The following is a 103640-nucleotide window of genomic DNA, read 5'->3' as shown; positions in this document are numbered from 1 at the left end:
AGTGGGGCAACATCAAATGTACCGTCACAAAACCAATTAGCGCAGTTGTTCAGTATATCCAGTTTCTTCTGAGACGCACATCATAATGGCTTATTGTCTCAATGTTTGAGAAACACGCAATTAAGATCCGAGACTTAAAATGACACCGAGGCTTAAAATGTTACACCTATAATTCATCAGTGCGATATCATAATTCTCAATTGAAGCTATTGTCAAAGTTTGTCGTTCGATAAATAGTCGTTCGATAAACTGTCGGTTCGATTAATTAACGTTCGATAAACTGTCGTAGTACCTTTTATTGTCAATAGAGTGGAAAAATGGACAAAAGAATTGTTAAGCATTTGCTCTGAAAATAAATTCAATTTACATTTGAAAGCTTTTACATTTGTATACATTTCGTGAGCGAAAAGGTTTTTCCCTTGAAGTTTCCCATTTAATTCATTCATGTGCGTTAGTATGTCAACAGCAAACGCAAAATCACAAAGCCAATTTTCGTCTTCCAGCTCAGGAAAATCATCAGCTTTATCGATTGCCTCCAAAAATAAGCTAATGGCCTCTCTTTAAGTTCCCATACGCGTTTACATGCTTTCCCTAAACTTAACCAGCGCACGTGAGAATGGTAAAGTAAGTCCTGGTGATCAGTATCAATTTCCTCAAGAAACTTTAGAAACTGTCGGTGGTAAAGTCCTCTCCCTTTTATGAAGTTGATCAGTTTTACCACTGTCTTCACTACATGATTAAGCTGTAATACAGACTTACAGAGTACCTCCTGATGGATGATGCAGTGCAAAAAAGTTATATCCATCTCAGGGTTTTCCTCTTTCACCTTATCTTGAAGCCTTTTTAGAAGCCCAACGTTTTTTTCCGTCAGGTTTGGCGATCCATCCGTGGTGACATTCACAAGTTTGTTCCAAGGTAGTTTCAGCCGGTCAATCAAACCAGACATTTTGATAAAAAGGTCCTCTCCTCGTGTTTTCCCCTTTAGCGATTCCATCGCCAACAGTTCTTCTGTTATCTCAAAACTGTCATTAATCCCTCTGATAAAAATCAAAAGCTGGGCGGTGTCGTTTACGTCGTTACTTTCGTCCAACGCCAGCGAATAAAATACAAATGAATCTGCTTTTCCTTTCAGCTCACTGGCTAAGTGCTCATCAATTCGTTCTACTCGGCTAGTTACTGTTTTGCGTGATAAAGTAATTTGCTCATACAGTATTTACTTTTTGTATCTGGACACAAGAGACCTGCTGTCTCTACCATGCACTGCTTGATAAACTCTCCATCGGAAAATGGCTTGCTTGCTTTTGCTATTTTAAAAGCCAGTAAAAAGCTTGCCTGGGTGATTGACTTATGAACGGTACTTTGCTGAAAAAGAGTATTTTGTTGAATCCGAAAATTGGTTGTTAATCTCTGCGCAGCAGCTTCTCGTTGTTGAGTTGACTGGCTGCTAAAGTAGTTAGGGTGGTTGGTGTTAAAATGGCGGCGAATGTTGTATTCTTTTGATACAGCAACACTTTTTTGGCATATAAGGCATATCACGGTTGATCCGACCTCAGTACAAAATATTTGGTTGTCCACTCTTTTTTGAATGCTCTGCGTTCGTTATCGATTTTTCGTTTCTTTGAAGCACTCATTTCGATAAAAACTATTTAGTAATAATTTAGCTAGCCAGTAACCACAAAACCTTATTGAGCATTCCACACTGAAACTGCTACCTACACGTAAGAATCACTTGTTAAAGTTTGACATTCACAAAGCCTCAAAAACATTACTAAAACAGCTGTTCTATACAAATCTGTATAAGTATTTGAAACCTTGCTAGCTTAGCCTGCAGCCTGTTCTACGTATTACAGATCAACAACAATCGTGTGATTGAAAAGTCGCAAACAAATTTTCAACAATTGTTTTCAATTTATTTGACGGAACAATGAACCAAATTAACAACGCTTAGTAGTGACATAATTTGTATTTGGAAAATACAAAATTTGTATTTTATAAGATATCTATGGGTCAGACAGGCAGAGAAGTTCTTTTGAGCTGCTGTTTGTGGATTTAATTCACTAAATCCTAAAATTTCCATCAAGGATCATTTCAGTCAAAATCTGTGTGAATCAATTTATAAAAAAGTTAAAAACTATGATTTATTTCCATCCCTAAGAAACCATGATAATGATTTTGAGATTGGTTGTAAAGATCTTCATTCTTTACAATTAATAAAGAAAAATATTAAAGAATTTTTCACCATCAGGTTTTTGACCTATGGCCAGCATTATACAAAAACTGTGATACAAAAACACAAAATTGGTTACCGGCAGCGACCAAACAAACTTGTTTTATTTAGCAATATCTAATTCATTACTGATAATTAATGATTACTTTCGTAGAACATCCGAATATGTTTGAAAGGTATGGTATATATTAGATATGGTTTATATTAGGTTTCATAACATTTCATTTCGTGTAAAAAATATGTATCAATCACTTGCTTTGGATCACGCAACTGTTACTCGAATGAAGGGCTACCCCATTGCCATATGCTAGTCTAGGCCTATACGGTACCGGTAGGGAATTAGCCTAGGCAAGCTTATTTATTGATACAGCAAAAATACAAATATTTACAAAAACAGTCAATCATAGTGCAGTGCAAACACCTCGGCTTTTCGAAAAACTTTAATAGAATTAGGCCTATACAGAACTACTCCAATTTACAATTGGCTTTTAGCCTTTGTCTCACTCTCTCCCAACGCTTTTGGGCGCATGTGTTATCGCAGGCTTTCTTCACTTTTCAGCGTGAGTTGGATATCTAGTTACTATATATAAGATATCTATGGTTGGGATTGACTGACTGGGTCCCTTAATGGCGGAATCGCAAAGTTTCAATTTGGCTTCAATTCAAGAGGCGAGTTGAGCGATCTAGTGTTTTATAGGATATCTATGAGTATAACACAAAGAAACTGGGCGTCAACAAGCACATGGTAGCAAAGCACAGTCACGGTTCATCAGCAGAGGTCACGGCTCATCAGATCTAAAGAAAGGAATTCAAGACAAGGAAAATGAATTACTACGAGTCTAGACATGCATTGACAAAGTTATTTGGAGTTTTGGGCGACACAAAATCATATAAATCATTATCACTGAAATAATATACTTTGAATAAACAACAATGCTAATTTAGACATTACATCCGTAATGCAACGTCCAAAAACAACAAGAAATTTTTGATTATTTTTTAAGATGTAAGAGTCGATTTCTCTTGATTCTCTTTTTCATTACAGTTTTGGATAAGTCAAGTATTGAAGCCTCAAATAATCTTTGTATTTTCCCTTCTGATCTCGTCCATCTTAACGGTCGAATGTTGTCTGACCAAGTAGATTCATAAGAATAGAAGAAATATTTACTCTTTCTCATTATTTCCATCTCGATAAGAGAAAGTATATCAGGTAGGCTTACCCAGCCAGTGCTGTTCCAACATTTATTAAACACACTTTTACTTAGATAGACGTCGAGGTCAAGAGGAACTTTTTTAATGCGAGAATCAAGGTTTTCTAAATGATCAAAGATTTCCAATTTGAATTCTTTTAAACTTGGTGGGGTGGCAATATAGACCGACACAGCAGCGCTTATATTCCGTGAGTGCATTGCATTCTTGTCATGTAGCAATGGTAGATTATTGATAATTGCTCGCGCTACGTCTTCCGACGTGATGTTGGTGATGACCTCACAAAGCTCGTATTTTTTTTGATTACGGAACACTCGAAGCCAATCATCTGTGTCGTATCTCCAATGTACTGCGACAAACTCATCAGTTCCTATGTTAGCATCGATATATGCGTCTGCAAGTTGTGTGATACATTTCGGTCGCCGTACAGAATTGATGATAGCCATGTAAAGTCTATCATCTTTGATTTGTCGAACTTTTGTATAGTTTTTATCCAATGGTATGGCAATCTGGCCCTTTGACATTAACGTCAAAGGCTGATAAGCACTTGCAAACAAAGCACATGATGCCGTGGTATTGAAAGTTCTTCTAATTACTTGTTGATTTGAAGATAACCAATTGAAAGAGGTCTTGTTATTGCAACAGGGATAGAACGGTATATTTGCTTTGTTTGTACGTTTCTCTGATGATTGCAGACTGTTTCCAACAAAATAGTCCGACAATTTGTATTCTTCGTTCATAATAATATGCATTTTTGTGTCTCTCTGGAACTTTTTTACATCACGCATTTTGGATAACATTGCCTGAAACATATATGAAACAAAAAATTTCCATTATAGTCAAGTTTTGCCATACAAATCAAGTTAGCAAAATAAACGCCCTCCATCAAATAAAACTTTACCAGGCAACTTGAAAAGGGAGTAAAATTTTCTAACTAAAGGGAGTAACGTCCATAAAGGGCTAATTTTAAACTTTTGTCCGAAATAAACATTTTCGGATTCAAATTTGAGAAAATTAGGCAAAAATTACATTTTTGATACAATGATTCTATTGATAACGGATAGAGCAGATTTAGTCTATTTCATGTTTATTGTTACCTTAAACTACCACTAGTAACATGTTTTTGAACAAATTAAGATTGTTTGTACATACAACGCGTTCATTAATAGTTAATGACTGTGTGGTTTTTCATTAACTTGCCTGTAAGTTTAAAGAGCACATCATTTTTACGCAATAAGACACATGATGAAGCAAATGATGACAGACGAAGCCATGCTGTTTTTCAATCCAAAATTAGTACAAATTGCAGCCAATTTTAAGTTTAAGAATGTCCAAGCTTTTTGGTCCAATTAGTGGTTATCTTTTTTTTTAAATCATTATACAAAAGCAAGTCTGTTTATAGACCAGCTGTCCTCGAAAGATGCGCATTTAATGTTTTGACTCATTTGCTTGATCGTTCTTTACATGTATACACTTGCACAGCATGGTCTACTCTTCAAAACAATTTCTTGCTCGTTACATACGTCGCGAATTATATAACTGTATAAATATACATATAAGGGTGCAACGTATGTGCATGACATATAACGAACAAGATGAGTTTTCCTGTCAATTAAAGAATTACAAAGAGTTATGAAGTTGTAATTTTCCACACCCGAACCCTATGTATACGTGTGGTTGCAGTCTAATGCCATTGAAAAATAAAACGTTACAAGTGACAGAACACATTGAAAAAAGAAAACACGTCTGATCAAAACAATACAAAAATTAAACCTGTTATATTAGAACACTAAAAAAAACATCTAAACAGTCAAACACGTTTCTTTCCTTTTGGTATGTCAAACTGCTCAATACATTTATGGGCTACTATTGCAATACGTGGTTTTATAAAGACCGCATTTTTCACTTTACATCGTGGCAAAATAGTAAAGAATCTGCAATTTTCTCATACATGCGCCTAAATAAAAAATGCGTTTTTTGGAAAACTTATATGAGATATTTAAAATACTTTTGTTGTTTTATTGGATAACAGTAACTAAATTGAACTTTAAATTATTGCGTTGCAGTAGTTTTGATCTACAAAGATACCCTTGACGCAAAGGCCTGGTACAACAAAACCACTTATTTAGTAAAAGTGTAAGTGGACTTTGTATTAAGCAATGTGTTGACGGCCTCCAAAATATTGACGCTAAACTTACACGTACTTTAGAAATGAAATTTGGTCCACAACTGTTGAAATATTGTTAAATGTAAATTTTGATAAATATATGAAGACAGGAGACGTCACGTGCCACAGTTTATGTCCATAGGGGCCGCATGCGGTTGGAGAACAGCAATAAAGTTTGATATGTTTGCTTTACTTGGCCGATCTTCGCCACGTGTGCAAATTTTACAAAATAAGTATCAGCAATAAGCGAAAAAGAGTTTCAAGTTTTCCACGTTTGAAGTTTCGTCAGTATATTAACGACGCTAGTTGCAATTTCCACGCTACGTTCATGCGCACAAGCCGCCTCGAATAAATATGTAGTCATTTACCTGAAACACAACATCCATTGATCCGTTACACTTTTTATGAAAACCTTCAATTGATATGCAAGATACAAACGAACACAAATGATCCACGTCAATTCGTTGATAATCTGGCACGCTTTGTATTTCGCCCTCTGTGTAATGTGTACCGAAACGTGGTACAACCAAAGTTCTACAGAAAGAAAACAATTTATAGCTTTCCGCTTGATGTCACAAACAGGTTAATTATTTCACAATCTCAATATCGTCTATGAGCACGTGTGGTTTACGTACTGACACGCTCTATTTGAATTACGTTCAAGTTTTTGCGGCACTTAACTATCTTATAACAGCAGTATTACTTACCTATTGAGGCGAATAGCGACATATATGGATTGAAATAAACCAATAATCTGATTGTTTGGTCCAAAAATTAACCCAGGATACAGGAATCTGTCAGGAGCTAGTGTAATCTGTGATGATAAAGCCGATACGTTATGTAATGGCTTTCTCCATGTAGAGCAGTTTATTTTTATTTTGCTAGAAGGATACATGTTAGAGCTGGTTGCAGCTGGAGGAAAAACAACTCGAATTGTTCCAGAAGTCCTTTCCATTATGGAAAAATACCCCAAAACCAAACAGAGAATCACGATGAGTAGAGTGATTCTAATTACATTACGTTTTATGTAATATAAACTGTAATTTTTATCCATGGCAGATGTAGCAACCACTATACTAACTAAAACAGTGGGTTTGACGGGATTTGCAAACTTATTCCAACCTTAAAACATATAAAAACTGAAAGCTTAATAATAATAAATATAAGGTTACGCTTCTCATTAATATTTTTATATTGATCCTATTTTATTATTTTAGTAAATTGTGTTTTTGCTATTTCTCTATTTATGGATTGAGTGTTATTTTCACAGTTAAAATGAGAAATTTGTTCTTCGACCAAATCAAAAATTTAATGTCGGTTTGAAAGTCGAATAATTAGGCCGAATGATGAATTAGAAAAAGTTAATAATAAAGCTGAAAATTAGCAAAAATATTTCATGAAAACAAAAAACAGGAAATGTAATCGTAAACTTTTTAGATTGTTTAATTTTCTTTAGTCGTTAAACTGAAATCTTTATTTGCAATACAGTAGCGATTGACTCAAGTACATAGTAAAAGTTGACTTATTGAAGGATCACTCTTGCAGATGGTATGCCCATACAGTGAACTGGAGCCTCGTTTGCTAGCTGCAATTTGCGTCACCTCCTGCAACGTTGCAACACTCATGCTGTGATTTTAGCAGCGGCGAAAACTTTCAGCTTTATGATCAAATATTCAGTTGGCATTTGAACAGAAACATGTCCACTGTCCTATGTTTACACTATACAGGCTAATTAACTGATGTTAGTTTTTTCGACCTTCCTTAATTTTTTAAGCAACATGGCTGTACTGTTGCAAAGATTCTGGCACACATCCTTGCATCAGCAGCTAAATGATTCTATGCAAAACTGGCAAGCATCGTGATATATCGATCGACACACTCACCGATGCACTCACATTATGACATGGGGTTTCTGCACTTCGTTGTGTGCTTGTAGTCAATTTTCATTTTACCTAAAATATGTCATTCAATTATTATTGTATTAAATTATTCATTTCGCAGGTTTCAATCCGTCACACTTCAGACTGAAAACGAAACTTTAACGACAAACGAATTGAAAACTCAATACTCAAATGTAATAAATGAGCAATAGGAGAAACGCATGACAAAAGTTTCCTAGAACAAAAGTACAAATTTTAAATGGAAATATAGTTGAAATGGTAATTCAATGATACGTACTTATCTTTTAGTTATGTGTAGTACAAAATAATTTTCGAGCCAATTAAGCTATTTTCTTAAAGTATGTTTGTGCTGATGCTGTACTGTTCATATAAATGACTACAGTGCATGCAAAAGATCACAAAACCAATACATTTTGCTTAATGTCATCCAAGCTGACAATGCCAGACCACTTAAACAAAGAGAACTGCCATAAAAATTTGCAAACTATGTTTTTCCTCATTCAGAACAGTCCTGAGGGATTGCCCGTAAAAAAAATCTTGGTTTTTTAACATATACCCTGGCTTGGCGCTCCCTTGTAATGCCGTTTGGCAAGACATTAGCGACGCTTGCTCCTGTTCAGTGGCCCTGATGAACAATTACAAATTCGGGCATTACAAGAAAAATAAAACAAATGTTTATATCATGCAACATGAGCTTTCACTATGACTAGCAAGGTAACTGGGGCTCGAGCGATGAGGAATGAATGCCGCGTTTAAGTCGTGCAAAAACTTTCCACACTCCGAGAATAAATATTATGATACCAACATATACCATGCTCTCTCTAAACCAAAAAAATGATAGAGCAAACAGTATACACAGAGTAATTATCGGTCAAAGTGTGTCTAAATATACAGTAATCAGCAAGTCCTATGAATTTGGAGGCGGAATTACTAGGATGGCTAATGTTCTTGTCATTACTTTCCGAGCTAAATCTAATATGAAGTTTGGGTATAAACTCAGGTCAAAGCAAATAAATTGACTGCATCATCACCATTTTACAACGCCGTTTTTCAATTTTGATTTCTTTCTAATATTTTTGGCAAATTTATTGTCCAGCAACTTGACATGCGTCAAACTTGCTGTTTTTGCAAATTTCTAAACTATTCAAATAGTTTAAAAACAATTGCCTACTTGTCTGTCTATGGTACAACTAATAAACAGACTTAAAATTTACATTTCCTTTCTTCTTCAATTCTTTAATACCTTCTTCTTTGTCAAAATACACTGCACTGATCACTGAAACGTTTATACACGAACATCAAGATTTCTTATGTCAAACAAAACTAGCACATTTCGCAAACATCAGCAGGACCAAATATTGAAAGCTTCACCCTCGTCAGTTTGTCATTACCTGCATTATTTAAGCCAGCGATTCACAGCATATCACGTTGTGTTGGTTTTCACTAAACGCATTGTAACAGCCTACTAAATGGTAAGGTATCATAAACTTTATCATCAGAATGAGGAAAGTCGTGCAAGTTTTGACTGATATAGAACACGTTTTTCTTTGTTTTTAATTTTTTTAAATTTTTGGTATTGTCTTGTTTAAGTTTAAAACTGTTCACCAGGCCCACCAAAAAGAAGCAAGCGTCGTTAACGTTTTGTTCAAGGGCATAACAATGGTAGTGTCACTGAGTATCGCTATTATGGCAAGTCTCGCGCTCCAACTACTCGGCTACCGAGCTGTTACCACGGAGATTGGTTATATAACATGACCCACCATATCTCTCAGATCATGAGAATACTTTTTCATTCATTTTTGTTAAATTTACTCAAAAACTTAAGTAATTTGATTTATTAAATCTTTGTGGGATGCCAAAATAACCAAAGCGCTCCACAGTTCTGAGTTCTGACCCATTGATCTTCGATAAGATATAAGAAATCAAAACAGAGAAATTAGAATCAAGAATCTAGAACTAAAACATACGCATTACACACTGATGTCTAGCCATTTCCGCCAGTCTCAGCTTGTAGCGAGGAAGTCGGAAAACTGTACATAAGAATTTCTGCTAGCCAAACGTAATTTCCTTTTAACACATATGGCTTCTTGTGCGTGTGCAATGGCAATCATAAAAATATGCTTTGCAAGCGCACTAAAAACATGTTAATAGATTAGAAGACAAAACGTTCACCATCTTTGTGCATTTTACCACTGTGGGTTATTACACTTTTTACATGATCATATCATGGGTGATGTAGCGAGCAGCTATGGAAATGACGTTAGGTTGTTAGGTCAGTCGTGATGTAAGAATTGTCTTCGTTCAATGTAAGTTTTCATCGTTTATTTGTTTCATTTCCAGCCTATCACCTGGAACATCCACAACGAATTCAAAGCTGGTATGTTAGTAGGTTAATCGATTCCTAATCACAGTCACATCGTAGAGCATTATACACAAACCGATCTACAGGAACAAAGATAAATTATTTCGCAGTCTCCAAACAGTTATAAATCATTAATTTTTCTTTTCGAGGTTTGTGCTCTATCGGGCTCACTTGCGCTGGCTGTTGCCTCGCTCCCCCCTCAATACCGCTGGACGCCTTTCTGTTGTCATCTAAGATTTGTACCAAGCGCATTAACTGAAGGCATAATTCATTCAACAACTGAAGGCATTTGCACAAAATACAACTCACGCAAAAATACAGCTTACTAGGGATGTGCCGCGAGGAAGATTATTCGGGTTCGTGCGAACCCGAATATCATGAAGGTCGACACGAACGAATCCCGAATCTATTCGTATTAGAACCAAACAATAAAATTTCCTCCAAAAGTTGTTAAATCTTGCTTCTAAAATGACGTAATCGATAAAAAAATCGCTTTCTTTCGAAAAATAGTGTTTAAAAAACGATCGATAAAGCAAAATCGTTAGGAAAACGACCTTCATTGTAAGTACAGCTGACTCTAGTTTAGCTTTGTCGGGAAACTAGATCATTATTTTTTACGAAAGTCAGTAAATTTATAAGTAATACTGTATTCGGGTTCGCCATTGTTGGTATTCGTGTTCGCCCGAATCTTCCATAAAGGCGATATTCGGCGAATCTATTCGGGTTTGGGTTTGTATCGGCCCATCCCTACAACTTACTACGTTAGCACAAATTGTCTGGGGTAAATCATTAAAATTGAGAGAACAGCTTTGGATACCGGTAGCATAAATATGTACTGTATGTAGCCTATTATGTAGGCCTATTGTCAAAATCTACAATAAATAAACAGTAATAGTTGGAGTTACATGCCTGAACTAAAGTATTCAACGAAACTCGTCAAGCTGATGATCATGCACAAAGTGCAATTTTAAGTCCCATGGAATTATTTCGTTATCATGTAACAAAACCATATAAAGTTTTGAGATTATCATCTATTACAATTGGTACATAAACAACACGTGCGTCGTACATTAAAAAGGAATCACCCGGAGCCTACCGCATTAATCGCAAAGAAATTGGCAGATTTTAAGTTCGTGCGTGGATCGTTGCTGTGGTTATGCTTTCTATGCACCTGGCAATTAGCATAATTAGCACATTAGTTAGCAAAAGATGTCTCCACACCAAACGGTTCCAGAGTGACCACGCTTTTCCGATATTCTATCAACACGTCACAGCAAGATTAATCGTGTCAATTTACATTTGGCTGCCAATATTTCCACTTTTTGCGTACCCATTCTCCTGACGACCTCACCAAACCGCATAACTTCGTTTACTTTTACTGATGATTCATGTCAGGACTAAAAACGCTGCATTGAAACTTGTTATAAGTCATATATGAGATAGACCTCGTAACTGAGACATAAAAAGTGGAAGTAGCCCTAAGGGTGGATCTCCAAAAACTTAACATGGACCGTTATCGATCAGTGAACAAGCGATTGTGAAACACACTGGTACGGGGTGTAGACAGAGTTCATTGTTAACGTTTTGCACTGGCACAGCCCATTCTGCGAGATAATTTGCATTAAAATGTCGGTTAATTGGTGTACACGAACAATATGCGGCAGTGATTTTCCCACATTACACATGTTCCAAACGTGAAACTAATATTACCATAATAATAAGATATGTTTCAAATTCTTAACACCTGACATTCCAAAGCCCAAACAAAATACCTTCACCTAACACGTTGCCGGTGCTGAGCCAGAGAAAAAAGCGTGCAACTTACCAGCAGGAAGCGCTAAGCAATATTCTCTGCATGGTGACAGTAATCTCTAAATTATCTTGGCGTTGAGCAATGTAGGAATTTTCCGTTTTCATTTGGGGAAGTTTAGTACTGATAGTGTATTGAAACATAGCGTTACTATAGTGGTTTAGTGTGAGCTAATATGCTGTTCTAGCAATTTTCTAAGGGACAAATTTTGCTTGTATCCTACTTGTATTATTTCACATTAAAGATAAGTATTGTTACACAGCAAACGGTAAACGATTATAACCATTCTCTCAAAATTTCATGACACTGTAATTGTTATTTATTGAAGGTAAATTGCCGTAACCTTCACTCCGAATAGTTCTCCCTGAAGACATAATACTTGTGTTCCAAGCATCTAAAAGTGTATAAAACAAGTTATTTTTTCAAACAATGAGTTGCATTTGTAGCGCAAATACAGTTCCACAACGCATTCAACAACCATATACAATACCCCAGTTATGCAAATGAACAGAAACTGAACTTGGCAAAACAAACAAAATCGAATCAGCCCACTCTCGCGCCCCCCCCCACCCAAAAAAAAAAAACACAAGAAAAATTACTCACGTTCCCATAGCACAAATTCTTGAATTTCTATTTAACTCTCCAATCGCCTTCATATCCTCTTCAGTCAAGTTGAAATCAAATATCTAAACAAGGAGCCAAGGAGGTATTTTTTATGTATCAAGCTTTAATCATGCTGATCGAACAAAATTAAAATGATGCAAATCATGCAATATTCAAATAAAAATGAAACAAGCAAAAAACATGTTTACAAAAACAATGAACAAAACGAAAATGAATAAAACTATATCATTTGCAATATATAAAGGTGTGTTATGAAATGAGATTACTTTTTGTGAGGTCATATATTAACAATGGGATTTTGGAATTATAAGCTCAACAATCAATAACCCAGGTTTCGATGTAAAGATTTTTATAATATTTCGTACGTTTGTACTTGTAGAATGTGTATGTTTGGAAAATTTAACAATGTCATTAAAATGAGTGGGCCGACATCCAGTTTGACAATTTGCATAGTGTACGTATGTAAATTCATATAGACATATGTAAAGGGGAGAACGGGGTTGGTTGAATCAGTGAGTGCTGCTCAGAGACTAAAACACATGACTTAACGTAGGTTGTGTCAATCGTCATCTTGTTAAACCTTCTTGCTGCATGACAAAAAAGGGCTGGATTCATTTAGTTTAAGCTTTTGAGCAAGCATACCAAATTTTGACCAAAATGTAACTTTTGGAAATTTTTATTATTTTTCTTTTTTTGTGTTAAGACATAAGAATTTTGCTGCTTCATCTTTTTATTATAATTTAAAATGTGGGTTAAGCTGACTGATCTATTTTGGTTTGATTGAGTCTTGTTAAGATGATATTTTTTTGTAAAATTATGTAAACATGTGCCTTGGGGTTGGATGGATCAGGTATTCAGCTATACTTGAATCGTCCAATATTTGCAAGATATGTGAAAAACATTTTTCAAACAGTTATGCAAAGCGGTGAAGTGGTAGTAGTAAGTAGTAAGGGTGAAGTGCGTAGGACTAAATTGTAACGTGTAAGCTTACAAATTATGTACAAATGATCGGAAATTTGTTTGCTCTTACTGCATCTTTATAAGCAAACTGTTTTTGTGGTACGATTGTAACTTTCCGAAGCGTGTCTTCACGACGTGATTCAACCAACCCCGTTCTTGACAGAAATAACACTTTTTCACTAAATGTACCATAATTTTTATTGAAAGCGGTTAACAATTGTGGTTGCAACAAGAAAAATAGCGTCAAGTGGGTCAACCAACCCCACTTTCCCCTACATGTACTGGTCTTAATTATAAAAGTACATATATTCAATATATGAACCAGCAAGCTGACATGATTTCGAGCAGACAAACGGTTGTACAATAAAATTAATTCACATATCAAATGATTCCGCACGCTTTACTCCTAATGGACAGTTTGATGAAATTCTAGAATTTCAGTAAAAAAATTCCAAGCAGGAATGGGATTGGAAAAAGTCGTTAACAGTTCGGGATTTTGGTATCAGGAATTTTCGGGGTCCAAATGTTATTCTTTTTTATACTTCAAATTAAAAGTGAATATGAATTAAGTGTATGTCAAATTGCCTTACTTGGTAATTTTGGAGAATTCTCTCAGTCGTAACACTTTTAGGGATAGTAATGATGTTTCTCTGGACAAGATACCTCAACGCAATTTGAGCAGAGGTTTTGTGCAATCTTGACGCAATCTCCAGCAACTTAGGATCTTTCAATAAAATGGGATCTTCAGCTTTCATGCCCCTTCGAAATTAACTTGCAAATTAAAACAGATTTCAAAAAGAAAATTTTTCTACATTTGTTTTGCAATTATAGTATTGGTATAATAAAACACACCAAGGTCTATCTCCACATCCAAGCGGGCAATAACCGGTCACTGCAATGCCTTTCTCATTACAATAGTCAACCAACGGCTCTTGGGTTAAATATGGGTTGACCTCAATTTGGTTTACTGCCGGTACGATTGAACATTCCTTTAAGATTCGGTTGATTTGAACTTGGTTGAAGTTGGAGATGCCGATGCTTCGAACCAAACCTTCCTTCTGCAAGTCCTCCATTGCCTTTGGGAAATGTAAATGAAGCTAACCTTCTATTTTAAAGACGTAAAAATCAAACCAAAACGAACAACCGTAACGAAAATCTGTGTAAGCCGTGGGCATCTCAAAAGACAAATATTACCTTCCACGCATCTACGTAATCCGTGTCGTCAAATAAACATTTTCCGTTTTCATCTTCAGGGAATAGATCTTTTCCTTTCTATATAGGAAATATACAGTATGGTAATTGTATATATATAGTATAGTAATTCTCAAAATGTCGTCAATGTACGGCCGTTGGCATACTTTATAGCAATGTTTGCAAAGCGGGGAGGTATGAGAGGGTGGCAAGTGAGTCAGGAGAGTTCTACTTTCTTAGCATACTTATATGTTTTTCTATTTTATCTTCCATATTCATTCCTTATCAGTATAAATAAGCCCAGGTGAAAATTTTTTTATATATCCGAAGTGTGGCCTGAAGACAAAATTGCAAACCACTGCTTTCTAACATGGTAATAAGTTAGTAATGTAAACTTCAAGAAACAAATTAACCAACTTCTTGAAATCCCATTGGCCAATGCATTAAATATAAATCAAGGTAGTCCAGTTGCAAATTTTTAAGACTCTTCATCAAGGCCGGTCTTACATCCTTCGGTTTGTGAAAGGTGCACCAGAGCTAAGTATAGTAAAGTAGAATAAGTTAAAAACAGCCTCGAATGGGAAACAGAAGAAGCTAACCTCACAAGTATTAGGTGCTAGAAAATGTCGTAAGCTATACATACTTAGTCGTATATTATTATTAAAAAACGACCCATTGATTGCATGTATAATAATTCTGTCTATATTGTTTTGCATTACAAAACTCTTCTTTCCAACATGTTGCACGATAAAAATCACGTAATTCAAACATGATTATTGATTATACTTATACGAAACCTTTGAAGTAACAAAAATGTCGTCACGCTTCGTTGAGTTATTGTCCATTTCATTTCGAATTCCGGCGCCAACTTCTTCTTCATTCAAATAAGCATAAGCACAGTCGATCTGTCGGTATCCGCATCCTAGGGCATACTCAACAGCTTTCTGAACCTTGCCCTTACCTGACTGTCAAACGCAGAGAGGATTAGGAACTCGTTGAAGCAAACTGTTCCTTACTTAGTACAACATTTTCTTACCTTCCAAGTCCCCAGCCCAAGTATGGGCATGTCGTATCCAGTATTTAAACGTACGCTTTGCATTGTGACCTTGTAAATAGTTAAATTGCTTTTAAAATTCTACAAAACCAAAATGTCGTGGTCATTTTCTTCTACTCCACTACTTAATCAAAGTTAATCCTATCTATAGCGATGGTCATATATATTCCTTTCCTGTCATAGCTTCAGTGGTCTTGTAAAACATCCTTGAAACTTAGCTTTGGGTTATTAGTTATTACAAATAATGGTTGATGTTTGGCTGCCGCTATTTCACTGGAAAAAAATCGTGCGTTCGAAGCTATTTTTCAGTTTCTTGTTAACCTAAATTAAATGTGATAACACAGTAGCTTTAACCTATCCTAAATGTACCTTCTGATTTAAATTTAACTCCAATAAAACATTAAATAGCCTTGAACGCATGATCCGGTAAAATAGTGGAAGCCTTTTATTTATGTTTCTATGGGCAGCCTACTGAACGACTTCGTTCTGATTCATTTCCAACAATTCTGTCGAGAAACCAATTCAGTCTCGCATTAACAAGTCTCACAAGAACAACAATGCAATTTTCAAAATACTTTTTAAAACCGGTTAAGAACGGCTTATAATCACAGCATACGCATAAAAACAAAAAAACGTCCTTTGTAAAAACGCTTCAATGTAACCAGTGCTCGACTACAGTAAGCTTTTCCGCCTCACCAAGTAACACAGCCTGCTTAACGATTTAGCCCGCAAGGTCTCTGTGTTGCCTACACTGTGCACCACTTGGTCTACTTAATAAGAAACGTAAAAAAAGGGAAAAAGGGAAAAAAAAAGAAAAAGAGAGGAAGAAGTTACGTAATGCATGATGGTGGGCTTATTCCTTATAGTGGCTTGCCTCGCGAAGCCGTGCAATTTTTATTGGCATATTACGAGGCGATTGCCGCGCATCAATACATTCGCAAGGAATTACACCAGAACAAACTTGTTTGCTACTTCCCATTTCCGAAAATCGCATGTGATTAAAGGTTACCCTGTGAATTGGCTATGTGGGGCGATGTGATCCCAATACAAAATTAATTGAATCCTTTCTTAGAAGCGAAGGGATGAAAACTGCGGTTATTCCAAGAATAAATACAAAAACCAAGATGTGATACTGTGGCGGACAAGGCTCAATCACACGTTGCTCACTATCATAATTTGCTTTAAACGTTTTTGTGTTCATGCTAATTAAAAATTATACTTTCGTTTTTTTGGTTTGCTTGAAATTTGGTCGACTTTATTGTGTATATTAGGCCTACTTGCCGGTATGGACAGTCGAGTAAGACTAGGCCCAGTAGCGGAATAAATCGGGGTCTGATGGAGCTTTCGCCCCAGGCCCACCTGAATATGAACGCCTTTACAAAAAATAAGCATGTTGACCGCAAACGTCTGCAGGTCCGTAGTTTGTTTGTAAAATCTTTACTTGATTGACAGGCAAGTCCTGCATAGGCCGAAATACAGATAGACATGAAATTTACAGTATAAGCCTATGCAGTAGTACAAGATAAAAGCAATAGTAGGAAAACGAAGCACCTCAATGGTTAACTTTAGTTTATTTCTATATTATTTTGCAAGTTTGATCTTGCTTCTTTAGTTGTTATTAGGCCTATACGAAATACTTAGTTTATGAAACTTTGTACTTTGTCATTGTGTAGGAAAAGCCCGTAAACAATTTCTTTGATATAGTAAGCGATGAACGTCATAGTGAACGAGATTGCCAATGGTCGATAGCTAGAAAAATTCATTTCATATTTAGTTGTCCAAATAGGTAAGTCCGTCTTTTTCCTATTTTAGGGAATCTCTGTAGAAGTCCGTATGATTTCCGTCTTTTATTCCTTCCCATTATTGTTCGAACTAAACTATTGCAGTCATGATGCAGTGTTGCCATTTGCCCGCCTTTGTGAATATGAATACCTACGAATACTACGGTATGTCGTGTCCTGTGCAACAGCTCGGCATAAGAGTGCTTTGGTCGAGTGGCGACTATGGCAACTAACGGCTAGAGAAATTTTATTAAATTCCCAACTATAGTGGGAAGTGTGGTGCCTGCACACAAGACTACAAGAGGTTCATCAACGTGCACGTCAAACGTTTTTAGGTTCACGCCAATTTATCAATCAATCATTTATTTTATTTTTCGTTAAAAGTGCGGTGGGGGCGAAAAATCAAGTCAGTTGTTACTAACACGCGCCAATGAACAGGAAAACGTGACAATGCCGAAACGTTTTAAACGTGCTCAAAAATAACTAATAATTGCTGCTGGTAACAACTAGCATGGCCACGAAATCCATAAAATATAAGTTTAAAAAGCGAAATTAAGCAGACGAGCAGGCGGTGTGTTTGTACAGCAGGAATTCACATCAATGATAATCTTTGGAAGATGTGATGACAATACTCCTCATTGCATGCGAGATGGAACTTTCTCTGGTACATATAGACAGTGATGTATGGAACAAGATGCCAATGTTGTCTAATAGATGGTAGTGCTGAATGTAAACCCTTCTTGTTCTTGAAGACTTGAGTGGCGCTTGTGGTGACTTTTCAATCCAGTAACTGGTTTCAGTCTTTTATCTTGAAAATATGTAAAAGGAGTGTGCAGTAATTGCAGTAAATACCAAAAAGATTTATGTACTAAGTGTTGAAAATTTACTGGTTACTTAATAGATAAACAGCTTAACGTATAATTTCCGTAGTCTTATTCAAAATTTTCCAATACCATCATCTTACCAAAGTGCTTTATCAAAAAGTACTTGTCATGCTGGATGCTTATGTCTAGAGTTTGGCAACAACAAATCTGGTGGCAGGGGTTGAGGAAAGCAACAAGTGAATGTGTATTAACAATTCTGTGAGATCTCGTCAACACGATTACAGTAACAGTGTTACTAAATGTTGCTAACATTGAATGTGACTTAAAGCCAGCAAACTTCCATTAATGGAATACTATTGAAAATATATACATAATATAGAGAAAAACTGGAACAAGGGTTTCCAAAAATTTTAAAAACGGTAATAGCAGGCTGATAGGTCTGTAATTTTTGCAATCCTTGACATCACCCTTTTTATAGATTGGAATCACCTGAGCTACCTTAAGAGCATCTACAAAAGTCCCAGTGGATAACGATGAATTGATTGCAAGAGTAATTATTGTTTTTTCAGGCATCCCTGTATAGTGGCTTAACTAGAAGGCTCTGAAATGTAAATGGAGAAGAAGGGATTTTGTTTAACAAGTTATCTGCAACAGATGAGAAATAATAATTGAAATGATTTGCAATTTTCAAGGGATCTGTTACTAGTTCACCATTTGTTTTAAAGACAGAAGACTTTTGCTTCTTTACTTTTCCTAGTAAATTATTTTTTATTTTCAAAGTTGCTTTAATGTATTTTTTATTGTGGTTAAACAGATCCTGGTATTAGTCCAGTTTGTTTATTTAATTATTTGCAAGTTTCTCTCATAGATTTTTTTGTTGGAAAGGTAATTTAGTTTATTCTTTGGATTGAGCTTTCATTAGAACTTTCTATGGGCTAACTTTTTCTCTTGAGTTCTTGTAAGCCAGGTGTAAACCACGCTTTTAATTTCTTGGTGGCCCTAATATGATTCTTAGCTGGTTTGCAGGGAAGCATTGTTCAAAATTTTCATAAAAGTTATCAGTAAATTTGCTAAAGGCACTATTAACATACACATCTAGAAGTATTTCAAGGTTATTCATATTTTGTAGATTACTCGTGAACTGTGATATGTTGGCTTCATTGAATATTCTTTTAAATGAAGGCTGTTGGTGGAAAACTGTTTTAGGTGAGCCTAGGCTAAAGCATTGAAAAACTGGTAAGCGGTTAGAAATAGTCTACAATAATTCCACTACTGAATTCTACGTAAACATTATTAGTCCAAATTTGGTCAATTAATGTTGCAGATGAATCAGTAAATCTTATAGGTTTATTTATTAAAGGAAAAAAGGAGAGTTCAAGCATAGTTTCAGTAAACTTCAATGAGTTAAGGTTAGTCCAGTAGTGAGCGAACTATGTGGCGTAAAATACGTAAGAGTTTGTGTGTTATCTGCGGCGCGTTACACAGGCTAATCTTGTTTTGCATGTCAAACAAAGTTTAAAATAATCAAGTAAAAGTAAACGAAAACTGAATTACTACTTTTACATGCACCTCACGTACCACGCATACTCTTGCTCATTTTACGTTCCATACTCGGCTGACGTATGGAACGCAAGAAAACAAGAGAAGATATAAGTTGGCACTCTGTGGTTACCTTTATTTTTGATTCTTCTACACGAGCATTCGCAAGCATAAGCTTGCTTCTTCAGGTGTACTATGAGATGGCAAAAGATATTTCAAAATTGGTAGTTAAATATCTGCTTGGAAACAACAAACGCAATTGTGACATAATATCTACATCGATCCAAGCAATCACAAAGAAAAAAGAGCATCGCTCATGCTTTTTCTCTTCTTTAAAGAAAAGAATGCGCTCGTTTGCCACTTACTATCCCATTCTTTTTAGAAATTAAAAATATTTTTACTGCGGCTTATTTTTGAACACCAATCACATTCACATGTACCGAAGTTGCATTGTAAAACGTGTGTTTGATTGCAACTGTAATTGCTTATCATTATTAGTTATAAATGTTACATGAAATTTCATTGATTTTTGTTTTGAATAGCTTTGTTTTGGTCACATCTGTCACATAATGGTAATGTAAAGTAAATTACGACACTGTGATGACAACTTGGCACATTTATGTGAGTCTCTTTATCATCTCATTACACACCACTCTCATTGACCATTGTTGTCAACTTAAAAAACAAAGTGTTTATATCAAACCGCCATTACATGGTTCTGATGCGCTTAGTGTTACGTATTGTATGCTATAACTTAGTGGAGCGAAAATTGTGCGCGAAATTAGTGTCAAAGCAGTCATTTTATTATTCACTACATAAACCTAAGGTCTTAACGGCAGTCCAAACATCTAAAAATTATTTGAAAGCAACCCTTTGTATCCATTTTGTGCGTTTACAGCATTGTTTGTGCTAAGACAAGGAGAGACGAGCGAATAATTAAATCCTTAAAAAGGAGCGCTCAGGCCCACCTGTGCCAATTATAATCATGCTTCTGCTGCAAATTTATCTTCTATTAAGTAACATTGATTATTGTGAAGGTTTTACAAAATTGGTCAATCACTCAGTATGAAAGTGACATATGGCAATGTATGTAACATAATGTAGTAAATTTCTGGCTTTGCAGGTGTTTTTTGCATTGATCTGGCATATCTGTTTCTGAATTCCTGTGTTGTAGTCAGACTGCAAGGTTTTTGGAAGGGGTAAAACGCATGGGAAGAAATCTGTTCCTTGCAGAGTCAGAGTTGATTGATGGTCTGGCTGTACATAGTTCGAAAGAGAAATGTTCTGTTGTGTTAGAATTGTTTTAGTTGATGAAACCATCCTGAAGCAAGCGTAAAAAGTTCGACAAATTTCTGGCAACTTTTGGTGGTGCTGCTGTATGTGTAGTGCCTGTTAGTGTGTATATATGTTTTTCTAGCTTTTCTAAAAATACAGGTAAAACATAAATAAACGGTCAAAAACCATTTTTTTAACACCTAGCACCCCACCAAATCAAAAGGCAAATAAAGCGCCCATATGTGCTTGTAAAAAGACCTAATTTCTTTGTTAATTTTGGTATAAAGTAAAATTACTGAAAATGCAATTATTCAAAAAATTCCACTTCCAAGGGGCTCCCTGAAATTTTGCATGACATTTTATTATGCCTTACGCTGTTATTTCATGAAATCCTAATAAAATCACATATAAACGAAACTCTTGAAATAGAACGTTAAACTCAAGACTGGAATTTTTGGCAAATTAATTCATTAACTTTCAATTACGTTTTAGGCTAACCCAGCAACATGACCTGGAAGTTTTGAACAGCTGTTTACTAGCTGTACATATTTGATGTGGTGCCCACTTTTTGTTTTGGTCTCCTAATGGGTTGCCAAAGTACAACTTGTGCATCTTTTTGATATCTGAAGTGATAATTTGTTGCTTGCCTTTGATTGTAAAACTACCACAAATATAACAAAACAGATCGGGATTGTTCTTGCACTGTCTTGACATAACAAAGGCAGAATAGCAGTCGATCAAAATATGGCACAAATAAATCTATTGAACAGTATACGTTACTACAATATTAAGTAAAATCTTCCATTAACAAACATTGTGAAAACCAAACAGTTCATTTCAAATTTTCTGCTGCAGTGCTATAAGCACTATCTACATGTGGAATTAACTGCTCAATATACCATTTGTTTTGCAAAAGGTTGGCAAACGATTCTCCCTATAATACGGTATTATAGCATAACAACTAAAAATTTAAAATGCAAATATCTCAAACCTGATGTGCTAGAAACAAAATAAGGGCATTGTCGGGATCAGCGTCAAAAACCCTTCAAGAATCACCTAATCGCATCTCCGTTTAAAATTGGCTGTTGACCATTGATACCATGTAACACAAAATTTGTCCATGGGTTAAAACTATTATTTTCTGATTTAGTATGGTCTAAATCAGGGGTGGGCAAACTACGGCCTGCGGGCCGCATGCGGCCCGCGGTCCCATTTTATGCGGCCCGCCGACACTTGCAGAAACTCCTACTCATCACTTATTGTTTTAATTAAACAGGTTACATGACAAAATATTATTCCCTTTACGAGTGTGTTTTTCTCTTCACTTTCAGAGCGTAAACACACACACGTCAGTCGCGCATGTATTGCAACATGCTTTCAGCAACTAGCCGTACACTTCTCACGCATTGTTTGATTCAATTGTTTGATCATGAAATACAAATACGGTAGCGGCTACCGTAGGCCTTTGTGATGAAGATTGCGTAGCTTTAAACGTAACTGAGTGTGAAATGCAAAAATTGTGTTTAATATGAATATGCGTTTATTTACACACCGGGTAAATTTTCCTACTTTGTAATGAGAGTGTGCGGCCCGCCGGCTGCAACATTTTTTCTAATGCGGCCCTCAGTACAAAAAGTTTGCCCACCCCTGGTATAAATCAATAAAAATGAGCATTCAAAAAGTTCAAACTTTGGTTCTGACTTTATGAGATTAGTTTATTGGAATTTTTTGACTAGTTTTGCTTTTTTAATGCCTTTGCTTCCACTATATTTTTTTGAATCAATAGAATGGAGTTAAATCTAATTTTAGTTGTTGTTGTTGGCTTTGTCATAATGAAATAATAACAGAAAATGTTGTTTCCAGAATCTATTTCTAAAAAATTACATAAAGAAGAAAAACACATGTATGCAAGGCGATTTTGCTACACAAACACGAGACAAAAGCCTTAAGGCCTGGTGCTATAGGTATTTATGCAAAACTGTTACAGAGCAAACCTACGCTGTCACTTAAAGCACTCAAAACTTATAACTTAATCACAAAGAAACATTTTTTTGTGATTGGCGACGATATGTGAGTTCACTTTCACGTAAAAGGTTCCATATATATTCCCCCATCATATTTTCGTTGTACTGTCCTTGATAGCGTTCCTCAAAATACCTGATATCTTGATGAAATCTTTCACCTTGTTCTTCTGAGTAGTCCCCCATGTTATCCTTAAATTCATCAAGATGAGCATGTAGTACGTGTAGTTTCAGCGACATCCTGCATCCCATCCTCCAATACGCATCCACAAGTTCATCGACAAGTTCCCTGTAATTCTCTGCCTTGTGATTGCCCAGGAACCCGTTAACTACAGAAACGAAAGAAGTCCAAGCTCTCCGTTCAACCTCAGACAGCATCTCTGGAAAATTGATGGAATTTATCAGTCGCTTCACTTCATCTTCTTCATCCAGTAAGTCCCATTGCTTTAGTCTGGAAATGAGTAGCTCAGCATTCGACTTTGTCAATGACAGTTCCCTGACAAGATCGTTCATGTCTTCTTGGTTGGGGTAGTAGGGACACCTTTCACCGCCAACTCGGTGTTGAAGATAAGCAACTGATGCATCCGTTTCTGAATCTGTAGAGAGTGCATCTGCTACGAAATGTTCATCTCTCAAGGGTGGTTGTGGCACAGGCATGTCAGTCGTGTTATGGGGTACAGGTGCAATAGATGATGGAATGTCAGGGTAATTGATGGAAGGTGCATTCTTTCCCTTTCGTCGTTTGCTTGGATCCACCATACAGAAGTAACAATCTGTGAGATGGTTTGTGGGCTCACGCCAGACACGGGGGATAGCAAAACGCATTGCCCTCTTCTCTCCCCTAAACCAACCTTCTAGAGTACGACGGCAGTATTCGCATATGACGTGTGGTGCCCAATGTTTATCTTGGTCACCGACTGGCATGCGAAAGTATGCATGATAGGCTTCTTTCGCACGCCTGCAACTCTCCAGACAGTGCTTTTTTGCAAAGAACTCACCACACACATAGCAGAAGGAATCTGCTGAGTACTTGCAACCACGGCGAGCCATACCACACTTTTAATAATGGCGATAGAATTAAAAAATCTGTAAAGATTCAACAACCGAAGTTATGGTGGTATAACTAAGATTTTTCATGTTTTTTCGGCATAAGCAAACAGAATATAGCAATTATTTCCCAAGGACAAAGAATTAATTTTTTTTGTTACATAGTATAATTAATTAATAATAATGGATTATGGGATTATTTTGACCAGCTGTAATTTTAAGAATAATTTTGCTTCAAAGTCTTTTCCTTATACCTTCCAATTTTTTACTTTTGTCAATACTACTCAACTCTAAATCAGAACTAAATAAAATGAGCTGGTTTACCAACCTAGCTTATATGTAAACTTTTACACCAAAACTCTTAACGAACTTAACTTCAGGTTGCTGTGTTTACAATTTATACAGACCAAGCATAACGCCCTGTTTGTGACAAAAATATTGAAATATGATATTCGTGTCCACACTTTGGTGGTCTTTTACAAATAAAACAAAACTCAGTTTAGTACACTGATTCGACTTGTCCCATCCCTGTCCCTGGTATTACCGTTTTTGTAGCCTTCTACACTTTGTAGCCTTGGTGCTTCCCTACAGCATACGGGTTCATAGTCAGACAACCTAAATTGTTAATCCATTATTCAATGTAACAGTTGATGCTGCCATTAGTTCTGCTAAGGTTAAATTCTTGTTGCTACTTTGCTTGCCCTTGTTGTATAATGTAAGCTAATGTATATTTTTTTTGTTTTGACATTTTTATGTGCTTTCCACTAGCAAAGTCTTATTATTTGATGTGAATAAGCTTCCTACCTAGTAACGATGTCATACAAGCAATCTGGGAGAATGAAATCAGGATATGAAGCTAATAAGTATTCTGAACACGATGACCGCAAGACGGGATCAGAAGGATTCAACTATTCCAGGCTTGGAGGTCGTGGCCGTGGCAGGTCAAGTAATCGTGGAAGATATATGAGAAGTGACACCAGATCGCAGAGTACTTCATCCGGAAGTTTTGCTAGAGGAGGAAAGTATCAACCACGTCGTGGCAACAGATCGAGTCATAGAAGACCGTTTTCAAGAGGGCGAAATTTTCCAAATAGAAAATATATTAATCCGGATGCAAACACTGACAACGATGGTGATGTTGATATGCAAGGAGAAGGTGAGGGTTCAGGTCGGTACAATCCCTATGCTCGGCCACACAGACGTGCTAGATTTGTTCGTAGAGATGACAACCCGAGTCAATCATGGCACAAGATTATAATAATACATGGTGCACTTTATGACGAAAAGTGGCTAAGAGAGGAAATCTCAAAAAATGCTTTTGTTGAGTATCAACCTGTTCAGTATCACCTCGACGGAAACAATTCTGCTTTCTTTCTTGATGATCATTCAACAGCTGAATCCATACGAAATTGTAGTAAGAAAATTGTGGCCCCTGACGGGACAAAATTAACCATTTATTTGAAACCTGCAAAAGATGCACCTTTACAAGAAAATGACATTACTTTATTGAAGGAGGTGCTAAGTGAAAGGTACAATTCTACTACCAAGCATCTAAGTTTATCTTCTTTATTTTTTGATGATAAACTTAAAAATCAAAATGTCAAAATTAAAGTTTCATCACCTGTTCATATGTATATTGTGACGAAAATTATAGCCGAAAACATTTCAACCTTAACTTCACTGGACATGACTGACAGTGGCTTATTCAATTTGGATGGGGTGAAACATCTTGTTCAGCATACGCCTTGCATAAAACGTTTGAACTTATCCAAGAACAAAATAAGCAGAATGAAAGAGCTGGAAAAAATCCAAGGTTGGGATTTATCTGACTTAACACTTGACCAAAATCCATTATGCGCTGAATACAAGTCGAAAGCTGATTACATTCGAGACATTCGGGAATGTTTTCCCAACCTGCAAATTTTAGATAGCCATCCACTACCTGCACCAGTGAAGTTTGATGTTGATAAAACTCGTTTGCCTACTTCTGTTCCTGACTTCATGCCAACAACTGGACAAGACATTATAAAACAGTTTATACAGCAATTCTTCAAATGTTATGATGAATCGAGGTCACAGTTGTCAGAAGCATATCATGAAAACTGCATATTTACTTTGTCACTTCCCCAGTCTCCACGTGGCCCAGCATTATCTCATTACTTTTCTGTCTCTAGAAATCTAAAACGTATAAAAGACACTGCAAAAAAGATTTCCACTGTCACAACATCAAGAAATGATGTCATATCGCTTTTGGTAAAGCTAAACGGCACAACACATTATTTCAGCAGCTTCTCAGTAGATGTACCTCTGATAACTTCGACTGTTGTCAACTTCATTGTCCGAGGTGTTTTCAAAGAGAATGGGTCTAACGGTGTGTTGAGGTCTTTCTCAAGAAACTTCTTTTGTCAGATTTCAAACACAAGTTTGCAGATTGTGAATGAACAATATTTTCTTCGCAACCCAACATCAGATGAGTTGAGGGAAGCAAAAACTTATGCTTCTAAGCAAAAGTCATCTTCCAATGTCAGTCAACAAAGTGAAATCCATGTTAAAATGATATCTTCATTTGCCAAAGAATCTGGCATGAACTTAAGTTTTTCTGAACAATGTCTTAAAGAAAATAGTTGGAACTATGAAGAAGCGGGTAAAGTTTTTCTCATGCTGAAAGAACAAGGAAAGATTCCTTTGGAAGCATTTGGAAAGTAGTTAAGGGTGAGGTGATCAATCTGTGAGGTCAATAAAACAGACTCGTGTATGTCAGCCTGGAGTATAATAATACTTTTTCATTTACAACGATTCTAAATTTGCTTTCTTTCTTGTTTGTTTTTATACAATATTCTGAGCAGTGTGCTTATGGTTTAAATTTAACTTTTTAGTTAGATTCAGTTGTCATTATTATTTGATATGAAAGTTTTAAAGAAACAATTGTAAATCTAGGCTTGTCAATTGATAGATGTTGGTTTTCAGTTTGGTTAAAAACATCGTTACTGTAGTAATAACAGATTTCCCCTTTTTACTGTAAAGATTCCATTTGTATTTTGCTATATTTTAGAGTTTTGGTAGGAATATTATCAACTCCACATCATGTATTCTTCAGTGATGTGTGTCACCTACTTAAAGAGTATGTTTCAGATGTTTTCTTTTCAGTTCGATTGTCAATTAACATGGCATGGCGTTAAAACTTTGTAAATTACAACGTAAATTTAAGTGCTTATCCGCATGTGAAATTTTTTAAAGCCGTCACTGTGCTCTGCTGATTTGCGTCATGTCATTTGAGCAATTGCAAAAATCCTGTTGTTCATCATAAGTTTTATGCATATTTCACTACTTATTTGAGCTTCAGTCCCTTGGCAATTTTAACTAGTCCCAAAAGAATGGAAAACGATGTGGTCTAGGAATATCATGTGTTCTCGGATAGAGAAAAGTCATACTACGACGAACCCCGTTCGAGCACCAACGGTCAAACTTTGCATTCATTTACCTATAAAATCATTTTTAATTTTTTCTCGAATTTGGCTCGATTTGACAGAAGCACTGAAACGACTAACTCCTTGCCCATAGACATAGAAGATAGCATTTAATGGTACAGTACAGTAGACAACAGTTAACATTAACATATCCGCCTCGAGCCAGCTGATTTTGGATGTAATGATTTTGATGTTGGCCAATACACAAACTATAGTAAGGCTGGTCAGTAAACGGCGCCATTGTAGCGATAGGGCTCGCCTGCCACTTGATAAAGCCGTATGAAGAAATCAGCAGACTCGCACCTCGGTAGTTATTATCAACGGTACCAGTATATACATGAATAAACTGCGTAGACTTGGCATTCGAGGTGCCTGCTTGAAGTGGCGGCGGCAAGCTACATCATGTCGTAAAGACGCAAACCAACGCCTTTATAAATACTACATTTATATGTACAGTATTTACAAAAGGCATTGCGCATACTAATTAAAATTATATTTCCATATAAATCGAGGAAAGCAGTACAGCCAATAGTGTCACTTTTAAAAGCATAAGCATAATGTTTTTTTTCATCAAATAAATTACACAAATTCAGCACTGAGTGAAATTTTATTAGGTTTCCATACTGTAATAAATCTTACTTTGTGTGGTTTTTACAAAAATTACTGCAATGACGCGAAGACCCGCTGGTTGCAGGAGTGATAAAAAAATATATCAACTTTGTTTTTTCGGCTATCGCTATGAGTTATATTAAAAGATGAAAAGTATTTTGATATATGCTTTTGTTGTACTCACCAAAGTACGTCCATAGTAATTCGCGAAATGAAGCTAAGCACTTCTTTGATAACAATTAGTGCCTCCTGCATCTACAATACAGTTTCATATCATGCTGCTAGTGAAACCTAAAATATCTACGTTCGCGCACTTTATGCAGGGTGGACGGACACATGAATTTTAAAACTAGCTTTTAAAAATATTTGCCCCTTCTCAACGCAACCTTAAATATATCACTCAGTGAGACCCACAAATCATGATATAAATTTTATTGCGATTTTGATTCACGTTAATATGCAAATGAAACTCAACACATATGTTACGTTGTATCAACCATTTTGACCTTCGGTGAATTGCACTGTGGCTTTATTGTGGTTTTAAGTGTGACCTGGAGTCACAAACTTTGCTCTTCGTGTGAACACCAATATTCATCACTCGTATGCCGTTTGTGTTTATAGTCTTGTTTGGGAAGTTGTTATGTAAATTCCCTACTTCAACATACCAAAAAGATATCGTTCGTAAATGTGTTTAATAGCAATAACAATACAGCTTACTCAAGCGTATATATACAAACAAAACACATTTTCATTCATTCAGCTAAGTAGCTCACAAACCACTTTTTCCTTTGAAACGCTTGAGTTTGCAAATCTAAAGCCTCGAGTTAACAATGATGGTAAATGTATAATAATGACAGTATTCGTAAAAAGTTACAAATGATCTTGATTGGTTGACTAGGAAAATTTTGGAAAATTAACAAATATTTTCGGGAAATCCCTGACATTAACAAAAAATGTCAGTACGAATAATTAAAAAAATATTTGTATGAATAAAAAAATGCTCGTACGAATAAAAAATCGTCGTATGATTGTTCGTAAATTTTTTTTGTATCGAAAACCATAGCATAGTGTAAGAAAATGAAAAGAAATGAATAAATTATTTGTGCTTGCAACAGGAGCATTGTAGGCTTATACAGCATGTGACTTCTGGTATGACGTAGGATTATGTCACTCTCTTGTAGAATATACTATACTATAGGCCTAGATATAGTTATTATACAGTAGTATATTAAAGAAGCCTTATTTTCAAAAAAAATTCTGTTTTTTTTTGTGCAGCCCCCAGTCATTCATCCCTTTGATTTTGCGACCTGCCAATCAAAAGGCTTAGATCGTGAAAATTTTCTTCCGGGAAAGTTGGTGAACATGGAAATGGTCATTTTTCCGTGACAAGTTACACTTTACAACAAACATTGTTTTATGTTCAAGTTAAGCTACTTACAAAGTTAAATACTATTTTAACAATGGACCGTTGTAGTGTAAAATTGTATTGTATTGCATTGCTTTGTTTTCACCATTAACTGTGCGGAGCGAAAGTTAGGATGGTAACCGTTGTAGTTATAGCACAATAAAACACATGCTCACGAACAATTAATGAGCAAGAAAAAGCGGCAAAGCCCAAGGGCTTAAAAATGCAAGGTAGCAATAATACAATTGTGCTATAAGATGGTAGGTTAGCATGGCCACCAAACCCAAAAAATATTTCCTAAGTTTAACGAACTTAAGGCCAAAATAACACAAACAACGAAACAACTACATTGTTGGAAGATGTAGAGGACATATTCCCTAACATTAAAAACACGTATATTAATAACCTAAATAATGACCCCCTACTAAATTTTGACTCCCTTATGTGACGTAATAGATTCATTGTCTGATAAAGGATTTCACTCAGCGGAAAACGCGCCCCAATTCAGTGGCTGAATATTATGATGCAGTAACTTTTGCGAATGCATGTATACTAGCAAACAAAATACTGTATACACAATGTGTATTACACATCACAGGTGTTGGCCTACTTCTGTCTGTAAGTTCTGTAGGGCCTACAGTGTAGGCTACTTGTGTATTGCGTATTGAATGAATAAATGCATTACGTCACAAAGGGGTGGGGGGTCAATATTTGGCAGGTAGTCACTATTTGGCATGACACGGTGGTAGTAATTGTCGTTAGTTTAGTTATGTAGGTATTTTCCACCACTAGGTGATGTTGTTGTAATATTGCAAACTAACATTTTATTTAAACTACAACCTTAACTTAACGTTGTTAAGTAGAAAACTATTATATTTTGTTTTCCAAATATTCCTCTTACGAATAGTTTCTTAAAGAAATGTAACTGACAAATTTGCGATAAACAACCGTACGTTTGTGGAACAACGAATCACATTTTCCAAATGTGGCGGGTTCTTTGAAAAGACTTCCCTTAAAACGCGAAAGAAGTGCATGGCCCACTAAGCTTGGTGTAAGGCTTAGCCGAAGTCTATAGGCTAAAGTGCTAAACCATCTTAAGTTGACTGTATTAGCGATCTTAGACTAAATGAAACAAATCATTAAATTAAAAAAACATCCTATGCCACAGACCGATAGCTTGCTTTACCACATTTCTAACATGTTTGACATCACAGGATAGGCCGGATCTATAGGCTATAGGCCAGGTGTTTGTTTAATAATATTAATAACCATGTTCAACAGTCAACACTATCTACGCACCTAACTCGTTTAACCTAAGCGTTGTAAACATCCGGTACATTGCATTCAGGCATTTGCACGTTCTCGATTGTTTACGGGCTAGCCTAAAACCGTTGGTAACCTAGCTTAAATTCCTATCTTATGCATAAATTAGTATCGACACCAGTAGCATATAGGCCTCCCTTAATTTGATCACATTGCATCTGAAGATCCATATCATGCTGGGTACAACGGTCTGCCCTGCTCTGCTGGATAAGTTATTCAAACACAGTGGCATACAGGCATAAAAGCCTTCAGTCAGTGAAAAAAATGGCAGGATGATTTCTGGATTTCCATATAGGCTATATATATGTATCGGCCAGATAATGAATGACTTTTAAAGCTGATTGAATGTTTTTTTTATTTTGATACATAAACTAGCCTATAGCTACAAATTAGTTCTACTGACTGGATAGCCAAATTTACGAGTTACTAAACTTATATGCCTAATTGTTAAATCATTCCATACTAAGATGTTCCAATACTGTAAGCCTAATATGATGCTTTTCTTTGTATATATATGATAATCATTTAGTTATTGATTGGTAGCACCAAAAGGGAGTAAAATTAGAGTTGTGGATAATATCTAACTTAGCCTATAGCCCACATATTTGAGGAGTGCAAATTCCCATTTACAAACACAGGGAACTTTGAAATTAATGTGAGAAATAAAAAATAATGGCTACATGCTGATATATATATATATGTGTTCTACATTCATCAACTGTGTGTTATTAGAACCCTATTAAAGGCTCTTATACTACTGTGCGTGAATGACCTCTGCAGCAGGGATGACTTTGGCATCCTGTGTAAATCTTCTTGGCCAAACTTACCAGATTATGGTGATGAGTTCTCACTAGCATTTCTGCATATATTTAAACTTACATGAATGTAAATGATATCACCTCTCTGACAAACACCATGAACTGAAATATCCCTACCTCACATTTTCATATTACAAATTGTTTTTATACTCTGGTAAATATTAAAATATGTTTCATTGTTTTCAATAATTAGACATATATTTTTTATGATGACAAAAAGCATTATCAGATTTTGTATCTAGTTTAGAAACCATCGGTCTAGTCAAAATTTTTGTCTTAACCTCCATTACCTAAAGCAAGGCCATAAGACCATAGAGGGAAGTGTTGAACTTACACGCATGAAGTTTTTTATACAAATCTCATTGTTTTCATGCAAACGCCAACTTGCAAACGCCAACATGCAAACGCCAATGACTAACAAAGCAGGAGGCTTGCTTAATTTGCTACTGTTTGTTTAACACATGCATCCAAATTTTTATCTAGCTGCAAACATATCTTGTTAAAATCTACATGACCTTCTTGCGTAATGTTATGGTATTTTGTCATAATATGCTCCTATTTTTCCAGTAAACGTTTTAGTTCTAGAGCAGTTGTTCCTCTTTTCATAAAATGCCAGCATGCAGATCCTTATTTAAAAAATTCATTTAAATTATTATTATCATTTAACCTTAGTAGTCCATACGTGGTTGTCCATACGTCCATAATAATATAGTGGTTGTACATGGGAAAAATAGCAAGCCATAATAGATTTTGTAATTACCCTTTTATTGCTTCAGTGACAAAGATACCATTTAGATTTAATCTAACCCTACATACACATAATATTTGGCAATTCAAATATGCTCATTGATCAAATGATTTATGACACTGTAATGATCGTTTAAATTAATCCGCTTTGGATACAATAATAATCATTGTAAAATTTAAATAAATTTCGCTGGCCTGTCAAGGTGTGGCACAAAATTTTAAAGAAATCAAAAAATGAAAGTAATTCAAGTGTTAAAATAAGCCGTAACCTTCACAGACCCTCTGAAACCTTTTCATGGAGCCCAGGATGAGAACTAATCTTTCAGAGTTTTGACAAAAACAAACCATCTACTTTGCAGTACTCTTCAGTCACTGTGATACATTCCATTTTGTTTTGCAAAGACGTCCTGAATCATTTTCAAAATCACATAAACATTTGAATAAAACAAAAAACTTATTACGAGAAACAGTATTCCTTTTTTGTAAATATTGGCTAAGGATTAGCATTCATAAGATATGAGGCGTGAGCCAGATTGCTAACTTTGTACTGTAAGTGAATAAAAATTTTGAAGAAATATTTCGTGCTCATTTTTCTTGTACAATACAAATAGATACGTAGCAGATGCAGATACATATTATTGTCATTGCACTTGACACACGTGGCAGTTTGGAATACGTGATTGTATGAATAGATATTATTATTGTATATTATTTTCTAATATAAGCATCACATGCCTTACTGAGCTCTACTGTAAATGGTTGTAGATTAATAATATTATGATTTCTGTATGCTGTATACTGTCTGTATCATATTTTATACTGGTTCACTGCGTACTGCATCTAGGTGTTTTTGTGTCTTGTCTCTAGATGTGGATCCATGGCACCAGTTACAATGGAAATTATATTTTTTATTGCACTATAGGTTAAACCTTTAGGTAACTGGCAACTGATGCTTTTTTGAAATGACACAGGTATATCTCAGACTTATTACATGCACTATTGAACATTTACTGACAATTTCTTGCAAACATTGGAATATGATAATTGATAATGTATATGATTATTATGTTTTACCTCAACTTTGTCATTATAACAACTGTTGCTTTGGAAGCCATCACTGTTTCTCTATTAAGTTATGCTTTCTGTTTTATTGAGCTTGATGCTGAGTGTAATGTTTGTAACGTATTATTATAACCTTTTCATAGGTATTAAGGTGAGTAGTACTTTGCATGTTTGAATTTACGCACGACATACTAATACCATGTAGTATAGCGTATCATTAAAATGGTGGGAAATTTTACGAATTTGCAACGATCAAATGTTATACGCAATACCATTTTGTGTATAATATTTATATTTGATAGGAACCACAGAATAGAATTCCTTATGGATGCTAAAACTTGGTATGTTTCCTTCGCTTGGAATCTCTGTAGATATCTTCATTTCTTTTGCTCACTTAAAAATCATTAATATCATAATTGTAAGTACAGTACAGTGATGGCATGATATCATTAACCCTATATATTAACACATGTATACATAGCCTACAGTATTAACGGTCATGGTATTGGCGCAAGCTTGTCTAGTTTTCTATTTTATGATGTCACTCACATTGTAGTGAAAAGAATTTTTTGGTTTATCACTTGAAGTACCGGCATCCTTATTTGTAGAATTTAGCTGTCAGCCCTTCATCTGTTGCATTAGACAAGAGTTAAAATCCTTATGTCTTCTGTTTCTTCTAAGTTTTTTAAAAATGTAAATCACGCTCTAGTAGTTTAATTGGAATACAGACATTATCAATACCTTTCCCATCCATAAGGAATATCAAACTTCACTTATTACTTGCATAACACATCATAGTTCACCATGTTTTCAGCAGTAGGTATATCCTAAGGCCTAAGCCATTGCTACATTGAGGCAAATTAGGCACTTAGCCACTTGCCTTTGCAAATTTTCTTTAATTTTAACGCAAAACATTTTATTCGGTAAACTACACTTAACAACATATTTAACCAAGGACATACTTGACATATTTGCCTTGATAAAGATTTTTCCAGGGCTACTTGCAGCCTTCATATCAATGGGATAATGGTGAAAAGGACTGAAGCAAAGCCAACACGTTATCAAGGGTGGCCAAAATTTTATAACTTAATAATCTAACTAACTAATTGTGGTTATTAGTTTCATGAGTTTAATCAGGTTTTGGGACGTTGGTTACTGTATACTGGTGTAGGCATATGCTGTACCCGACACCTTTTCTGGATTGGGGAAGAATATTGTAATACGCATATAATCAGCTTACACTTCACCTACTTAATTGCTATATTCGCTGTCTATCAGGGAAGTGGAAATACGTCATGACAAGTAAAACGTTAAAAGATTTATACCCTTTAGTTGTATATACGTCGTGCGTTTTCGCCGTTTAGCTTGCGCTCATGTTGTTTACAAGTTTGCCTAGCAAGCAAATCTAACAGATCTAATCTAAGACTGCAGTAAATGTATGTATAATTTATATAAGACGTTTTACATTTATCCATTTTTAACATTTAGTAAACGATAAGGTAACCCATTTAAAGTGTTTTAAGCTCCAGTTAATATTTTGGTGTTTTTATTTTACATTTCTGGTGACTGCACCAGGTAACTCGCTGTTTATAGCGACCCGGTCAATCAGGGAACAAACAAATTTCAATCGGAATTGTCGCTTAAGTTTGGAGTTTTTGTGGTGGTAATCTCTTCCGGAAAGCTTCACAAGAAGCTTTGGATTAGAGCTTCAAGTAATTTGACCTTTAAGTTTGGGCAAAGATCTTGCAGAGTTTCTTAATTTATCGAGACATGAACTTTTGTAAACCATTTATCATTGAACAAAGGCTAGTTTCACCATTTTTGGTTTGAAAGACCAAAGAATTGAAGTCATTGTTCATATTTGATTGTAGATAATAATGTACAGTATTACTGTACTGTATCATACAAATTTACACTTGTCGCATTTAAACACTAGCACAACAAACAACCGATTGTACTTAACAAACGAAAGAAGTTTTTAGTATTGGGCGCCGCTTACCAAAATGAGATATGTACGTTCTGTGTTTATGCATTATCTTGAGTTATTATTATTATTAGTATTAGCATTTAAGCTGAGTCGCTACATGCTGTTTTGGATAATAACGCGTTTCGCATTGGATGCAGACAGTCTGCAGTCATGCGAAAAAGTTGACGGCACCAATATTGCTGTGAAGCCTGTGATCATTGAGAAGTTTCATTGCAATCGAAATCACTTTAGCGAAAATGACATTTTCCACATAGTGGTTCGGATTTTGTCTTTTTTGTCGCACTGGCCTTCGCTTGAACCTATTTTGCAAGAACTCGTTGCCGCATCATCGGCTCTGTTTGTGGCATTTGTAGATCCGATCGTGCACGAAACTACGAAGTGGCTGGATGTGTCTTTAGCCTGATGAAAGTCATTTGCACCATTCGCTAACGTTAGTGAAGTACAGTTGATTTTTTTGTAAGAGTATGCCGAGCTACTTGAAGCTAAGTTCAAGTTTATATTGAGGCGAGATTTATTACTACACCTTCACCTCTTAATGTAGTTTTAGTTTCATGGTTGTCGACCGTGGTTGGAAAATCATTTTACAGTAAATTGTTTTGTTTTTTAGGATTGTTATTTGTAAAAGTGTAGAAGTGCAAGCTGGATCGCAGTGATCGCAGCGTCTCGTGCAGCCTTTTCTCATTAAGGCTTGTCAAGAAACAAACTGTCAATATAGGTCGGCGTTACCCAACTTACTTGCAGATTAGACTCCCCAGAAAATTATGTCAGCTGTTGAAATTTGTTTGTCCGGCGGAAAGTCCTCTGCGCAGATGGCGAAGCAAGTTGGCCAAAATTTTCTTTGTAAACGTTACCATTTTTAAATTGTTTCTCATTTTAGATTAACTTTGGGGAATGCCCAACGCGGCAAATTGCTTGGCACTAATACGGTGCAAGTTCTGCTTTGTCCTGCAATCTATCGCTTTGTTTTATAACCACCGCTTTGCAAAGGCGGCGATAAATATCACTTTTCACCATGATTAGCTTTGAGTGGAATAGCAGTTATTCTGCATTTTCTTGGAATAACCCGTTTTGAAGTTATAAATAATTGTACGAATTATTATGTCTTTTTATCACTGAACGAATTATACTTATTTTAAAAGTGCAGTCTACGAGACTCTCAAAAATACTTTTGCGCCTGAATACTTTTTTGTTATAACTATTTTCAAATGTTGCGTAATAGCGTGGATAAGCCTTAAGTTTCCGTACGTATTTCCCCGACAAATGTTTCGCATTCATTAATGGTGAGGCTATATAGGTGACGTGAATTAAGTTGCGTGGACGCTAGCCCCGTAATTCTAGGTACTGCACAATTAAAAATCAGTTCTAGCATCAATCGACTGACTATTGGGAGTTTTGGAAATGAACTTGGTCTTTGGTTTTATTTTAACAGAGTACTTACGCTCATGTCCTCATACGTTGTTATGTTCAATCAAAATTAATCATGTAATCGCCATGCACAATAGACGCACAAGATTTTAAGAAAGCAATTACAAGCAAGTGGCTTGCAGACTGTCTGGATAAGCGGGGATTAGTGAGCGGAGTCCGCCCAATACTCGCGTAAATGTCTCACCGCCTCTTGACTGCAATAGATAGCGTCGAATATAAAAGTTGAACACATGATTATGCGACCCGTGACTAGTAATGCCGAAGTCGCTTTCTAAATTCGATATCTCTTTGGTTGAACCCACGATTATCTTTTGTTTTATTCCTGAAACGCATTGTTTTTGTTCGAAAGCATCTTTTTGTTTGTGTTGCGTTATCTGATGTGTGCCGCTTTTTGTTACTGCTTCAGTGAACGTTAGACTTTCCCGTAATAATCGATAACGGTCGTAACTGACAATTTCCCATTCTTTGATTTTTATGACATAATAGAAATCCAGGTCAAATTATAAGAAACCTTGCAAATGTGCTAAGAATGCTTGTTCTGTTCATTCCAAGATAACCAACACTTTGCAAGCTAACCATGTCGTTCCGCAAATCGTTTCACTCGTTCCTGGTGATATTGTTTGCATGTTGTTTTTTGCCTAGTGCAGATTTCATAGAGTTTGCTGGTTCGTTTAACACCTTGCCTGTCGGGCACGTGCAATTGTTTGCTTGTTGATTTGTCAACAAACACGTTTCATTACGTGCAAGCTAATCTTGTCACCCGAACTTACTTTTTATTGTAACTATTTGCATCTGATGGTTTCTGCGAAGGTAGGCCATGTTAGTGCCTTTTGACCTATAAAAACGGAGAGAATTAATTTTTAGTGACTTAAAGTCGTGATTATTTCTTCAGAATATTGAATAGTTGTTGGTAATAATTGCTATACGCTGTAATTTATAGGCAAATGCAAATCTAGGCAAATAAGTATGTTATAAACAAAGCGAATTACATTAATAACACAAACGGTGCTCGCAAAGTAGTCAACCTAGCGTAGCAGCACATTCATTCTATTTTGATATAGTGGAAAAGGAGAATGTAAAACAAGAAATGCTCGGGTAATTTTAAGCGTTCGTTGCTGTGGAAATAGGTTGGTTAACGATGGTATTGTTGATAGCATGCACAAAATTGAATGTAGGTAATTTTGTGGAATATATTAACTAAAAAACCGTTCACGCTTCGAGTGTAATACGTTAACAGTAACGCCGGTCATTCGTTTGAGCTAACAAATTTGTTGAATTTTTCAAACAACGCCTGTTCCGGATACCAGTATTCACGCTTGAAAAAGCCACAAGTTTAACTTTTGGGACGGACGTTTCTTACACGTTTCGACGTTATGTCCTTTTTGCAACCGCATGTTTACTTTGTTGCCGGTGACCTAACGTGGACAGCTTTTGCGTGTGTTCTTTAGAGCGTGAAAAGTTTGAATCGTTCGGGAAACAATTTAAAGTTTGTTCCCAGGTCTTAACGTTGTCGAAATTTTCAATGCAATTCGTGAAGTTCTTCAAGTCCTCGTTGCAGCTTTGCATTGTATACGCGACCCTTCCTTGTGGCTTGTTGTTAGAACTTGCATCTGCGTCTACTTAATGTTGACATGAAACTACCCAGCATTTTCGCGCTGACTGTAATTTCCTTCTCTACGAATATAGTTCACTTCTGTGAAGATGTTTACTCCTACTGGATATTGGGTTTAGGGTGAGCTTAATGTGTAGTAAATCCGTCATTCAAGATTCAGTCACCGATTACAGCCAAACGCTAAACCCCTTGGCATATGTAGGTTTCTGTCAAGAAAAATTGCTAAGCAATCGTTATATTTTTACGGCCAGCAGCCTTCAATTAAAAAGATATAAAATCCTGATAACATTCGTGCTGAAACTACAAATAGGGCGAGGTAAAGACACTTACGAAAGCATATGGTAAGCGAGCTGCGGTTACGTCATTCATCATTTGCTTGCCTAGAACAGCCAAGTCTGGTTTATATTAAGTTGGAGTGTTGAACTAAAGTACCGGTACTGGTAAACTGTTCAGTTCAATTAAGGGAAAGTTTTTCTGTAAGCTCTGGATGAACTGCATAAAGTAGTTTGAATTGACGGCTGAATAGTCAAAATAAAAACGATAACACATTCTGTGAAGTTACAATGGTCAAACAATCCGCATTTTTTCTCCCTGCAAATATACGCTATCTTTACGCCTGAATACAATGTACAGGTGAGAAGTACAGATAGGTCGGTCGGGTTGGAGATAACATCGGAGAAAATAATGAAAAGGCCGCAAGTCTGCTTATCTTTCTACCCGCGAGTGAAGCAAAACATCGCACAGTCTAAAATGCACTGAAAAAAGCAGCAGGCGACCTTTCGGATAGAAAAAGCACACCCAGAGGATAGAATTTGTCATTAGATCTATCGCTTGCACCAGTAAAACAATGGTTTCAAACCGGTACATTTAACCGCTGTTTTCCTCAGCCTTAGTTTAAGCTTAATGCTATCAAATATCAGTCAGCGATCATCATGTACTCAAACCTACTAAGAAAATGTCGCGAAAAACACAGGAATAGGAAAACATTGTGTTTAGCTCGAAAGACTGTTGGCGGATTCAATAAATACCAATGCGCTCGTTAGAAATGCTACACGTGTGTGATATTCTTTTTTGCAGTAATACTCTCAAAGCTAGGTCAGCAAAAAGAGATATAAAATACTAATACTGAAATATCCGGAAAGCCGCCCCATGCGATTTTGCATAATCCACTAAACGAGCGTAGATATCTCAAGGAACTGGTCGAAAAAGTGCAATGCAAGGTACGATCAAGCAGAGGCTGGGCATATCAGGTATTGTTGACAAAACGGATTTGAAATTAAATGCCCCATACACTGTGAAGGCCGTTGCGGGAGTTTCCTTTTACCTTTCGCCGTTAAGAGACAGAAGTGAGAAAAAGGGCGTAGAGCAGACCAAGAAGTGGCCAAGTAAATCAGTGAGCATCGGTGAAGGCAAAGCAAACTCAAGCTGAGATGAGCTCAGAATGATAGATCTAGTTTGTATTTTTGAAAGAGACCATCAAACTAATCGAACAAACACGTTATGTGTTATCGCAAGTCAGTAATTGAAGCCGACTTACACACCCGATATTCTTTTTTACATTTTTGTGTTGGTCAATGTTTCTGGTACATTCTTTAATAGCGGTGTTTTAAGCAACAGCAGCAGAATGATTTTATTAATGTTTTTCGTCATTGTGTGTGAGGGAGCGACGAATATAATGTTTACCACTACAGCAAGATAATTAATAGACACCCCAAGAACTCAATTTCATCTGTTTATTTCATCAACTTTGATTAAACCATCAAAGTGTTTTACCATGAGAACTGCAGTTTGGAAGTAGTTTAGAAAGTAATAATGCCGAACAAATGTCAGCATTCTTCTGATTGCTTGATTTATAAAAATCGATGTAGGTGTGACGCATATTTTTGGCATTTTGTTGAAATAGGCTTTCAATGAGCTCTACTTACGAAGCTATTAGAGCCGTTGTCGGTATTTCTTTGGTTTACGTAAACTGAAGTGAACGTCTGTCGATTCATTCTTTTCAGAGCATGAAGTAGCGTGGTTAATGTCGCGTAGATGAAAGCTAGCTCTTTTGAGGGTTCCTTATTCTGCAGGAAAACTTTTTTAATAGTTAGTTAGTCGGTTGATCCTCGATGGACATTGGCAAGATTTAGGTTAAACCTAGTTGAAAACTTAATTATACAATACTTGTACAAAAACTAACGGATTACTGGTCGTATGCTGCCTTATTAGGATTAAGTGAACGAACGTTTTGTTTCTTTTTTATAGAACATCACAGATAGACATCCTTACTTGTGTAGGATATAATTGGATTTTAATAAAATAGTTTCCAATTTCCCATAACAACCTAAATAGCTGTGGTGTTCTGCTGCTTGAAGGCAAGCTTTGCCCCCAAACCATGACCGACTCTGGTTTTTCATCGGCCACCTCCAATCGGTCAGCATCATCCATTATCAAGCCGGCATTACTTAACTCTTTTTTGGGTAGTCATGGAACCACTTCGGCAACTTCAAAGGGATATGACAAGGAAAACGTTGGTTTGTCTTCAACAGGCTCTTCGACTGGACTTCCTAAGCCGTGTACGTATTTGCAATCTTCTGGTGGACGATCTCTAATACCAAATCGGTGAGCGCTGTTAGCATCAAAAAGGTTATTATTTGTATGAGTTTCTCTGTTTCTTTAACGTACATGATAGAATGTGCTCACTTTCTATCTTTGCCTGCGAGTTTTTCAATATGAGAAATTTTCCATTGTATGTTTTACAAATTTTAGCCTACTTTATGCTCGCAATCACGGAGGCTATTCACCCGGTGTGTATTCACCAAAAGAAAGCATGTCTCCAATGTCAAGTTTGGCTTTTGATTTCCGTGAACTGAACACCAGGTAACTTTGATACTCTCAAATTGCAACAAATAGTTTTTAATCTTTGAGGCTTACAGGTACAGTTAAGCATGCACTTAACGAGTCGACGTACTGGTTGTTATGCCCAACTGTTTATTCTAGCCATGAAACGAACACACCGCGCAAGCGTCTTTCCCTCTCCAGTGTGTCCAGTCTCGAGTCTCCCCATCCCTTAGGTAATCCATCTCCTGCGACCTTGCCCTGTGCATTGAACCTCAATTCACCCTCTGTCGACAACGATGACGATGGTGAGTGATGTATAATTGAGAAATATTCTATATCGTTGTGCATTCGTGACTTCAATATGTGTAAAAGTACGATGAAAGGACATTCGTTGCAACTCGCAAGTGAAGCAGTTATGTTGTCTTAAACAAACGGTCATATAGCGGCGTTAGGTCATTTGGGACTGCCCAGTGGGCTTTGCTAATTTGTTAGTAAAATAAACAGTTTCGCATTCTCCATGGCTAATAGCGCTGCAGTTACCTATTCAATGAGTGTATGTCTAGTCCAGAAAACAACAGTAATTATCCATGCTCATGGCGATAAGTGAGAGGTGTATAACAGCTTGATTCTTTGTCTATGTCTAAGTGTACATAGAAACCAGGTGTATGCGTTAGAATCTACCTGCTGTGACATTTAACAGTTACTCCGCTTGATCTGGGTGACCTGTCTCTGCCTGTATGTCTACTATACACTCTACCCTGCACTTTATTTTTTCATGCAAGTTGATTGTTTACTTAGTAATCCGTTATTGTTTTAGAAAGTTCGTTGAGTAGTCATAAACATAATAGTTTGCGTAGGCTATCTTGCAACCGCATGCTCAGTTCGATAACGTATATCTGGGAAAACCAATTCAAATGTGTATGATGCGATGATGTATACACAAAACAGAAATTAATCTCTCTTAACGTTAATCCTAAGGTTTTACTCAATCGAAATATACCAGTTGACAATAACTACAACATCAAAACAAGCGAAATAGTTGTTAATATTCCAAAGCTTGGCATGTAATGAACATGTCCACTTTTCTGTCTGTTATTTGAATTTCGCGCGAGCCGCCAACGATCGGCAGCTGTGGTCAGACTAGCGGAACGGTGAACAGTTGCTAGCGTAGCCTTATTCATTTATAGTGCAGTTGGCATATGTTCAATTGGCACCAAAATGTGTTATTTGTCATTACTTGTCCTAAATGCGTCCACACAGCAATTGACCGATTTAGTAAATCGAACACTAACGTAATTTTCACGGAAAACAAACATAACTTAGTCAGATTTTTGATTTTCTGCCAAGGTACAGTACAGTATGTTAACGCATTGTGCAGCATGTTTATGGCTTTATGAATAAGATCGATTACTTTTGTCAGCTTTGCCTTAAACATATTTGTTTAGCGGTTCAGCCATCTGGTAACCGGCTAGTTTTCCACAGTAACTAGTTATCGAAAAGTTTGGTCGCACGCAATCATACATCTACATTTTTATCGATGAGATGCTTATCAGTGCCGTCCGCCAAATGTCGAATGGCAAACAATTACATGCAAAACTTAACGAGCTTTTGTTTGAAAATGGCGCCAAATTAACGTCACAATCGTGTTCATCAGTATATATTTTGTTAATGCAGCAATATTTTGTCATGTGCATGCACAGTATAACAGTAGTATGATGGTTGTCGACTTTGCATCACTGGCGTTATAATGCGCAAGGGAATTTTTGATACCATCTGAGGCTACAGTTACAGAATTTCTCCAACGCAAAGATCCGGAAATTCTGCGTATTGTTTAAAGCGCACACACGCTAAAAATGCGATGTCGTCATTACGCTGTCGAGGTACCAAGTGGTCTTTTCAAGGTATACGCGTTTTTTCAGAACGTTTCGTTAAACGTTTGGTTACTGGAAAATCAGTTGATGTAAAAAGCTTAATAATGTGATTAGGCGTATCGCGTAACCTCGCTGTATCAAATATCGTTGGCCGATTAAGTCAGTATAAAAAGGGATTTGTCCTATCTTGAAGTCGATTTGTTAACAGCTTTACCGAACGCTGTCGCCTGCCGGTCGTATATACAATACAATACGAGTCAAGCCAATTCACTACTTTTACTTTAAAGGTACTTAATCATCGCACCAAGTGCCAACAAGTTCAAACATAACTACAGATCTGTGTCAGCTAATTTAAAAGAGTTTGTTCAATGGCTGTACAACAGCCAGTGCGATGAGACTAATCGTGGTGAAAACGTAGTGATTGTCTTGCGCTACTACCATTACATTATAATCTCGTCCAAGTAAATTGAATACTGATTAAGATTAAGTTTAGATTAAGACAAAACAAGCTCTTGACGAAAAATGCCTCTTCGCACAGTCTTGGGGTGGTTTTCCGTGAAAGTTTGCATCCAGAGTAAGTCACGACCTTTTGTTCTTTAAGCTTGCAAATAAATCTACGTGCTTTATTTGATCGTGTACCAAGCCACGTACCACGAGTTTTGTCTGGGCATGGTAGCGTGGTTATCCACAACTTGCCCAGGCCTGTATGTCTCGGTATCTCCTTCCCTATACTACGCTTGTATAAATCGCGTAATGCGCTGTATGTTGTGATAGTGTTCGTTATAGTGGCGTTGTCTGAAAAGTTAGAAAAATATTTTTTCAGTGGCAATGGTTTCTTGAAATACGTTAAGCGGCTTCAAAACTGACATTAATGATGCGACCAACGGTTTTTTTGTGGGTACACTATACAACATGTCATAAATCCGTCGAAAAACAGCCGTATTTTTGTATTGCTTGAGCAAACATTCCTCCTGCGCGTTGCACCTGATGTCTACTTACAATACGCCTCCGCAAATTATTTTTGGCGTTTTTGAACTTTCACAATTCCCGCCCTGTGAACATGCTATTATTTTATCAGAACCGCTTTTGCTTCTCGTTGGCTTGCGCATCAGAGCGCAACCGACGTCATAATAGACATTTTCCCGCTGAAAAGAAATTTTTCATTCACAAAAATCCGGTAACAGGTGTGTGGTCAATCATGATTTACTGTTGATCGTGAAGATGTGCGACAATAATTTTAACAACATTTCATTGCGGATTTATAAGTATGTATAAACACAATCTGTAATATTTTTTTACAACGTGATAATCTTATCCTACTGTATGACAAAAACTTTTGTAACGATTAGCGCGACATAACGAATTTAAAGGAAGCCATAGTAGACATTTGGTAAATCTGTTCATGATGCTCACAGAAGTTTACTGGCGCCATATTGTATATAGCCTAACCCTTGGTAAATGCGTGGGGTTGGTATGATAGGAATGGTCCACCCTCACTCTTGTATTTAGAGCAAGGACATTTTTGCGAATTATGTTTTTCAATCATGCGTATCCATGCTTGTTCTACCTTGGTACCGATTTTGCTAGCCAAAATGACTACACAGGTCGGACGATGAGTTCCCACACCGCGAATTGATTGAAAGCTAATGTTTAAACAGACTTTATGAAATTGCTACTTAATTACGCAGAAATAATTAGAGTTTACATCCCTGTAATTTCGAACGAGTTGAAACGATTTGACAAACTGCAATCAGCGATCCCGTTTATCTCTCAATTACATTTGTAACAGACTCAAAGTCAGTTCACACTCCATGCTACCAACCAACTCATTGTGACGTAATAAATCTTGAATGTGACGAAAAGAAAAACGGTCGTTTCGCTGGAAATAAATAAACTAAACTGTTGTCGCGTAATCATTGTCCTTTAGACGGCTTAAAGAATGTTTATTGTAACGTCAGAACGTCTCAATTTAATTAGCCAATCAGCTGCCATCTCGGACAAGCCGTTGTCATCGTATTTTACGACCAAGCCGACATTTCAACGGTTTTGTTCGTTGTTACTTTGTCTTTGGCACGACCCACAAAATAATTTCGGTTGCTCTTTTATCTCAAAATTTTCAAGTGCATTCTTCCACTTTTGCTTGAATATGTTACTCCGAATATGTCCTGTTTCAAACAACATGATAAGCCGCCCTGTTAATTGAACAAGCGTTATTCAAGCCCCTAGTGCAGTGGTTCTCAACCGGGGTGCCATTTACGTTTCGCAAGGGTGCCGCAAGTTATTGCGCACTAATCACTAGTCCAGGAAAACGGTTGCGAAAATTATTTTTATTTAATGCAGAAACTTTTTGGTGTAACTGTGGGTGCCGCCAAATCTTTTGGTTGTTTGCAGGGTGCCGTAAGCCAAAAAAGGTTGAGAACTACTGGGCTAGTGTTTTGATGAATATCATTTTGTAGTGAATTCAATATTTTTCGGTCGTCGAATTGCAATTTTCCCGTATTTTTCTAGCACGGGTTACGCCTTTAAAATTTGACCGTGCACGATTCGTATGTTATACACTAATACCTTAATGGCCTAGAAAAGCAGCTACATATTTTTCTTGGAAGTACGATTTTACAAATCCATAGAAACGTTTCATCTCCAAGAAACGGCATATGGCACGTAGATAAGTGCGCGTAGCAACAGGTTGCTTAGTACCGTGACCAACAGGGAGAACACTGCATTATGACATCATAATCAATCTTGCCGCGGCTGTTTTTGAATAGCTCCAACGCCAACGGTTCCTCGATTCAAATTCTGACGAAGCCCTCTACGCGTAACGTCGCCAATAGCACGCGGCCACGCTTCGTTGATTGAGGAATGTCTGACGTATTTGTGAATGTTGCAGGTTAAAATCGCGCTATTAGGTCAAGTTTTGAAAACTCTTAAACGTAATGTTAGTCCGACATATTGTCAATATAATATGAACAACAATAAGAAGTTGTAACTGTAACTGTGAACGGTTTTAACTACATGAGTTTGAATCTGGTAAACCAAGCAATAACACAGTCCCATAAAACCGCTCAGCATTTGCTTGTTTCTTTATATTATTTGATCAAATGCAGTGCACTAAAAGGTTTCATTATAACATCTAAAATATAGGGCGATATTTCGAAGGCATTGTTTGCGTCCATTAAGTTTCAGTGTTCATTCCAGTGTGAATCGTTCTAAAATATCGGTTAATTTTTACTACTGATATTGTTGCATAGAGACACTAAAACCTCTATCTTGATTCCTACTTGTAAGCCGCTGTGCAGTAACTCGACTTCCTATAAAGTTCTGTGAACATACCTACACCTGCTAATTAACTGTAATAACGCTTCGTAATGACCAGTCAAACGACACCGCATGTGAGAAGGCGTGAAGCCACTGTTGAGCGTGGCGTGTGAACAAATTTTTGGCGTTTTTCTCGAAGTCTGTAAAATAAAAAAAAACTTCGCCATATATCACAAAGTTTGAACGATAAATAGTTTACAACCTTACTACAAATGATGTGCTTCAACGTTGCTTTGGATACATAAATCGTATTTGTAAGTGAATCGTTCCAATATTTTGCGACCCATTTTTCAAATGACAACCTCAGCCCACATAACCCATTTTGTTGTTAGCTTTTTTGGCTTATCCAGGGTTGGTGCTACTTTATAAGACATACTCATCCTATAAGATACGGGATGATTTTGTCAATTTTTGTGTCAAAGGGGAAATTTTAATCGTTGCATGGTTGGAAACCGTATAAACAATTTCCTCTGGCACATATCGAAGGTCTCTAGTAATTCCTCACCAAGGTAGCGACGCGTGATCACCTTTTCATTTGCTTTGAGTTTTATTTCATCTTTTGTCCCTCAACTAGATAACGTGTATCCCCGGTAGATTTGCTTATTTAGTATTGAAGTATTGAGTTCGAAGATTTGGTTATCAAATGTACATGTAAATCCCGATGCTATGCTTCGAAGACAGTGTTTGAAAAAAACATTTGAACGGAAATGTATTCGTTGATCGTGTAAAAATAAATCAAGGCTCTTAGCACAGTACAGTATTTGTCTACAGCTGACGAAGCTACCTGGTCATTAACTTACAGAGCTGGAAAGTTTTTCAGAAGGTATTTCATTTGCCCATCAGGTTGCAGAAACAATGCCAGACTTTTCAGCAGAGCAAGGCGTATCGCAAAAGGCAGGTTATTTCTACCACGAAAGCAAACCTATCAGCCCAACAGTAATTCTGTCCCAGAATTTTGGATGTCCCCATTAGTGGCCAGGGAAAAGAAAACACTTGACAAAAGTGGCATGATGAAGCCTGGCGAGCCTGTTACCAGTTGGCGAGGCCCAGCCACTGTTTTAGCAATGGACGCAATACCGGAAGAAGTCAGTGCGTTCAGGCCAATAGAAAATGAAGGTGAAGTTGTTGCAGTCTTGTAATGCAATCGATGTAGGCATTTCTATATATTTGAATTTTTGGATATGCAGTTGCTAATATAATGTAGGACGTGGGTACTAGAATAAAAAATTATTAACATGCTGTACAGTAGGCAAATATATTGTTGAAGTACACGTAGAAACATGCTTTTGTTGCATAGCACTGTAGTTAAAAGTCACGGACATCTTTCCATTTCATTAAATCTTTTACAGTCATCAATAAAACTGTCAATAAAAAAGATGTCACTCGTTTTGGTATACGACTTATTTAATTTGTCCAAGGTTCCGCTGACCCATACGGTTGGGCTTTATCAGAGCAGAAATGTGGTAACGAATTTACAAAAAATTATGTTTACAAACTCTTACCATACTTGATACTCGTAACCGATCATGTCCCATTCGTACCCAGAGGGTTGTTTCGCCGACACACCAAGCCCTCTCGACCACGGGGAAATGGAAGCAAAGTTTGAACGGGCACTGCAGAACAGAGATGACAACATCATTGATACCAGTGCCTACGGGGATGGGAAACTAAACTCATATCGTCGTTTCAAATCCATGCCGGGGTCCACTAAGGTTTGTTATAAAGGCATTGCATCCCTTCAAAAATATTAATAACAGGCCTGTGAGAGTTGCCGCTTTCACGTTTGTAATCTCACTTCAAGTAAATAATAGATTGTTTGACAGGGTCGATTTCGTTTTGGAGGATTTGGCAATGAATGCGCCGGAAAAGAGAACAGCCCGCTTTATGGCACCAAGAAGCAGATGTTCAGCCATCGCCGCTGCAGCATTGATAACTCTCCTAGTCCTATGTCGCCAATGGCAAGCCCTTCACCTTTCAATGCTATGCGACGATTACCTCCCTCTACGTTGCTTAAGTCACCCAGCATGACTTCATCGCCGGTGGTTCCTCATTTTGCCGCAAGTTCTTTGTCCGCGTTTAGTGCAGTGGCTCGAGGAGCCACCAAGGAAGATGCATCGAGCGTGAATGCAAAGAATAAAAGGGAGGAGCAATTATGCAGAGATGCAGAAGAGCGACTACGAGGAGCAGTCAGCCCTAGAGACCGATCTCTGACTCCGGAAAAAAGTGTTGTTCCCGGAAGCATCGCGTCATTATCGGCGCGAACGAACAGAATCGCGCGACCTTCTTCTGCTGTTTCGTTTTCACGCGCCAAGTCCTACCCATCCTGCACTGGCCACATCTCTCCGATACCAGTAAGAGGAAACAAGCGATCACTTGATGCGACCACAAATTCGATGTCGACATGTTGTAAGCGACCGAAATGCAGTGGCTCTTCGTTCATGGACTCGGACTCGAGGCGACGAAAGATGGCATTTTCGTCCAAAGATCGAAAAACTAGATCAGCGGATGCAGCGCTTATGCACTCCTCACCCGTCGCGTCGATGAAGAGCGATTTCCGTCCAATCTCTGCTCCTGCGCAGATGGTGATGATCTTTATAAGAGCAAAGAATCATTTTTCAAATCATTTTAAATTTTTGTTATGTACAAAGAACTAATTACACATGTATGTTTCATGCATGATTAATGCATTGTTTAACTTTATTTCTACATCCAACTTGTTTATGCTGCTTTCCTCACAGCTTTGCTTTGATGACGACCAACCGCTTTCCCACTCGCGCTTGTGCAGTTCGAACGACTCTGATTCTGAAAATGGCGATTTGATGATTTCTTCCGAGCATGATCGCAGTGACGCCGACGAACGTCTACTGGAGAAAATGCTGAGCGAAAACGTGCGCGAACTTCATGATGGCGAAGATACGTGTGACGACATGAGCGCAATTCCCGAGGGACTAGATGGCCTCATTACTGCTCCACTTCTGCTCTCTGCTTCCGTAATTGACAAAGGCAAAGACAACAGCATGGTTGCAGAGCGCATGGCGAGTACAGTTGGTTAATTTTAATGGTATCTTTCCTCCTGTAATCCCAGTGGTAAATTCTTTTATGATCAACTCTTAAAATAGCGAATCCAGTAAGTGTTCTCTAAAACGAGCAATTTTAACTCTACGTTCTCATACTATTCAAACTTCTTGAGTTTTTACCCGATACGTAGCGATTTACAAGAGCGATTTACCAAATTATAAGAGCTTTTAAACACAGCCAAAACCTCGGGAACTCTTTCGGTCACCCTCCGCCCCTCCTGTAGTCCCTACAAAGCGTTCCTTGCTGGCGATCAGACGATCCGAACTGCAGGGCGATTCTGCCACCCCGTTTGGGATAAAACGTCGACGTCCAGTGTGCAACCGTCGTCAAGACGAGGTCAGATCATTGGATTTGACGTCGCCATCCGATATTCCGGAAACAGAGGAAGAACCAAACACGTCACTAAATAGGTATCGACTCCCAGTTGTCTGCAATTTCCACGCGGTAACTCAGTTGTTACATAATCGTCTTCTTATCAGATCGCGTTCTTTCAACGAGCTTGATATAATGCGGGCGGTCGACTTGGGCTGCAGCGACCCAAACTTAGTTGGAGATTTTAGTAGGGTCTGTTGTCTGCAAACTGTCTCCGGAAAGCACCAAGATCTGAAATATATCTCTCCTCAAACGGTACGGGATTAGTTTGTGTTTACAGCAGAAATATGTGAATGGAAGTTGTACATTCTCTGCTTTTCATTTTGAGATAATGTTTGGTTGACTTTTATAAAGCTTATCAATCTAATCAACGAAAAGCACGAGACCGTCTGCTTCGGCATCATCGATTGTCGATACCCGTATGAATATGAAGGTGGTCACGTGGTCAGCGCCGATAACTTTTGGGAGGAAAAGGAACTTTTCAAGATGTTAGTTTTGTATTTTTATTCAAACCTGTTTTACAGCCTTGTACAACTGGGTTAGTTACGTTGATGAAAGTCGCAAGCATAATCGTCGTTCGTGTCTACTAGGTATTTCAATAACCCGAAACCAATGTGGGCTTCTCAAAGCAACGGCAATTACAAACCACCGGTCTTGGTTTTCTACTGCGAGTTCAGTTCAGAACGCGGTCCGCGTATGGCGAGGGCACTACGTAATAGGGACAGAGAATTGAACCGATACCCACATCTGCATTACCCCGAGCTTTACATTCTCAAAGACGGCTATAAGAACTTCTATCATACCAAGGACACCAAGGTGATTCTTAGTACCACTTGCCCATGATTAGTTATTGCTGGAAGTATTCCTTTGTTCTTTTCTACTAAGTTGCATTTTAGAATAATTCACTTTAAGTTTAAACATAATGTAATGTAAAGTAGTCCGCAAGCTTATCCCGTATCCAAAAAATATTTTGCTATAATTTTTATATATCCTGTTTCAGGCTTATTGTGAGCCGCCGTCATACCGACCTATGGCGCACGAGGACTATGCGAAAGAACTGCGCATGTGCAGAGCGAAGAGTAAGACGTGGGCCGGCGAGAAGACAAAATGTGGTCACTACAATCGGCTTAAGCGTCTGTAAGCAGGCTAAGCTTCTGATCCTGTAAATTAATCTTCGATGGTTGCGAAAGCGATCGCCAACTCAAAGTTCAAGTTATAGACCGTCGACGTAACGATAATGTCGCAGGATTATTTTCGAGAGGTGCCAGACTTGCTGTGCAAATGGTTACGGTAATTTATCACACCGAAGTATCTGTGCCAAATTGGGCATCTCCATTTTCTAAGTGTGTTTTGTATATATTTTATTGCTCTATCCCGCATGTACTTTCCTCTCTCTCTCTGTTTCAAACGCGCTGCTTTTCCGTTTAGTCTCCGTCCAAAATTATTAACTCGTTCGTGGATGGCCAGAATCCTGCAATCGTTCCGCGGGCCTCGCTTTTTTGTGCTGGTCACAAATGGAAACTATTCGCGTAGAAAAATCGTCCACGCTGTACATATTATTTTATAGGGCTCGTCTCTTTGTAAAGTGCGAACATTCCTGTTATATTTTGTGTGAACGTTCCCGTTTTCCACGTTCTAAATTGAAATCCAAGCGTCTTGGTTTAAAATTTGGTTCCCATCGGTGTAGCGAGTTCGCTTGGTAGCGTGTAATCGAATTGCTTTGTTCCCACACACTTAAAATTCAACTCACGAATAGATGTTAATTCTCATGTTGAACATTACCGTGAAGTAATTCCATGTTTGCTTTGGTGTATGTGCCTTTTTAATTTATGCCGAACACGTGAGTGTTTGATAGCGCTGCATTCGCCACAAATCGTTTTTTTCTTTGGCACATTAAATGTTAGACGTGCAGTATACTTAGGTAGGGCGCCCGTGCAAAGGCGTATGCCAATTGTGACGTGTAAAACGTCGAGTTGAAACTATGCTTGGCCAGGTTAAAGAAAGTTTTAAAAAGTTCAAATTAGGGTTACTGCTCTACCAGTCTCTCTTTCATTGTTCTGGTTTCTCTTTTTTTCCTTAATTTTGAAACGTTTAGTGGCTTCTATAATGTTGGTGCACTGAAATGGCAAAATGTTCTATACATATTTTGGAATAACACCTGTGCTTATTCAAAGCAAAGAAATGTATTTGTATCTTTGTGTCATGGTGATCGTATTACTTAAAAATAAACTTTTTATTATGGACGCATATTTTTTGATTTCAAGGAAAGTCAGTTCAATTGTTATGATTCTGGAAATAAAATATGTTTTGTAAACATGATTTCGTTTTTTTGTTCCGTTGGTTATTTTTGTTTGGCTTTGTATTTCATCCATTAAGAAGTGTCATACGTCAAGAAATGTTTCGATGGCAATATAGACATTTATTTATTTTGTGCTGGATTATAGAGTTGTGATGAACACACACACGTTGAGGTTATATTGAAATAGATAGCTCGTTATGTTGTATAGTAAATATAAATACAGGCAAGACAGTTGTTGTCAATGAGACACGTTGTGCTAATTGTCATACGGTTTTTATACACTCAATCTTGCCTCATCAAATGTCTCAAACTAGTTAACATAATGATTTTACAACACCACAACTGCTTTTCCGATGTTTCCTCCTTTCAACATATTCATAAAGGCTTGAGGAATGTTCTCGAAACCTTTCGAAACAGTTTCTCTTGTTTGGATTCGACCCTAAACAAAAAAGCAAATACACTGACTAAATGTACAAAATGAATGTAAAATATTATACCAGTGTGTACCTTAAGTTTCAAAACATACCTCTTCAAGCCACTTCTTTAGGTCATTGTAGGATCCTTTTTTGTCCGAGTTATTGAATACAAGAAGGCCAGTAATCCGCAAACATTTTACGACCACATTCAATTGGATGACAGGTGCTATATTAAAATGTTATGTTGAATACATTTGATCTCAATATTATTATAAATAACTCTCCTCCGTAAATCCACATTTTCGTAAACTTCATGCAAAAGCGTGGCTATTTCTTACCCATATCCGGTTCAGTGCTGTTGTAACTTGAAATACATCCACAGACAGCAACTCTTCCATTAGGGTTCATCTTGTTCATAACAGTACTTGACATTTTTCCACCAACCTAAGAAAGAAAGATTACAGTAAATCTTATAAGGAAAATAAGCCAATATTGCATTTATTGTTTCATTTTGTACAACGCTTGTACATTGTCGAAATAGCAGTCGATGCCGTCAGGTGCCGCTTCGGTCAAGGCTTTATCCCAGTCACTTGTCTTGTAATTAAAGGCAGCGTCAAATCCGATCGACTTCACGTATTCTACTTTTTCATCAGATCCACAACATCCGATAACTCGACATCCCTGTGAGAGATGTTATAACGCACAGGTATTAATCACTAATGATAAATTATACGCTCCAATTATTATTAAATTGCTCCGGAAACAATGTATCAACACTGAAACTTCATACAACACAAACTTTCCTACCAAAATCTTTGCAATTTGACCAACGATTGTGCCAACAGCTCCTGCAGCCCCTGTTACCATCACAGTTTCTCCTTTTTTCGGCTCACAAAATGTAAGCAATCCGTAATGAGCTGTAACACTGTAGCAAAAGTACATCAGGCGTAAAACGCTGCGGGTGTTTAAATGGCTATTAGGCAATTAATAAACAATTTTTTTCACTTACCCCGGCATCCCGAGGACACCGACGGCTGAAGATTGTGGGATGTTCTTGGGAAGATCGTCGCAGGTATACCAGGCTTGCTCACCTTTGCTCTTAGTGATGGTTCGCCAACCAGTTTGTTGCAGTACAAGACTGCCCTCCGGATATTCAGCGTTCTTACTTTTTAAAATTCTGTTTTCCAAAATTTAGACCGTCATAAAATTCGATCGAGAGGTTTTGTAATGTAATGTGAAACTGAAGACATTATTTTAACTTTTTTTTACAAGATGTAAGCCTAGTTTCCCCATAGCTACAAGCATTGTATATACTGTAGTATTCAAAGTGTAAAAGTTTAAAATCTAACCTTGCTAATTGAAATCCAATAAATTCTTGACCTACGTCTATTTTCCAAACTCTGTCAAAACAAAAACTTTAAAATATTCTTATAAACAGCGTTTATTTTAACTGCGTACACCTGCGTATTTTAAGACTTTATTCAAGTATTTAGATAATGCACCGACCCACACAAACATATAAGTTTAATAGACAATTAATTAAAAATAAAACTTTCCACAGCTGCCTAATGGCTCTCAGCAACTTCGTGGATATTGACATTGGGTTACCTTGTGTAAGGATCCGGACTAATGCATACGGCTTCTGTTAGAATTTCTGAAAAGGTAAGTTTATTGGTGAAAGCAGTTTATAATAATCGCTTTGTTTAGCTTATATTAACTGTTCTGTTATACATACATTTTGCTTTTCATTGTATTTTGCAAAACATTCTCACCTCCATCTTGAAGGTCTTCGCTTACTTCTTGTTCTATTATTTTGAAATCAGTCAATTTTGGGTGTCCAACAAATTCAGCTGCTTTTACATAAACTTTCGATTTCATCGTTTAACTTTCAAAGTTGAAATTTTAGTAAGTAAATATATTGTAAGTTACTAAAAAGGATAAACATACATATTTTGTTACATATCAATTTCAGTTGGTGAATCGATTTTTGTGAAATCAGATGTCTGCCGCGTTTCGTGAAGAACAGTATTTATCGTTAACTTAAATTTTTCAGAGGTGGTTAAAATTTTGGGGAAACTTGGCAAACATACTAATATCGCATTTTTGCTTCTATAGACGCGCGTAGATTGAAGAATATAGCAAAAACGTATTTTACCACTTTGATGTCGAACCGAGAAACTCTTTAGCGTCTACCCTTGACCAAAGCACAGGCAAAAATAACGTAAAATTTAACAGATTAAAATACTTTTTACACTGGAAAACATAATGATGGAGTGCGTACCACCTACCCATCCAATAACAACAGAGAAATTAATACAATCACAATGTTTCGTCATCGATCAGAGCTTACTATACCGATTGTACAAAGGCGGTAGTGTGTTGAACTGAGTCACCGTGTAGTTATATACTTTGAAATAAGATTTTTATTTTGCAGCCAAATGTTAATCACAACCAAATTTTACTGAATGAGTTTTCAACGGCTTTTATATCAACGCGGTGTGCTGGTGTAAGCAAATATTGATAAGAAGTGGATTACAAGCTGCAACATATTAAAACATGGTAACTACTGTCGTATAACAAAATACAAAAGTTTAATAGTAATACTTAAGCAGCCTTAATATGTGATGATATTTCGACAAAACTTCACTAGGCTTTCCGGCCTGTTATCAGAATTTGGTGACCTCAAACCTCAGTTTTAAGTTAATTACCTATCTCCAACAGCAGGTAAAATTGTCACTTTTCTTACAGAATCAATGTTTAATTTCAACAAGCCCTTTTTTGAAAAATTAGTTTGGGCATCATTCGCAGCAAAACTTCTTGTTGCTACAAATCAGGGTGAGAACGATGTTGCTAAGTGGTCCCTTATCGCTATCTGCTACTCTGATTTTAAAAACTGCTCGATAATGATTTTACAGTATAAGTAAAACATGCAAGCTAATCAATAATGTGACTATTTCAACCATAAACCATATTATTCGCTTGAGATTTAGCGGTGGCAGGATTTTGTACGAACTCATTAAACCATGCAGTTTCTACAAGCAAATAAAAAAGAAACCAAAAACATTGGAACAAGAAAAAGCTTCGCAGGGACGAGTTATCATCAGTGATTACCATTTTTTTCTCTTTTAAAACAAACACTGTGTTTACAACACGCCACTGTCTTCTAGCGAGCGTAGACATTTCTTAACGAAAAAGTGACTAAGAAACGTGATACGTTTCCTCAGCGTGTGTACAAGCCACTCATTACATACAGTATCTTTTATGCATATACGTAGAACAGGAACAACCCTATGTAAACCGGGTGAGCGACGTTACTATTTTAACTATGTGTGGCCGACACTGCACACAAGTTTTCAATCGTTAATTACTCGAAAACTATACGTCGTAAACTGATCAAAATTTTACAGGTTACAAGTTTTTACTGGTAGCAAAAACATCTGGCTTCCTGTATACATCATAATTGTAAAACTAAAGAAAGTGCATTTTGTGTAAATTAAGTATTTCTACAAGTGATGCATTTCTACAAGTTTTTCTTAGATCGCTGCGCTCTCGCTGCGCTCTCGCTGTGTTTAATTGCGTGGAAAACCAGCTGACTGTGAGAAGAGAAAGCAAGAGAACAGTTAATTGAGTTAGTTGTGCGAGAACGATTAAACGAAAACAATACGCTGCGATGCGCTCACGGTGGCAGCAGGGAGCAAAAGTATGAAAATATGGCAATATCTCAAAGTACAACATTAAACTTTATAACACAAACATGAACAGATAGCTGAACACTTTTTAGGAAAAGTCTCCAAATTTCAAGTCTCTACAACAAACAGTTCAACTGTATGTACCCCACGTTTTGCTATGACATTTTTTGCAGGGTCAGCCACACGCAGTATAGATAGGGTTAGACTTACCCTGAAGGAAAGACTTCAATAAAATGATGCCTTTAACCATGATGTGATTTTTAAAAAAATTGCAAAGTTATCCTTTAATAATTTTTTTTGGCTTAGATCCCGAAGAGAAGCGTTTTGTCAAGATTAAGGTTTTAAATTAATTTATTGTTAACTTTACTTTTACAAGTAAAAACCAAGGAAAACCATAACAAAGATGTGCGTTGTCAGGCTTTTGACAACAGATGAGCGTCTGTACAATATAATGAAATCGATCGAAAGTCATAACATAGAAAGAAGAAAAGATTAAACTATTTAAATGCATTTTTTGCCAGCACTCGCTTCACCTTTAAATCATTTATTTGCTATGAGGGCAACGAAAAAGACATTTACCGAGGGCCAAGTTATATCTGCAAACACATAACAAGGCCCATTCACGCATAAAAGTTTTTTTTTTCTAATACAGTTTTGTTAAGTTCTGCTTTGCTTTTATGCGCTACAGTGAGTTTAAGAAACAGGAATTTAATGATTTCACCGTAAAATTTTGACTGGCAAATTATTCATTAAAGTGACTGATTCTATTCAAAATCACACTTAATCTACTCATGCTTCAAACACTGGCAAGATTTAGTTCGAAATCATGCGACCATGCAAAGTCTGCATAAGAAATGCACTATCCAGACTTAAAAACACTCCCTTACTCTTGCAAAATAAAATGCAGACATCTCTATACCTATAATCCAGCGTGTTATTATGGCAACATTTACAAGAAAAGCGAATGAAAAACGTGAGACGTTTCTGGTTTCTCATAAACCTACAAAAGGCGATTAACGTAATATTAACACGCTTTTCGTGGAACACGTGTGCCACCGGGTTGTCTACTCTACTTGCGGACAATGTGTTGTTGGCGTTATCATGTTGGTAAATCGTCATGTTTTGGTTCAAAAAAACACCACGGTCTGCGGCCGCTTCAAAAACAATGCAACTGTTTTGCATTCCAAAAATATTTCGGCTGCAGAAGCTAACTCTTGATCTAACTCAAACTCGGTTTGGCCTCGACTCGAGATAACTCGAGTCATCTCAATTCTTAACCTTTTATCGTTACAGTATCTAACATCGTATTTAACATGTTGGACATTTTAAACAAGCGGTTCTAAAGGTGTGGTACGTGTACACTAGCAGTACGCGAAGTTATTTCAGATGGTATGCAGTAAATGCATTAATTTCAAGTCAAATTACAGTTTTAACAAATCGTTAAGCTAATTTTTTCTAATGTGATAAATGTCTTCATCGTAATGCATAGTTATATATTTTATGCGTCATCAATGATAGGAATTATTATCTTTCCAGATTCTATCCAAATTGCTCTTATGATATCATATAAAAACAACAACAAAAACAGATACTAAGGTACCTGTACCGAATAAGGCCCACCTAACACTTTTTTGAAAATAACTCAAGAACCATAAATGAGAATAGACTGAAAAATCGTATTCTATTAGTGAGGGTATATGACTACAACATATTAAAACCACAATACCTGACAACCCCCCAAAAAAATTTTATAAAGAAATTAAAAATTCCAAAAAATGGGCCTTATTAGGAGCATAGGCTCCTAATAAGACCCACCAATTTTGTGAGTATTTTGATTCAAAACATAGTAATAGACAACATATAACATTATTAGAAATTTCACATTTTAAGTTGTACAAACATTTAAAAAGATTCCACTAGGCGCATCAAAGTAACTGCAACAATTTGCCAACTGATGACTGGAACCACTCTTGAAGTCTGGACATCAATTAGCCAAGCATCTTGTATGGGCCTTATTAGGCGCATGTGGCATCCACGAAAAAAATGTCACATTTTTATCATCAGAAAAATTTTAGCAAAAAAAAGTGCATTATCCTTTTCAATACTAAGTTTGTTGTTACATGAAAACTTCAGCCGGCTGACAACAGTTCATTTAACCAGCCAAATTCTCACTTACTTTTTTTCTAAATTAACAAAACCACCTTAACTGCAAATATCAAATTTTTGTTGTGCTCTAGCGAATCGGTTGATCACGTGACAAGGATGAAATCTGGTAAACCATCATGAATTTATATTAGTTTTTATGTAGGGACAAAATCTTTCATTTATTTGCACGGGTTTGCGAAATATGAGCAATGGGCCTTATTAGGGACCGGGCCTTATTCGGTACAGGTACCTTATACCGGCATCTCGCAAAGTTGAAAAAGACACCTACAGTATCATGCTTAAGACAGCAGAAGTTTAACCTGGTGAGATATCAAAGTAAATTATTTCAGTAGGCTAATATACAGAAACTTGGGAGTTGAAATAAGGTTTTAATGTGGGACGCAAAATATTGTATTCCAGTTTGTTTGCAAAAGATGTGAAAATATAAATAGCTGTTCTGTTTTTATACTTACTTCTGATATTTATTGAGGCAAGAAGGTAACCAAAAAGTAACCAGTGAGGGTGGTGAGGTAATGAGGGTAGATCAATATCTACTTTAAATATTTTAACCTAATTTCTAGTTAGGCTTTTAGAATAATATTTTAGTCAAGTTTATTCAAAATGTCAAAGCGAAAGTATAATCCTGAATATATAAAATATGGCTTTATTGCAATTGAGCACCGAGGAGAATATCGATACTTTATCAAATACATAATAGAAATACTTTATACCACAAAGACGTGTTTACAAAATAAGTACAAACTCTGTGATAGCTGCGGAAAAACATTTATAACTGAAGATAAAGGTTCATGACTAGCCAAGTTCACAGAGCGATCGAATATGTTGTATATAAAGATACATGGATTACACAACGGCAGACAACGCAGCCCGAGCTTTAATGCCTCTTGCACTTTATACCAATAAATAAAACTCATTTTATGTGATACGCAACTTTGGCCTTCTCTATTGGACGGGGAAGTACGTAACTCTGGAGCACTGAAAAAATGCATTTTGAATCAACTTATAGCATCAAGCAATTATACATTGCCCTATCATAAATCGACGGCTAAGCAAGTTGGCTTTTTCAAAACATTAACATCATACACCACGTGCGCAAAGCAATCATAAAATACAGCCTGGTTTCTATCAAAAATGGGAACAGAGTAGCCTCGCTCGATAAACTTTTAGACTTGATACCTGCTGGTCTTCATTGCCGCAGGTGCTGGTAACTGACAACACTTCTTAAGAGGGCGAACACTCCAAAAACAACAACAGGAGTTTAATTACGGAATCTTCCTTATCACTTTAGAAACTTCAAAATGGCTCAAATAATTTCATCAAACCAAAATCAACTCAAGTACTGTATACTGATGCATCGTGGATATACTTAGTTTTAGCCTGCACACGTTGCTGATCGGTTACTTTTCTCTCTCTTTCTACAACTCACTGAATATTCTTACGTATCTGCAATTCGCATGTGGTTAACATTCAGAGAAATATGGATTTTAGTCAGTGATACGCAATTGATCTAGCAATGTTAAACCTTGATCATAACTTTAAGACTGATTGCCAACGGGCCCATGGGTTAGTCGGTAGTGCCGTCACGCTTCACTTCACTCAGGGGGAACTTGCATTTCTGTGCTACCAAATGCATCATTGTTTTTGAATCTAGTAATTTGAATTCAGATGTAAGTTTTACAGTAAATTTGCTGCGTTTATTTATTTACTATAAAACAACCGCTTTTTGCTGGGTTGATTGGTACCACAACTAAACTAGGGTTACGTCGTAATGAGACAGACATTCAACACGTTGCTTTCACACTGATTGCTTATCATGACTTCGAAAATCCGAAATGACAAGCGTAACTTGTGACACAAGTGTACTTGAGTCTGATTCAAAGTTGTTGTATGTGGAATTTAGTGCCTTCCGGTTATCTATTATATCGAAGAAAATAAAATAAACAAAATCACACAATGGTTTTGTGGACAGGCGAATGAAAACCACTGTTTTATAGCAATTAATATGCATTCAATACCTGTTACGCAACAAGGCGAAAACTACAATAGCGATTAGTCCTTCACTAGTCGCTACTACAATGGCTAAACAAGTTTTTGATAAACGGTTGTTTTAAGGCAATGTTTGCCATTTTACTTTGCTTATAAGCGCAATTATTTCCTTGATTGGAACTTTTTTAAACTTTGTCTTATAAGCTATATCTTTTCATTCCTGAGATCACAATGAAAAGTGTTGAAAAATAAGAAATTGTCACAGTGTATAGGTTCATTTCCAGTATTTCAGCTTAATGTCGGTCGTGGTTTACGTTCCGGAGTGGTCGTGTTAGAGAAATAGAATGCTAAAACAGGATACTTTGCAATAAGAATATATTCTGAACCGCGTTTATACCATCGTTATATTGGAGTAATCGGGGTATCGGGTTGGTTGTTCACCGAGGTCTTACTGTACACATATTAGGCCTATATCATATGAGCGCGTAAATGATATTCTTGAACGATTTTCTAGTATTAGTATCAGAACTTTTTTCTAGTATCAGAACTTTTTTCCTGGCAACTTACTTGCTTTGGGTCTCATTTCCCTTCTAGCTATTGCCGTACCTTATATTCCGTGTTCGTGAATGATTTATTTTGATTAAACTAAGTTAAACTCTCGTACCAGTGTTTTAATGATTGCCAAACGCTCTCTCTCTCTATATATATATATATCTCCCTTGTTTTAAAGCTACAACGCTTTGTCCAAGAGATGCCTGTAATTTTCAAGTCATGACCATTGCAGTGATGCCACTTTTGATTTTACAACGTCAGATTTGATGTTTTCGTACTTTGAATCTCATAATTGAAGCTGAAATGCAATTTGGTGTTTTGTGTAAGTATACACTTGCCACCGCAAAAGTAAGGATTTGTTAAAACACACCCAGTTTCGATTTATAGCCACTACTGAATTAGCAAGGCCTTAGCTGAATATATTTTTGACAGCGCCCTTTTCACCGGTTTCCGGTTACCGGTAATCGTATCATACCAGGTGAACGATTGAACTCAAACGGGCTCCATTGCGCTAACCCTTCATACTACGTCATGATGTACAATAAGTATTTTAGCAGTGGCAAGTTTTCTGACTTGCTCCAGTGCTGTGCCTAATATGCCTGTCTGGCTCTCACCACTATTCCATTGCTCAGAAGTCACCAAAAAAGTTATCTTTAACAATGGGGTCCTGAAACAGCTTATGGTGAAATAGTCACTTTCACTACTTTACCATTGCGTTAGATATTAGCTCTCATGGTACTGTTGTTTGAGTTTAGTATTTGTCAATATTTGCCCAGGGTCGATCCCGTAGGAGGCGATCTCCCCACCAAAAATGACACTGGTTCAAATAGAAATCTTTTCCGATTCATACTGGGATAATACATTTCATTGCAATGGATGTCCGAGTGACTTTCTATTTATTGCACAAATACGAAATAATGTTGTTTGCATAAATGTTTTTTTCCCAACACATTTTTCTGGATCCTCTACTGTTTGTAACAACATCCAGCATTCCAATTTCATTTACTTCTTCTTTAAAAAATCGGTCCACATACCAATACTTATACAGAGCCGTAATTTTACTGAATAATGCAGTTCGTTTCACTTTGCTGCTATCCTTTTTATAGCAGCAAACCTATTTATAAAGTCTACGAAAACCTGAGCTAATGATTTTCATAATGGATTATAATTTTGACATGCAATTTAAAGGTTAACTTGACGGTATAAAATTCCAAAACAATTCAAATCCATACAAACTTGGTAAGTTCTTGGTCAACCTTTTTAAAACCTTGTAAACCATGCATGACCTGTAGGAAAGCAGAAAAAGGAAAACTTAGAAAGAAGAAAACTTTTGACCGGTCACTTAATCAAAAAAAACGTACGTTACAAAACAAAGTTTGTTTCATTTGATAGAAATCACATTCAACACTATTGAAATAGTACAAAAGCAGAATGTGCTTTTTGGATATCGTTTGGAGTCTTCAAAGTTTTACCATAAACTTATACCAGCATCAATTCATCTATTTCGTAGTAAAATGGATTAGTTTAAAATATTGCAATTTCCGAATTAGTCCTCAAACATCAGTTTTTGATAAAATTTAAACTTAGAAGTAAATATTTATAAAGTTATTTAAAAGTTTTTGAGCAGTCAAACTTCGAAATGCGAATATTATCGTTTACTATTTGACAGAATCCCTAAACCTATAATTTATTAAGATTTATACGTGACGAACAATGTGATTTTGTGCGAACAAGCAATTTCAGTCTGACGAGAACAACTGACTGTACTGATATAGAGAAAGAAATGAGTGTTCACTTCTATTTATTTTGCACAAATTTAGCACTCGCAAAGTAAATTGGATCTTGAGTAAAATTGTTATCATACATCTGCCATAACGTGTTTGTGGAAATAAACACAAATTAAACGTAATAAGCTTTTAGCAGTGATATTCATGGTTCCATAAACCTATATATTATTTGCACGCTACAATTAAATGTTCTTTTAGTCCAGTTTCAATATAGCTTGCTTTTTTCATCTCACAATATCACAGCTGCTTTGCCTATGTTGCTTCCTTTCAGCATATCAATGAAAGCCTGAGGAATATTCTCAAAACCGTTCGTCACAGTTTCCTTTGTCGTAATCCGGCCCTGGATGAACATGCAAAACTATAGTTAAAACTATATTTCAACCTAAACCAACTGAAAAATAATCCTTTTTGTTTGATAAATACCTTGCAAAAATCAGAAATTGCGATACTCTACAAATCGTTTTCAACATCCCACACAATATCAACATACCTCTTCAAGCCATGTTTTTAGTTTTAGATAAGCAGACTTTTTGTCAACCAAATTAAATGCTTGGAAGCCCGTAATACGTAAACACTTCACGACACAAAGAAACTGGAAACTTGGTGCTGTTTGAAATAAAATAAAAAAGAGGAAAAACATGCCGTGAACTGTTGGCAAAAAAAATATTGTTGATTACAAAAACAATAACTATACACTAAAGAAAAGGTTTACCAATGCCTAAAAGGTAGCCTATTTTGTAATTAAAATTCATGCGTTCTTTCGTCCCAACAATATCTTTCATGATAGCTTTAGTGAATGTCGACTTACCCATATCCGGTTCTGTGCTGTTGTAACTTGAAATACTTCCACAGACAGCCACTCTCCCATTCAGATTCATCTTACTCATAACAGCACTCGATATTTTCCCACCAACCTACAAGAAAAGACGTTTAAGATACAAAAGTCAACATAAAAGTAACAAAAAAAACATGCTTTTCTTTGTATAATATAGGATTTTGAGTTTTTATCCCAGCACACTTACATTATCAAAATAGCAGTCGATGCCGTCAGGTGCCGCTTCGGTCAAGGCTTTATCCCAGTCACTTGTCTTGTAATTAAAGGCAGCGTCAAATCCGATTGACTTCACGTATTCCACTTTTTCATCAGATCCACAACATCCGATAACTCGACATCCCTAACAAATTACTTGTCAAACATAAGTAACAGTATATAAAAGAGGTTTGCATACATTTTGCAAACGATAAAGTATAAAAATTAAAAACCTTACCAAAATCTTTGCAATTTGACCAACGATTTAGCCAACAGCTCCTGCAGCTCCGGTTACCATCACAGTTTCTCCTTTTTTCGGTTCACAGAAATTTATCAAGCCATAGTGTGCAGTTACACTAAAAGTGATTTAATTTACATGAAAAATAAATTTACAGCTTTTTATAAAAAGCAAGAAAATAGGTTTGAAAATAAACACCAGTCACGTCAATGATTACTGTCGCCTTGATCTCACATCACGTTTAAACATTCTGTATTTACCCTGCCATCCCGAGGACACCGACGGCCGAAGATTGTGGGACATTCTTGGGAAGATCGTCGCAGGTATACCAGGCTTGCTCACCTTTGCTCTTAGCGATGGTTCGCCAACCAGTCTGTTGAAGTACAAGACTGCCCTCCGGATATTCAGCGTTCTTACTCTTTAGAACTCTATTTTGAAACGTGTGAGGTGATTGAAATCATAAAGCATTATTAGACGATATTTTGAAACTCACTTTGCCAGTTGAAATCCAATAAACTCTTCGCCTATATCTGTTTTCCAAAACCTGTTAGAGGCAGAAATATTTAAAAGTTAAGATTCAAACGATTTCTGAATATAAGTATAATAGTATAGGACTATAGAAACAATTCAACAAATTCGAAAAAGTTAATAATTAAACAGTGATTTGCTGAAATTAAGAAAAAATAATTCGATGCACTACGCGACATATCTCACACTTTGATTTATTCACTGGGGAACAATTTTTTGTTGCATGACATTTTTCAATTGATTGTTGATTTGATTTTGGCGTGATTCCAAATCTGAGGTCGGTTTTTGTCTACATGTTTTTACTATAGCTTTCATGCAATTTGAAAATTCTGATTTTCGTAAAAACAGATTCTTGCATGCCTATATTGCTATCCGTAGTTAATCCAATCTGTTCAGGCAATTAGGTGTTGCCTCGTACAGTCCAACAGTATGGAGGCTGTTTCTGGATAGCTCTAAGCAGAGCCTCAGATGTGTTCTTTTACACAATCGCAACCTTTATGGAGGAGTCCCCATTGGTCACTCTGTACATTTGAGAGAAACGTATAATGATATAAAATAGGTCATCAACTTACTCAAATATCACGAACACAACTGGATCATCTGTGTAGATGAATATGGTCTCAATATGGTCAGTTCTCTCCTTGGCTATCAGAGAGGTTTCCCAAAGTATCCCTGCTATATTTACATATGGGACAGCTGAGATCGAGAGAAACACTGGACCCACAAGGAGTGGCCCACTCGCAGTTAATGCTTGTATTTGAGCATTTGAGGCGCTGTAAAAGGAGTGGTGGGTGGGTGTAGATGTTAACCTCCCTTGGAGGCAAAATTTTTGTAATTATTAGCTTATTTTAGGTTGTTAGTCAAAAGTTTCTCCATAGTTTTACCACTAACTTACACTTACTTACTTATTTATTTTTGGTTGTTTTTTTTTGAAATAGTTGTGACGAAACGGGGGGTTTGGGGACGGCCCCAGACGTCGTACTTCTTAAATTTGTTGTTATGGCCCGTTGGTATGCTCAGAATTCTTTATGCGGACCTAGGTAAGACTTGAGTATGAGATCCCTGTTATAGACTGTATGGCTATTATAAAATAACCCCTGTCATTTTGTGTTAGGAGTGCATGATTCACTAAAACGGAAAATGCTGAATTGCAAAATTTCTGTAGCTTTAAGGAAAAAATCAACTGCATATTTTAATTCAGCACCACAAAATTAGGCAAGGACAAGTGTTCGTGTCAATGCAACAAAAATTGTGTTCGCCAGTACCATTAATTTGTTACGCAAAAGTCTGCATAATACTGCAAAGTCAGTCTTATAGCATTTTTTTTATCACAATTACAATTTGTCCCGAGTTTATTACAGTTTATTACAGTTATTTCCATTACAGTTTATTCGAATTATAGTTTGTTCCCTGCGTTGCTAAAACCGCACGTATAGCTTAAAGTGCCTGTACAGCACAAGATTTTCGATTTTTTAGCTATTTAGGGTCTATTTAGAAGTTTATAGCATATGCTCAATTGAGTCAGCTGTTAAAAACAGCAGTAATTACAAGTTTATAATGCTAAGCAGCATTTACAGCACTTCGTTTGAAATTGATTTAACTTAGCCCTTGTGTTTGCTTACCTTGTGTATGGATCCAGACCAACGCAAATGGCTTCAGTTAGGAGTTCTAAAAAGACAAAACGTAATTCTGCATCAAAGTTCTATTCGTTGGGCAGTGGTCTAAATTTTCAACTTTTTGTTGTTATAGCACTATCATATATAACATGTTGGATGTGTTAAACTCTTGTGGTATTGCCGCTTTTTTACCGTTTATCGATTGTTTGCGAGCATGCTTCTGTTTCACTGCGCTACACTTTCGCTCAAAAGAAAATAGTTCGTCACAAAAAATAAACGATACCTACGCAACGATATATGCCAAGTGCCAGCAAACTCAATGAATGGTTCTACTTGAACTTTTATCTGTTTTATTCAAAACATTCTCACCTCCATCTTGAAGGTCTTCGCTCACTTCTTGTTCTATTATCTCAAAATCGGACAACTTCGGGAATCCAACAAATTCAGCTGCTTTTACATAAACCTTAGATTTCATCCTTACTTTATACTACAAACACGTGTTTACAAAATAAGTACAAACTCTGCGAAAGTTGCGGAAAAACATTTATAACTGAAGATAAATGTCGACGACTGGCCAATTTCGCGGAAAGATCTAACATGCTGTATATAAAGATACATGGATTACACAACGCTAGACAACGCAGCCCGAGGAGCATTAATGCCTCTTGCACTTTATACCAATAATTAAAACTCATTTTATGTGATACGCAACTTGGCCTTCTCTGTTTGACGGGTAGGTACGTAACTCTGAAGCACTGACAAAATGCATTTTGAATCAATTTATAGCATCAAGCAATTATACGTTGCCGTATCAAACATCGACGGCTAAGCAAGTTGGCTTTTTCCAAAACATTAACTTCATACACCACGTGCGCAAAGCAATCACAAAATACAGCCTGGTTTCTATCAAAAATGGGAACAGAGCAGCCTCGCTCGATAAACTTTTAGACTTGATACCCTCTAGGCACGTCACTCGACGAAACTGGTCTTCATTGCCGCACATGCTGGTAACTGACAACACTTCTTAAGAGGGCGCACATTCCAAAAACAACAACAGGAGTTTAATTACCGAATATTCGTTGTCACTCCAGCAACTTCAAAATGGCTCAAATAATTTCATCAAACCAAAATCAACTCAAGTACTGTATATTGATGCATCGTGGATATACTTAGTTTTAGCCTGCACACATTGCTGCTCTTTTTCACAATTTGTGACTTTTTCTGTTGTTTTTCTTTTACTCATAGGCAATAATGAAATACTTTTTGTTTGTATCATGGGATATTTGAGTCCTGATCGACAGGTGCTATTACCAGGTAGTGCTTTACCGTAAACAAACTCCGTATTCCAGCAACTATACGTTACAGCTGACTGACCGACTTCGTGACACACAGTCACAATATAGACAAAACCGACCAGCAGAACAGATAAAAAACGAGCTCTGAGCGACCGCGACAATTCGACAAATAAGTCTTGTTGAAATGACTTTAGTTTTATTAATTTAGTTATGGCTGTATTAAACTGAAAGAAAGATTTTAGCATTCTACACTTTAATTTAAATTTGTGGATAGATTTAGGGTAACTGCATAGGGTAAAACTTTACTGCAAAAATTGAATGCACGATTTTCTTGTATACGAAGTAGTGACAGCAGGCCGAACCTTCAAAAATAACAGTGTAGTCTACACTAGCGTTTCCCAGCATGTGAGGCGCAAAGCTATTTCAGGTGGCCCCGAAGCATGCCAAAATGTTTCAGTTAGGGTCAACTTGACTTTAAAAATAATATGACAATTCGCTATTATTCGGATTTTTACAATATTTCTGTGCAGACGAGAGTGTTTAGGTAAATGGTTGCTATTTTCAGATTATTTCAATCTATTAATTCTGCAGGAAACCTAGCAATACAGGAGGTCCGGTGGCGTGCATATTCTGCCAATATTTCTCACATAAAGTATATTACGGTTGATCACCCTAGTCGCAGTATACAAAGTATATACCGTGAAGTCGGGCCTTTGTGAACTGGGTGCTATTGCAAATTCAAACACAATTTTTGAAAACAATTGTCAGCAAAAATGTGCTGCGAGTTATAAAAGGTTGGAAAGCACTGGTCTACACGTTCCCACAAGATTTCCGTTAACGCGAATACAGTATGTATCAATACTTCATCAGCAATTTCATCTGTTACCTTATCAGACAGTATATTCTTTTGACTCCTCTCTTCTACTGTAGCGTAACCTGTTCAAGTTTCAAAAGTAACCTTAAATATAAATTGAAACGAGCTCATAAAACTTCTTATAACGAAACGCTGATTGTTTGGTGAATCAGCCGGTGTACGTGTTATACGATTGACAAGTCTTGCAAACACCATTTATTTTCATGCGCGCATCACTTGCCTGTTCTGCAACCAAAATAAAACTTTCCTCTGCGCTTACGTGAAAACATACAGCCTTCCTTCCGGCGTCATAGATTTTCATCAAATCCTGTTTCTATCTGACAGACTTTTAACTTGCAACAATTGAAAGCCTGGCTTAAATACTGGTTGGCTAAGTATGGGATACTGCTGAGTCATTGTGCTGTTGCAAAAAAACTTACCATCGCTTACAGCCTTACACCTTTAAACTGGTTAACGGGTTAACGGTTTTCATGATTCATGAATGATTTTTGAATGCACAGTCACGATTACAATGATGCGCACACTAAATACCTCGCAGAATTGTATGCAGATTCATAAACCGTGCTAAGCATGCTCCGAAACGTGCCGTCAATGCACGTTTCGGAAACAGCAACATGAGTTGTTGTTTTTAGAAAAGTAGAAAACTACAGCCTTTGTTTGGACCAGCGGTTCCCAAACTTTTCTAAAAATTTTGCCTGGCGGACCCTTTGCAATTATTTTGATATTTCGTGGTCCTATAAAAATCAAAGAATGAACCCTTTGCAATTATTTTGATATTTCGTGGCCCTATAAAAATCAAAGAATGGACTCTTTGCAATTATTTTGATATTTCGTGGCCCTATAAATATCAAAGAATGGTATAGGAAAATTACAAAAACCACACAAATGAAAGAAAAAGCAAAAACTATCAAATACGATAAGCGTTTAATGGGATGGGTGCACTTGTTTTGCTACAATTAACTCATCAATGTTTGGTTTGGTTTTGGATAGCGCAAGTCTCATGTCGTGTACTATATCCTCCCTCTGAAACTGTTTTAAAGCTTTAAAGACTAATTCTCATTGCCGACCCTCTGAAACTTCTTTGCGGACCCCAGTTGGTCCGCGGACCCCAGTTTGGGAACCGCTGGTTTGGACGATCTTAAGTCGTGTAAATTGGTGTATATACAGAGGTACGTCGTCTTACGGATTTAAGGATCTTAGGCTGGATTCGTCGTTTGCTTTGCTTACCCAGCTCGTTCGGTTAAACCAAAAAATGTAAAATAAATTCGTGATACAATATGATGAGTAGATCCAGTCGTATGGCTTACATGGCAAAAAAATCGAGAAAGTTTTGTAAAAGGCAAAGTCAGTTACAAACGTAACAAAGGGGTTTTACTACAGAGCATAATCAAAACTGTGGGCGACTCACCAGTACCAGGGCTCGATAAGATGAAAAAGGGCGTAATATCTATTGGGTATATATGACAACTGTTAATTTGAGACGCAAAATACTGTATTTAACTTTGTTTGGAAAGATGTGAAAATATAAATAGCTGTTCTGTTTTTTTTTAATTACTTCTGATATTTAATGAGGCAAGAAGATAACCAAAAAGTAACCAGTGTGGCATAACTGAGGGTAGATCAGTATTTAGTTTAAATACTTTTAGAATAGTATTTTAGCTAAGTTTATTCAAAATGTCAAAGCGAAAGTATAATCCTGAATATATAAAATGCACTATTCCCTAATTATTGCTATTAAGCACCTAGGAGAATAACGATACTTTATAGAATACATAATAGAAAAAATTTATACCACAAAGACGTGTTTACAAAATAAGTACAAACTCTGCGAAAGTATTCCAAAATCAACAATACAAACTCTGCGATACAAGAGGTACTTGGACGCTTTAATTAATCAATTATACCTTTGAGACGTGGTGCCCACTTATAAATTGCTTAAATTTTGAATAAGTAAAAATTTTTCGTCGGTGTATAATATCTGGATCGGCACGTAATTCGAAACAACAACAAAATTGCCAATACATCCGTACACGTGCAAAAATGTATTGTATATGCTTACTACCATATTGGCTATATTATTCTTGTTAGAAAGTTTTTTATTTTGCAGCTGTTATGCTTCGGATAGTTTGCTTTTAGTTTAACGTTGATGACAGTTAAGTTATGCCATTGTTGATATAATGGTTCGTGTACTAAATGATGCCGTTATACTTAGCTTTATTAAACGTAAAGTCGTTCATCTGAAATAATAGAATAAGGATAACCAAAGCAACACAACCTCACGGCTCAAAAAGTGTTCATTGGTCACAATGCAAACCGTGAAGTAGTCGTAGTTTACAAGGAAGAAAAACACACTTGCCCGAAGCAGAAACAGAACACAAGAAATAATTAAGATAAAATGAGGCGAGTTAACAAAAGAATTTTCATTGCAGTTTGTTTTACTGATATTGACTGAATTGCTTTGAGCTTGGTGCAAGTTAAACTATGAAAACTTTTAATTAGGTTGATGTGGTACAGGTACAAAATGTCTGCTTTCTCAGGAAAAATCTAGGTCCGAGAAACAGTAACAGATAGTTTCGAAAACACGCCCAAAGCTTTTGTAGGCATGCTGTGTAGTAAAAACATTGAAAAGGCGGTTGTTAAGGTCGACACAGATTTTGTTGATGCTTACGAAACGCAACTTACTGCCTAGTGACTAGTAGCTCATCTACAGTACTATTGATAAATACGCTTTGCTTCATATTCAAAAATTGTTTTGAATATGAAGCAAATGAAAAAAATGAAATTGCCCATTTGCACTCATTGTACAAAGTACTTGTAAACAATTACAAATGTTCAACTTGCTCGGAAAGTTCAGCGAAGTGAGCTCGCTTTTTAAGATGTCCATATGAATAAAAGTTTAATTCCATCTTTTATTTCTTAGTCAAATATTTCAAGAAAGGACACGTTAAAAAGTTTTGTCGCTGACCCCCACGCACAGTTACGTTGTGATACAGATTTGCGCTGAGTATCGGTGTAGCAAAAACCCACGGACTATACTTATAAATTCGGTGCTCATTACAGTGGACTAGTCATATTTGTGAATACGGTGTTCAATTAATGTTTGCTGAAAGTTCGTTTGGATTAACCATTTTTGCGCTACAAAATATGCTTTAGAATTATGATAATTTGTAGTTTTTCAATAGATTACATGGGGCACATAGTCTGTCTCAAAGCTCTCAGAGACAGTAAACAGGCAAAAAATTAAATTTTAATGTTTTAAATAGGTCATGGGTCTAGAAGGAAAATTAAGCATGCTAATATTATCCCAACCAAGTACACATTCTTACAAAACAAGGACGTTTCGAAATTCATTCAGCAACTTGGTGAGAAGTTAAAATAATTTCTTTTGTCTTATCGGTCCCACAATTCGCCTATCAGTATTGAAGTCCCCGTTACACCATTTTATGCAGTTTTGAAATTAGAATACGGCGATTGTGATGAATGTCTTATCCAAGACGTCACAATAGAAAAAGTAGAAGTAGTTCCGGTCAAGTGCGAATGTGACGTTAATTTGTGATTGTTTGTTGTTGTTGTTACGGCGTTTGCTGAGTGTAGGTATAGGCTAAAGTTGAAATTTTGTGTTGGCTCAAAGTTAAGGCTTTTGGATACTTTTTAGGAAAGATTATAGGGAAAAAATTGTTTAAAAGTGTAAGATTTGGTGTGAAAATTCCAGATACTAGAATTTGCCCAAAATACAGCATTGCAGTAAGTTATTTTATCTTACATCTTGGAGGATACAGAAACTCAGCTAGGTGACCGAACTTGTTTAGTAGCAAAGGCAAATTGAAAAACGTTACTTTGCATTATTTAACATAAGCTCACAGCCCTAAAGTTAAGCTTGCAATAGTTGAAGCCAAAACATCGTGAAATATTTAGACTAATAGACAGGATGTAATAAAAGTCTGCAGCACAGGAAGAAAGATAAAGCAGGCTGGCAAGACTGTATGTTTTCACATGACTGTAGGCGAAAGCTTTATTTTAGTAGCAGAGCAGGCAAATATGTAGATGTAACAGTAGGTACGCCTAACGTACATTTAGAAAATTGAGTAAATTTCACGAACCATGTAAATTTGGTAAAATTATGTTGGCTTACGTTTAACCTCGTAATATTTCACCAAATGTAGATTTAGAAAATTTAGTACATTTTGAAAATCATCTTTACATTTGACAATCCATGTATTGTGTATACTTGCCAAATTATGTAAATGTTTTACGATTCCTACGTAGGCTTCGTTTATAGAACCATGCAGTGCATTTTAGGAACGATGTTTAGCAATTTGTGACATTTGCCTACTCACGCATGTATTTTGCAAACTAATCAGTCGGTTTTTAATTTACAAAGATTAATTTTAAATAATTCGGTTATTTTTATAATTCATGGTATATAAGTTAAGTGATTAAAAAAATGGACTTTAGATTAACAAAACTGCAAACCGATTAATGAAAGTGCCATTTGCAACTACACATTGTAACTTGTCAACAGCCAGTTTGCTTTGCAGTTGTCATATATGACTTAAAGTATCGTGGTTACTTGCATTTAACGTTGTTTGTTCTTTCGCTTGCGAAGGTTAATTGCGACGTTTAAAAAACTTTTCCAAGAACGTTTTGCCATGATAGTCTAAAAAGGTTCAAACTCGTAACTGAAGCGTTTTCTTGACGGTCTTAAAACTTACACTCGAAAACCTTGTTGCAACTTATTACATTTTGTTATATAATGTCCCCAGTATCCAAAACGTTGTTTTAACCAATGATGTAAACTGACCTACAGCTAATTGAGTAAACGTTGCTGTAACCAACAACAATCGTGTAAACGTTGTTACAATCAACATCTCTGTAACGTTTCACCAACTAACTTCAAGAGCGTTGTTGCAACTAATCATGCTGTTACAACCAAATTTATCAACGATTCTTCAACCAACAACATAACCGTAATGACATCTATACTGGCAATTAGGCAAACGTTGCTACCACCAACTGTTTAAACGCGCATCCAATAACATAAACATTATTACATTAAATTATTAGCTTAGGCAATGTCGTTGTCAAACGAAAATTTGTTGTAACAGAAATATGAATTTAAGAATATGAATTGAAATTAAAATAGTAAAGTAAAGTTTTATCGACAATAAAGGCTATTGCGTGGCATCACAAATTATTTTGCTTCAAGCTCTAAGTAATCTATGTTAGCATCAGTGGAAATTAATTACCATCTAAAAATCAGTTATAGGTTTACCAAATTTTTAACTTTGCGTTGAATTTCGTCTTTTTGAGGTGAATTTCAGTAACCGATAATTATTTTTTGGGTACCGGAGGTTTTGTTGTTTTAGATGAATTTTTAGGGTTATCCAAACAAGTTTGCATACGTAAGGTGACCAAAATGAAAGAAAGTTTTACCGGAAATAAGTGTGTCGTTAAAAACTCGAAGCAGCAGTAGGTAAGTTTATGAAAGATTTTATTTTGTAAAAGAACGTTTTTGTCAAAGAGCGGTGGGGACGAAAAATCAAGCCAGTTGCCATTAACACGCGCCAATGAACGGGTAAAAGTAACAAAGCCGAAAAGGCTTAAAACGTACTCAAAAATATTGATAACAGCTGCTAGGTCTGAAATAAAAGTGTATGGCAGCAATGTTTAACAATTTCATTGTAGTTTTGCACATCTAATATATCTAATTAATGTTAGTGATGTAAATTAGCATACAGGCCATTCTGAAAAGTTAACTTGCCCATTTACGTTCTGAAAATTTGGAATCTTTTACTTTTAACAAGACGTAGGTTAAGTTACATAGTATAGAATTACCACTTTGCCTGTATTGGTAACGGTGCTGCCGTTCAGAAATCATGAAAACCAAATATCTAACCAAAACAAAAGAACTTGAGGGTTTGCCAAAAGCATCAGATTTCAAAATCGTTGAGGAAGATATTGACGAAAATCTAACTGATGGAGGTAAAGTAATAAAATTATTATCCGTAGAAATGTCAAATTAAGTCTCTTTATCACTTTTAAATAACAACTTGAACAAATAAAAATCCCACAATACTTTATTATGTTGAAAGAATGCAAAAGTTAAGAAGACCCCGTTTATTAGAATCTCGATGTAGCTGCTGTTTTTAATCAAATGTTTTTGTTTCTACAGAAATATTAACTGAAGCCGTTTGCATTAGTGTGGATCCATTTATCAGGTAAAATTAAATTCTTGCCGTCTTTTCTTTGTACTGTATATAATCTATAAAATCCTTTATGATGAACGGCCTCCATTTTCTTTTAGTGGCAAGTTTTTTTTTCGATCCCTTGTTGCAATTACTTTACAATAGAAAAGCATTGATTCATTTCGATTCTTTTATAAATTGCAAGCGTTGTGACTTTTTGTCATCAGTCTGTAAAATTTTCGTCCAATGGATTGGCATGTGAATTTCTTCACAAAACAGAAAAAAAGTATTGAAAAATATTGTGCCTACAGTTTTTAGCTTATACATACAACGTTTATGATTTTACGTGGTAGACTTGTCAATAATTAATATGCTCAGAACGCTTGTAATATAAAAGATACGAAGTGTTTCCATGATTTCCATTATTAAGAATAAGCAATGAAAATAAATTTTTCCCACTCAAAGAAAATGGGTTGTAACTTCGAAAGAGTCTACTCCAACATTTTTTCAGGAAAAAGTAATGAACAGAATTTTTTATATAGAGAAAGTGCATTGCTTCTGTAACTTAAGTTTTTGTATTTTAGACTTCACCCCATTTCACCTGGCATACCAGTGATTGGATTTCAAGTCGGAAAGTTAGTGTTGCTTTTTGTTTCAACTGTAACTAAATTTGTAAACACTTGTGGAGTAAAGAATGTTTTCTTTGTGTGTAGCAAGACTTTTTTGATCGCTTATACTTATGAAGGGAAATTATCGACCCACTTCGATACTTATTTATATTGCAAGCGTTTTTCGCATCGGATTGTAAAAATTTCATTTAAGTGAAAAAAATATTGAAACAAATGCTGGCTAGTTTTTATTTTACAGCGATTTTAATTCGACGCACTAGCCTTGTTCTATATGATGTGACGCAAATTTTTGGCCTACTTGATCAGCATTTACGCTACTGTAGCATGCGACATATAATGCGTAAAAGTTAGTGCGGTATACTGGTATCAGTTGCGCGTGTAAAAGTAATTTAGTTCGTATTTAGTTTCAGTCTGTTATTTTCAACTTTTAAGTTTGCTCAAATATCAGGACCAATAAGCTAGTACCACGCAAGCTCTTAGACGCATTTTACTTGCTACGCTGACAGCTTATCGTGACGTCATAACGAACAAGGCCCGTACGTAATCATAAAGCGTTATAAGCTGAAAATTAAACTATGCTTTTTCAATGTTTCTTCTTATTGTAAAAAAGTTCATTCATACTACTATATAACTTACACGTCTTGACAACCCAATGCCCAAAACGCTTGAAACTTTCATTGTGAAGTATGGGCAACGGAACTTTACTTATGAAAACTAATGGCGGGCGTAACTCCGGAAAGGTCTATTGGCACTCGAAGCATCTATAATTTCTGTTGTTAGTTACTGTATTTTTGTTTAATAATCTATTTTTTACTGTAGTAAAATTATATCGTATATATAGAACTAGAGTACGCTACTATAATAAAGTACTTCGTAATACTCGATATTAGGAAGCTTCTACATTGCACTCTAAATAGAAGTTGTTATAGTACTGTATTTTAACATAAACCTTTTTAGAGTGCTGGCCAGCAAAAATGAAAAATACCAAAAAGGAAATTTGGTTATGCATTTGGGAGGCTGGAAAACCATTTGCAAAGTGGCAGATGAACTTTGCTGGTACAGAGTGGATAATGTGATTTCTAGTAAAGACATTACTAAAGGGGTTGGAGTCGTTGGGATGCCAGGGTGAGTTTACGGTATTTGCTGTAGGTCAGAGCTGGAGAAACTTTATATTCGACGGCCGCATTTCAGTTCACTAGTAATCAGTAAAGCAGCAACAACGAAAAGCACACGTAAACAAAATATTACAAGGCTTGTTTATTGACACCATTTAATGATCATACTGAGGATGTTCGTCGTGAGCAATTCAAACAGACAATATCTAACGTACATGCCGTTGCAAAAGTCTTTTTTCTAATAAAAATTGCTTTTTGTGTTTGGACAAGAAGTTATATCCGCTAAGGTGCTTATCTCGCATATGGGAACGTGCAGCAAAATTTCTGCTCTGCCGTTGTTCTATCAAAAATGCTGCGTTTACAGGACACCACCAAAAACTTACTGAGAAGTACCTATCAACACGGCTATTGTTATGCACATCTTATTCAGCTTTCAACTAAATTGTGACTCAAAATATTCTCATCAGAATGCGTAATCGACAATACAGATTTGAGTTTGTTACATACTTCAGGGAAAACACTTCTTGTGGCATGCTACAGCACTGAACTAAACCGCAATTTCAAGAAAACACCTGATAAAGTATTTGCAATGCTTGTTCGACAATCGGCGTAATCAGAAAAGTCAAATACTGAAACCAAAATACAGGCGAGAGACATACATATTCTTGTGTTTTTAGAATAGCGGCGTACTTCGGGTTTCTTGACCTTTGTCAACCAAAAGAAGGTGAAACTGTGATGGTGAATGGATGTGCAGGAGCAGTTGGAAGTTTTGTTGGACAAATTGCCAAAATAAAGGTATACAGCAGCCATAACAATTTAAATATTTGGCCATAAGCATGTTTGATTAATTCGGCATGTTAAAGCCGAAATATGAAAAACTGTAATTTTGATTGGCAAGTTGAGTAACGACATAAATTACCCAACACAGACATCTTATTTAAAATGCAGGGTTGCCAAGTGGTTGGTTGCTGTGGTTCCGATGAAAAAGTTGCATTTGCAAAATCACTTGGTTTTGATGAAGTTTTCAACTACAAGACTGAAAAGTCTTGGCCAGAAGCCATTAAAAGATGCGCTCCAAATGGAATCGACTGCTTCTTTGATAACGTTAGTATGTTATGGATTTATGTCTATTATGCGTTTAGGTTATGTCTTGTATATTAGTATTATTCATTTGAACAGAAATTGTCTTATTTTTTTTTCGACCAATTTGTAAATCTCTTTCTTAAGTTAACAATTACAACCGGAAATCCTGGTTTAGAGGATAAAATGATTAGTTTTCTTCTTTGGGTTTATATTTGCGTTTAACGTGACTTCTTGGTCGACTACTATAGGTTGGTGGTCAACTGGCATCGGACATTATAAACCAAATGAATACTAGAGGTCGAATTGCTTGTTGTGGATTCATAAGCACTTATAACAGCAAAACCCCAATGCAAGGTTTATGTATATTTCATTGCTGTTCATTCGTAATCACTATTGTTTTATCCGCATCCATTGTGTAACGTATTAAATTGTATGCATTTGTGATTATTTACTTCTTACCGAAGAAATGTGTATCAACAGTAAAATGTATATGTATGTAGGCTATATAAATAACAAAATTTATTATTTTACAAAGCTTTATGTGATACCGTTCAACCAGCCATGGTTTCCAAACAACTAAGAATGGAAGGTTTTGAAATAAATGAAGATCGCTTTAAACCAAGATATCCGGAAGGAGTCAAGCAAATGTCTCAATGGTTCAAGGAGGTATTGTTGTGATAAGAAATATAAATAAGCTCATATCACCAGCTTATCCTGCTTAATTTCAATTTTACAGGGAAAAATCAAGGTCCGGGAAACAGTGACGGAAGGTTTCGAAAACACGCCCAAAGCTTTTATAGGCATGCTGTCTGGTGACAACATCGGAAAAGCAGTTGTTCGAGTCAATTAATAGAGATTGCGTGTAAAAACTAAGCGCCTTCATCAAGTAATTTCTTCGTTGCAAGACAATCTTTAGTGTACAGAATCTCTACATCGTTAATTATAATCGTATAAATTTATCAATATAACTACATTATGTAGTTCATAGTCTATTTGTCCACCACGTAAAGAAACGGAATATCTTCGCGTCCGATGAGGACCTTTCCATTCGAGTATGGGTTGTTTTGTATAGGCCGACGTATATAGTTCTTTATTTAATTCAATTTAATTGGAAAAAGTGAAACGAAAAAAAGATTTCAGAAATGTAAATTTTATCGAAAGCGTTGCTATAAATATTGGTATTGCTTCATGTCAATTACAAGGTTTAGAACCCAATCTCGACCAACTGTGCCAGTACGAAGCACCCTGGCTAAAAAAGCTTTGATTTGTAGGGGTATTTATTGATCAACAAAGCTTAGATTTGATAACTTTTTCTAAAATTTTACACGCAATCTGAATTTGCAACTTTGATAAAATTCGGATTGGTATTTTGAGATATTAACATAGCTTTCGCGAGAGAGGAGATCGACTTTTTCTAATTACTCGCAGTTCCCACAAAAGGCCGCCTTCTCTGTCGTGCTGAGCAGATGTATGCCGCGAGGGCGTTGGTCTACTTACTCGCTTTTCTGTCCTAGATTAAATTACGTGCCAATCATTTGTAGGCCATAGGTCAAATTTGCAAGTTAATTAAATTGCGCCGGCACACGCAGTATTATAATTAAGATGATAAATACAAACTAGATAACCGTGTGTCAGATATGAATTATCGTAACCTGTCTTATTTTGTCTGTCTTACTTCACTTTCGAAAACGTACTAATTTAACAAAGTTGCAAATCTTAATGCTGCACAGTGAGGCCTTGAGCGAAATGACAATCCAGCGCCGTTCGCCAACATGAGCATTGTTTATATTAAAGCGATTTTTCAGAAACATTGTCAACAAATCAACCAAGTGAGACACTTCAAAGCATCAATGATAAACCATCACATTCTTTTTTTTTCTTGTTGTATAAAAATATTGACGTCAAATGATGTAGTTTCAAAGAATTTCATCAGTATTAATAACATAATGAAACTAAACATAAACGTGGGCTGTACGAATGCAACGATATTAATAACGAAAGTTAACTGTCAGCCAAAAAGCATCTCAATTACCAGTACGTCGGTGATCATCATTTTCAACAACATGACAAACAGACTTGAACAATCACTTTGCGTGTAAATTTCTTTTGTGAATTTTGTTATTTAAAGATGATCGAAAAGAACTAAGAACGATTTATTAGACATAAATTTATTTTTGTCAAAAAAGGTGGGCAGTTATGTTGGCATCTGTATAACTTAAGCCTACCAATATACCTCTACTAACAAATAGCCTTTTTAGGAAATTACACTAATGTCTTGACTGAACCTAAATCAGTTTTTGTCAGCTATCTTTCAGCTTCAAGTTATAAAACATTTTTTCTTTCTTTTGTCCAAATACGTTAAATGTAACTTAAAAAAAGTTTTTTTACAAACGCAAACAGGGAAGCAAAATAGACATCAATTGATCAGATTTGAGCCACTTTTTTCAAAATATTTCACTTGACTTGCTGCTCAAGTTTGATAACTTGTTTACGACTACGAGTTACGACTTTTGTACTTTAATGGAAAGTTTGTTTTCAATACGCTGGATAAACAATAATAATAAAAGAAATTCTAAAATTTTCGCCACGCTAACGCAATACTTATAATATCAAGTATAGGACAAGACGGCAAATCTACGCCAAGAACTTAGCGTATAACCACCTTTCCAGAAAGGCTCTGATGGATTACTTAAAATATTGCACTAATCTCGAAATACCAGTAATGAAAGCAAGTCAGTGGTGGTAAAGATACAAGTCAAATCACTAACGGTTCAAGCCCAAATCAAGTCAAGTCGATACGATAATTCGAACTTGTAAGTACTGTAAAGTAACTAAGCTAAACCGAATTACTCACTTACTGCCAGTGCCATCTCTGTAATCTGAGATTTTCGTCTATATTTTACTTCTACAACTTTAAAATCTGACAGTTTCGGCAGGCCATAAAATTTTGTTATCTTGCAAAAGTATTTAGTTTTCATCATTTATTAAACAGGGGAGCCTAACGAAGCAATAACAAAGAACAAGAAGCTGGGCTGATGCATATAGCCTAATACCTGCTGGCATCGACGTTTATGCAGTTTCCAGCAAAACGCCTCTCACAGTGACTGGAAATCCCTTAAGTAAGAGTTTAGTTGTGTTCTGTGTATGAATATCTTTAACAATACATGGCATGCTTAGACATCGGAAATACAAACACCAGTAGGAAACAACACTAGGAAATACAATAGTGTTTATATTTCCGATATCTATGATTGTAATCTTTATCCTTTGACTGAGGAAAATCTTTGGACGACTTAAATCCAGCGATGATTCCTCATTGCTCGAGCCCCGGTTACCAAGCTAGCCTTTGTCCAAGTTTTTTTCACACGTTTTTATTTGTTTTTTTTAATTTTTCATATCGTATTGCCCGAATTTAGACTTATTCATCAGTCCACTGAACAGGAGCAACAAAATATCTACACCACTACAAGTAGAAGTATTGCTGTTTAAAACTACTTAAATATGAAGGAGAAAGAAGAACATTTCAAACACTTAAATAAGAAGTAGTTTTAAGTATTTAGATATTTGAGTAGATTTAAGTATATGCTTGTAAAAAGGTCTAATTTATTTGTTTATTTAATTATAAAGTAAAGTTACTAAAAATGTAATTAATCAAAAAACCCCACATGAGGCTCCTTGAAATTTTGTATGTCCCTTTATTATGCCTTAGGCTATTATTTCGAAAATGTTAATAAAGTGACATATCTCTAATTCTTGCAATAAAATTTTAAAGTCACGACTGCAGTTTTGGGCCAAAAAATTCAAATTTCTTAAATTTTCACATACAACTTAGGCTAACCTAAACATGCGACTTGAAAGTTTTTAACGAGTCATTTGCTAGGGTAATCCCCGCATTGAAAAACAACACCAGCCATGCTGGCCTCTGATAGGTTTAACACACTTTTTTTAACCATTGCGTAGAACGGCCAACAAAACCATGGAAATCGCAAAATTTCAGCATATACAGCTCCTGAAGTAGTTGTCTTTCTAAAGTATGAGGTTGTGGAACCAAAATTTACCAGGAGATTGCTAATAGCAATAAAACTGCAGAAAAATACATAATTTTTGAAGTTGAATAGTTTCAGACATACTTTGATCCTTCGTCAGACCATTGTTACCTGTAATATCTGAAAATCAAGCTGTAAACTGTATATAAACGTTTTGTGCAAATGTGATTGCAAATAAAAATTACTGCAAATTATTTTCAAACTAAAATGCTGACTACTTGCTACTTCAGCATTTGGTAAACTTACTTAAGTAAGTTAACGACCTTGGCCTAAAAACTATCTAAGTAAAAGTCGAAGTGAGTGTTCCAACAACTCGAGTCACGTTTTCGATGACTCGACTTGGCTTGAGTCAGAAGTCCTAACTGACTCGACTTGACTCCAGTCTAAGACCCAAAATGGATCAAGTTACTTTATAACGATTATGAGGGCAAAAAAGGCAACTTCATTGAACAATAATGAACAATTTTCAAAATCACTTACAACTCTTTGTAAAAATTATCTACCAAACAAATTTGTAGACAGTTATGGCCTTATAGTGACCAATTTAACGCAACGCATATAGTGATGTCAAAATAGTTGTAACGTTAAAGGTATTGACTTGACTTTACACAAGTCACAGTCTAAACCGGCTGGACTTGACTCGAGCCGCAACTTAAGTTGACTCAAGCCAGATAAAATGATTTAAATAAACAACTCTGGTAAAAGTGTTACCAACTTTGTTCCTCACGTATTGCGTAGTTGCTTATCATCGTGTTTTCAGTTGAAGCGTTTTTACCAATTAGCACCTTTTGCGTGTTCGTTCTTAACTATTTTAATCACATGATTTGGCACCCTCGTTAAATATAAAGGTTGTGCGCTTTTTGGAGAGGGTTTTTAATTGGTGTCTGGCTGTGACCGGTTAAATGTGTCTTTTTAAAGACCATCGGTTTGTTTTATTAGCGTGATAACGCTACACAGTATATAGTTACTCTCAGTTAAGGGTATTGCGGTTCACCGTTAACGTGAATTTAAGCCTGGTTTCATGAACGATAAAAGTTTCGTTACAGAAGTACCCATGAATCCATGTAAATAGGCCTAGTAGAAGCAGAAGAAATTGACGTAAGTAGACTACGCAAGTAAAACTACTTCGGTTACTGTTTACCACGGATACGAGTAATAAAGTATCCTACATTTGTTTGAAATTAATTCTTACTGATTAAATTTGTTTTTTTTTTTAGAAAGTTTTTTAATATTTTCTGAACCTAATGAATTTTAGTAGATCTCTTGCTGTTTTAAAACGCAAAATAATCGTCTGCAGAAGTTTTTTGTATATCTTTACCAAAGCTAATCTTCATTACTTATGTTGTAAATTACGCTTTTATTTTTCTCAGAATGGGTTGCAAATATTTAAAACGTTAATCAAAGCTAATATTAATTGAACATCATGCTAAATTCTCTACAGAATTACAAAACGCGACTTCAAAGGAACAACAATAATACCGTGTCGACATAAATGCTATATCACATCATATAGGCATACTGTGCGTTGACTGGAATAAGCACTTTGCTACTGGTTTCATCAAAAATAAACGCCGACCATTTACCATTTAAAGACCTTTAGGTCTCTCCGTTCAATCATATCGTCCTCCACATTTTAATTAAATTTGAAGTCTCGCCGGCAAAGTTTTTGCACTTCCATTTCAAACAAAAATTTGCTTTGTCATTGTTAGAGTAGGCTACCTGATTTTATGGTAACTATATATTAAGCACCGTAACTGACATGACAAGTCTTAACAAAAAAGCTTTGGGCGTGTTTTCGAAACCTTCCGTCACTGTTTCCCGGACCTTGATTTTTCCCTGTGAAATTGAAATTAAGCAGGATAAGCTGGCGAAATGAGCTTATTTATATTCTTTATCATAACAATACCTCTTTGATCCATTGAGACATCTGCTTGACTCCTTCGGGATGCCTTGGTTTAAAGCGATCTTCACCTATCACAAAACCTTCCATTTTTAGTTGTTTGAAAACCATGGCTGGTTGGACGATATCACCTGATGAAGCCGTATAAAAAATATGATTTTGTCAGTGACACACAATTTTTTTCTATTAGACCCAAACAACATAAATTAATTGCACACAATAACGAAATACCGTGTTTCTGCGAAAATAAGACCTACCCTAAAAATAATACCTAGCCTGAATTTCGAGAATGATTTTAATATAAGCCCTACATTTAAAATAAGACCTAGTCAATAGCGAAAACTTTGGAATCTAGTGATATCCAAGACATTAGAGAGGACGATCATGTGATCATTTTTGAATAAACATAATTCTCAACTTTCTTTTTAATAAATGAAAATAAAAGACACCCCCTAGAATAAGCCTTAGTGTCATATTTTTAAGCCGAAAATAATATAAGCCCTGTATTTTTTTCGGAGAAACACGGTATGTATAAAACTTATGTTATTAAAGCAATAAGTCTGGCGTATCCAAACGGCAATCAATGAAACACACAAAAACCTTGCATTGGGGTTTTGCTGTTATAACTGCTTATGGATCCACAACAAGCAATTCGACCTTTAGTATTCATTTGACTTATAATGTCCGATGCCAGTTGACCACCAACCTATAGTAGACAAAGAAGTGATGTTAGAGACAAACATTGATATCTAAACAAGGATATGAATAAAAAATAATACATTCCACAATCAGTAGTTTTAATCGTCAATGTTAACTTTAAATAACGGTTTACAACTTGGACAAAAGATATGATAAGTTAAGCCAATGATTGTCAACCGTTCATGATTCGTGGCCCCCTTATAATTCCCCTCAAAATCCGTGGACACCTGATCATCAATAAAAAATGTAGATTGCAAAACACTTTTTACTTCACAACTGTACTGCGTGTGCAGTAGACTTTGCGCTGCTAATTTTGCAAACACAAAAATGTGAGAAACTTGTGTCCCACTTGTCCTCGTTTTCCCCTGCTACTACAGTATACCTCCCTGGTGAGGCATCGGCTTTTGGCCCCTGAAGAACGTCCCCATGTACCACAGTTTGTAAGCAAAAATTCTGTATAATGTCTAAGACAACATATGATTCGATACGAATTAACGAACATTATCAAAGAAGCAGTCGATTCCATTTGGAGCGCATCTTTTAATGGCTTCTGGCCAAGACTTTTCAGTCTTGTAGTTGAAAACTTCATCAAAACCAAGTGATTTTGCAAATGCAACTTTTTCATCGGAACCACAGCAACCAACCACTTTGCAACCCTGCATTTTAAATAAGATGTCTGTGTTGGGTGATTCATTCATGTCAATTTGCTATTTACAGTAGATACTTACAATTTTTCACATTTGGGTAATAACATGTCTTAAGTGCTTCAAAACTTTGACAAATTTCTCAGCATTTGCCTTTATATAAGTTGCAATACAATATTATATGTGGCCACACTATCAACCAAGATGCATGGTCAAATGCAGAACTTATTTTCTCTTTTGTAGCCTACCTTAATCTTGGCAATCTGTCCAACCAAACTTCCGACTGCTCCAGCACATCCATTTACCATTACAGTCTCTCCTTCCTTTGGTTGACATAGGTCAAGAAAGCCAAAGTACGCCGTCATTCTAAAAAGCAAGAATACAAAATTGAAAACGCGACATGTATCCTATGTCAACACATTCATTTGGTCAAATGCAGCACAAAAACTTTTTCTTACAAATGTTCAGATATGATTCATTTTAGAAAAACTAGTTGTTACTATCTGCAGATTAACCGCTCGGTCGATTCTGATTTATAGACAACCACCAACATTTTTGTTTGGGGTACGCTGCAGTACGTGTCTCAAAACAATGCAAAAAAACCTACTCTTCTGTGGCTCAAGTTTACCGTAAATAGCCTTTCTGTGTTTGGCCAATAAGCTTTCCTTTTTGGTTGCCATTATTTCACCGATAAAAATGGTGTGTGCTAAACTATTTTTCACAGTTCTTGTTAACTCAACGTAAATGTTATCAAGCATAACATATCAACCAAAATCAAATTAAATCTATCTTCTAATCTAAAAAAGTCCAATAAAACTTTAAATAACTGAAATCATCTTTTTGCATAGCAATTCTTAAAGGTTATCACAATCAACCTATAAACGGTTATATCTTTAAAAACAGGCTACGTGACCTACTTACAAGGAAATAGTCACTCTTTTCTTATAATAATATTTTTTCGCATTTGTAGCAAACATTTTTCCCTACTTCTTTTCTACCAGGTCTACTACATTTCTGGCGCGCTGTCAAAGACATACAGGTGGGTAAGGATTACAATATACTGGTCAACTTTACAACTTTACGTCTTGTTTAACTTTACAGTAATAGGCTAATACTAATAGTGACCAATAATAATAATCTGAATAGAATGCACAACAAATCAATCATACAAGTATGAGCTTGTCCTATTTAGAATTAACTTTGGTTACATGTTTCATGAAACCATTTTCAACTTCAATTATGGGCTTCAAATTTGTCTAAGGCAAAAACCAAAAACTTACCCCGGCATTCCGAGAACTCCAACCCCCTGCGTAATATCTTCTTTAGAAAGTACATTGTCCACTCTGTACCAGCAACTGGAATCTGCTACTTTGCAAATAGTTTTCCAGCCTCCGACATGCATCACCAGATTTCCTTTTTGGTATTTTTCATTTTTGCTGGCCAGCACTCTAAAGCAGTAAACAAAGAAACAAACTAGTGACGCGAAAATCATGCCTATGAGATGCAAAATAGCAAACATTTGATAACGATTTGTTGCAGTAGGGTTTTACCAATGTGCAGAGTGATCGCCCAGAAAGCAAAAAAAATTTGGTAGAAAATACATTAACGTGGCTTAAATCCGAACTTGTGTGGTTTCAGTTTCAAAAAAGAATAAGTGCTTAAAAAAGATATTATTATAAAGCCATACGCTAAAAAAGATTGAGAACCACTGTTTTCAAGTGCCAATAAATTCAGTTTGACTATTTCACCTAGGTAGGTCACGCAGCTTGTTGTTAAAGATAGGCGGTTAAGTTAGGAGAATAGGTATGCAAAAAGTTAATTTTAGCTATTTAAGGTTTTATTGGAGTTAGATTTAGGTTAGAAGGTAGATTTAGGTTAGATTTAAGTTACTATGTTATAAAATTTAAACAACGTTAAGAAGAAACTATAAAAACTAGCTTCGAACGCATGACTTCTTTCAGAGAAACAGCGGCAGCCTAAGAAATAATCATGCTTACTTTGCGACTTGAAAACCAATAACTGGTATGCCAGGTGGGAAAGGATAAGCTCTGAAAAGCAAAAAACTAATTTACAGGGATAGGAGCTATATACTATATGAATGCTACACTACAGTAATATGTTATCATAGTGAAATACCTTCTAAAACAATAAGGAATTGTTTTTAAATATTCAATGATTGTGTCACAAATACTTTGCAGAGAATGGCGTCATAGTCATGTACTCACCTAATGAAAGGGTCAACACTAATGCAAACAACTTCGGTCAATATTTCTATAAAATTAAAAAAATTGGTCAGAAACAGCAGCCACGTCCAAGTTCTAATTTTACCATTCGAGTCTCTTTTACTTTTGCACTCCGATTTGAAAACCTTGTATAGGAACTAAAAGAATACTAAAGAAATTATGACGTAATAATTCCTCAATAATCTATTCCGATATGGGAGTGCAAAAGTAAAAGAGACCCTTTGGTGAAATACGTGAAATGTAGCATTGTAGCATTTTACCTCCATCAGCTAGGTTTTCGTCAATGTCTTCTTCTACAATCTTAAAATCTGAAAGTTTTGGCAAACCTTCAAATGCTTTTGTTTTGGTTAGATATTTTGTCTTCATGATTTTTTAACGTAATTGGCTGTAAGCTCAAAGCTGAAAGTTCTAATCTTATACTCTGCAAATTACATACGGACAAAGTTTCACAGTTTTAACTGTTCAAATGCTTAAAACCGTGACGTAGAACGTATGAGGACAAGTTAAGTCCGTTCAACACATATCATCATATACTAAAGGACAACGCTGCCCTTTCCCTGATGTCCCCACTTGTAAACAACAATAGTCTACAGCCCTATGGCCTATACTCTTGTTGAGTGTAAACTGCGGGTATAGACTTTACAATACAGTTCTACACTACCGATAACTCAATTGATTTACGTCGAATAGAAGAGCATTATAGGGTTGTTTATTTTTCGGTCATGTTTAAAAAGTTCAAGGTAAATAAATAGACTAATCTCATTCTGTATCAACCAAAACTAAATTTACCAAAATCATTTTTAAAAAATTTAACTTTCTGACCCTGCTCATGAGCCCCAAAGTTTTTGCATTAAAAAATCACTAAATTTGGGAATTACCCCAAACCAAAATTGTTAAAAAACTTTTGTTAATAGCCTTGTGAGAAATTTCAAGTATTTTTTGTTTATTTTTAGTTTTTGTTTTTGAAACTGAATTTGCTGTTTTCAGAATATTTGGTAATTGCTGTTTAAAACGACTTAAGTATGAACTAGAAAGTAAAACATTTTAAACTACTCAAGTCAGAAGTAAATATCGATCTAAAATATGAGGTTGTGAAATCACAAATTAACACGAGCTTGCTATTAGCCATAGACTTACAACTGCAGAGAAATGCATGTTTTATGAAGCTAAATAGTTTCAGACATGCTTTTGTCCTTCGTCAGAGTATAGTGTGACGTCAAATACGTGAAAATCAAGTTGTAGACTATATTATAAACGCTTTGCGCAGATGTGATTTCTAATAATAAAGTACTTCAAATTATTATCTTCGAACTAAAACACTGACTAACGACTACTTTCTACATCAGCATTTGGTAAACCTACTCAAGTACGTTACGTAATCGGCCTAAAAACTACTTAAGTAAGTTAAGTCAAACTAGAAGCACCCATGAACAAAACTACTTAAATAGCCTAAGTAGAGGAAATGTACTTAAGAAGATTACTTAAAATAAACTTATTGGTTATTGCCCATCTCTGTAAGTCACAGAATAAGGAACCAGAAAACCGGTAACCAGCTTCATGTTTTGAATAAGCAACTGAAAATGTAACCTGGGAACCGGTAACTAGTTTCACGCCGATCTTTTAATCTTTGTTTTGAAGTTTGCTCATTTTTTCTGGTCTTTCGGTGTGCTTAAGGTTAACGATTGAGCGTCGACTATGTTTCTTCTTTATCTTTAGCTTCTGCGTAGTCATCGCCATAGCACTAAACTAACAAATCGTTTTTTCTTTTGTCCAAATTAAATACATTTGAAATTATGCTTAGTCATTGTTTGATCATAATCGGTGATCTTGGGACCCCTTTAAAATTAGGTGACATCAAAGGCAGAAGCTTCTATATAATTATTTCTAATATCGGCCCTTTCTAATCTCGTGAAGTTTGCTCATTATGGTCATCCGGTGTGCTTACAGCGAACAGTTTAGCGTGGACTTTCTTTCCTCTTTATCTTTTATTTCTGAATTCGTTACACGCCATAGCCTTGAGTCAACAGTTGTTATCGCTATTGTCCAAATCAAACACATTTAAAATCGTGCCTAGTCACTATTCGGTTAAAGTTGGTCTTGCCATAATTTGTTTTTTTATGTTATCATAGTTTGTTGACGATATGACTATGTCAATTAGCCTGTGGCAGTTTTCACCACATAGCCATGCCAGTTTAGCACTTCCCTTGCAAACCCTTCACATTCCTGTGTGTGCCGTGTTAATTTCTAATTATTTCTGTATATAAACACATGCGTTTTTAGCAAATTCTGATTAGTTGCGGTTGTGGATTCAGCATTAGTACGAAATTTTAGCTTAACCTATAATAGTAATATATACAGTTCTGTTGGGTTCTTATCTTATTTAATCTAATCTAACTCCAACTTTCAGACAGGGTTGAGTGTCCATTTCAGGAGCATTCCAAACTAAACTAACGTTAGGCCAAATGCAGACTACACTGTATGAAACTTACTGATCCATACAATGTAAGTTATTTAACGTTCCAGATAAAGACATAACAGGCGAAAGCTAACTATCACATACAAAGTCAATAATGTTCCTCATAAAACTCCTGGAAAACATTTAGTTATAGAACCACAGACACTTAGGCCCTAGTTATCGATCAGTAGACACTCGTAGGCTACATAAGCTCCATATTCGGTATAGATGCTTCGCAAAACGTTCCATGCAAAACCAGTAGACAGACATAACATACATGAAACGTTATTTATTATTTAAATTATTTTTACAAAATTGCTAATTTTTGTCCGTCTGCTTAGTAAAAATGTCTTTGTTGAGTTTACTGCCGGTGCTAAAGTGTTTTGGAAGCAGTGTAAACTGTAAGCTACTTACTGTTAAAAATCGTTTCGGTGGAATACGTTAAGTTTATAGTTTAACAATTTTAATAGCTTTTGTCTAACTCTAATCTTAAATTTAACTATCTCTATATATATGTCTGTGATTTACTCAGTCAGTGTGTCAGTCACTACTAAATGGAAAGGTTTTTTTACGGCGGCGTCTAGAGACGCCAAATTTTCATGGAAGATGCAACTCAATACCGGAATAATTATAACGCTCTTTGATCGAGCCCCCGGGGGCCGCAATAGGGTTAAAAAACCTGCCCCATGACCTTTCTCTCTGGCTGTCTTGGAGAGAGAACGAGAAATAAAAGCACGCGTACGCTTGAGGATCCTGCATGAAAACCGGCCTGAAATTTGTTGAACTTTTCGCTATTACTCGAAGTAGGTTGGGTCGATTTCGACAATAAAAACATTTCTAACACCACGAGGCATTCCTCTTTCCAACCGTGCAACCGCTTACTGTTTGACCGTGGCAACGAGCAAGGTAATCGAACGTATAGGAGCCTTACTCCGGCAAGCAAAGTAAAACCAGTAAGCAAGCATTGTTGGGACCTACCATATTTCACATAACACGCTCTTGTGACATCACAACTCCCATTCTGACTTAAAATGCAACCTATAGGCTAGGGCCCTAGGCCCTAGGACCTAGGTCCTACGACATAGTCTATGGATAGTCCTAGTCGCTAAGACTAGGTACTTTTGAATATGCGTTGTGTAGTCAACTTCAACTACGCAACGATATAGCTTTATCTCCTGACAGCGCTTAGCTTAGAATAATATCTTGTCGACATAAACGCTATATCACATCATATAGGCCTATTGTGCGTTAACTGGAATAGCCTAAGCACTTTGCTACTGGTTTCATCAAAAATAAACGCCGACTAAGTTATCATGTAACTATTTAAAGACTTTTAGGTCTCTCTGTTCAATTATATCGTTGTCTACATTTTAATTAAATTGTCTCGCAGGCAATGTTTGTTTACTTCCATTTCAAACAAAATTTGCTTTGTCATTGTTATACAGCACGTTTCTTATTGGCGATGCTTTTCATATGTGGTTGATAAAATGTTAAAGTACATTTGTTTATAGTAGGTTACCTGACATGACTTAACAAACAAAACGTCTTTACATCGATCTTGTACTAGCCTAGCGTTTCTAACAAAATTTGCATTTCTTATGTCTCTTTCTTAGTTTGTTTTCACAAAATGGATTTAATGAAGAACTGTACGTCGACTAATCACTAATGCATGTAAAGTACTGGCCATGATGCAATCTCTGCGTATAGAATGGAGCAGCCCTCATTTTAGGGTGATATTCGGTTTATTTATAAGGCGGACAAACATCAATTAAATACTGGAATGATATTTATGATTACAATAAAAAAAGAAGATTCTTTTGTGAGTTTAGCATTGAACAAAATTAGACGATGAAATACTGATGTAGACTGAAAACTTTCTTCAAACGAAGCAAGTACTTGATGGCTGCGTTTGATTTACATACGCATTTTATACATTGTCTTTTAATTGACTCGAACAACTGCTTTTCCGGTGTTGTCGCCAGACAGCATGCCTATAAAAGCTTTGGGCGTGTTTTCGAAACCTTCCGTCACTGTTTCCCGGACCTTGATTTTTCCCTGTGAAATTGAAATTAAGCAGGATAAGCTGGTGATATGAACTTACTTATATTCTTCATCATAACATTACCTCCGTGATCCATTGAGACATCTGCTTGACTCCTTCCGGATGCCTTGGTTTAAAGCGATCTTCATTTATCACAAAACCTTCCATTTTAAGTTGTTTGGAAACCATGGCTGGTTGGACGATATCACCTGATGAAGCCGTATAAAAATATGATTTTGTCAGTGATACACAATTTTTTTCTATTAGACCCAAACAACATAAATTAATTACACATAATAACGATATACCGTGTTTCTCCGAAAATAAGACCTACCCTAAAAATAATACCTAGCCTGAAATTCGAGAATGATTTTAATATAAGCCCTACATTTAAAATAAGACCTAGTCAATAGCGCAAACTATGGAATCTAGTGATATCCAAGACAATAGAGAGGACGATCATATGATCATTTTTGAATAAACATAATTCTTAACTTTGTTTTTAATAAATGAAAATAAAAGACACCCCCTAAAATAAGCCCTAGTGTAATATTTTTAAGCCGAAAATAATATAAGCCCTGTATTTTTTTCGGAGAAACATGGTATGTATAAAACTTATGTTATTAAAGCAATAAGTCGGGCGTATCCAAACGGCAATCAATGAAACACACAAAAACCTTGCACTGGGGTTTTGCTGTTATAACTGCTTATGGATCCACAACAAGCAATTCGACCTTTAGTATTCATTTGGTTTATAATGTCCGATGCCAGTTGACCACCAACCTATAGTAGACAAAGAAGTGATGTTAGAGACAAACATTGATATCTAAACAAGGATATGAATAAAAAATAACATATTCCACATCAGTAGTTATAACCATCAATGTTAACTTTAAAAAACGGTTTACAACTTGGACAAAAGTAAAGATAAGTTAAGCCAATGATTTTCAACCGTTCATGGTTCGTGGCCCCCTTATAACTCCCCTCAAAATCTTCACAACTGTACTGCGTGTGCAGTAAACTTTGCGCTGCTAATTTTGCACAGCAAGCACAAAAATGTGAGAAACTTGTGTCCCACTTGTCCTGGTTTTCCCCCACTACTACAGTATAGCTCACTGGTGAGGCATCTGCTTGTGGCCTTGTGCTTGTGGGAGAACGTCCCCATGTCCCCCGGTTTGTAAGCAAAAATTATGTATAATATCTAAGACAACATATGATTCGATACGAATTAACGAACATTATCAAAGAAGCAGTCGATTCCATTTGGAGCGCATCTTTTAATGGCTTCTGGCCAAGACTTTTCAGTCTTGTAGTTGAAAACTTCATCAAAGCCAAGTGATTTCGCAAATGCAATTTTTTCATCAGAACCACAGCAACCAACCACTTTGCAACCCTGCATTTTAAATAAGATGTCTGTGTTGGGTGATTCATTCATGTCAATTTGCTATTTACAGTAGATATAGGTTTACAATTTTTCACATTTGGGCAATAACATGCCTTAAGTGCTTCAAAACTTTGACAAATTTCTCAGCATTTGCCTTCTTTTTAAGTTGCAATACAATATTATATGTGGCCACACTATCAACCAAGATGCATGGTCAAACACAGAACTTATTTTCTCTTTTGTAGCCTACCTTAATCTTGGCAATCTGTCCAACCAAACTTCCGACTGCTCCAGCACATCCATTTACCATTACAGTCTCTCCTTCCTTTGGTTGACATAGGTCAAGAAAGCCAAAGTATGCCGTCATTCTAAAAAGCAAGAATACAAAATTGAAAACGCGACATGTATCCTATGTCAACACATTCATTTGGTCAAATGCTGCACAAAAACTTTTTCTTACAAATGTTCAGATATGATTCATTTTAGAAAAACTAGTTGTTATCATCTGCAGATTAACCGCTCGGTCGATTCTGATTTATAGACAATCACCAACATTTTTGTTTGGGGTACGGTGCAGTACGTGTCTCAAAACAATGCACAAAAAACCTACTCTTCTGTGGCTCAAGTTTACCGTAAATAGCCTTTCAGTGTTTGGCCAATAAACTTTCCTTTTTGGTTGCCATTATTTCACCGATAAAAATGGTGTGTGCTAAACTATTTTTCACAGTTCTTGTTAACTTAACGTAAATGTTATCAAGCATAACATATCAACCAAAATCTAACTAAAATCTGTCTTCTAATCTAAAAAAGTCCAATAAAACCTTAAATAACTGAAATCATCTTTTTGCATAGCAATTCTTAAAGACTATAACAATCAACCTATAAACGGTTATATCATTAAAAACAGGCTTTGTAACCTACTTACAAGGAAATAGTCACTCTTTTCTTTTTATAGTACTTTTTCGCATTTGTAGTAAACATTTTTACTACTTCTTTTCTACCAGGTCTACTACATTTCTAGCGCGCTGTCAAAGACATACAGGTGGGTAAGGATTACAATATACTGGTCAACTTTACAACTTTACGTCTTGTTTAACTTTACTGTAATAGTGTAATACTAATAGTGACCAATAATAATAATCTGAATAGAATGCACAACAATTCAATCATACAAGTATGAGCTTGTCCTATTTAGAATTAACTTTGATTACATGTGTCATGAAACCATTTTCGACTTCAATCATCATCAATTATTCAATTATTCAAATTTGTCTAAGGCAAAAGCCAAAAACTTACCCCGGCATTCCGAGAACTCCAACTCCCTGCGTAATATCTTCTTTAGAAAGTACATTGTCCACTCTGTACCAGCAACTGGAATCTGCTACTTTGCAAATGGTTTTCCAGCCTCCAAAATGCATCACCAAATTTCCTTTTTGGTATTTTTCATTTTTGCTGGCCAGCACTCTAAAGTAATAAACGAAGAAACAAACTAGTGACGCAAAAATCATGCCTATGGGACATAAAATAGCGAACATTTGACAACTATTTGTTGCAGTAGGGTTTTTACCAATGTGCAGAGTGATCGCCCAGAAAGCAAAAAAAATTAGGTTGAAAATACATTAACGTGGCTTAAAACCGAACTAGTGTGGTTTCAATTTCAAAAAGGGGAAAGTGCTCAAAAAAGATATTATTATAAAGCCATACGCTAAAAAAGATTGAAAACCACTGTTTTCAAGTGCCAATAAATTCAGTTACCATTAACATTAAGAAATACGAAGTGACTATTTCACCGTAAGTAGGTCACGCAGCTTGTTGTTAACGATAGGCGGTTAAGTTAGAAGAATAGGTATGCAAAAAGTTAATTTTAGCTACTTAAGATTTTATTGGAGTTAGATTTAGGTTAGATTTAAGTTACTATGTTATAAAATTTAAACGAGGTTAAGAAGAAACTGTTAAAACTAGCTTCGAACGCATGACTTCTTCCAGAGAAACAGCGGCAGCCTAAGAAATAATCATGCTTACTTTGCGACTTGAAAACCAATAACTGGTATGCCAGGTGGGAAAGGATAAACTCTGAAAAGCAAAAAACTAATTTACAGGGATAGGAGCTATATACTATATGAATGCTACACTACAGTAATATGTTATCATAGTGAAATACCTTTCAAAACAATAAGGAATTGTTTTTAAATATTCAATGATTGTGTCACAAATACTTTGCAGAGAATGGCGTCATAGTCATGTACTCACCTAATGAAAGGGTCAACACTAATGCAAACAACTTCGGTCAATATTTCTACAAAATAAAAAAAATTGGTCAGAAACAGCAGCCACGTCCAAGTTCTAATTTTACCATTTGAGTCTCTTTTACTTTTGCACTCCGATTTGAAAACCTTGTATAGGAACTAAAAGAATACTAAAGAAATTATGACGTAACAATTCCTCAATAATCTACCCCGATATAGGAGTGCAAAAGTAAAAGAGACCCTATGGCCTATACCATTCTATGTGAAATGCTTGTAGCATTTTACCTCCATCAGCTAGGTTTTCTTCAATGTCTTCTTCTACAATCTTAAAATCTGAAAGTTTTGGCAAACCTTCAAATGCTTTTGTTTTGGTTAGATATTTTGTCTTCATGATTTTTTAACGTAATTGGCTGTAAGCTCAAAGCTGAAAGTTCTAATCTTATACTCTGCAAATTACATACGGACAAAGTTTCACAGTTTTAACTGTTCAAATGCTTAAAACCGTGACGTAGAACGTATGAGGACAAGTTAAGTCCGTTCAACACATATCATCATATACTAAAGGACAACGCTGCCCTTTCCCTGATGTCCCCACTTGTAAACAACAATAGTCTACAGCCCTATGGCCTATACTCTTGTTGAGTGTAAACTGCGGGTATAGACTTTACAATACAGTTCTACACTACCGATAACTCAATTGATTTACGTCGAATGGAAGAGCATTATAGGGTTGTTTATTTTTCGGTCATGTTTAAAAAGTTCAAGGTAAATAAATAGACTAATCTCATTCTGTATCAACCAAAACTAAATTTACCAAAATCATTTTTAAAAAATTTAACTTTCTGACCCTGCTCATGAGCCCCAAAGTTTTTGCATTAAAAAATCACTAAATTTGGGAATTACCCCAAACCAAAATTGTTAAAAAACTTTTGTTAATAGCCTTGTGAGAAATTTCAAGTATTTTTTGTTTATTTTTAGTTTTTGTTTTTGAAACTGAATTTGCTGTTTTCAGAATATTTGGTAATTGCTGTTTAAAACGACTTAAGTATGAACTAGAAAGTAAAACATTTTAAACTACTCAAGTCAGAAGTAAATATCGATCTAAAATATGAGGTTGTGAAATCACAAATTAACACGAGCTTGCTATTAGCCATAGGCCTACAACTGCAGAGAAATGCATGTTTTATGAAGCTAAATAGTTTCAGACATGCTTTTGTCCTTCGTCAGAGTATAGTGTGACGTCAAATACGTGAAAATCAAGTTGTAGACTATATTATAAACGCTTTGCGCAGATGTGATTTCTAATAATAAAGTACTTCAAATTATTATCTTCGAACTAAAACACTGACTAATGACTACTTTCTACATCAGCATTTGGTAAACCTACTCAAGTACGTTACGTAATCGGCCTAAAAACTACTTAAGTCAAACTAGAAGCACCTATGAACAAAACTACTTAAATAGCCTAAGTAGAGGAAATGTACTTAAGAAGATTACTTAAAATAAACTATTTGGTTATTGCCCATCTCTCTAAGTCACTGAATAAGTAACCAGAAAACCGGTAACCAGCTTCATGTTTTGAATAAGCAACTGAAAATGTAACCTGGGAACCGGTAACTAGTTTCACGCCGATCTTTTAATCTTTGTTTTGAAGTTTGCTCATTTTTACTGGTCTTTCGGTGTGCTTAAGGTTAACGATTGAGCGTCGACTTTGTTTCTTCTTTATCTTTAGCTTCTGCGTAGTCATCGCCATAGCACTAAGCTAACAAATCGTTTTTTCTTTTGTCCAAATTAAATACATTTGAAATTATGCTTAGTCATTGTTTGACCATAATCGGTGGTCTTGGGACCCCTTTAAAATTAGGTGACATCAAAGACAGAAGCTTCTATACATTTATATGCCGGCATGCCATTATAAACAGTTATACTTCTGTAGGCCCTTTCTAATCTCGTGAAGTTTGCTCATTATGGTCATCCGGTGTGCTTATAGCAAACAGTTTAGCGTGGACTTTCTTTCCTCTTTATCTTTTATTTCTGAATACGTTACACGCCATAGCCTTGAGTCAACAGTTGTTATCGCTATTGTCCAAATCAAACACATTTAAAATCGTGCCTAGTCACTATTCGGTTAAAGTTGGTGGTCTTGCCATAATTTGTTTTTTTATGTTATCATAGTTTGTTGACGATATGACTATGTCAATTAGCCTGTGGCAGTTTTCACCACATAGCCATGCCAGTTTAGCACTTCCCTTGCAAACCCTTCACATTCCTGTGTGTGCCGTGTTAATTTCTAATTATTTCTGTACATAAACACATGCGTTTTTAGCAAATTCTGATTAGTTGCGGTTGTGGATTCAGCATTAGTACGAATTTTTAGTTTAACCTATAATAGTAATATATACAGTTCTGTTGGGTTCTTATCTTATTTAATCTAATCTAACTCCAACTTTCAGACAGGGTTGAGTGTCCATTTCAGGAGCATTCCAAACTAAACTAACGTTAGGCCAAATGCAGACTACACTGTATGAAACTTACTGATCCATACAATGTAAGTTATTTAACGTTCCAGATAAAGACATAACAGGCGAAAGCTAACTATCACATACGAAGTCAATAATGTTCCTCATAAAACTCCTGGAAAACATTTAGTTATAGAACCACAGACACTTAGTTATCGATCAGCAGACACTCGTACATAAGCTCCATATTCGGTATAGATGCTTCGCAAAACGTTCCATGCAAAACCAGTAGACAGACATAACATACATGAAACGTTATTTATTATTTAAATTATTTTTACAAAATTGCTAATTTTTGTCCATTTTTGTCCGTCTGCTTAGTAAAAATGTCTTTGTTGAGTTTACTGCCCGTGCTAAAGTGTTTTGGAAGCAGTGTAAACTGTAAGCTACTTACTGTTAAAAATCGTTTCGGTTTAATACGTTAAGTTTATAGTTTAACAATTTTAATAGCTTTTGTCTAACTCTAATCTTAAATTTAACTATCTCTATATATATGTCTGTGATTTACTCAGTCAGTGTGTCAGTCACTACTAACCGGAAAGGTTTTTTTACGGCGGCGTCTAGAGACGCCAAATTTTCATGGAAGATGCAACTCAATACCGGAATAATTATAACGCTCTTCGATCGAGCCCCCGGGGGCCGCAATAGGGTTAAAAAACCTGCCCCATGACCTTTCTCTCTGGCTGTCTTGGAGAGAGAACGAGAAATAAAAGCACGCGTACGCTTGAGGATCCTGCATGAAAACCGGCCTGAAATTTGTTGAACTTTTCGCTATTACTCGAAGTAGGTTAATTTCGACAATAAAAACATTTCTAACACCACGAGGCATTCCTCTTTCCAACCGTGCAACCGCTTACTGTTTGACCGTGGCAACGAGCAAGGTAATCGAACGTATAGGAGCCTTACTCCGGCAAGCAAAGTAAAACCAGTAAGCAAGCATTGTTGGGACCTACCATATTTTAAATAACACGCTCTTGTGACATCACAACTCCCATTCTGACTTAAAATGCAACCTATAGGCTAGGGCCCTAGGTCCTACGACATAGTCTATGGATAGTCCTAGTCGCTAAGACTAGGTACTTTTGAATATGCGTTGTGTAGTCAACTTCAACTACACAACGATATAGCTTATCTCCTGACAGCGCTTAGCTTAGAATAATACCGTGTCGACATAAATGCTATATCACATCATATAGGCCTACTGTGCGTTGACTGGAATAGCCTAAGCACTTTACTACTGGTTTCATCAAAAATAAACGCCGAGTAAGTTATCATGTAACTATTTAAAGACTTTTAGGTCTCTCTGTTCAATTATATCGTTGTCTACATTTTAATTAAATGGTCTCGCAGGCAAAGTTTGTTTAATTCCATTTCAAACAAAATTTGCTTTGTCATTGTTATACAGCACGTTTCTTATTGGCGATGCTTTTCATATGTTGTTGATAAAATGTTAAAGTACTGTACGTTTGTTTATAGTAGGTTACCTGACATGACTTAACAAACAAAACGTCTTTACATCGATCTTGTACTAGCCTAGCGTTTCTAACAAAATTTGCATTTCTTATGTCTCTTTCTTAGTTTGTTTTCACAAAATGAATTTAATGAAGAACTGTACGTCGACTAATCACTAATGCATGTAAAGTACAGGCCATGACGCAATCTCTGCGTATAGAATGGAGCAGCCCTCATTTTCGAGTAATATTCGGTTTATTTATAAGGCGGACAAACATCAATTAAATACTGGAATGATATTTATGATTACAATAAAAAAAGAAGATTCTTTTGTGAGTTTAACATTGAATAAAATTAGACGATGAAATGCTGATGTAGACTGAAAACTTTCTTCAAACGAAGCAAGTACTTGATGGCTGCGTTTCATTTACATACACATCTTATATATTGTCTATTAATTGACTCGAACAACTGCTTTTCCGATGTTGTCACCAGACAGCATGCCTATAAAAGCTTTGGGCGTGTTTTCGAAACCTTCCGTCACTGTTTCCCGGACCTTGATTTTTCCCTGTGAAATTGAAATTGAGCAGGATAAGCTGGCGAAATGAACTTATTTATGTTTCTTATCATAACAATACCTCCTTAAACCATTGAGATATCTGCTTGACTCCTTCCGGATATCTTGGTATAAAGCGATCTTCATTTATTTCAAAACCTTCCATTCTTAGTTGTTTGCAAACCATGGCTGGTTGAACGGTTTCACCTAAAACTGTGTAAAATAATAAATTTTGTTATTTATATAGCCTACATACATATATATATTTTACTGCTGATACACATTTCTTCGATAAGAAGTAAATAATCATAAATGCATACAATTTAATACGTTACACAATGGATGCGGATAAAACAATAGCGATTACGAATGACCATCAATGAAATATACATAAACCTTGCATTGGGGTTTTGCTGTTATAACTGCTTATGAATCCACAACAAGCAATTCGACCTCTATTATTCATTTGACTTATAATGTCCGATGCCAGTTGATGACCAACCTATAGTAGACCAAGAAGTCACGTTAAACGCAAATATAAACCCAAAGAAGAAAACTAATCATTTTATCCTCTAAACCAGGATTTCCAGTGGTCATTCTTAACTTGAGATTTACAAATTGGTCGAAAAAAAAAATAAGACAAATTCTGTTCAAATGAATAATACTAATATACAAGACATAACCTAAACGCATAATAGACATACATCCATAACATACTAACATTATCAAAGAAGCAGTCGATTCCATTTGGAGCGCATCTTTTAATGGCTTCTGGCCAAGACTTTTCAGTCTTTTAGTTGAAAACTTCATCAAAACCAAGTGATTTGGCAAATGCAACTTTCTCATCGGAACCACAGCAACCAACCACTTGGCAACCCTGCATTTTAAATAAGATGTCTGTGTTGGGTAATTTATGTCATTACTCAACTTGCCAATCAAAATTACAGTTTTTCATATTTCGGCTTTAACATGCCGAATTAATCAAACATACTTTATGACCAAATTTTTAAATTGTTATGGTTGCTGTATACCTTTATTTTGGCAATTTGTCCAACAAAACTTCCAACTGCTCCTGCACATCCATTCACCATCACAGTTTCACCTTCTTTTGGTTGACAAAAGTCAAGAAACCCGAAGTACGCCGTTATTCTAAAAACACAAGAATATGTATGTCTCTCGCCTGTATTTTGGTTTCAGTATTTGACTTTTCTGATTACGCCGATTGTCGAACAGGCATTGCAAATACTTTATCAGGAGTTTTCTTGAAATTGCGGTTTAGTTCAGTGCTGTAGCATGCCACAAAATGTGTTTTCCCGGAAGTATGTAACAAACTTAACTATGTAGGCTATTGTCGATTACGCATTCTGATGAGAATATTTTGAGCCGCTAATTAGTTGAAAGCTGAATAAGGTGTGCAAAACAATAGCCGTGTTGATAGGTACTTCTCAGTAAGTTTTTGGTGCAGTCCTTTAAACGCAGCATTTGTGATAGAACAACCGCAGAGCAGAAATTTTGCTGCAAGTTCCCATATGCGAGATAAGCACCTAAACGGATATAACTTCTTGTCCAAACACAAAAAAGGGATTTTTATTAGAAAAAAGACTTTTGTAACGGCATGTACGTTAGATATTGTCTGTCTGAATTGCTCATGAAGAACATCATCAGTGTGATCATTGAATGCTGTCAATAAACAAGCCTTGTAATATTTTGTTTACGTGTGCTTTTCGTTGTTGCTGCTTTACTGATTACTAGTGAACTGAATTGCGGCCGTCGAATATAAAGTTTCTCCAGCCCTGACCTACAGCAAATACCGTCAACTCACCCTGGCATCCCAACAACTCCAAGCCCTTTAGTAATGTCTTTATTAGAGATCAGATTATCCACTCTGTACCAGCAAAGTTCATCTGCCACTTTGCAAATGGTTTTCCAGCCTCCCAAATGCATAACCAAATTTCCTTTTTGATATTTTTTATTTTTGCTGGCCAGCACTCTAAAAAGGTTTATGTTAAATACAGTACTATAACAACTTCTATATAGGGTGCAATGTAGAAGCTTCCTAATATCGAGTATTACGCAGTACTTATTATAGTAGCGTACTCTAGTTCTATATATACGATATAATTTTACTACAGTAAAGAGTAGATTATTAAACAAAAATACAGTAACTAACAACAGAAATTATACAGATGCGTGGAGTGCCAATAGACCTTTCCGGAGTTACGGCCGCTATTGGTTTTCATAAGTAAAGTTCCGTTGCCCATACTTCACAATGGAATATTCAAGCGTTTTGGGCATTGGGTTGTAAAAACGTGAAAGTTATAGAGTAGTATCAATGAACTTTTTTACAATAAGAAAAAACATTGAAAAAGCATAGTTTAATTTTCAGTTTATTACGCTTTATGTTCTACGTACAGGCCTTGTTCGTTATGACGTCACCATAAGTTGTCAGCGTAGCAAGTAAAATGCGTCTAAGAGATTGCGTGGTACTACGTTATTTTTCCTGATATTTTAACAAACTTAAAAGTTGAAAATAACAGACTGAAACTAGATACGAACTAAATTACTTTTACACGTGCAACTGATACCAGTATACCGCACTAACTTTTACACATTATATGTTACATGTTATAGCAGGGTAAATGCTGATCAAGTAGGCCTAAAAAAGTATAAGCGATCAAAAAAGTCTTGCTACACACAAAGAAAGCATTCTTTACTCGATAAGAGTTTACAAATTTAGTTACAGTTGAAACAAAAAGCAACACTAACTTTCCGACTTGAAAACCAAGCACTGGTATGCCAGGTGGAATGGGGTGAACTCTAAAATACAAAGATAAGTTACAGAAGCAATACACTTTCTCTATATAAAAACTTTTATTCATTACTTTTTCCTGAAAAAAAATCTTGGAGTAGACTCTTTCGAAGTTACAACCCCATTTTCTTTGAGTGGCAAAAATTTATTTTCATTGCTTATACTTAATAATGGAAATCATGGAAACACTTCGTATCTTTTATAATGAAAGCGTTCTGAGCATATTATCGACGAGTCTACTACCTAAAATCATAAACATTGTATAAGCTGAAAACTGTAGGCACCATTTTTTTCAATACTTTTTTTCTGTTTTTTGAAGAAATTCACATGCCACTTTATTAGGTGAAAACTCAGACTGATGACCAAAACAGTCACAACGCTTGCAGTTTATAAAAGAATTGAAATGAGTCAATGCTTTTCTATTGTAAAGTACATGGTTACAAAGGATCGAGTAAAACACTTGCCACTGAAAGAAAATGGAGGCCGTTAATCGAAAAGGATTTTATAGATTATATACACAGAAAAGACGGCAATTATTTAATTTTACCTGATAAATGGATCCACACTAATGCAAACGGCTTCGGTTAATATTTCTGTAGAAACAAAAACATTTGATCAAAAACAGCAGCTACATCGAGATTCTAATAAACAGGGTATTCTTAACTTTTGCATTCTTTCAACATAATAAAGTTATGTGGGATTTTTATTTGATGAAGTTGTTATATAAAAGTGATAAAGAGACTTAATTTGACATTTCTACGGATAATAATTTTATTACTTTACCTCCATCAGTTAGATTTTCGTCAATATCTTCCTCAACGATTTTAAATTCTGATACTTTTGGCAAACCCTCAAGTTCTTTTGTTTTGGTTAGATATTTGGTTTTCATTATTTCTGAACAGCAGCACCGTTACCAATACAGGCAAAGTGGTAATTCTATACTATGCAACTTAGCCTACGTCTTGTTAAAAGTAAAAGATTCCAAATTTTCAGAACGTAAATGGACAAATTAACTTTTCAGAATGGCCTGTATGCTAGTTTACATCACTAACATTAATTATATATATTAGATGTGCAAAACTACAATGAAATTGTTAAACATTAAGCTGCCATACACTTTTATCTCAGTCCTAACAGCTGTTAATATTTTTGAGCACATTTTAAGCCTTTTCAGCTTTGCTACTTTTACTAAATAGACTAATCTCATTCTGTATCAAAGTTTTTGCTTATAAAAATATCAATAAATTTGGGA

The 103640-nt window shown here is 36.0% G+C and overlaps 9 protein-coding genes, 1 long non-coding RNA gene and 1 pseudogene across 12 annotated transcripts; 3 read left to right on the top strand and 8 right to left on the bottom strand.

Annotated features, from left to right (window-relative positions):
* Positions 1–2756: 2756 nt before the first annotated feature.
* Positions 2757–6788, bottom strand: LOC143459950 (uncharacterized). The gene is made up of 3 exons (XM_076957271.1): positions 6311–6788; positions 5972–6137; positions 2757–4239 (listed from the first exon to the last, which is right to left on the bottom strand). The coding sequence occupies exons 1-3, from the start codon at positions 6655–6657 to the stop codon at positions 3220–3222; spliced, it is 1533 nt and encodes a 510-aa protein (XP_076813386.1). The 5' UTR covers positions 6658–6788; the 3' UTR covers positions 2757–3219.
* Positions 6789–11649: 4861 nt separating this feature from the next.
* Positions 11650–15611, bottom strand: LOC143461030 (aldo-keto reductase family 1 member B1-like). The gene is made up of 8 exons (XM_076958771.1): positions 15488–15611; positions 15249–15416; positions 14869–14988; positions 14455–14532; positions 14113–14336; positions 13851–14019; positions 12280–12362; positions 11650–12070 (listed from the first exon to the last, which is right to left on the bottom strand). Exons 1-8 carry the CDS (start codon positions 15548–15550, stop codon positions 12022–12024), a joined length of 954 nt encoding a protein of 317 aa, XP_076814886.1. The 5' UTR covers positions 15551–15611; the 3' UTR covers positions 11650–12021.
* An 8557-nt stretch (positions 15612–24168) lies between these two features.
* LOC143459865 (nuclear RNA export factor 1-like) lies at positions 24169–27299 on the top strand. Its single transcript, XM_076957170.1, has one exon. It carries the CDS (start codon positions 24806–24808, stop codon positions 26696–26698), a length of 1893 nt encoding a protein of 630 aa, XP_076813285.1. The 5' UTR covers positions 24169–24805; the 3' UTR covers positions 26699–27299.
* Positions 27300–33677: 6378 nt separating this feature from the next.
* Positions 33678–34504, bottom strand: LOC143458891 (uncharacterized). 2 transcript variants are annotated; one of them, XR_013117722.1, is made up of 3 exons: positions 34386–34504; positions 33973–34053; positions 33678–33816 (listed from the first exon to the last, which is right to left on the bottom strand). It is a non-coding gene; the product is annotated as an uncharacterized LOC143458891 (long non-coding RNA). The 2 variants fall into 2 exon arrangements; XR_013117721.1 differs by lacking the exon at positions 34386–34504 and adding an exon at positions 34165–34293.
* A 6098-nt stretch (positions 34505–40602) lies between these two features.
* On the top strand, positions 40603–52153 carry LOC143458889 (uncharacterized). Its single transcript, XM_076955784.1, has 11 exons — positions 40603–41051; positions 41199–41309; positions 41430–41575; positions 48002–48168; positions 48280–49038; positions 49195–49491; positions 49712–49944; positions 50014–50161; positions 50261–50394; positions 50497–50722; positions 50907–52153. The coding sequence occupies exons 1-11, from the start codon at positions 40825–40827 to the stop codon at positions 51045–51047; spliced, it is 2589 nt and encodes an 862-aa protein (XP_076811899.1). The 5' UTR covers positions 40603–40824; the 3' UTR covers positions 51048–52153.
* A 151-nt stretch (positions 52154–52304) lies between these two features.
* LOC143458890 (prostaglandin reductase 1-like) lies at positions 52305–54566 on the bottom strand. Its single transcript, XM_076955786.1, has 9 exons — positions 54394–54566; positions 54230–54275; positions 53971–54021; positions 53631–53798; positions 53429–53546; positions 53150–53302; positions 52960–53065; positions 52732–52847; positions 52305–52644 (listed from the first exon to the last, which is right to left on the bottom strand). The coding sequence occupies exons 1-9, from the start codon at positions 54497–54499 to the stop codon at positions 52534–52536; spliced, it is 975 nt and encodes a 324-aa protein (XP_076811901.1). The 5' UTR covers positions 54500–54566; the 3' UTR covers positions 52305–52533.
* An 8232-nt stretch (positions 54567–62798) lies between these two features.
* Positions 62799–66753, bottom strand: LOC143458560 (prostaglandin reductase 1-like). Its single transcript, XM_076955338.1, has 9 exons — positions 66583–66753; positions 66220–66265; positions 64563–64613; positions 64330–64497; positions 64070–64187; positions 63824–63976; positions 63610–63715; positions 63292–63407; positions 62799–63141 (listed from the first exon to the last, which is right to left on the bottom strand). Exons 1-5 carry the CDS (start codon positions 66686–66688, stop codon positions 64097–64099), a joined length of 462 nt encoding a protein of 153 aa, XP_076811453.1. The 5' UTR covers positions 66689–66753; the 3' UTR covers positions 62799–63141; positions 63292–63407; positions 63610–63715; positions 63824–63976; positions 64070–64096.
* Positions 66754–74189: 7436 nt separating this feature from the next.
* Positions 74190–79478, top strand: LOC143460964 (prostaglandin reductase 1-like). Its single transcript, XM_076958669.1, has 9 exons — positions 74190–74364; positions 74555–74600; positions 75152–75202; positions 76154–76321; positions 76989–77106; positions 77260–77415; positions 77643–77748; positions 77930–78060; positions 78131–79478. Exons 1-9 carry the CDS (start codon positions 74259–74261, stop codon positions 78242–78244), a joined length of 996 nt encoding a protein of 331 aa, XP_076814784.1. The 5' UTR covers positions 74190–74258; the 3' UTR covers positions 78245–79478.
* Positions 79479–82777: 3299 nt separating this feature from the next.
* Positions 82778–87510, bottom strand: LOC143458559 (prostaglandin reductase 1-like). Its single transcript, XM_076955337.1, has 9 exons — positions 87187–87510; positions 86909–86954; positions 86681–86731; positions 85964–86131; positions 84932–85049; positions 84540–84695; positions 83941–84046; positions 83347–83471; positions 82778–83276 (listed from the first exon to the last, which is right to left on the bottom strand). The coding sequence occupies exons 1-9, from the start codon at positions 87290–87292 to the stop codon at positions 83175–83177; spliced, it is 978 nt and encodes a 325-aa protein (XP_076811452.1). The 5' UTR covers positions 87293–87510; the 3' UTR covers positions 82778–83174.
* A 3594-nt stretch (positions 87511–91104) lies between these two features.
* LOC143458558 (prostaglandin reductase 1-like) lies at positions 91105–95549 on the bottom strand. Its single transcript, XM_076955336.1, has 9 exons — positions 95338–95549; positions 95057–95102; positions 94829–94879; positions 94103–94270; positions 93057–93174; positions 92660–92815; positions 92100–92205; positions 91507–91631; positions 91105–91436 (listed from the first exon to the last, which is right to left on the bottom strand). The coding sequence occupies exons 1-9, from the start codon at positions 95441–95443 to the stop codon at positions 91323–91325; spliced, it is 990 nt and encodes a 329-aa protein (XP_076811451.1). The 5' UTR covers positions 95444–95549; the 3' UTR covers positions 91105–91322.
* A 3725-nt stretch (positions 95550–99274) lies between these two features.
* Positions 99275–103411, bottom strand: LOC143458557 (prostaglandin reductase 1-like; annotated as a pseudogene). Its single transcript, XR_013117676.1, has 9 exons — positions 103172–103411; positions 102936–102981; positions 102346–102396; positions 101402–101569; positions 100611–100728; positions 100301–100456; positions 99976–100081; positions 99662–99792; positions 99275–99591 (listed from the first exon to the last, which is right to left on the bottom strand). The product of XR_013117676.1 is annotated as a prostaglandin reductase 1-like (transcript).
* Between the last annotated feature and the right edge of the window lie 229 nt (positions 103412–103640).

This window comes from Clavelina lepadiformis, chromosome 5, assembly GCF_947623445.1.
Source record: "Clavelina lepadiformis chromosome 5, kaClaLepa1.1, whole genome shotgun sequence".
Classification (NCBI taxonomy): Eukaryota; Metazoa; Chordata; class Ascidiacea; order Aplousobranchia; family Clavelinidae; genus Clavelina; species Clavelina lepadiformis.
The sequence above is the reverse complement of the archived record's forward strand: the minus strand, read 5'-3'. Positions and strand labels throughout refer to the sequence as shown.

Coding starts and splice junctions, on each gene's coding strand:
- LOC143459950 (XM_076957271.1), bottom strand. CDS start 6,657: ATGGATAAAAATTACAGTTTATATTACATAAAACGTAATGTAATTAGA. Junction 6,138..6,310: donor GTCGCTATTCGCCTCAATAG/GTAAGTAATACT, acceptor TTCTTTCTGTAG/AACTTTGGTTGTACCACGTT. Junction 4,240..5,971: donor CAATGGATGTTGTGTTTCAG/GTAAATGACTAC, acceptor TATATGTTTCAG/GCAATGTTATCCAAAATGCG.
- LOC143461030 (XM_076958771.1), bottom strand. CDS start 15,550: ATGCAAAGCGTACGTTTAAATACTGGATACGACATGCCCATACTTGGG. Junction 15,417..15,487: donor TTGGGCTGGGGACTTGGAAG/GTAAGAAAATGT, acceptor TGCGTTTGACAG/TCAGGTAAGGGCAAGGTTCA. Junction 14,989..15,248: donor ACATTTTTGTTACTTCAAAG/GTTTCGTATAAG, acceptor TACTATACTTAG/CTCTGGTGCACCTTTCACAA.
- LOC143459865 (XM_076957170.1), top strand. CDS start 24,806: ATGTCATACAAGCAATCTGGGAGAATGAAATCAGGATATGAAGCTAAT.
- LOC143458889 (XM_076955784.1), top strand. CDS start 40,825: ATGACCGACTCTGGTTTTTCATCGGCCACCTCCAATCGGTCAGCATCA. Junction 41,576..48,001: donor TGTCGACAACGATGACGATG/GTGAGTGATGTA, acceptor ATTCGTACCCAG/AGGGTTGTTTCGCCGACACA. Junction 48,169..48,279: donor CCATGCCGGGGTCCACTAAG/GTTTGTTATAAA, acceptor ATTGTTTGACAG/GGTCGATTTCGTTTTGGAGG.
- LOC143458890 (XM_076955786.1), bottom strand. CDS start 54,499: ATGAAATCGAAAGTTTATGTAAAAGCAGCTGAATTTGTTGGACACCCA. Junction 53,303..53,428: donor GTCAAATTGCAAAGATTTTG/GTAGGAAAGTTT, acceptor CATCTCTCACAG/GGATGTCGAGTTATCGGATG. Junction 52,848..52,959: donor CAGCACTGAACCGGATATGG/GTAAGAAATAGC, acceptor ATTTTAATATAG/CACCTGTCATCCAATTGAAT.
- LOC143458560 (XM_076955338.1), bottom strand. CDS start 66,688: ATGAAATCTAAGGTTTATGTAAAAGCAGCTGAATTTGTTGGATTCCCG. Junction 66,266..66,582: donor CGAAGACCTTCAAGATGGAG/GTGAGAATGTTT, acceptor TTGTCTTTTTAG/AACTCCTAACTGAAGCCATT. Junction 64,498..64,562: donor ATTGGATTTCAACTGGCAAA/GTGAGTTTCAAA, acceptor GTTTCAAAATAG/AGTTCTAAAGAGTAAGAACG.
- LOC143460964 (XM_076958669.1), top strand. CDS start 74,259: ATGAAAACCAAATATCTAACCAAAACAAAAGAACTTGAGGGTTTGCCA. Junction 74,601..75,151: donor AGTGTGGATCCATTTATCAG/GTAAAATTAAAT, acceptor TTTGTATTTTAG/ACTTCACCCCATTTCACCTG. Junction 77,416..77,642: donor TCGACTGCTTCTTTGATAAC/GTTAGTATGTTA, acceptor CGACTACTATAG/GTTGGTGGTCAACTGGCATC.
- LOC143458559 (XM_076955337.1), bottom strand. CDS start 87,292: ATGAAGACAAAATATCTAACCAAAACAAAAGCATTTGAAGGTTTGCCA. Junction 83,472..83,940: donor CAGCAAAACCCCAATGCAAG/GTTTTTGTGTGT, acceptor CGGCTTCATCAG/GTGATATCGTCCAACCAGCC. Junction 83,277..83,346: donor TGTCTCAATGGATCAAAGAG/GTATTGTTATGA, acceptor TCAATTTCACAG/GGAAAAATCAAGGTCCGGGA.
- LOC143458558 (XM_076955336.1), bottom strand. CDS start 95,443: ATGAAGACAAAATATCTAACCAAAACAAAAGCATTTGAAGGTTTGCCA. Junction 95,103..95,337: donor AGAAAACCTAGCTGATGGAG/GTAAAATGCTAC, acceptor TTTATTTTGTAG/AAATATTGACCGAAGTTGTT. Junction 92,816..93,056: donor GACAGATTGCCAAGATTAAG/GTAGGCTACAAA, acceptor TTTAAAATGCAG/GGTTGCAAAGTGGTTGGTTG.